This window comes from Pongo pygmaeus, chromosome 2, assembly GCF_028885625.2.
Source record: "Pongo pygmaeus isolate AG05252 chromosome 2, NHGRI_mPonPyg2-v2.0_pri, whole genome shotgun sequence".
Lineage (NCBI taxonomy): Eukaryota > Metazoa > Chordata > Mammalia > Primates > Hominidae > Pongo > Pongo pygmaeus.
Genome location: NC_085930.1, coordinates 138,809,128 through 138,926,445, shown reverse-complemented (window position 1 = coordinate 138,926,445; position 117,318 = coordinate 138,809,128). Strand labels below are relative to the sequence as shown.

General features: G+C 39.2%; 1 protein-coding gene across 2 annotated transcripts; it reads right to left on the bottom strand.

The window, feature by feature from the left end:
• Positions 1 to 2,738: 2,738 nt before the first annotated feature.
• LOC129033974 (collagen alpha-4(VI) chain-like) lies at positions 2,739 to 108,312 on the bottom strand. 2 transcript variants are annotated; one of them, XM_054483242.2, is made up of 38 exons: positions 108,282 to 108,312; positions 92,018 to 92,106; positions 88,714 to 89,316; positions 85,902 to 86,489; positions 84,592 to 85,197; positions 81,085 to 81,714; positions 76,156 to 76,701; positions 75,040 to 75,594; positions 70,604 to 70,938; positions 69,288 to 69,366; positions 67,176 to 67,321; positions 66,932 to 67,024; positions 65,299 to 65,352; positions 59,772 to 59,843; positions 58,424 to 58,450; positions 56,948 to 56,992; positions 54,332 to 54,385; positions 51,224 to 51,286; positions 50,804 to 50,869; positions 44,601 to 44,654; positions 44,448 to 44,483; positions 41,166 to 41,228; positions 39,164 to 39,226; positions 38,023 to 38,085; positions 37,455 to 37,517; positions 34,730 to 34,780; positions 30,490 to 30,525; positions 30,323 to 30,385; positions 28,999 to 29,061; positions 27,763 to 27,798; positions 26,404 to 26,440; positions 24,088 to 24,099; positions 23,505 to 23,998; positions 15,464 to 15,554; positions 12,020 to 12,703; positions 10,154 to 10,250; positions 9,278 to 9,507; positions 2,739 to 3,408 (listed from the first exon to the last, which is right to left on the bottom strand). In XM_054483242.2, the coding sequence occupies exons 2-38, from the start codon at positions 92,091 to 92,093 to the stop codon at positions 3,236 to 3,238; spliced, it is 7,047 nt and encodes a 2,348-aa protein (XP_054339217.1). In that variant the 5' UTR covers positions 92,094 to 92,106; positions 108,282 to 108,312; the 3' UTR covers positions 2,739 to 3,235. The 2 variants fall into 2 exon arrangements, with proteins under 2 accessions (XP_054339217.1, XP_054339216.1); XM_054483241.2 differs by lacking the exon at positions 108,282 to 108,312 and adding an exon at positions 101,676 to 101,774.
• Between the last annotated feature and the right edge of the window lie 9,006 nt (positions 108,313 to 117,318).

The window sequence follows — 117,318 nt, the reverse complement described above, 5'->3', positions numbered from 1 at the left end:
GGGCTGGGCAAATACATGACATAACATGGGAAAGTGCTTTATAAACTGTGTATACAAGAGTCGGTATGAATATTGAAACAATAGACAATTGTTTCTGCCCTTGGCTATATTGTTGCTACCTCGGAATTTGTGGAGTATAAGGTTTATGCTGAGAGTCAGAGGAGCTCCGTGAAAGGGTTATACCGCCACCTAGTAAACACAGGGAGAACTGCAGTTGGATCTCATGAATGTTCCAAGGATGGGTAAACTTTAAAATCCTAAGCCCCTATCGGCTGAATGGACTCTCTTGGCAAAGGGAACCCCAGAAATACCTTAAAACTGTATTCCCAGCCATGACGGGACGGAAAGTCAGACATGCCTGGTTATACCTCCTCCCTTTTAGAGTTTAGACACAACTGACCAGCATTAATGTTAAAATAGGGATCATAAGACTGACAGAGGAGACTTTTCATGGCAATAAGATACCAATTTATAAACAGGACCTAAGACCATGCCAGGCAAAGGGTTAAGTCACACACTCCTGCACTTAAAGAATCAACTATATTCTAACTGCCACAAGGTTTCTCTTTTTCTCTAGCAGCTAAACAAGCACTGGCCTCCAGATAAACAGTATTAAAACAATTACAACTCATCCAGCTCACAGATGCTGATTCACTGAACCCCTGTTCCACCAACCAGAAACAGCTTTGACTGGACAAGAGGCTGATTTCAGTAACTTTCTCCTGATGAGAAGACCACCAGCCATGGACTGGTTCTTGCTGGTTTACAGAGACTACACACCTGTGTGCCTTCATGTCCTGAAAAGATCTTTTGACATATAGGGGCTAGATATAATACATTTCATCTATTCATTTCAAAATGAACATCAGTCATAAGTTACATGTATGTTTATCTAATATGCCTGTGTCAGGACCACTTTCTTGAATACTCAGCTCCTCCTGTAACTTGTTGAACATGTATGTTTAGCCAACCTGTTCAGCATAAAACTCCTACCCCAACCCCTCCTCCTTCCAAACGCCTGTCTCTGGTCTTGGCTAGAGGCAGGCTTCCCAGCCTGTGAGACAACCACCTTGCAGGCTGTAACCTTTTATAAGAATTAAAGCCTCCTCTCTTCTAAATTTATAAATTATGTTTTTTCTTAAGTTAATAAATGGGGACAATCAACACACTTGAATGTTTCTTCCCAATGATGTTCTTATTATTGAACCTTTGCCTTGATGTTCCCAACTCCTGGACATAGGAAGGGAAGAATGGGAATAAGAAATAGAAAATGAATCACAGTTCAAATCAAATACCATCCTCAGGATAGATCACTTTGGCCATTTTATGCTCAGGCAGCTGAAGTTATGCCTAAAACAGAGAAATGCATATATACCCATTCATAAGATGAGCAGCTCTGTGGCAGGATGGAGCATCTGCCATTTAATTCCTGTCAAAAATCAGTTGCATGTACTGTGTTAGGGAAGAAAAAGAAGATAGGATATTCATTCATTAGAAAAAGCCTGGATTATATCAAAACGGTTACCTTTGGGAGAAAAGATTATAGGTGAACTTTATTTTTTCCATGTGCATTTCTGTGTCTTACAGATTTGCTACCATGAACACAGTCATCCTTTTGTGATCATATTAAAATGATTGTTATAAAAATAGAATTTAAAATGTGCTTCTTTGAACATTTTGTATAAAGCTGATTCCATCCCACCTGCTATGTCACCAGACTGTGTGGAGGAACACACAGATTATAGCAGTCACACTTACAGAACCAGGAACTTACCAGAGAGCAACTCCATCCTGTGTCCCTGGGGGACAACCAGCTGCTTGTGATCAGTTATGGACTGAATGTTTGTGTTTCCCCAGAATTCATAGGGTCCCCTAATGTGGCTATAGTTGTATTTAGGGCCTTAGGAGGTAATTAAAGTTAAATGAGGTCATAAGAATGGTCCCCAGTCCAATAAGAGTGGTGTGCTTATAAGAAGAGACACCAGAGCCAGGTGCAGTGGCTTATGCCTATAGTCCTAGCTACTCAGGAGACGGAGGCAGGGAGATCATTTAAGCCCAAGACATTGAGGCTAGGCAAGGCAATATTGATATAGTGAGGCCCTGTCTCACATGAAAAAAAAAAAAAAGACACCAGAGAGCTTGGGTCTTTTCTCTCTTGCTGTCTTTATGAGCATGCAATGAGGAAAGGCCATGCGAGGACCCAACGGGAAGGTAGTCATTTGCAAGCCAGGAAGAGCGCCCTCGGTGCTGTGATCTTGAACTTCTAGCCTCCAGAACTGTGAGAAATAAATTTCTGTGGTTTAAGCCCGTGGTATTTTGCTATGTCAGCCCCAGCTGACTAATGCACGATCCACCAACCAGAAACAGCCGTGCATCCTCAGTGCCCCACAGATCTCCTCCACACAGTTCCCAATTCTGTCTGGAAGCTGGGCCCATGGTTAGAGGCCCAGAGAATCAAGCCATGAGGCAGAGGAAAATCTCACAAAAAACACAATTTTCCTTAATATCTTTGCTGCGAAATGTTTCATCCATGGTGAATGTAAACCTTTCATTTCACTTTTCATTAATAATGTCAGCCTTGATTGTTGAGTCACCATGTTTTGAAGGACAGAGATCACTATAATGGGTGCCAAAGGGTTGGTCTCATGGAAAAATCACTGCTGTCTCTTCATCAACCACAGTGTCACAAAGTATAGCACAGATTGCAGTGAGCAAGAATCACACAGTCTCATGCCAAATGATTTAAAAAAGAATGCCTTTATTTATCTACATTAAGTAGTAAGGATGAAGTTCATTCACATTAGATGTCCCTTTTTCCATGCCCTGTCTTTGACTAATATTTCCCTATTCTCTGGTGGTAAAAAAACAAACCAAGTTTCGATTCATTTCTGAATTAGGTTTTTCTCACTGCTTACACTGATTTTTATTTTGCTACATAGCACCCCCAAATTTTAAAATAATATAAGTCAAGTTTCTTTTTCATTCAGTTCTAATTCATTTAAATATCTTTCAGTTACTTTTTTAACTATTAGAATTCAGTCCTCAAGTCACAAATCATCTGGCCCAAGTCCTTGTTGGCGGGAAAACATTCAGGCGTTTAGGAATCTGATGTCCAAGGAGTTGGAATGGGCTATGTCACTTCTGAGCTGTGACGTCCTGCCTCAGCCATGGTAATCTCCATTTCATCAGCATTAAAAGCTCTGCCTTTAACAGTAACAGGGCTCTGCCTCTACTGTTACTGTATTGGGACACACTGAGCCTCACATTCTTCCTTGGTTTCAAACCGGTTGGCATTGCCCCCACAGCTGCCATACCAGAACTGCTGGCAAACCCGTTCCTCCTTGTTGTAATACCACTTCAGGGTGTAATCCTGACACTCGCCTTCCATTGGATCCATGGAACAAGGACCTGCAACAAAATAAACACAGAGCTGAATTTCCTGCATGAGCATGACAGAAAAAGAGCAATGGTTTGGAGTCACAGACCTGGGAATGAATCTCAGCCTCACCACCAACTAGTTCTGTGACCTTAAGCAAGTAATTTAACCCCTCAGAGCCTCAATTTCCTCAGCTATAAAAGCAATAGTTTAAAAAACTTCTATATCACAAGTATGTTATAAAGTGTCATATAACATATGTGAAACGTGCAACATAGTTATAGCTATGACTTTGCACAGTACCTGGAAGACATACAACAGATAATGTATAGATGAGTGAATAAATGAATGAATATTAATAAATCTTTCTGATACTGAGCACTCCTCACTTGTGCATTATACTGCTTTCCCTCCTTTTGCAAACCATCCCAATTGCTTGTCTCCAGTCTTCTAATGACCTAAGCAAATCTAGCTTATTTATTATTTATAGTACCCTGACTCTTGCCTGAGAAATTAAGACATCTATTAAAGGAAAAACATGATGTTCCTGAACAATTAAAAACAGCATTGGAAATCAACACATTACAACAAAGCAAGATCTGAGACTCCCTGAATTTTACATGAGGCAATGATTTTCCCAGGTATATAACCCTCCCCACCTCAAGTTCTAGGGAGAACAGATTTCCTTGGGTATCCTTTGTATCACATAGAAGTATTTCTGACCCAGGTTGGCCCTGAAGCACAGAATGCTGCCATCCTCCCCATAGTTCCTCCTAGGGCTTCCATGTACCCTTAAATAAAGAGGATACTATCTTCAAAAACACAAGCCTTAAAATTCATGCTTCGTTTCTGTGAAACTATCTGCTAACCTCCCAACAGTATAATCAGCACAGACTAGTTTCCTAGGAGAGGTGACCAGATGTACTGTACCCATAGGGATGAGGTATGCTCTTAGTATGGTAAGAAATTGATCATGGAAATAGTTCTATGCTTTGAGTAGTCATATTTGAATTTGCTCACTGCATGACCCCTACTCTGGAGGATATAAGATAACAAGCAGTACAGGCCCAGGAGAAGTAAGAGAAATACTTATTCAAAAACCTGTTGCTGTCAACAGAAAAACACTCCAATGGTGAGCTCTTTGCTGTACTCTCTAGAGCCAACAAATAGACTCAGGGGTTAGTTATCAGCCGGCACCAACCTCTGCCATTACAACTGATTCTGAACTGACAAACCAAGAATTCATTCAAATATATCCATCACTTTTCCTAGGGACACTCTGTCATCTTTAGAACCTCCACCCTTGCTTTGGGTCGGAAAGACAATCAAACAGGGACTGCTCTTCCTAAATTAGACTTCTAGAGTAGCACTTTCTATAACGATGACATGTTTGATATAATGGAAAATCTGTGCTGTCCAATACAGTAGACACCACTCCCATGTGGCTGTTGAGCATTTGAAATGTGGCTAGTGCAATCAAGGAACTGAAATTTTAATGTTATTTAATTTTGAATTATTTACATTTAAATGTAAATAGCCAATGTGGCTAGCAGTTATTATATTGGTCAGTACAGCTCTAGGTGAAAGAGTCCTTCACGCTTTACGCTAATTATCTCTAAATTATCTTTGTAGCTTAACACTCAGAATACCACTAGTCTTAATTTTTCTTTTACCAGTATGTTAAGGCATTGAGGGCCAACAAATTTTTACCCAAGCAATTATTGCTAGCCCCCAGTCTTATATTTGGCTTTATTTTTTACCATGAATATTAACCTTTGCCTTCTTGGAAGAACTATGCGGTGGCAGTAACAATTTTACTCACAGTCGTTCATGGAATCCAGGAGTAAAGAAAGGTAAAGGTGAAGAAAGAGAAAAGAGTTGGCAGGTATGAACAGCAGCTACAATGAAATTATAATTTTGCTCCAGCTTATTCTATTCCCTGGCATATATGTCTTATAGCCCTACTTGGAGGAGAAAACCAAAAAATTGGTCTGTGTGCTCTGGATATAATACTGAAATTGAAAATGTACCAAGATCAGCCTGGCACCTGCGAAGAGAGATAACTCATTTAATTCTTCACAGGTAGGCGCAATGAAAGGTAGCAGGCACTATGGCAGAATTTGTCTTAAGATTCAGGAGAACCAAGGAGGCTGTGAAAATTTAAAACTACCTGGGGGCATAGAAAAAAAACTCTAAGGAGAAGCAAAACTTGAGCTGAGTAGTAAAAGATGAGTAGATATAGCCCACGTGGACACTGTGGAGGAAATATAGACAGTCAGGTGAGGGTAAGCAATGGTACAGAGATCTGGAATAAATCGCAGGGCATAAAGGCCATGAAAGGCATATGCAGGGAAGTGGCAGCCAGTAAAGCCGCAGAGGACCAAAGCAGGGGTCTAATTGTAAAGGCCCGTGTGCCTTCCATAGGCACCTGAACATTATCTTCTAAACAATGAGGAACCATAGAAGAGGAGAAGAGACACAACCATATTTGTGTTTTAGAAATGTCAATCAGCTGTTTAGAATGGAACTGGAAGGAGGACAAATTGGAAGAAAGCAGACCAGTTAGACAGCAGGAGGCAAGGGAGAAGAGGTCAACTAGAACAATATTGGGCAATCAGGCATTTTTTTGAAAGAAGACATCCAAGCAGCCAACAAATGTGAAAAAATACTCAACATCAATAATCATCAGAGAAATGCAAATTAAAACCACAAGGAGATAGCATTTAGAGTAGTCAGAATGACTATTATTAAAAAGTCAAAAAACAACAGATGTTGGTGAGAACGTGGAGAAAGGGAACGCTACTGGTGGGAATGTAAATTAGTACAATCGCTATGGAAAACAGTATGAAGAGTTCTCAGGGAACTAAAAATAGAACTACTCTTCAATCCAGCATCTCCACTTCTGAGTATCTGCCCAAAGGAGAAGAAATTATTATATCAAAAAGATACCTACACCCGTATGCTCATAGGCGCACTACTCACAATAGCAAAGTCATGGAATCAACCTAAATGCTTATCAATGAATTATTGGATTAAAAAGTGGTATATATACCATGGAATACTACTCATCCATAAAAAAGAAAGAAATCATGTCTTTTGCAGCAACATGGATAGAACTGGAGGATATTATCCTAAGTGAAATGATACAGAAATAGAAAGTCAAAAACTGCATGTTCTCACTGGTATGTAGGAGCTAAACAATTGGTATATGTGGACATACACAGTGGAATAAGACACTGGAGACTCCAAATGGTGGGAGGGCCAGGGCAGGGGCAGGGGCGTGTAGGATGAGATACTATCTTTTGGGTACAATGTACACTATTTGGGTAATGAGTACTCTAATAGGCCAGACTTCACCAATGTGCAATATATCCACATGTACTTGCACTCCTAAATCTAATTAATTAATTTTTAAAAAACAATACTGAGTTTTCCATTCCTGGGCCAGTGGTAGTTCATACCAATAAAGATAGTTGGTAAAGGAAGAGAAGGAAATTTGAATGGGAAAGACAATGAGTTGGGTTTGTTGAACTAAGTTGGTTTGATGTGACTGCAGGCAAGTCCAGTGGAACGATCTGGAGGGTAATTGAATACACTAGGCTGTAGCACAGGAGAGAGTTAAAGTGGAAGATACGGATTTGAGAGTCACCAGCACAGAGGGGATAGTTGATGTTGTGAGGGAAAAAAAAAGCATGCCTAAGTAGTGTGGTGGGTGCAGAGTGTTTGGAGGACTGAAGAAAGAATCGTGAGGAAGGGTGTAGCAGATTCATCATGACATTAATAAACGCTAGGCTTCAGAGCAAATCATTTGCATAAGGCTCTTCTAAATGAATATTCACTTTTCACTTAATTTTAACAATTTTTAAAATCTTTTTCTTAAAGAGGGCCCCCAAATTGTACAAATTCCATAAAACCTGAATCCCTCTGTGAAGGTGGGTCTGGGAAAAGGAGCCCACAAAGACAGACTGGCCAGAATAGAAGAACAAGAGGAGAATGTTGTCTCCAAAGCTGTGAGAGGAGAGGGTTTAAAGAGGAAGGTAGTGGCCAACAGTGGCCAGATCCCAAGAAGCACAAGTCAACAAGGTCTGGAAGAGCCCTTTGGTCTTTCTTGACAATTCAGAATAAGAGAAGGGCCAGTTCTTTTCTCCAGCTGGAGGGCAGGAAGAGAGGCTTGCAGAAATACAGAAAGTTACAGGAGGTTGCGCTCGGTCACCTTTATTTCTTTTGAAAAGAATAAAAAAAGAGGGAGGCATATCTGCTAGAGGAAGAGGCATGGGGGAGGAGGTGGTAAGGGTTTTGAATGGCCTTGGAATGAAAACAGAAAGGAAACTGGCCAGCCAGAGCCACAAAACAACAGAGCAGCTGAGAACTATCAGGGACCTTTAAACCTCAGTTTTTGTCTGTGAATGGGATTGGATTAGTTGACTAGGAAACTCTCCCCCATCCTTTCCACCTTGATTTTATGAGAAAGAAGGCCTTAAAGCAGTAGTTCTCACTCTTGGTTGTTCAGTGGAATCACTGGGTAAGTCCCACACCCAGAGATTCTGACTGATTTGGGCTGAGGGCAATCTTTAAAGATCCCCAGGTGACTCTAATGTACAATCAAGACTGAAAATCACTACCTTAGTAAGATTACCTGAGGATATTCTATACTGAAAACATAAGAACCAACAAGGTAAGTTCTTCTATGTTTAATATTCTAGCCTAAGGATGTGGTATTCCTATGTCTGTCTGATTCTGTTATTTATTTTGGACATGTGTTTGCTTTGAAATCTAAAAGGTAGCATGTATCATCAGCATCTTAACAACTAACTTGTGTGGATGTATATACTATGTGGCAAACACATGAATTATCAAGTTGTATTCTCAAACCTATGAGGTAGGGACTCATATAATCCCCACTTTACAGAGCAGAAAACTGAGTCACCGAGAGAGTGAATAACTCCCATGGCCACCCAGCCAGTAGCCCCAGATGGAGAATCATCTAGGCACATTCAAAACCTCAGATAAATGATCTCTCCTTTAATGTAACCAGGACTAACCACACCACTCACTAGAAACTCTTTCAGCTATCTTGAATCACTTTCCAGAATTTCACAGAGAAGTTTTCCTGTATCTCTTTCTCATGTGTTTAGTGTTCTGCTTAATTTGTTGATCACATATAAAAAGTAACTTAGCGGAGAGTACAGTGGCTCATGCCAGTAATCCCAGAACTTTGGAGGCCGAGGCAAGAGAGTCACCTGAGGCGAGGAGTTCGAGACCAGCCTGGCCAACATGGTGAAACCATGTCTCTACTAAAAATATAAAAATTAGCCAGGCTTGGTGGCGGGCTTTTGTAATCCCAGCTACTCAGGAGGCTGAGGCAGGAGAATCACTTGAACCCAGGAGGCGGAGGTTGCAATGAGCCGAGATCATGCCACTGCACTCCGGCCTGGGTGACAGTGAGACTCTGTCTCAAAAAAAAAAAAGGAACTTGGCATTTGCATTACTGCATGCTGTAATCCAAAATTGATGCTACAGTTATTTTAGATGTATCCAAAATGTAGAGCCTCTCTCCAGGTAGGTACATTTCAAGGTCAGGAGTATCTTTATCACTTCTGCAATAACTCATTGCTTCTCTGCAAAGGTAGTGCAGACACTTCATAGAGTGTGCCTTCATAATATGCCCTGAAATAACTTTCATCCAGCTCCAGTTTGACAGCCAGGTGAAAGTTAGCCTTTGTCTGTCTTTCTTTTTAAACTATTTTCTTTAGCTGCATACATGAACCTGTGGATTTGTAAGCAAAGTGAATTAAAAAAAAAATTGCATGCTAGCACAGTGCACAGGATTTTTTTTAAGAAAAAGTTAAAAATGAAAAAAGTGAATCCAACTTAAGGACCAAGAAGTAGTTTGGTTTTTACCAAAGGTAGTGTCTGCATTTATTTCTTTTCTAGTTCCTTTTTGTTTTGCTGGTGTTTCTTGTTCATTTTCTTCAATGTCATATTTGTTATTTTCATAATTTTCAAGTGCTTCTTGCTGAGTTATAGATGTTGTGATGTCTTTTCTCTTCTCTTCTAGAAAAACGCCTGTTGCTTCAAGTGCTTCCAAATCATCAGCCAAGCCAGACATACCAAACTGGTGCCTGGGCAACCTGTATAGAAACAATCCATGTCAAACTGCATGAAAAGAATCTCAAGAACTGAGAGGCTCAACTGTTGTTACTGTTATTGCTGTGATTTGTAAGCCTTATGTTTGGGCATTTCCTAATGACTGTGTTATTGCATTAACTATTTTCTTAGCTTTGCAGACATGTGTGAAAAATCAGAATGTATGTTTAGCATTATCAATTTTACCTCTGGGATATGGAATTCAAGCTTGGGGCGATATGGTAGAATGGAAATTGGTAGAAATTGGTAGAATGCCAAGACCAGCCTTGACAACATGGTGAAACTATCCCTACAAAAAGTACAAAACCAGCAGGGTGTGTTGGCATGGGCCTGTAGTCCCAGCAATGTGAGAGGCTAAGGCAGGAGGATTGCTTGATCCTGGGAAGTGAAGGCTGCAGTGAGCCGAGGTTATGCCATTGCACTCCAGCCCGGGCAATAGAGCAAAACCCTGTCTGAAGAAAAGAAAAGAAAGACAATCCATATCAGAACTGTCAAGCCCAGGAGCATCCCAGGACCAGTGGTTTAGGTCAAGTTGAGGACTAGCATTGCATATGACCTTTCTTTAGGGAGAAAGTCTCTTCCGCCTTGGGGCAGAGGTATGAACCAATCTCAACCCTGTCCTCAACCCACCTGTTGACAGGTGTGACTAATTGCAGCACAGTGTCCCCACGGTGTAGGCCCCCACATTCTTCAGTGAGCTCTGGAGGTGGGTACTGGTTTGTCCCACCTAAAAGTAAAATAAAAAATCAAGTCAAATATAAAATAATATAAAATTCTAAAATAAAATAAAAGAAAATATTATTCATGAAGACATCAAATTCAAAACATAAAATCAAGTAAAACAAAGTGTAAAATATAAAATAAAACAAATGAAACAAAATGGAATAAAACATAACAATATAAAAATAAAAGCAAATAAAACATTAATGTTTTTAATCCTGGAAGACATAAAATCAAAAAGACATAAAATATATTCACATAAAGCATAAAATAAATATAATATAAAAGCAAATAAAACAAAATAAAAACATAAAATGTATCCTATTATGTAAATAATGCAAAGTAAAATCCAACCTAAGAGAAAAACAAAATACAAAATACAATCTAACATAATACAATATAAAAAATAAAGTAAAATTAAATTAAAACAGATTAGAAAAGTGATTCCTTCAGGCTGCTTCTCCTTCAAAGAATCTCTAAGCCATCAGCCTTCTATTACCTACATATATAAGAAATCTAAGGTTCAGAGACATTCATGAACTTTTCTATGATCACATAGCTCACTAATGGCAGAGCTAGGACTAGAACCAATTCACTGATCTTTGTACCTCTCAAATTGGAGAGGTACAAATGCTGTGTTAGTACTTCTAAGATGTCCATCAAACTCCTTTTATTCTTATAGTGATGAAGGCACAGATGTCCCTCAAGGCTCCCAATGGGCTACCACAACCACCTATAAACTGAGAAACTAATGTCTCCAAGCAAGGAGGGCAAGGAGGCTCCACATGTTACAGCAAAGCACCCTGCACATAAGTTGAATTATGCACTGGAGGATGAAACCCAAGACAAACTGCTAACAATGTGACCAGGATAATACCCTTGCCATCGCAATTCTAAATCTCCATTATCATGCTAGGGATACAGATTTGGCTGCTCACGAATTCAATTCATCTAGTTATAAGAGAAAAAACAATAACAATTCCACTAGTTCTAATTGGAGTTAAGGATGCTCGAGCAGGGGGATGGGAAAGAATTCTGGCTAGGACCCACTGGCACAGCCCTTGCCCCTTAATCTTCACTGTTGGCTTCATCAATCCAACCTGAAATGGAAGACCCTAGACTTTTGTCCTGTCTCCCTTACTTCCTAGTGAGTCCCTGAAAACCCCTGACTCCACACTGCCATGTCAACCTCTACTTTAAAATAAACATCAAATAAACTAGGATCATTGGTATCATTCTCAATCTCGTAAGAAATGCAGACTCTTGTCTCCAATGCAGACCTACAAAATCACAATCTACATTTTAACAAGATCCCCAGGAGATTCATGTGCATGTAAAAATTTGAGAAGCACTGTCAAATACTATTGGAAACTGTAGTAATAAATAGTAATAGCAGTAACTATGCCTTATATGTGTACAATATTAGTGCTTTCAAAGCCCCTCCCTGAACATATGGCTTCACAATTAGAGAAAAGACTGCAATTCTCATTTTGACAAACGAGAAAATTGAAAAGTTACGTGGAAGTCTGAGGCTCCCAGCCACCAAATGAGAAGTTCAGGACAAAAAACCATCACTAGGCTTGACACAATGTCAGGGCAGTAATAGTGCAGAGTTTTCAGGAAATGGGGTGCTCCCTGGCGTTTCCCAGGGATGCTGGGCTACAAACATTAGGCAATAGTGAATCTGCAACAGGCACCTGCATGCCCAAATGCCAGGCTCCGTAAATTCCTCTCCCCACTCCACCCAAGGTGCCCCAGTTCCCGGGGACTGCTCACTTTTTAGGAGGTTCAGGAAGGCCCGAGTGAATCCCCGAGCGTAGTTAACCTCTGGCTCCGAGACCCCTTGTAGGCGCAGTAGATGCTGCTCAGAGGGAGCACTGACCAGCTCGGCTAGCTCGGCTAGCTCATGGGTCCCCACACCCGGACCCAAGGCCAGCACAAAGAGGGTGATGCCCTTGCATTTGGCCTCCAGGGACAGAGTCCATAATTTCTCCCTGTCCCAGCTACTTGTCTCGCTGGCCACGATGGCGAAGAGGACTTGTGCCTTCCGCGGCCGAGGGGCTGCCAGGAGCACATTCTCCAGCGTCCACTCCAGGGCGTGGCCCAGGGCGGGGGTTCCCTGTAAGGGGCGGGCTGAAGCCTCGCGCACATGTCTCTGCATCTGCGTCCGGTTGCCATAGGTGGTCAAGTGGAAGCCCTCGCGCACAGGGAGGCGACCCACACCCGGCCAGAAGTTGGGTGTCGTGTGCGTCACCAGGGCCACACGCGCCCCACGGTGGGACGCGCTCGGCTGCTCAGCCACCTCCAGGTCTTCTAGCGCAGCGTCCACTAGACTCAAAGACCCGCGGTACACGTCGGCATCCACTCCATAGGAGCTGTCCACCACAAACACCAAGTCCACGTCCACCTCCTGGGGCCCCGGCGCGCCAGCCGGGCATCCTGGGTCTGGTCTGCATTTGTCTAGGAAGGAAGTGCAGGGAGAGGCTGGAGTTAAATCACGCATCCCCTTCTTTTCCATGCAAAACACAGTTCCAGACCCTCAATAAGGACAGCTGTCTCTGAGCACTATCTTCCAGGCATTGTGGTGACGTGGCAAGTCAATGGGCACTGTAAATGAGCTCATTTCTCATAAGAAGAATTGAGATCGATTGCACACTTAATGTTTTCAACCACTAGGCCATATGGCTTCCCAGTCTCTGTGTTCACAGACATCACCTCTATTTCCTCCTCCAAAAAATAATTATAATCTAATAATAGATTATAATCTAACAATAGATAAATCAACACTAGTGGGAAACCACGTAAAAAAACATTGATTGCTAGAGCTGGAAGTGACCTTAACGACCATATGAAACTGCCTTTTTTTTAAGGTTAAGAAAAAAAGATCAAACATTGCCAATTTTAAATGAAAAGCTAATAGTGTAGTCTTAGAGCTCTAGAGCTGGTTCAGCATCAAAATGGCATGTAGAATTTTTTTTTTCTTTTTTTTACTGTTGATTCCCAGGCTCTAGCCACGCCAAGATTCTGGTTTGGTAGTGTTGGGAGGGAGCTCAGAATCTATCACTGAAATGTACACAGGTATTCTGATGAACAACGGTGTTAGGGACCCACTGCTGGGGCAAAATCTTTCATTTAGAACTGGTGGGGGCAGGTGTTCTTAACCTGGGAACCACAGTCTCCCAAAGTGTCTGTGAATGAGGATGGGAAAAAGTTACATCTTTATTTTCACTACCTCTATTGAAATGAAATTTAACATTTCTTTTCACTGTGCATAAAGACAACAAACAACTATAATACTAGTGATTCCGACACCAATAGAAATCACTGATTTCCTTATCACTGGTTGCAAATGGCTCAATATTATTTGCACTCACTAATACTTTGAAATAATAGTTATTAGACCTGCTAGATCTTATCGTTTAAAATGCTAATAAAGAAGCACATGACAAATGGGTTAAGAATGTGGTATACACAACAGAATACTATTCAGCCTTTTTAAAAAAGCAGGAAATTCTGTCATTTGTGATGTGGATGAACCTAGAGGACATTATGCTCAGTGAAATAAGCGGGGTACAGGAAGACAAATATTGCATGATCTCACTTGTATGTGGAATATAAAAAGTTCAAACTCATAGAAATAGAGCGTAGGGAGGGCGGCAGGGAGGTGAATGGGGAAAAGAGGTACATTGGTCAAAGGGTACAAAGTTTAAGTTAGACAGAAGGATAGGTTCTGGCGGTCTGTTGCACAGCATGGTGTTATAGTCAATAATAATGTATTGTATATTTCAAAATAGCTTTAAAAAGTGGATTTTAAACATATTCACCATACACAAATGATAAGTATTTGAAGCAATTGTTATGTTAATTGGCCTGATTTGATCATTCAACAATGTATACATGCATTGAAACATCACTGTGCCCCATAAATTTATATAATTATTATTTGTCAATTAAAAATAAAACTTTTAAAAATATATATTACTATATCAAAATTTTTAAGTATTTTGATAATTTCAATGTAATCATTTTCCTTTGTAATCCTGTTTTTATTTTCTGCATTGAAAAACATTATTCTAAGGAGAGCATAGGTTTAACCAGATGCAGAAGGGATCTATGATACCAAGAAAGGTTAAAAACTCCTAATTCAGTCATTAGCAAAGCACAGGGGTAATAGTCAAGAGTTCAGCAACCTGGCTGCCTGGTTCAGTCCAGGTCTATTCCTTACTCAGCATGTGACCTTGGGTAAATTACTTAGTCTACCAGAACCTCAGTTTCCTCATTTGACACATGGAGGTAATCATGATGATAATAATAGTACTTCTTTTTGAGGTTGCTTATGAAGTTTAAAAGAAAAACTGAGTTCATATATATGTAAGTGTTCAAAACAATGCCTGATGCATAGTAAAACCTCGATGAACACTAGCTAGGTTTAGGTTTCTAGAGGAGAGGGAACTGAGGCCCGAAAAAGCAATACGTCAGATTAGATGATGGATGTGAAAGCAGTTCATCACCTGTGACATACTCACAAATGGCAGTTACTACACTTGACCAAGTTGTCATAGCTGAGTATCTTGTGGTAGTACTAGGCTTAGTGTGGATCAAGCAGAGAAAATCATGACATCCCTTCAAGTTTACCCACTCTGGTGCTAGGTAAAATGGGTATGGACAGGAGCTCTTCACATGTGGGCATGCATGCGTTTCAGCAGAAACTTCTCTCCAGCACAGGTTGGTGTGGGATATAACAACGGGGTTTGGGAACCAAGACAAACTGGATGACTGGCCAGTATCCCACTGCTGGTCAATAGTGGTTCTAGGCCTAGAACCCATCACTCTTAATTCTTAGTTCAGTGGCCTGCCCATCACACTAAGGTGCACTAAGGCAGGAACCACAAGCCCAGCCAACCCAGCAGCTAGCAGGACAGATAAATGAGCAGAGTATGCCAGGAGTAAGATAGGGAGGGATGAGGACTATGAGACTCCTCACCCCATTAAGAAGGGTGAGGCCCAACTCAGCTGTGCTGACTGTTTCTCATGGGAATGCAGTGTCTGTGACTCTCATGATAAGTCTGACTTCCTAAGAAAAACCAGAAATCCAGACTTCACAGGAAATTCTCTAGATTTTAAAACCCTGCACATGCCAAGTAAATACACATCTGCCGAGCAGAACTAGCCTGTGGCCACCAGTGAATTCATCCTCTTCTAAAGGCTGTCCTGGCTTACCGTAGCAGAGAATGCAGCGGGCCATGTGCTCCACATCCTGCTGGCGCTCTGTCTCCCAGATGAACAAGTAAAATCTGTTGGTTCCATCCATCTAATCCAAACACACACACACACTCAAGTTTATGATTAGCTGGAGTAATTTCAGGCCATCTTTTTCATGTGTTTTCTCATTCAGATGAGAAAAACATGAATATGATTTTTAAAGGATATATAATTATATAAATATATGTACAAATAACTCAGCATTATACATTCCAGTTATTTATTGCTATTTAGTTCCCTAGTTCTAACCTGGAGGTTGGACTGTCATTGGTGTGGCTATGTGTATTGTGGGTCTTCAGGCTCCCAATATGTGTAAAACTCATCCAACATCATGCATTGGAATGGGAGTAAGGAGACAATGTTAAATCATTTTTAAACTTCATAAATCTTTATTAATTGTTCACGGGATGCAGTGTGGTGGGAGCTATTGACCTGAATGGCAGACTCTTCAAATGGGCAGTCATAAATGTCAAATACCATTAGAATGGAAACAGTAGACACCATGTGGGAATCCCCTCTAGAGTATTCCTGGTGGTCAGAGCTAGACATATCACAACCAGAATATAAAAGTGAAGAGGGATCAGGGAAAGCTTTATAGAGATATAAATTTATCTCCTTTATTTAATTTATCTCCTTTACTTAGCCTTTTCAATTTTGATTAATTTAACAACTAATAACAATGCTTAAAAGCAAAATATTAACAATAAATCCAACAAGGTCCATGGGTCAACTAGTTAGATGATCAGCAAACCCCTTCCTTCTTCTTCCTAGGGCACAGCTGGACTACATTTCCCAGGCCCTCTTGCAGTTAGGTGGTGCCTACTGACTGGGGTCTAGCCAATGGGATGCAGGTGGAAGTGACGTATATCATTTCCAGTGCATGCACTGTACTCCATTACTCCCTCTCCCCTCATCTGCCAGTCAGGTGAGGAGGATCCAGAAAAAGGCTTTGAGGCCCTAGGGTATAATGGGGTCGCTGACAGAAGCAGCCCACATCCCGAAACAGTGGCATGCAGCAAAACATGCCTTCTCCCACAAAAACATATGCAAGGGACCATATCCACTTATGACAGGTGGCAGAAATAACCACTTATTATGTTTGTTAAGACACTGAGACTTGGAAAAGAATGGTTTCACAGTTAACCTGCCCTGACTTATACAGATGATTTGCAGAATGTCAAACTCATGATGAAACTAGAAATGCTTCTCTCAAGATTTGAGGTGTGGTTTACAAAGAGGTGGATGTCTAAGCTTAGTCATGTCCATCTTTGTATCTACTCTCTGCCAAAGCATGCAGAAAAGGGCCCCACTGAGAGTCAGCTTCTCCTCCTTCATCTGTGTGGGCAGGAACAAGCAAGCTCTGGGCCCTCCTCCAGGTAGCAATATGCTGAGGATATGAAGATGTTAGATGCTGAGGATATGAAGATGTCAGGCTAGACCTCAGGAAGATAGACAGTCAAGGGTTAATTTGCAAACAAATTTTCTTAACATTACAGAGCTCTTCACTCTTTCTGTTCGGGACTGTAGTGTATCCCAAACATTGTCTTTCAGAGTCAGCTTACTTGAAAACAAATCCTAGTGGGAAAAGAAATATGAAGAGTTCAATATTTATGCTAACGTAACACAGAAAACCATGGGAACAGGCCTAAGTCTCCTAAGAATAAAAGCAAAAAGCATCCTCTCTTGCTCCTCATATGGCAAAAGCAACCTTAAATTAGGCTTTTTCCTAACTTAGAAATCCAAATCAATCAAGACTGATTAAGCAGATGCTACATGAAAGCATTAACAAACCATTTGGAGATATAAAGATGACATGGCCACATCTTCAAAGAGATTAAAATCCAAGTAGAAAGACAGATAAATGATTTTCAAACAAGAAAGAGCTCCAGTAATATATTTTGGGAGCACAGGAAGAGGAGATTTTCATTTCAAGGGAGAGGAACAGAGGGAACCTAATGAAAATTGTGACGTCTGGCACTTTTGAGAGAATAAGTCAGATACTTAACTGGCAAAGAGGCAGGGAAATGCATTCTAGTGTGAAGGGACAGCATGTACAAAGGCCCAGAGGCGGACTGTGCTTATCTCTGGAATTCTGCTCTATGCTCTCGCTCCCACAGATTAGCGTACACCCACCTCCAACCTGCAGCTGCATGGCACACATCTGTGGAACTCCTTGCCATGTGGAGAAAGCTGGCATGAAAAGTGAGTGCAGCGCTGCCAACATTCAGCACTCATATCTACTGCACATGATCATCAGATCTGAGTACTGACCAAGCCAAATGGACCTAATTAATCACCAAGGATTGAGAAAACAGTGTAGGCAGGAATATGACACATCACTAGCTGTACTGGAAATCACACGAGGCAATCTGGAAGGCTTCTGAACCCAGAATTCATGACAATGTGTCAGGAGATAGGAAGAGGCTGCGATAACTCTGGGTGCATCAATTTTACTCCAACAGTTGTAGGGAAATGCTAAGTTAGTGTACATTATTTTTTAAGCACAGGAAACATGGGTGAAGTATATTATAAAATGCAAAATTTCAGTGACTTTTTAAAGTAGTATGAAAGACTTCAAACAAATTTGAACATTCCCCCAGGTCTGTATAAATTCATTCTCCTTTGTCTTAGAGATGGTTCATAGGGAAAGTTCTGTGCAGCACTAACAGATTAGAGGTCAGGAACCTGGGTCCTAGTCCTTCATCGGCCGTAACTGACTATGTGGCCTTGGATAAACCTCTGGCTTCAGTTTCCTCAGCGACAGAGTTTTAGGGAAAGACTCAACGACCCTGAGTACTCTTCCTTTTCCAACACAGGCTGGTCCTAGGTAACTACCTTCTCTATTTGCTTCTTGATCAGGACAATGCACCAACTTTTCCACTTTGAGCAGCTCGGAGCACATAACTCTTCTATCTTTATTCTATTAATATTTGCTGGAAAACTATCAAATTCAACTGAATTTGAACACTTACTTTTTAAAAACTTTTCTAACAAACAATAATTTTATGATCATGTTTAAAATTTGTACTGTTCCTGCAAAAACAAAATTGTGGGAACAAAAACATGATAAAAGTCCACAGGGGAAGCTATGATTCAGTATAGATTCATCTGTACCTAGTTGTTATTAATAAACATTTAATTACTTTGACTTTGGACTTGCCAGCATGGTCCTTGTCACTGATAAAATAGACAAGATACTTCCTGAGAAAGTTCAAGCAGAGAGATAGCATGGGAGGAGAGGAGAAAACTGTGTATGATTCCTACTGCAAAGTTCCATCAACACCAGAGAAGGAAATATCAGTTGAGTATCTTTAACATAAACCAAGAGGTCTGCTTGAGGTTCAAAATTTTACTACAGTTTGATTCAGCACCTTTAGCAATTCTCTCAACCAACTTCATCCCTAAATGTCCAGTTGTGGTTTGTTGGGACTAGTTGTGTGCTAAAGACAGGAGTATATTGAGGGGAAAGGATATGGCAAAGGGGCTAAATTAACATCCTTTTTTGTTTGATAGACAGAAAGACATTTCTCAAGGAGTATAAGGATGACTCTCAAACTTCAACTCTCAATATTAAAAAAAAACTCCCCACGATCCCTGACTCAAACTTAACCCTGTGGGTTAAAGTCAATGCATCAGCTGTCGTACTAAGCTGCCAGAAGCCATGGGATAATGTTCATCTCTGGGACTGAGTTGGGGGAGTCTCTTGGCTTGGAAAGATGGGAATAGAGTAGAAAGAAGCAAGTGCTAGAAAGGAGGATTTGCCTTGGACAGAGGAAGAGCTAACTGGACCCTAAGGAGAGAGAATTAGAAACCATGTGTCATCAAGTTGAAGTAAGGGCTTGAGAAACAAGGACAGCAAACTGGAAAAAGTAGGGGGAAGGAGACAGAGGGAGAGAGTAGCCAGGTAACCCGTGACTGACCCCAGGAGCTTGAGTCCAGTTCCGGCTCCTTCCAGTTGGCATGGTCCCACCAAAGACTGCCATCAAACAGCCAACTCTTCCTAGATTCCTCGGAAAACATTAGGTGTCAGCATTGGGTTAAGGGTTTAGGTTGTATAGTGAGACTTAGGAACCAGCCATATCCAAATGTAAATTTCAGGACTGTATAGCTGAGAACAAGTAACTTCATCTCTGGCCTTCACATATCTGGGAAATGTACAATTATCATTATTAACTTGTAGCATAGCTATGAGGCTCAGACCAATGCTCCTAAAACTTTAACATTTATGCAAACCATCTGGGGATCTTGTTATAAATACAGATCCTGATTGCTTACATCAGGGGAAAGGCATCACATGCTGGGTGATGCTGCTGCTGCTGGTGGTCCCTGAACCACATTTTGAATAGGGAGGGGTTGGTATGATAAGGCATGGAAAGCATGTGGCATGGTGGCTGGAACTCCATAGGCACTCACTATCAGATTTAATAAATAGTGGGCAAAGGACATTCTTATGGACCTCAAGAAGATGGTAATATAGTGACCCAATTGAGTAAACACATAGAAAGTGTCAGATATCCCTGTGGGTACCATCTCTTATAATTCTCACAACAATCCTGTGAGTTTATCCCCATTTTACAGAGAATAAATTAAGGGGGCCCGATTGCCAAATAACACGCCCAGATTACATAAGGGACAAAACCAGGGTTTGAAGCCTCATTGCCTAATTCTTCCTTTGGTGCTGGTCCTGGCCTTAGGGCATTAACAGTCTGGTGGAGAACAGAGCAGCCATAGGCCTCCTCTGCAAGGGCCCTAACTGCATAACCCAAAACCACCTTTCTTCAAAAGAAATGTTCCCAACTTTAGATATGTTGATTCCTCTGATTTGATTGTTACTTGATGTATATATATCAAAACATCACTTTATACCCCATAAATATATGCAATTATTTGTCAATTAAAAATAAAATAAAAATAAATACTTATATTTTATTGTCTCCCCAAAATAGGAAAGAATGTCCTACTGAAATTATCTGAATTTTGAAATTATACAAAGATATACCCCAAAAATTTATTTAGCCTTTCTCTTAATATTTTCAGCTTCTAAAGGTGATTTTTTGGTTTGCCTCCCATTATAGCTATCATTCCATTGCTTGGCCTTCTTTTTTAAGAGCAATACACAGAACTCGAAATAGGGCCAATTCATAGACCTATATCATTGTGTTATTGTAAAGACCAAATGCATAAATACAGGGAAAGAACTTAAATCTTCTAAAGTCTCTTTTCTTTTCCTGTTTTTGATTTTTGAATTTTGAAAATCCCATTGCTAATGAGAATTCCAGACCTTGAGCAAGTTGTTTAACTTCTCTGTGTCTCAGTTTCATCATCTGAAAAATGGACTCATAATAATACTTATCTCATTGGACTGCTGAGGATTAAATGAATCAATAAGATCTTAGAACAGTGCCTAGATCAATAAATGTGAGCAATTAGGCATTGTTTCAAGGGAACATGGGCTAGACTTTTTATAAAGAAAAACAAAATTTGAAACCTGGCCCACAAATTGCATTTTCCTTGTAATCCTCTGCTTTTTAACTTAAAAAAAAATGGGTCTAATGAAGTCTTCTTTTGAGACATAAGGCAATTAGACATTTCTTAACAAAGGGATTAGGCACAGAAAGTCCAAATGTTATAATGCAGTTTTATTTAGGTCTGAGACAACTCAATGGATGGCTTTATAAACCTTTTCAATATGCACCACAGCTTCTAAGCATGTTTAAATGGACTGGGAAGTTAGGACATCTGTTTACATAATTGCTTCAAATTGAACAACCATCATTTTTCCAGAAGTAGCATGTGGGTGTTGTTCTGAAAATCAAAATAACATAGAGGTGAAAGACAAAGCCCCACACATAATCAAAGAAAGCCTTCAGGCAGATAATTCAGAAGAAAAATCACAAGATATTTCCACTCTCCTAACTGGATTGCCCTAAGGCTGAGGAACAGAGTAGGAGAGGTTAAGGGCTGAATTTTCTGCCCAGTTGTGAAGAAGTGAGGATTTTCTGAAAGGTCCTGAGAATGCAGTTGTCATTTTTACAGTTTCTCTCCTTACCAATGTCACCAGAAATGAGGTTACTCATTATAGCTGAGCTGGCAAGTATCATTTAACATGCTTTGTAAACTGTTAAATTTAAAGAACACGAAGTTGTCTCCCAGCATCCTGGGGTAAGAATATGCCCAATAAATGAAGAGGAGAGCAGATAGAAATGACAGAACTGAGGTTCAAGTACACAAGCTGGCATGTCCTTCTCACATACTGTTATATCCCTTTACTCAGAACCTAAGGCAACTAAGAGGGCAAGAACATCACAACAAAGGATCATCTGTGTGCAAGATCCCAACACTGTCTGCCCAGGATTCCCTCTCAGAGAGCAGCACTGATGAGCATTGGAGGGATGTGATCACACCCCAAGAATCACTCTCCAAATGTTAAGGAAATCCCTTCCTGAGAAATAAACACTTTGATAATTACACCTGGAAGGGAGCCTGGATAGTATCTAGTTGCAACTCCTCTCCATTTTTGAGCTGAGTAAAATAAGACCAAGAAAGGTGAAGAGACTTGTCCAAAGGCACCTCACTATTGATGAGAGAGCCAAAGACAAAAGCTGCATCTCTAATTTAATTAGCTATTTGTTTATACCCTGCCTTTATAAATCCATTCTAGCAGTTGTTGAGGATGTACCCTACCAACCCACCCTGTACAGACATCATACTAGGCAAGAGGGATGTAAGAATGAACAAGGAACTCATCCTCTGCATTTTAACTTTCTCAACTCAAGATATTTTGTCCATTCTTCCCTATAGTTTGCAAGCTGTCCCAACTTTATTGATTCTTAGATGCATATTCAAAGCTGTGTCAACAAAATCTCTCACCTACCACTTCTGCTGCACACTGAACCTTCAGAGAAAATTAAATGGGCTGAATTGATCAGCTATTACGTTGAACCATATAACATTTCCATTTCTGCAGCTCAAAACTGGTGAAATATTGCCAATATCCCATGATCCAACCTAACATTCATAAGCAGCCCGGAATCTCTTAAGAAGAAAATCCCCCTTCATTCTGATAAATCATCCCAGATATTCCATGAGAGTGTGTTGCATGGGTTTCAATTAGGAAAGTAAATTCTGGAGAATAGATAAGTAAATAAATGGTTATGTATACATACAATGGACTACTGCACAGGAATAATAAAGAACAAACTACCCACACACACAACATGGAGGAACAAGAAGAGATGCCATGTTGGCTGGAAGAAGCCAGATACAAATGAGTACACACTGTATGACCCAATATATATGATGGTCCAGAACAGGCAAATAGTACTTGATTGTGATAGAACTCAGAGAAGCAATTACCATGGGGAGTAACTGCTTTATGGTTGCATAAAGAACGTGAAGAAAATTTACAGGGTGCTGAATGTGTTCTATATCTTGAACCACGTATCGGTCACAGGGATTTAAACATATATAAAAATTCATCCATCTGTACATTTAAAATCACTGCACTTTGTCCACTTTGTTACATGAGTATGTATGTTATATTCTGGTTTTCAAAAAGGAAGAAAATTATATTCTCTGACCTCCAATGATATAGTTTAGCATAGTGGCTAAGCACAGGCTCTGGAGGCAGACAATATCTGCCACTAACTAACTATTTGGCCTTGACGATATATTTAACCTCCCTAAGCCTTGGTTTTCTTATCCTGGAAATGGAAATAAACAATAACACCTACATTACAGAGTTGTGGGACTCATTAAGTAAGATAATGTACATGAGGCACATAGCACAGAATAGCTTGCTCAAGATTAGCCAGTGGGTACTAGGAGTAGCACCAGTATATGGGCCATACTGAGAGCCCTCACTCCTTGCATACACATCAATTCCAGGGAAATTCTTTCCCTAAACACCTCTCATTCCTCATGTGGTCCTTGATGGAGAGGTAGAAACCAGGTGTTAGCACCCCCGGCTCCCTGCCCACTTATGGTTCCCCCTACATACCAGCAGGGTGCCTGGGAGGTTGTGCCCCTCTGTGAAGGTGATGACCACGGGGATGATGCCCACTGCAGCAAGCTCCAGTGTGGCTGTATTGATGGAAGCTGCATCATAGGCCCAGCCCGCCTGGAAGAACACAGCCACCTTCCTCATGAGAAGACCCGAGCGTACACGTTTGAACACATGTCTCGCCATAAACCTCATGGTGGCCCCGAGTTTCCTGCGGCCGGATGACTGCTCCAGGGTGATGTTCCTGACAGCCTCCAAGAGTGCAACCTTCCTCTTGTAGTCTGAGAAACGAACCAAGTAATTGGTTTTGGCATTGTAGGAAACAATGGCCACATGGGCACCTGTTGGGCAGTTACTGTCACTTATTTCCATCTTCATCAACAGAGACAATAAAATGTCTCTCATCCTCTCAAAATCCAATGGGGAGACATCATTTGACATGTCCAAGGCAAAGGCCAATTCGGTTGGGAATGCTGGGCATTTGGAAGTACCTTGAGACAACAGATACACAGATTTAAGATATTCTGTAATGCCTTGAAAGAGGTAAGGGTTGAAGTGAGTAAGAAGGAATATTATTTACCTCTTGAACAAACTGGAAGGGAAATTATTTTGGAGAGAAAAGAAGACATTGTTAGCATATGTAGGCAGTCGCACCTTTCCCATGTGTGTGCTTCAATATGAAAAACCATCTTTTCTCAGAAATTCAAGCATGGCCTTCTCAGGCTCCTGCTGAGTGTGGCAGAGATCTCTACTTGTCCCCCAAAATCCATTCTCCCTTTTTTTCTATAGTCATGGAACCCCCAATTTTGGATTGAGCATATGGATGCCTGGAACAAAGACAACACTTCCCAACTTAGCCATCTTACAAATTCTAGGTAATAGAATAGGAAAGATGATAGGTAAAACTTTGAAAAAATATTCTTCTCCTTTCCCTTCCTTTCCCTGATGGCTGAAATACAGATGTGATGACTGAAGCCTGATATAGTTTCAGACCATGAAGCAATTTGGGGAACAGAACATCCCATATACACACAATGGCAAAGCAGGAAAATATAAAGAGACTAATCCCTGACCACCACAGGCTCCATATCAACCTGAACTTACTAGTTCCAGCCTATGGTTTCAGAAATAACATTTGTACCACTGTTACTGAGGATTTAGGTCACATTCAAATGAACTTAAACCTAACGAATACATTGAGCTATTCTGAAACTATATTATATACATGTATACAATATATACACACATAAAATTACATATATATTAATTATAAACTATATGTATTATATATAAGTGTGTGTATACAAGTAATACATTTTCAAAAAAATACTAAAAAAACAAAAAAAGAATTACCCTTAATTCATCATGTATATGTATTTATGTATATAAATACAAAATATATAATTATTTCATTTTTTCATTTCATTTTATAAAACTTGGAGCTTAAGATATATTTATTCTGAATCTTTATTCACTTAGTATGTAATGATTTTTTTCCATCAATAAATTTAGAGCAATATCATCTATTCTACTATATAGATGATCCTTTATGAGGAGCATACTTGTACATGTATCTGTGCACATTTGTCCAATCATAGCCCTATATAAATCTCTATAAGTATTGATTTTATATGCATGGTCCAGCCAGTTGCTCTTCAGAAAAGTTGTATCAATTTACACTCCCACCAGCAATATGTACTCTTACACATTTCCTAATCTGAATAGGAATTTTTCTGGCATTTTTAAAACACTTCCAATCTGAGAAACAAAATGGGTATCTCATTGTTTTAATTTATATTGTATGACTTCTGGTGAAGTTGAACATTTTACAGGTTTATTGTACATTTGTATATTTTCTTTTCTGAATCTCCCATTCATGTCTTTTGCCCATTTTCTAAAAGTGGTGTTTGTTTTTTTATTTTTACATTTAGGTTTAGCCATTATGCAATGTCTGTGTTTGCAGATAAAAATGATTGAGCAGTAGCAATCTTTTATATTTCAACATGATATAGTAAGGAATTTAGTTCCTTTGCCTGTATCCTTTGCTTATATTGCAAACTATTTTTTCCCACTTTTCTGTTTACTTTTTACTTCATGGCATCCCTCAGTGTAAAAGGGTTTTAACTTTTTATATGGTCGACTCTGAGACTCTTTTAATTCATAATCACACTGACGGTATTATTCTTTATGATTTCTAAGAAAAAGAAGTCCAGAATCTCTCTGAACAGCCACTGGATGGGACCAGAGAGAACATGGAAGTGTTAGGGTAAGAAGGGCAGGATGATTGCAGAGAAAACCCAAACTTCCAAACTAAGCAATTTGCCAAATCAACATTCTCACCCCATGGCCGTTCAGTAGGTAAATGTACATATCACAGGACACAAATATCCTGGAATGCATTGAACATAATAAATTCCAACTTGGGGATGTGACAAAACATTACTTAAGATTGGATTGTTCATAATTCCATTTTTAAAACACAACTGTAAATAAAATAGGACAGATTTCTTCTCAAAGGGTGACTATTGATCCCTCCTATTTAATAGGGTTACATAAAAAGAACAAAGCTCCTCTGTTTTGTGATAAGAAGCAGCAAGACGTAGGCACACAGGCGTGCAGTTATGACATCTCCTGGGGCACAGTATTGCTCAGTGGAGCTTCTCTTCATTGCTGAGATGGCATGCTGTCAATCCACTTTATTTCTGAGACCACATTGGGAAAGATTACTTACCTAAAGGGCAACTGAGCCCAATGGGTGAATTTATAAGAGCCTTTCACAATGAATAAGGCACCTTCCAAACCTCAGCCAAAGCCTCAGGTTACTTATGCCCCTAATCCGTAATCCATCCCCAGCTCATACCACTGGCTCCTTTTGAGCCTTTCCGAAACAACTTACGGCAGTTTTCACGTGTGAAATCAACAATTTTGCAAGGCTGTTAAAAAGATGGGGGGAGAACAGGAAAAAGGAAAAAGTATTTAACTTGAAGCATATTTTTATTCACACATGTCACCTTAGGAATGTCATATGGGTGTTATCAGTGCCTATCTGAAGCTTTTTAATCTACGACAGAAAACCCAAAAATTGTCAGAGCAGATGAGACTATTCTACAATTACATTTCCAAATCCTGTCGATATTTTAAAACATTTAAAAGATGTGTGTGCAATATAGTGCCCATATTTTTGGAGATAGGTAGATAAGGGGTACCCATTTTTTAAATCTGCCTTACAAAGTAATGGAATCAAACCTGATTTTGAAGAAGTTGAAATCAAAGAATCTCAGCAGAGAATGCAAGGAAATGCTTTCAATTCTTGGCACTCTATATTATAATAGCAATTCCTATATCACTTCTTTAGAATGACTGCCAAGACAGGCACCCCTAACACCTCACCTGGTCATTCTGCTTCTTTCCTTCGATCCCTTCCTCTCTGTTCTGTTCTTCTCTCCATCCCAGGCCTCATCACTTCCTGCTCCTCAGTTGCCTCCACACCTCCCACCCCCTGCCTAATAGTATTTTTGTACTTGGGAGATGAAACGCTGTCATAACTTTTGAGATTGCTTTCAAGTGTTCCATGAAACACAGAAACCTGTGCTATTCAAAAGCCTGTGTGTGGGTTTATAAATACTTTATAAGCAGTTTTTGAGCTTTACAAAAAGTCACATTACAGAAAGGTAGTAGCCTCAAAGTCTTTTCCTTTTTTAATGTCAACTAGTGGTGCTCAAAAACACCCCAATTCCCTGCTAGATTTAAAATACCATTCTACTATTTTTATTTGACTTGGTGATAACATTTCAGAGTAAAGTCTATAAACTTAAAGTACTAACAGAATTTGTAAGAGGAAAAAACTAAAGACTCTTTAAGATTAACAGATTTCTATTTTGTGAAAGTGGAAAGCTTTGTGTTCTAAGAAGAATAAAGTTTTGGCTGGGTGCAGTGGCTCACGCCTGTAATCCCAGCATTTTGGGAGGCTGAGGCAAATGGATTACTACAGGTCAGGAGTTCAAGACCAGCCTGGCCAACATGATGAAACTGTGTCTCTACTAAAAATACAAAAATTAGCCAAGCATGGTGGCACACGCCTGTAGTCCCAGCTACTTGGGAGGCTGAGTCAGGAGAATGTCTTGAACCTGGGAGGTAAAGGTTGCAGTAAGCCGAGATCACATTACTGCACTCCAACCTGGGCAACAGAGCGAGATTCTATGTCAAAAATAATAATATAATAATAATAAAGTTTGGAATTAAAATCTTCACCTACCATCATATCTACCAAAACTTTGGGGCCCTTGATACCCTGGAAAGAATGGAAACTTGAGTTTAAAATGCAAAATTTTGAGATCCAACACATTCTTCTACAGAGTTGGCAAAAGAGTCTTAAAAACTCTACCACACTACATAGACCATCTTCTGTCCTTCACTCCCAGCCCTAGAGTTCTGTCTGACTCTTTTAGGAAGAAAGCCAGAGTGCCTAAGAGGTGTATCCAAGACCTCTGAGTCCAGAAGGCCTAGACAGAAACACTCTTAGAGGACCAGGTCATTTTGAAACCATAGTTTAGGATCACATTCAGAAAAAGGGCTATCGAAGATCCCAGGACCATTCATCGATAGTTCTAAAGTAGACCCTAGTTCCTCCCTTATCCCTTCTCTTCAGGCCACCCAGCACCACCCTTTTTCTGCCCTAATACTGAACAAGAAGTCTTCTCTGGAAACCTTCAGATTAGAGCTTCATGGCTCCAACCTCTGGGAGTCTAGAGATCATTGTTCTTATTTATAATCTACAAGGTGGTAACTTATGACCTCAGGCAGGGCACTATAATTATCTCAGCATCTCAGCCTTTGTTTCCTCTTCTGTAAAAATGCCATGAATGGTCCTTCTAGCATTAAAATTTTTTATTTTCTGACTTTGTTGCACCTCTCCAGTAAACCCTAGACTGCAAGTGAGACCACCAGGTTCAATCCATGGCTGACCTACTGTGCCATCCCTCATGGATTGACAGTCCGGCCTCCTAGGACAAGGCACAGAGCAGAAGGATCGTAGCCTCAAAGTCTTTCCTTTCATATCAAATGATGTTCCAGGGAATTTTAAAAATATTAGTGGACTCGCAACATTGTTAGTTAAGATTATATAAATATTATATTTTGTTAAGCTTTCCCCCTAGTTTTGCATAAATATTGTTGCTCATCTTGTTTGCAATGATAAACAATGATAAACTCACTCTCCAGTGAGTTTTATGCATCATTTTATTTATTTAGGTTCATACATCTCCAACCACTCCAATATCTTCCCCATGTTCAAGTAAAAATATATGTTGAATAAATATACTGTATAAAGACTTGAAGCTAATACGCTGTAGGACAAATGTACCCATTCTCTATGTTGATCCCACTGTTTGTCCCAAATGTTCATTTCTTCTTTAGAGATGCTTCTTATCAAATCTTCATTTATTTTTATACAACAGTTGAAAACAAAAGAAAAAGGAAGCGTACATATTACCATTTGTCCTGGTGGGCCTTGGTCACCCGAAGTTCCAACAAATCCAGGAAAGCCAGCATTACCCTAAAAAAAGACCAAGCCAGAAGAATAAGCTGCCTCCTTGATTACAACCATCAGATCCACTTTGATATGTTATTATTCCTAATGCCAATGAGTCTGCTATTGACCAGTTAGTTTATAAACTGTATATCTGTGGGATAAGACATGGAGAACAGAAAGAGAGGAAGGTCATTTTGTGGGAACCATCCAAACTCCCCCCTATATACCCAACCTCAGTCATGCACATGTGTACATACACACACAAACACACACTTCTAGACAGACCCTTAAAATATGACTCAATACACTCTGTTGAGTCTTGAGGTTATATAATAAAAATAATGCAGGATGTCTGCATTAAGGGCCCGACATCAGGAAAAAGGAAAAATTTCCCTACCACCTTCTGGTTCTCAGTGTTTCAGAAACGGCACATGGTGGCCATAGATTCACTGCTCATCTTCCAAGTATTTGAAATGACACAGTGTTATCTAAATACAGTGAATCCTTTATCTTTTTTTATTTGAAACTAGAAATAAAAGTTAGTTGATCAGAGCAACCATAGCCAGCAGCAAGCCAAGTTAGGCACAGATCAAATATTTCTTTATGTCCTTGCCAATGTATGGAAATGCTAATTCTTGAGCACCTAGAAAACATACATTATCTTTCCTTTCCTCTTTTCTGCAGTAAACACTGGTCCATTTCCTAGAAGACCTTGGTCTCTAACATTGATCAGCTAAACATTACCAGGATGTTAGATATCCACAGGCTTACTCTTTTCAAAAAGAGCTGCCAGTGATTGTGGCTGTTCAAGGCTGAGTGTTGAGAACATAAAGGAATTGATTTTTAATCGGAGACTGTATAAAGCACAGTGGACTCAAAGTCCACCAAGATGGCAACTACATTCTCAAGAATCTTTTCTAAAAATAGCAAGAGAAAGTTAAGGGTTGGGAGAATCCTAAAGAAACAGTAATGTTTGCTTAACAGCTAAAACGATATCCTTCCAAATGATGTCTAGACTTACCGAAGACAGAGGTGCTCCCAAACTTGGTTTTAAAAGGTTGGTATTGTAAAACCAAAACTCCCAACTTGGATTTTCTGTTGTTATGGCTTGGTAAACTGTATTTGTATTCAGGAGATAAATGAGAGTGGGATTAAGTGGGGAGTGGGATAGCCAAAGGAAGGTGTGGAATGAGCATTGACTGAGCAGGAATGGGCTTCCAGTGGAAATGTACTTCTGTAATGACGTGGGCTTCTACAGATCTTAGGAAGTTTCTTTGATTCTTACCCTCTTCCCTCTTATTCCCTTTGCCCCCTTTTCTCCTTGATGGCCAGGGTCACCATCTTCTCCCTTAACAGAATCAAAAGCAGAACTTTGAGTGTAAAGAAAAATAAGCACAAACAAATGACACATGCTGCCTACCAGTTGCCAGGCCCAGAAATATATCTTCTTACTTGTGCACCAGGATAGCCAGGGAATCCAGGTTCACCCTAGTGCCAGAAATGAGATAAGGTCTTATTTAATGTCATGTGATTAAGAAATTTCCTTGACATGCCTTAGGGAAAAAGAAGACACTACAATTTTGAGGAAATAGACTCAAAACAGGTGCCAGGAAAAACAACTATAGCAACAGTTGTTATCTTGAGCTGCTCTCAAGTGGCCATATTTCATATCTCTAATTCAACATGAAACAACTTGTAAATAATTTTTACAAATCTCCCCCCTCCCTAGTATATTGTGTAATGAAACTTTTTCCGTAGGGCATTTTTATCTCTCAGTTTAAATAACCTGAGGTTTAATCCAACAGAAACCAAGAGAGAGGGCACCACATTGAGTGTTGGGAAGCAGGTGCTCATTGTCAGAACCAAAGGCGTACTACAAAGCAATCATTCATTCAACAAATATCTATTCGCATCTCCTATCTTCCAAGCACTTCTCTAGGCACAGGAAATTCAGCAGTGAACAGAATGAAGACCTTGCTCTCATGGAACTTACAAGCTAGTGGGGAAGAAAATGAACAAAGAAATATATAATATGTGAGAAAGAGATCAATGTTATTCCAGAAAGGGTATTAAAGAATAAAGAACTATGTGTATCAAAGGATGAGGAGACACTATTTTATATGAGGTAGTCAGGCAAAGCCTTTTTATAAAGGCAGCATTTGGGCAAAGACCAGCATGAATTGAGAAAACAAGCAGACTTCTGGCAGAAGAGCGTTCCAGGCAGAGGGAGGAGTATGTGAAAAAAAAAAAAAAAACCCTGAAGTAAGAGGAAGAGTATGTGCTGACATGTTTGAGGAACACTGAAGCAGAGTGGAGCAAGGAGGGCAGGCAGGAAGAGATGAAGACAAACAGTTCACAGAGACCACAGGGTGTAAATTCTTATAGACCATGTTAACAGTGGGTTTTATTCTGAGTGACATGGAGAACGACAGAAGGGCTTTGAATAAAGGAATGACTTGATCTGACTATGTTTTTAAAGATGTCTCTAGCTGATGCATGGAGAACTAACTATATGAGGCAAGGGTGGAAGCAGAGAGACCAGTTCAGTGGCTATTGCCATCACACAGATGGAAAATTATGTTGGCTTGGTCCAGAGGGTGGCAGTGCAGTTGTGAGACATGATAAAATGCTGGATGTACTTTGAAGATAGACTTACCACTATTTGTTGATGGATTAAATGTGGGAGTGAGAGAAAAAGATTTATCAGTGACAGCAGCAAGTGTCTGTTTTGAGCAACTGGATGGATGAAGTTCCCAGTCCCTGAGATACGAAAGGCTGGAGGAGGGGTAGGTTGTTAAGGGAACCAGTTTTGGCTGACTGGATATTTGATAATATTAAAGGATTATTATTAATTCTTTGGTGTAAGAGTGGTAGTGTGGTTACATTTTTAAATAATCTTTTAAAGATGCAACCTGAAATGTCTACGCATGGAATATATGATGATCTTGAAGTAAATCCCATATATCACATGACCTATAGTAGGTGAACATATGTAAGGGTTCTCTCCTCACTCCTATTTTCTTAATGAAATATGAAGCATGATCATCTGCTTTAAATATGGACGACAAAGCAGATCTTGGAGGTTTGAAGAGGAAGAAGAGGGTATGAAATCAGCATGGTGGGAGGATAAGTGAGTGGGCGTATAAATAAAACAAAACAAAATTGGCCAGGGGTTGTTCATTGTTTGGATTAGGTGATGGGAACATGGGATGAGGCAGGAGAATGTCATTATACTAGTCTCCACTTTTATTTTTGAATTTTTCTGTAACAAAATGTTAACAAACAAAAAAACAAGAAGAAATTTGTTTGGGGATATGCCAATTTTAAGATGCCTGCTAAATGACCAAGTGGAAATATTTTTAGAGTTTAGGATATTGGTCCAAGCTGGAGAGATAAAGTGGAGATAACAGGATTGATGGTTATTGATGCTATGGAACTGGATTTCCCCAAGAAATGTCACCTGAGAGGTGAGTAAAGAGGGAAGAAGGTATGAGAATAGAGCTTTGAGTCTTCCGATACTTAAAGGTCAAGAACATCCAGAAGATCTAGCAAAGCAGGATGAGAAAGAGAAGACCGTGAAAACCAGGAAAATAGAATGCACTGGAAGTTGAGTGAGGGAAAAAATCAGGAATAAACCCATGATCAATCTGTCAAATGCTGCTGAGAGATGGAGCACAATGAGAGCAGAGAAGTGACCATTGAATTTAGCAACATGGGGTTTACCTCAACTAAAGCAGATGTAGTTGAGTGGGGAGGGTTGAGGAGTGAAGGCTTGAGTGTCAGTTTTTCAACCTCAGCATCACTGATATTCTGGACCTGATGGTTCTTTGTTGGGAGAGGCTATCCTGTGTATTATAAGATGTTAAACAGCATCTCTACCCAGTAGATGCCAGCACCCTCTCCTTGAGTTCTGACAACCAAAACATCTCCAGACATTGTCAAATGTCCCCTGGAGGGCAAAATCACTTCTGTTGAGAAGCACTGGTATAAACTACTCCTTCAGTGAGTTTTGCCCAGGGGAAAAAAATGGACCGAGAGCCTCAGAAAGCAAAAGGGAGTGGAATCCAGTCTAGGAGGCAAGGATTAGTCTTAGGTAAGACCATGGACCCTCGTCCATAGTAGTAGGAGAGAAGGCAGGGTGTATGGGTACAGAGGCAAGTAGGCTGGCCTACTTGGTGGTGAACATTTATGGAGGTTCTTTTCTCACTGCTTCAATTTTGTTCATGAAATAGGAAGCATGATCATCTGCTTTAAGTATGGAAGACAAAGCAGATCTTGGAAGTTAGAGGAGAGAGGAGAGGGTGTAAAATAGTCAACTCAGAGAGAAGGGGAGTGAACAGACTAAGAAAATGTAGTCAACTGGCCAATCAGCAATATGAGACATTTAAAGTGAGGCCATTACATCTTGCAAAGAAAAATTCATGCAAATATGGACTGAATCTGTGTTCCATAATGTTAGCTGTATCACAATAAACAAAGACTGCACTTGTGCTTAGCTCCAAACTGACATGTAGTTCAAACCACACACATTTGAATTCCACCCAGAATTTCCCTGCTATGCAAACTTGTCCATAGCAGAGAAAAATTTAGTTTACCTGGATGGAATTTCAAGGGACTAGCTTCCACATTCACCTCTGCCTCTAACTAGCTGTGTGACCATAGGCAAGTTACTTCACTTCTCTAAGCCTCAATTCTCTGAAATGTAAATTGACAAAGCTAAACTAGATGATCACTGAGGTTCCCCATAGCCCATCATTCCATAGATATTTACTGAGAACTTACTATGTTTGAGGCATTTTTCTGCTCAATAAAATGGCAGTGGTGCCATCTTGCAGGCACCGGGAAACAAGAGAATTGCAGAGAAGCCAGCCCAGAGTCCTGACATCATTAAGCAACGAAGAATCACTAAACATCCCAGTAATTTCTTATTTTGTGAGGGAATACATGTAACTTGAAGACTGAAGCATCCAGAATAACAGTGGGTATTGAGACTTGATTTGCTCAACAAGTTCCATGTGACCTCCATGCTTTAAGACCTGTCAGTGACCACTTAACTACATATTAAAATACAAGCTTCTTATGAGAGTGGCAGTCATTCATTCAAATACACTTATTGAGCACCTACTCTCTGCCAGGCTCAATTCCAGAAAAACAAAAGTGCAATGCTGCTGTCAGGTTTACAGCCTGGGGGATACAAGAATAAATTATAATACAACATTGACAGAAGGGAGCTACTGCAGAAATATGAACGTGCTTTAGGAACACAGAGTATAGGACAGCAAATTCTGTCCAGGGAAGACCAAGGCTGCTTCCACAAGGAGAAGTTGGTACTTGACTGGGTCTTAGAAAATGAGTAAAAATTGTCCAAGAGATGGAGATCAGGAAGCACATTACAAATGGAAACACAAGCATTTGCAAAGGCAAGGAAGTTGAGAAAGGGTCTGGCATTCCCAGAGCTGAGGAGGGAATATCTGACATATATGTGGAAGATGAGGGAAGAAGTTTGACTTTTAAATAAGAGAGTGACAAAATCAATTTTTACTTTTTAGGGAGGGAGCTTTGGTGGCCAAAACATTTTGTAAATATGTACAAAACATTCCTGGCATACAACTTGGAAAATAACACTTATTTTAATAAAATAAAATAAAAACTATAGTCCTTAGTTCAGAATACCCTGTAAGGTTACCCTCACCTTTGTTCCTTTTCTTCCAGGATGTCCATATCCATCAGAACCAGGAAGACCCTAAGAAAATGACATATAAGATGAATTGTAGAGTCATGCAGACTAACACTTGGTTGATAATAATATCTGAACCCTCGGATAAATCAACAATGCAAGGAAGTAAGGATAACAACGGGGCTTGATGGAGATTGAGAGACAACCTTCATAGGACAAACACTCAGATTTGGAGAAGATAAGAGTTTAAAACTTTGAAAGACCACAATAGAAGGAAGTTTTTAGGTTTTTTAAACCCCCATCTGTACATCAGCAAGATGATACCTTGGTTGTAGGAAGCCATACACAACTGTACAAAGTTTCCCTTGGGCTAAACTTGCTTTCCTTGTGAGATAAAGTAAAAATAGAAGCTCTAGAATTGGTAAATCACCAGACAAAAGCACAGACTTTGGAGAAAAAGATTGGAATATAGGCAATATAGTTTAGTGATTAAGTGTACAGACTATAAACGCAGACAGACCTGAATTTTTATTCCAGTTCCAACATTAGTTGTTTGAGTGACCCTAGGGAAGTTGCACAACCTCTATAAACTTCAGTTTCCTAATCTGTAAAATAGGGATAATAGTATCATCTACATTGTATACTTGTTGGGAAGATTAAGTGAGATTGTGTATGAAAAGTGCTTAGCACAATGTAAGGCACAGAGGCAGTACTTGATAAATGGTAATTAGTCTGCTGCTGGTGGTAGCAGTGGTAGTGATGGTGTCGGAGGAGGGCAGTAATGATAGTGGTGCTGATGGTAATAGTGAAGGTGGTGGTGAAGGTAGTGATAGTGGTAGCGATGGTGACTGATTATAGTGATGGTGATGGTAATGATGATGGTGGTGGCAATGGTGATGATGGTGTTGGTGGTAGTGGTGACGGTGATGGTGGTGGTAATAGCGAAGATGATGGTGATGGTGATGGTGGTAGTGGTGGTGATGATGATGATGGTGATAGTGATGGTGGTAGTGGTGGTGATGATGATGATGGTGATAGTGATGGTGGTAGTGGTGGTGATGATGATGATGGTGATAGTGATGGTGGTAGTGGTGGTGATGATGATGATGGTGATAGTGATGGTGGTAGTGGTGGTGATGATGATGATGGTGATAGTGATGGTGGTAGTGGTGGTGATGATGATGATGGTGATGGTGATGGTGGTAGTGGTGGTGATGATGATGGTGATAGTGATGGTGGTAGTGGTGGTGATGATGATGATGGTGATGGTGATGGTGGTAGTGGTGGTGATGATGATGATGGTGATGGTGATGGTGGTAGTGGTGGTGATGATGATGATGGTGATGGTGATGGTGGTAGTGGTGGTGATGATGATGATGGTGATAGTGATAGTGGTAGTCATGATGGTAGTAGTGGTGGTGGTGATGGTGATAGTGATGATGGTGATGGTGGTATTGATGGTGATGGTGGTGATGATGCTGGTAGTTGTGATGTTATTGCTGAAGATAATGATGGTGGAGGTTGCAGTGGTTGTGATGATAATAATCATGAAAATGATGACACTACCAAGGAGCTTAGCATCTGTATAGACAGACAACGAGCTTACTGTAATAAAGAGTAAATTCAAAACCCTATAGGTGTTTTTTCTGAATGAACAAAGAGTTCCCCTAAACCAGGTAGATCAGTTGAGAAGAAAAATTAAAAATTTGAAGACACAAAAAGATTCCTATGGTCTAAATAGGAAAGTCTGAAAGACTAGAAAAGAAAGAAAAATAAGACAGAAGATTGCCAAAAATGAGTTCTTGGCAGGGGCCGGGGGCGGTGATAATGAAGTTCATTTGCTGTTACTCCATCTTCTCCATGCTGAAGGATGTGCAGAACCTCCATCATCTGCAACCCCCGAGACCCAAACTCTGTATTTTTGGAGATGTCTTTTGAAAATAGTCATAAAATAGCTAAGTTGCTCTCCTGTTCAGGGTGATAACTAAAGTAAAAATGCATAGCCCTGTGTTTGAAAGTGTTGTCTTGTAAAAGGAAATCTTTTATGATCTTTGGTCTCCAAAGATTATTTCTGTGCTCTGGATAATCAAACCCACACTCTTAAAAGTTTGCTGATCTGGCTGTCTTATTTGTTGCCCTGGAACAAAAATGTTTCACTGAACATCTCTGTATTCCTAAAAGACTCAAATGCCTATAAAATATCATTGTCAAACAGATGAGAGACATTGGCACTTTGCTCTTCAATATGTGAGAAGGCAAAATAAATTCCAAGTCATCTTTGGATTCTTAATTTATGCAAGAAGTCTCAGAAACTTTGACTATTTTGATTCTCAAGAGCTCTAGTGGTTATGTCATATTTGGAACCATGAGTTTAATTCATCAAGAATATTAAAATTTTGTGTTCACAGCAATGATGTTAAAGCCATTTCAATTTATTACATCAAGCTGATGCCATTTTTGTTTATCAAACCTCTTTTTTCAAAATTTCTTACCAGAATCTAAAATATGGATAAGACACTTTAATGCTGTGGTAGATGAATCCATCAAAATTCAGCTTGGTGCACACTGAGATTTTTTAGACTATATCTCCCTGATTTGCCTGATTTCTTTTCTCTGGTATCTATATTCTGAACTGAATAAAAGTGGTTTCATACATTTAAAACATTAGAATTTTATGTAAAATAAGAACAAATGGCAAACAAATTCAATCAAGAATCCAAAACAGAGAAACTGGACTTACAGGTTGCCCTCTTGGTCCTTGTCGACCCTGTGGGCCTCTTTGTCCTGCAACACCAATCTCTCCCTTTTATTATAAAGAGAAAATATCTAATTAATTTTCTTCTATGAGATTATGCAATTTTGTGTCATTTTCCTTAGAGATTTTAGAGTCACTGCTTTCAAGTTTTGGTAGCATGCCATACAGCCTAAGGTAAATACTTTTCTCTAGGCTTTGTTAAATATGGATGGCTAACAAACATAGTAACAATTGTGGTACCGAAAATTAGCAGCACCAGGTATGTAACATCAATTACAGAATTTTATATTACTATGCCTTTTTCTAAATTTGGATATGCACATTTATATTTGTGGTGAATCCATGTGTATATCTATCTGTCGATACATCTTTGTCTACTTATACATGTGATTCATTTTTCTATATGTTCATCTATATGTCTTGCCTTCAGTCAATAGCATCACCAGCCATATCAGAAATGTATGCTGGAAGTGATAAGTAAAGATTTGTTTAAGAAAACCCAAGGGGTTCTCTCAAGCTACAATCAAGAAAGAGCGTGTTATCTGACATTTACCTTCACTCCTCTTGGTCCAGCTTTTCCTTTTGAACCATTTGTCCCTGGAGGCCCAGGATTCCCCTGCAACAAGACCGTGGTCAAAATCACCACCAGGGCCACAAAGTTTACTGTCTGTCTCTCTTGTTATTATTGAAATAGTCTGTAACTGGTAATATGCTCATGAATCACCTTAGAGATGGGAGTTTAACCTTTAATATTTAATACAATTAATTCTATCCTCCAACATATAAAATGCATAATATACACACTTACACTATGGGCTGGGGAGGTTAGGATAGGGGAGCGGGAGGCCACATCTACCACATACTGAGAATTGAAGGAATCATTTCTATGCTACAGGGGGAAACATTATTTGATTAAGAGATCAGGAAAAAAAAAACCTAGACTTTCACCTGCTCCAAACTGAAGATATTTTCAACTGAGATTGACAATAATATAATCAGTTATAAGGCTAGATTTTTTTTCCTGATCAAGGCAGAAAAATAGCAGAACTATTGCTTTGGCCATCTTTGAGCTGCTATTTTCAGTTTCCTGATGGAGACTCATTCCTGACTCTAATCACGCTGCTCATGTTTCTAAGCCATCTCAAATGCTCATTTCCGCAGGAAGCCACTCTAATCATCCATCTCAATCTATCTGAGCATCCTATGAACCATCAAGATATTAGCTGGGGAGTAAAGCAGGCGCTAGAAAGAACCAAGTTGGAAGTCAGTTCAGACACTTACTATCTGGATGACAAATCATTTAATTCCCCTTAGCCTCAGTTTCCTTATCTATAAAATTGGTATAGTAATGCTTCCTTACATATTTGTGAGGAGCAGATTAGTTATTTATAATTTTATATGGTACTATTATTTCACCTTTTACTATAGCTAAGTATGAACTTGTATTACATACCCTCGAGGTTTAAACCCATATCTCATTGGTCACTATATTCCCACAACTTACCTAGAGTAGAAGAAGATACATAGCAGATGATCAATATCTACTGCATCAAATCAGCTTTTCCAGAAATTCCTGATATCCCCATATCCCAGAACGAACAGTGTGGCTTTATGTTATTTATCCAGGAACACTCAGGGGTATGAATCAGCCAGTGTTAATGAGTAGCTGCATTGTAGCTGTTTTACAAACCTACCTGAGCACCCACTAAGCCTTTTTGTCCAGAAGTTCCTGGTGGTCCTTGCCTTCCTCTTGGTCCCTGATCCAAAGATGACATTAAAATGCAATCAATTTTTAAAGAGTCATTTATATTCCATGTAACCACAAAATCACCTTGGATGCCAATGGAAGCACAAATTAAGGTTCCCTGACCCATCACTATCTCATTTATCAAACTTTAATCAGGGAGCATCTGCACTCTGAAGCACCCCAGAACACTCACTTCAAACTCAACGCCATCTGAAGCAGAGGGTGTGAGTCCTCAGCATCTCTATTTTTAGCAATCTCTCCGGGTGAATCTGATGAGTACTAAAGTTTGAGAATATTGCTTTTATATTTGAATTCACTCAACTAATTTTAAATCCTAAAGGGGTGATGAGAGTGCAGCGAGGCTATTGATCTCCATTGAAGAATGAACCTTTTCCTTATACACACGAGGGTTAAGGACAAGAGATTGTGTTTTCGATTTGATCAAGAGCCAAGGGTGCATTTAAGTAGCTTAATCTCACTGACTACACTGCTGGGGATTTGCTCATTTTCTCTCCAATCTATTTTACTTTGCTGATTTTTGACACTTTAATATTTTTCCAGCTTTTCTGAGAAACACTTTCATATTAGAAGTATCGATTGACCATGGCTTCTACTCTCCTAGGTGAGGTATTGACAATCATCTATTAAAATAGACCATCACGCTCGCATCCCAGCAGGAAAGTGAGAATTAAGGAGAGGTTTTATTGATTATCTTGCTCATGGTTTCCAGCATGACTTGCTTCACTTCCAATCAGCTGTGTAATGAAGTGGGTATAGACAGGAAAGCAGGGACACAATAGTGGTGGAGGGTCCTGAGCCAGTCATCAAAAAGAAAAGGGAAAAATATACATCTTTTATTTGCTTTCCCTTCAGTTCAGATACTATTTTCCATCATAAAATAAGTATAATCTCTAATTACACGTTGACTACCGTTTTTTTTTCTTAGTTCCTTTAGCAAGTCTAAGAGCAGCAGATACCTTCTGAAATTATCATCTGACACTCATAGGATTTTTAATTATGGAGAATGATTTGCTATATTAGTAAAATTTGTTGTTCCAAAGTTCTTCAAGTTGAGTATACTTAAAAACAATTTGTTTTTTAAAATAAATACATATAATGTGCTCCAGAAGGGCTATAGAATGACAGATTTGGGTTATGCTTAGATGATGCCAAAAGAACAGGTTGAAAGTTTAAATTTCCAGTTATCATTTGATAACCTAACAAAACCCCACTGGATGAACTTCTTGAGGGCAGGACCCTTGCCTTAATGGTATGAATGTCCCAGTTCTATTAGCAGTTCCCTGTGCATAATAGATACTCTGTAAACACTTTACTGATTTTTTCCTACCAAATTGAATGATGGGGTCTCACTCTGTTGCCCAGGCTGGAGTGCCATGGCATCATCATAGCTCACTGCATCCTTGAACTCCTGGGCTCAAAGTGACCCTCCTGCCTCAGCCTCCCAAGTAGCTGGGATGAAAGATGCACACCACTATGCCAAGATGTGAATACAATTTTAGTAAATTAAATCATATTTGAATACACAGCTTCAGAGGCAGTAATCAAGAGCACTGATTTTGTAACTATACTGCCTGAGTTTGAATCCCAGCTTTATCACTCACTAGCTGTGTGACCTTTGCCAATTTACCTAACTTCTCCATTCCCTCTTTATTTTTCTCCTGTAAAGTGAGGATAATAACCTCCCTCCCATTGAAGAATTAAATTAGTTAATACAAGTGCTTTAGACAGTGTCTAGAACATAGAGGTCAATAAATATTAGCTATTGTGGTTTAATCTTTTCAGAAAAGGGACTCTACAATTTTCTTTGGGAGGCCCTGGAAAGGATGCATCCGAAGCCATTCTGATTTATGTTAAATTATTATCAAACAATGAAGTTAAAATTTCAAACAAATATCCTTCAGCACTAAAACGAAGCTCCCAGATACAACCTGTGAGCCTGGATACCCAAGCTCTCCTTGGTAACCCTGTTCACCGGATTCTCCAGGCACACCCTGTCAAAATGAATAAAACTTATAGTGAGTTCACCAGCCATCTTTAGTGTTCTTATTGAAAGCAGCTTTTCCTGCAATATATCACTTGAAACCACAAGAGAAAGACTCAAACAAGATTTGACTGGTTGTGATCAATCCTCTTAGGAGATGAAGTTGAAGAGGAAATGTGGGTATTTACACTTATCTTGGGAAAAGGCAAGACCAGATTCTTAGGGCCTTTCCCAGTCTTTGCACATCTCCTTCCAATGTCTCAGCTAGTGATGGGAGCAAAAATACTTTGTTTAAATAACCCAAACTCTTATTTTGTGTAATAACTGGTTCCTAAACAGTCCTTCCTTTTAAGGCATACAGACTAAACATTCAAGGGCATTAAGGTCTTTTATTTCATACAAGGAAACTCAGAATGTTGATCACAGCAATAAACATGACACTCTGAGAAAGGCACAAAAAGTGCTTGGGAAAATAACAGGAAAGTGGCTTTAAAACCCTACAGACCTTGATAGCAAGAAGCTAGCTCTCTAGGCAAAGGATGAGTTGTTAAAATGATTCATTCTATAATGGATTTAATTTATCCCACAAATTAATATTTTCATTTTGCAGAGAAGATATGTTTTCCAAGATTGAGGATAACATCCATTTTGTGAATTGTTCTGCCTTCTTTTTCATGTTGCTCACATGTTGACTAGATTATTAATTATTCATAGATATGCAAAGAGCAAAAACTTCAAAGTCAGAATTTAATCAATATGTGGATCAATTACTCGTGCTTCATCAGTTTTTGAAACTGTTCAGTACTTCTATTAATCATTCCTGTTATGTTATTCTGCTCTTTAAGAGTTGATTTCTAGATTTATAAATATGAACCAAATTTTAAAAGGAATACAGCTAGAAATTTTGAACCAGGTTATGAAATGTGGTCTAATTTGCATATCACATTAGTGATATTCATAGTGCAACATTTATAAAAACAATGTGGCTATATATAGCAATGTTCAGACTCTATCATAACTCTACGCTTATACATTTATATTAAGAAAATAATATGAGTGGAGCAAAAGTGAAAACAAAACAAAAAACCTGTAATACACATCACTGACATTCTTCACGTCAATTACCACGATACCCAACAAAACAGAAATTACCTAAATGTTCAACATAAGAAAGATTAGTAAATCACGGTACTTCAATAGAGTAAAACATAATGTTCTAAAATGATAATAGGGAGATTTGGAAACAGGAAAAAGCAGAATATAAAATGTTATGTACATTATAATAATCCTTTATTTTTTATACAAGAGAACAGAAAAACATGAAAATACTTGCAGAGGGGTGGTGGGTTTATGTACCTTTAAAAAAATTAATAATATTCTCAATTTTATCATAAACAGCAAATTTAAAATCTTGCCTTATTGCCAAAAAAGGTATGCATCAATTTGTTTGGCATAAATATAACCTTTTCCGTAAATAAAATTATATTTAGAATTCCACTTTATTACACATCTTGCAAAGGCCAGCAGATCTAATTTTGTAGATAATACTGAGCCAGATTTTCCCAAAGTCCAAGGAATGCTGTAATTTGGAGTTATGGGCCTATATGACCAGTGCTCCAACATTGAGTCAACTAGCAAACCACTGACATGGTGGATAAACACAGTTCATCCTGAAGCCTGACAATATTTGTAATTATCTCTCTTATTTTAAAAATCAACTACACTATAAGGCCATAGTCAGCAAAACAGCATGGTACTGGTATAAAAATAGGCATATAGAGCAATGAAACAGAAATAAATGAAATAAATAATAGAAATGAAAGCCCTACTCTAAGATATTAGGATATTAGCTTCTTTTCAATCTAAATGAAATGTTATAGCAGGGTGGGGAGGAGGCAGAGAACCATATAAACTTTCCCTTTTTCATGAAAAAAATCACCATGGAAACTTTCAATGAACCTCATGCAACCTCAGACAGCCCAGCCAGCACTCTCCTTGACATCAGAGAGAACAATTTAAAGAAGCCATAAAAGATAGACAAATGGGACTATATTAAACAAAAAGCTTCTGAACCGAAAAAAAAAAAACAACAATGAGCAGAGTGAAGAGACAACCTGTTGAATGGGAGGAAATACATGCAAACTATTCACCTGACAAGAGACTAATATCTAGCATATACAACAAACAAACAATTCAATTACAAAAAAAAAGCAATCCCATTAAAAAATGGGCAAAATATCTGAACTGACATCTGTCAAAAGACATACAAATGGCCAATAGGTATATGAAAACATGTTTAACATCACTGATGATGAAAACCACAATGAGATATTATCTTATCCCAGTTAGAATAGTTTTTATCAAAAATGCAAAAAGCAGCAAATGCTAGCAAAGATGCAGAGAAAAGGGATACATATTTTTGGTAAGAATATAAGTTCGTAAAGTCATTATGGAAAACAATATAAAGATTTCCCAAAAAGTTAAAAATAGAACTACCATATGATCCACAAATCCCACTAATGGGCATTTACCCAAAGAAAAGAAAGTCAGTATATCAAAGGGTTACCTGCATCCCGTGCTTATTGCAGCACTATTCACAATAGCAAATATGTGGAATCAACCTAAGTTTCCACCAACAGATGAGCAGATAAAGAAAATGTGATACATATACACAGTGAAATAAAAGTCAGCCATAAAGGAGAATGAAATCCTGTTATTGGCAGCAACATGGATGGAACTAAAAGTCATTATACTGAATGGAATAAGTCAGGCATAGAAAGACAAATATCACAAGTTCTGTCTCACATGTGGGAGCTAAAAAAGTTGATCTCATGAGGTAGAGAGTAGAATGATAGTTATCAGAGGCTGAGAAGGGGGATTGAGGATAGGGAGAATGAAAAGAGGTTGGTTAATACATAAAACATGGAGTCACATAGAAGGAATAAGTTCTAGTGTTTGATAGTATAGTAGGGTGACTATAGTTAACAACAATATATTGTACATTTCAAAATAGCTAGAAGAGAATATTTGAAATGTTTCTAATATGAATAAATAATAAATGTTTGAGGTGATAGATATCCTAAATACCCTGGTGTGATCATTATACGTTCTATGTATGTATCAAAATATCACATGTACCCCATAAATATGTGCAGGTATTCTGTATCAATAATAAATACAGTAGTCATATGTGTGGAACAAAGAGCAACTCTTTCCAGAAAGCACTGACCTTTAATCCTGGCAGACCTCGCCTTCCTATTGTCCCCTAAGAAAAATGGAAAGCAGAGACCTTAGAGAAGGATATAAACCAATTTTCACCCCAGCCTACCATCCTCTTCCACAAATGCAAGGGAAATACATCCCTCCAGCTGTTAACACCTACCCAAGGGCCGACATTTCCAGTTTCTCCCTGAGGTCCATCAACATTAGAACTTCCCTGAAAAGTAAGAAATAAAGGGAAGATCAGAAACAAACAACAACAAATGCTAGCAAAACTTTTTGTCCAATACAGAAGCCACTAGGTAGATGTAGCACTTAAATTTGCACCAAATTAAATTAAAGATGTAGTTTCTTTGTTATGCTGACCACATTCCAAGTGTTCCATAATTCCATATGGCTAGTGGCTACCACATCGGACGGCACAGACACAGGATATTTCCATGATCTCAGAATGTTCTGTTGGTCAGTGCTCCTCAAGAAGCAAATGGCATTAAATGCTGATGTTTCAAAATATCAGTGTTGTAGGCATCTTTCCCCAGAGATTGTTCCTTTGATGACTCCTTACAGTTCACCATGCTGGGAACACAGCCATGCTTAATATTTGAAAATATTGGCACTTCTCTTTCTACCTGTATCATTTAGGGTCCTGAGTGGTAGATAGAAACAGAAGGTAGAAAAGTGTCTCTCTGAAGACATGGGTGATCAATATATACAGATGCTGACAGAGAGAGAAAGAGGTTATAGAGTCACAGTGAGGAAAGATTCTAGTGTTCTCATTTCTTTGGGGTCAGAAGTGGAAAAATGAGTATTGTCCAGAGAAAAAAAAATGAGTCTATCTTTTAAGAAAAATGGAAACCATGTGGGATCCCAAGTAGGGGTACTTCAGATAATTATTTCATAAAGTTACATGCTAACTCAATAGGAATACATAAATAGGGAAAGAATGTGAAATAACAGAAAGAAAAACGTTTTGTGCAAAGCTGTTCACCCACGTTATTCATAATAGATTAAATTCTGAAACAATTTAAACATCCCACAATATGAGGGAAGTGTTGATCAAATTATGGTAGAAACGCTTATTGAAATAGAATACAACAATTAAAAACTATGTTTTTCAGAAGTTTTTAAAGTACATAAAACTTTGTGCTATAATACCAAAAGTATTTAGCCTGAATCTATTTATGGGAAAACAATCATACAAATCCTAATTGAGGGGTGTTTAGCAAAATAACTGGTGTACAGTGTCAGTGTCATGTAAACAAATAACTGAGCAAATGTGATGAAAGGGCACTGACGACACAGGACAACTAAAGGCACCGCATAGTCCTCAGCTGGATCCTGGAACAACAGCAGCAGCCACAGAGGACGTTATTGGGGTGTTACGGACTCAAGGTTTGTGTTCCCCCCAAAATTCATATGTTGAAATCCTAACCCCCAATGTGATGGTATGACGAGGTGGGGCCTTTGGAAGGTTATTAGGCCATGAGGGGGGGACCCTCATGGTGGGGTTAGTGTCCTTATAAAAGAGGCTTGAAGGAACACTATAGCTCTCCTTCTGCCATGTGAGGTTGCAGCCAAGAAGATGGCTATGAACCAGGAAGCAGTCCCTCACCAAACACTGAATCTTCCAGGACCTTGATTTCAGACTTCCCAGCTTCCAGGACTATGAGAAATAAATGTTTGTTATTTAGGCCACCCACTCTATTAATTCTGTTACAGTAGCCCAAACTGCCTAAGACATGGGGCAAGTGGGAAAATTTGAATATGGACTGTGTATTAGAAAATAATATTGGCCCGGCACGGTGGCTCACGCCTGTAATCCCAGCACTTTGGGAGGCTGAGGCGGGCGGATCACTTGAGGTCAGGAGTTCGAGACCAGCCTGGCTAATATGGTGAAACCCCGTCTGTACTAAAAATACAAAAATTAGCCAGTGTGGTGGTGGGAGCCTGTAATCCCAGCTGCTCTCAGCAGAAGAATCGCTGAACCCAGGAGGCAGAAGTTACAGTGAGCCATTGCACTCCAGCCTGGGCGTCACAGTGAGACTCCATCTCAAAAAAAAAGAAAAGAAGAAAGAAAGAAAAGAATATTGTATAAATATTGAATTTCATGAGGATGATGATTATATTATGTTTATATAGAAGAATATCCTTTTTTTTAACATATACTTGTTGAATATTTAGAGGCAAAGTGTCATGAGGCCTTTAATTAATCCTCAATTAGCTCAGCTACACACACACAGACCCCTAAGTATTTGTATAAAGAGATATAAAGCAAATATGGCTAAAGGATAAAAATTGGTGTTTAGACTTACAACTACATTTTTCTGTAGATTTGAAATTTTTCAGAATGATAAAAAGTAACAGGTTCATCATGGACTATTTCAACAATACAGAGAAATTAAGGTAAAGAAACACTAGGGGCTGGCATGTTGCTGCTACAAACAAGTTGGTTTTTCTCTGTCCTTTCACTTCCTTTCTTTCTTCCCTCCCTCCCCGTCCTTCCTTTCTTCCTTTCTACATTCCTTCTTTCTTACTTCTATTCCTTCCTTCTTATCTCTCTTTCTTTATTCCATACAAGGGAGTAGATACAGGCTGGCAACTCCACAGCCTCCACCATAAGTGAGCTGAAGGACAAACCCAGTTCTACCAAATTCTGAAAAAAAATGTAACCCACTCCTTCTGAAGGAACTGAGGGTGCTGACAATGGACACTGTGTCCCATGTAAAGTGCACGCACTCTCAGCCACAAAAGAGAACTAAATTATGTCCTTTGCAGCAACATGGATGCAGCTGGAGGCCATTATCCTAAATGAACTAATGCAAAAATAGAAAAGCAAATACCACATGTTCTCACTTATAAGTGGGAGTTAAATCTTGGGTTCACACAGACATAAAGATGGGAACAATAGACACACGGGACTCTGAAAGGGGAGGGAGGAATGGGGCAAGGAGTGAAAAACTTCCTGTTGGGTACTATGTTTACTACTTGGGTGACGGAAGCCCAAACCTCAGTACCATGCAATATACCCTTGTAACAAACCTGTACATTATCCCCTGAATCTAAAATAAAAATCGAAATTAATAAAAAAGAAATACACAGTTTTGGCAATATAGAAATATTCTACAAATTTGGACTCACGTTAAATACAGGGTTGTAACCTGCTTTTTTCACTTGATATTACATCATGGATGTTTTCCATATCATGAAATCATCTTCTACATTATGTTTCATGGCCTAATACTATTCCACTGTGTGGAAGAGCATTGTTTACATAAATAATCCTTTATTATTAGATATTTAAATATTTTCAATGTTTGACTACCTTAAAAATCACTGCAATGACCATCCTTGGAGCTAAATCTTTGTGTTGCACCATGATTAGCTTCCAGATAAATTTCTAGGACTAGAAAGGGTAGATCAAATGACATACACATCCTTTTATTTTTATTATTTTTATTTTTTTAATTTTTTTTTTTTTTTTGAGACAGAGTCTCGCTCTGTCGCCCAGGCTGGAGTGCAGTGGCATGATCTCTGCTCACTGCAAGCTCCGCCTCCCGGGTTCATGCCATTCTCCTGCCTCAGCCTCCCGAGTAGCTGGGACTATGGGTGCCCGCCACCACGCCTGGCTAATTTTTTTGTATTTTTAGTAGAGATGGGGTTTCACCATGTTAGCCAGGATGGTCTCGATCTCCTGACCTCGTGATCTGCCTGCTTTGGCCTCCCAAAGTGCTGGGATTACAGGTGTGAGCCACAACGCCCGGCCGACATACACATCTTAAAGCTGTGGCAGACTCAGTTGGTGGCCTACAAAACAGGCCCTCCCTTCCTCTGTGCTAAGAAAATCTGGTCTTTTTAGTTTTGTTTGGAGCAACAACATACCCGGCTCCAAGGGATGAATTACGACAGGCCTAAACCAACTGTGATGATCCCATTTCCTTTTGTTAGAAACTTGCTTTCTCTGGATCTCTTGAAATGCGGCAAGGGCTGTTGGGGAGCACAGGGCCTATTTTAGCTAATGAGCTATAAAGAGAATATTGCTGGGAGTAATTTGATGAAAAGAAAGCCCCTTTTCTCCTGACATTTTATGTAAAGGTGAAGACAAAAAAACACTTGGAGCTGCTAAACCTAGGGACCAAAAGCTGACACGTTGAGGATGGTAGTGTGGGAAGAAAGGCGTTGGGTCCCTGACGACATCACTGAGGCTCGATGGGACCATAAACTGATGTGCCAAAGTTTTCATCACCTATCCCTGGGTTGTAAAACACATTTATTAGCTAAACACTGCTAGTCAGGCTTTCTGTCATTGGTATATTTAAAAACATTACAAAAAAAAAAACAGTAATCCTAACTGATGACTGATGTGCATTGCCTATTGCCTCCCAAAAAGGTTGTATTGACTTTCATTCTCCCCAGAAGTGTTACTTTCTCACTTCTGACTGGTATGATTGGTTCTCCATGCTTTCTCCAATATTAGGTATATAATAAAATTATTCTGCTTGGTCAGAAAGACTGCTTCATCAGGAAACCCTCTCCAGATTGCAACATTTAATCCACTCTTTGGTTCATGTCAGAAAGGAGCCGTTGCCCCCTAGAGAGCTATCTCCCAACAGCACTTAACAGGCTAGAACAGGGGTGTCCAATCTTTTGGCTTCTCTGGGCCACATTGGAGGAAGAAGAATTATCTTCGGCCACACATAAAATACACTAACACTAACAATAGCTGATGAGCTTAAAAAAAAAAAAAAGAAAAGAAAAAGAAGAGAAGAGAAAAAAATCTCATAATGTTTTAGGAAAGTTTACGAATTGTGTTGGGCTGCATTCAAAGCCATCCTGGGCCACATACTGCCCGTGGGCAGTGAGTTGGATAAGCTCGGGCTAGAATGTCAGCATCTACCAGCTGCAGGGTAATATAGCTGGTGGGAGTGATTTCTGTTATCTAAGTCTATTCAAAGGATATTTAGTTACCACCGTTTTTTGGCCTAGCATGGGAGCAGAAACCATGGGGAACACAAATGGAATATGTCACAGCACTGCCCCAGAGGGTTACAATTTTTGTTTGCACGTACAATTTAGGGATCTGGTGCTCAAGGTTAACCCTTGGCTAAACTCAGTGATGGAAACCTCAGAAAGCTGTGAACATGCGGCTCTTGCTGTGTCTGCGGTGCTCTGATGTACACAGCGCTGGACAGTTTGTCTACAGGCCTAGGTTCCTTCCCAGCAGTAAAACCTCGAGCAAATAAGAGAACCAGTCTGAATAGACAGATCAAGATCTTTCTTCTCACAAGAACCACAACTCATGGAAGCTTTGAAATGGTTTCTCTATCTTCCTTCCCTCCTTCCAGATGAGGAAACCGGGGCCCACATGGGTTAAGGGTTGCTGTCCTGCTGCTCCCTTAGCTCAATTCCATAGCCGATTGAGTGGCTATTCACAGGGCTCTCTGATGTTAACTCACCACAGGACACCCTCTTAATTGGGTTTGTCCAAAACAACTGCAATTAACAACAGGATGAGATTCTTGCAGCAAGTCATACTGGTTTTCTCACACAGCAACACAATAATTATCTTGTTACAAACTGTATTTAACTCAGGATCTAGACATATATAAAAGGAATGCAAACTAGCTAGAGAAGAGAGCCAATGTCCTATAGTTTTGTCAAAGGATGAAAAACTGGAGTTCAAAGTAATAGAGGTTCCTCTCTAGCTGCAAACCTTTCTCTATGCAGACCTCATGCCTGGAAATTAGGAAAGATATGAGGACTGCAGCACTTGAGTTATTTTAGTCATTTTTCAGAATCATACATTTTAATGTCTGGGACATGAAAATCTAAAAATGGCTGCCAAGAAGTTAACATCGATCAAAGTTAACAAGTCTTTTTGCTTCTGTGATGCCTTCTATCACAATGCTTCTAGTTTTCAGAACTAGGCAAGGATTTCACCTTAAAAAATGGCTAATACCCAGTTCACATCAATCAGCACTGGCTGTGACAGAAAGCAAGCCAGCACTGTAATGACCCTGAGTACCTTTTAAATCAATACATCATTATAAAGATAGAGAATTTAGAAACTAGAAATATCTTAGGCATTATTGAGTCTGATGATTTCATTTTGGAGATGAGGAAACCAAGGACAAAAGATGTAATGTTGTAGGAGATAGGATTCGTATAGAAAAAAACAACTATGAATTAACTATGCAAGGACGAGGATGTCAGTGGAGATTGGCATTCAGAGCTTCTATCTTCATAGACAGTGGATTCCCACAGGCTTGCTCTCTGGTTTTTTATGCTGATCCTACCAGAATGCCCAAGTCTTGTGCCCCAGTTAGCATCTGTTCCCATGTAGCCCCCCAAGGAAACAGAATATCTTACCTGACTCCCACGCCTTCCTTTTTCTCCCTTAGGGCCTTGGATATAGCTATTAGTTCCAGGATCCCCCTGAGAAAATAAAGGGTTCATTACCTCAAATGGACAGAAAAGAAAAGAAATTATAGGAAGAATTATTTAAAACAAAACAAAACAAAAAAATAAGGTACAACTAAAGTGGACCCTTTTTATTGTCTGGGCCTGCTCAAAAATCTTAGACATTTAATCCAATTAAAATTCCAACCTTTTTAAGAACTCAACTTTTCTATAAGTTTTCCCTCAAATCTCTTATTTGTTGCAATACTAAGATAGGGTGAGCAGATGCTTTATTAATGAATAATTAATTGCTCGTTGACTTTGTGTCATGAGCAAACAGTTCTCCAGTCCCTGGAATTAAAGCAGCAGAAATCCCCCAACATCACTCACAGGATCTCCCCTTAACCCAGGCTTTCCACACTCTCCAGGTTGTCCTGGCGGTCCCGTCAAGCCCTTAAATCACAAAGAAAAAATATGTCACTTTTAAAAATCACATATTGCCTAGAGAGAAGAGAACATTAAGAGGGAAAATAAGAATCAAAGGAAAAGAGCAACTTAGTACTTGAATTTTAAAGCATTCACTGCCAAGGAGGTGAGATTGAAAGGTAAAGAAGGACATACTTTTATTGGCTATCTGCCATATGCTTGGACCTAGTTGTGTGTTACCTCATTTAGCCCTCACAACTCAGGAATTCACCAATTTGCATTATACAGGACCTGAGATTCTAGGAAGTTGGGCCCAGGTCTCCCTACCATCAAATTCCTTGATCTTTCCACCCCTTGGTGGTGCTCCACACAGAAACACATGTTGTTGTTGTTATTGCTTAAAAAGGGTGTGGTGGTGAGGAGGGCTTTCTCCATCATGAGCATGGGCAGCAGTGGTAGAGCAAGATCTCGTGAAAAAGAGAAAGGAGAGAACAATGTTTCCAGAGCTCCTGACTACGGCAGATAGGAAACCAGAGAGGTGAAGAAACTTGCCATAGGACTATGACATGATAAGTAAATGATGCTTCTCTTAAACCCTGCCATGATCTGTGCCATTCCTGTGTAGTAGCACCCACAGAGCCATGAACTGGGGAGAGGCTCCACCACAGGTGCCTTCCTCAGATGACATCACATGCCTGGAGCTGGAGGGTGTGCATGATTAACAGATGGGATCACTGTTCTAGCTTTCACACACAAAGGAAATAAAATGTTCTCTAGACTCCAAAAGAAGCCACCTCATAATCTTACTTGAGATGCCTCCTTATCTCTTTCCTGGCCTAATATAATGGTAAAAGGGGGCTAGATAACTCTAGGTTCCAATCCTGCTATTTAATTTCCTACACTGGTAAATTTCTTTGACTTTTCTAAGACTCCATTTTCTCATTTGTGAAACAGATATGCCTAACTTATAGAAACAGTGTAGGGATTAAATAGAAGAATAAATTCAAGTGTTTAGGCATATGGTTCCTATTATGATTCACCCTACTTCTAGACCCTCCTTTATCTGACCCAGTCACTGGACTTTCAGAGTAATCTTCCAAACCTACATCTTCCAACATGTGTCTTCCTTGCCTATAAACCTTCAATAGCCCTTGATTACTCAGCAGAAACAAAACTCCCAAACATAGCTTTAAATTGACTCCAAATTGCCCTTTCAGGCTTTCTCCCCACTCTTTATACTTTTTATTTTATGCTCCACTCCTATGAAATTACAATCCTTATTTTTCCAGACCTATCCTGATTTCTTCTAATTCTAACCTTTTCCTTGAGCCTTTTTCTTAAGCTAGAATACCCTGTGTCTCTCTCCCAGTCCCTCTCACAGAGGTCTCAGTGAAAAATGTCTTGATTTCCTGCATTTTCTGGAAAGCTGGAGTCCTCTCCACCCTTTGGCACCTGCTCATATAGAAGTTGTTCTCTTGCCCCCCTCTCTCTTCCTTGTTACCTATCTTTTAAATTTCATCCCATCTCCTCTTCAATGAAGCCTTTCTGACTGCACAGGCTGGGTCAAATCCCCTGTCATATTCCTCTCCACGCCCTTATCTCTGCAGTAATATTATATCTATTTCCATGATTATTTCATTCGTGTCTATCTTTTCCCATAGAGGCCAATACTAAGAGATAGAGCCCATGTCTCTTTTGTTCCCCATTCTAGAATCATGCCTTGATTACAATAGATGCTCAATAAATTTTGATGATTGATCAAATGAAGAAAAGGGAATCTATTTTCGTTTCTTCTCCAAGTCACTGTGCTCCCATTGATTCTTTATTTGCACCATTGTTACATCCTGTAGCTTATCCTATCTCATATTATAGTTTTTCCTGTACCAGTTGTATCTCCTGCACACTCAGTAAGCTCTTTGTTGGTCAGAGCCATGGCTTATGTATCTTGGAACCCTTTTTTGTATCCAGCAAATGTCCCACATGTAGGGACAATAAACACTTGTCAGGTGTTTATTGAATTTAACTAAATTTAGCTGAAACTGATGGCTCTCCGGTGTTAAGAAAGTATGGTATCTCCCACCTTCTCCAAAGTCTGATCCATAAACTTCAAGTTAGAAATTAAACCTCAATAAAGAGCCATGTCTTCTGACTCTCCCTGTTTCACCTATCAAGAATTCAATCCACATCACTAATTGTGCACCTTTGGAGTAAAATCATTACTCTAATTTCATGAGGAGTACAAAGAAGCATAAGCAAATAAATTACACCCTTTATGTCTAATCCTATCAATCAATAGAAGCTGATTATAGTACTATGTTAAGATGGATCCTTCAGCCATGTTGGATCCCATAAATGGTTAGTATGTCTGCCATGGGCACAGGAAGGGAGGGTTGTGGGACATATGCTAGGTATCTGCCATCCCTTACATGGAAACAGAATTACCATCAGGAGGAAGTGTGTAATCACTGTCAAACAGGCAGTACAAATAATTGCAAGGATGTAGAGAAGGCAAAGATCACTACAAACTGACATGCCAAGGAAGCTATTGTGAGGAAGAAAAAGAGGAACTGGGCATTGAGGAAAAGGTGATATTCAGATTAAGCACTGAATACGGAACCAAGAAAAAGGCATTCCAGGAGAGGCAGCTGGCATGAGCAAAGACACAGAGGTGGGCATGCATAAGCAACATTTCAAAGACAGTGAGCCTAGGAAGACATTTCTTGACAGAGATTCGTAAAGGATGTGGTTGAAAGGCCTTGGATGTAACACTAAATCATCGGTGACAGGGAGCCATGAGAAGCTTGTGAGACAGGGAGTGACATGATCACTGTTCTCAAGCACAAAATGTTAAGTCACAGGACTTACTTTACTCATTCTACCGTTAACAGAGTCAGACCTTAGGTAAAGCTTCCAAACAGCTATCTCATATTAATTGCCCTTTAACTCTCTGTTTAACTCCATACGGTTTAAGCCACTAGATGATTTTTTTCCCACAGTTTCCCACAGTTTAAAAATAAACTATCTATATCAGGTTACTCAATAGGAAAATGAAAGAATATCATCATACTTTACCCGATTTCCCCTATTTCCTTTTTCTCCAGATGACCCTGGGATTCCGCGATTACCCTAAAAAAAGAAAAATGAACAGAGAACCTGCCTTTTATTAGTCCCACCAAAATTTTTCTTTATGTATTTTCACAATTCTAGCCAAGAGTGGAAAGTACCTTTACTACTCTATTTCTGACAATGTGACACATTAGGTGTTTTGAATAACCCTCCCACTGAAACTTTAAAATTCCAGATAAATTAAAATATATTTTGTATACTTTAAAAATCTGATTTAAGGCCGGGCGCAGTGGCTCAGGCCTGTAATCCCAGCACTTTGGGAGGCCAAGGCGGGTGGATCACCTGAGGCTAGGAGTTCGAGACCAGCCTGACCAACACGAAGAAACCCTGTCTCTACTAAAAATACAAAATTAGTCGGGCGTGGTGGCACATGCCTGTAGTCCCAGCTACTCAGGAGGTTGAGGCAGGAGAATCACTTGAACCCGGAAGGTGGAGGTTGCAGTGAGCCGAGATCGAGCCATCGCACTCCAGCCTGGGCAACAAGAGCAAAACTCCATCTCAAAAAAAAAAAATCTGATTTAAAAAATCCTTATGGTTCATAATAAAGAGAAAGCAAAAACGCAGACAAGTAATAGCTCATGGCTGTCCTGAGGGCTTCTTGTAATTGTGTGTGTGTATGTGTGTGTGTGTGGTGTGTGCATGTGTGCGTGTGTGTGTGTGTGTGGTGTGAAGGGCCTCAAACTGACAATTTATTTTAGGGTGGTCCCAGAACGTAGTGCCACTAGGAACACATGACAGAAGCAAACAACCTCAACTCAGGCCTTAATGATGTCTCACAGATAATGTTCCATCAAAAAATGAGTTTAAATCAAAAGTCACAACACACATGAGGGAGATGCCATGAAGGAGAAGCCAGCAGAAACAACATACACCAAAATTGGACCTGCAGTGACTGCAAATATTGGGATTATAATATACTGAATATAAAATGAGTATATTTAGTATGTTTAAATAATTAGAAGAGAATGAACAAAATAACCAACTATGAAAGGAGACCAAGTAGATTTCAGAAAGGATCAAATAGAACCACTTAAAGTGAAAAATATAATTAAAATTAAAAATTCAATTGACAAATTAAATATTATATTAAATGCAAGTGAGGTGAGAATTAGTGAACTAGAAACTGAAGAAATTATACAGAATGCAGCACAGAATGACAAAGAAATAGAAACATAAAAGAGCAGTTAAGAGACATTGGGGACAAAATAAGAGGTTTTCACAAATTTCTAATTAGATTTCTGCAAAGAAATAATACAGAAAATAGGAAAAATAAAATTTCAAAATGATAATTTCAAAATTAAGCACTGAAGATTTCCAAAATTTATAAGAAACATAAACACTCAGATTCAAAAGACTGACAAGTCCTAAGCAGAATACATAAAAAGTAATTCACACCTGGACACATCATATTGAAACTGTCAAAAACTAAAATCAAAGGGAACATTTTAAAGCAGCCTTATACATTTTTAAAAGTTGCTTACAAAAGAACAATTATTTTGACAGATAAATTCTTTTTTGTTTTTTTGAGACAGAGTCTCGCTCTGTCACCCAACCTGGAGTGCAGTGGCGTGATCTCTGCTCACTGCAAGCTCCGCCTCCTGGGTTCATGCCATTCTCCTGCCTCAGCCTCCCGAGTAGCTGGGACTACAGGCGCCTGCCACCATGGCCGGCTAATTTTTTTGTATTTTTAGTAGAGACGGGGTTTCACCATGTTAGCCAGGATGGTCTCGATCTCCTAACCTCGTGATCCGCCCACCTCAGCCTCCCAAAGTGCTGGGATTACAGGCGTGAGCCACTGCGCCCAGCTGACAGATAACTTCTTAATGGCAATAATGAAAGGTAGAAGAAAATAGAAGCCAGAAGACTATGAAATTACATTTTCCTTTTTTTTAATACTCTGAGCCGTCACACTTACGTATTTTTTCCAAGTCTTTTCTTTTTTTCTTTTTTATTATACTTTAAGTTCTGAGGTACATGTGCAGAACGTGCAGTTTTGTTACATAGGTATACACCTGCCATGGTTGAAATCACATTTTCACAGTGCTGAGAGAAAGTAACCATCAACCAGAATTGCTTACCCAGTGAACTATCTTTCAAAGAGATTTTCAGGGAAACAAAAACAAGAAGAGTTGACAATGAACTGACCTTCATTAAAGGAAATTCTAAAAATTGTGCCTTAAGCAAAATAAACATGATTTTTTCATGTTCTTTTGAAGGTATCAATGACTACAAGGAAGGTGTCAGTCAGATGAGTAAACATGAGGGTAAAGCTAGATAAGCACTGACTATATAAAACAACAATAAGAATGTGTAATTGGTAGAATTTAACAAAAACAAGATGGAAATAAAATACTAGACAATAATATGTAATATGGGAGGGAGTTTATTAAAGTTTCTAGAGTCCTTGTATGTTGAGGATGAGGAAAAATACAGAGATTAACATTAAACATTGTTGAGTATGCATGTTAAAAATTCTAGCTAGTCATGAAAAGCTGTACTCTCTACAAGAGTATAAATGCCAGGTTAATAGAGAGGAAGACATTAAATGAGAAACTTCTGCACCTGTTCTCCATCCAAGCCATCAACTCCTTCCTCACCAGGATTGCCCTGTGAAGCAAAGGAAGATCAGAATCTTAGAGACAAGAGAAAAAGGTTTATGTAAATATTTCTTTGATGTTAATTTCCTTGCTAATATTTTTTCAATTGACACAGAATCTAGACTCTGTAACACTTATATACTGCACCCAGTTACTAAAAAGTAATGATTTTTTCTTCGTGAAATAGTTATTAGGGTTATATACTATTTTACCTCATAGCTTCAGGTGCTAAAAAATGTATATGTATTTTTTAACCTCAAAATTTGAGTGGATAAGAAAGACTCCCTTTAAACTTTTGCACTTGGAACAAGTAGCTGTTTCACAAGATCAAATGAAACACTGGTTGTCGAATGCTAAAAATGGTCTTTTTGTCATCGACCTTCTTTATAAAGATGGCAAATATGCCTGAATTAATTAATTTAATGGAAACCTGGTAGTTCACAGATTAAGGAGGAACTAAATGAGTGTGTGTGCATGTGTGTGCATTTTGGGAGATAAAATTTTAAAAAAGAAAAGAAGTGAAAAACTGAGGCTAATTACGAGATAGGAGTAAAACTGGGCAGTGGCATGGTGACATCTCATCAAATATTCCACCGCTTACAAATTATGGGCCCTTCATTTTTCCAACTAACCCAAAATGACCAATAATATATTCATTATAAAGAATCTTTCAAAGAAAAAGCCAGAGTTTCACAAGCAAAATAAAATGCATTTGCATGTGTGAAATAGTTGATTTACTCCTACTGTCTACAAAAGAAAATCAAGTTTCAGGCATTTTTTTAACCAAAGCACAGCTGAGTTATGCGTAAAAATAAGTATACCGAACTCTTGGACTAGAATTACATGGCATATTTGCCACAGGCCGCAGGAGGTTAATCGGTGGTACCAGAAAACATGAATAAGGAAGCTCCATGAGCCCTTGTCTGTCTTGTTCATCATTTTGTAACCACTCCCTAGGATAATGTGGGGAACAGAGTGGGTACCTAATAAATACTTTTTGAGTGAGTGAATCAGCAAATGGATACTATGGTTCCGAATCTGAATGTAAATCATTCCCTTCTTGTGCCAACTCCTTTCCTAACAACCTCATCCCAGCACTCCTCTTCCATTTGACACCCACCTTGACCAGACCCAGCCCACCACACCCTGGATTCAGGACCAACATTTCTAGACCATCATGTGATGAATACGGTGGCCCAATTCTTATATAGAGTCAGCGAGGATTGCAAACAATATGTCACTGCCTTAAACCTGAAATACATGTCTTACAAATAGTCACTCATTAGCATGGAAGTTTGGCTATTAATATCGTCTGACAAATTCTCTTGTCTAAAAGTCTGAAGCCTCACCTCACTCAAGCAAAGAAATGCGATTGAAATAAGTATTGCATTTCCCAAAGAAACTGCTATCCAGTTTAAGAAGGATAAAGGAGATTACCTACCGTCTCTCCTGAAAATCCTCTTGCTCCCTAAAGTTAGAAAGAGATCAAAAGAATTGAGCTTGAATGAGATTTTTAAGCCCTTGTTTCATTTAGGAAACCATATGTTCCCTGGTTTGAAGAAAATACAATTACAATATTAGATCAAAATGAAGACGCCTTGTCTGGCAAATGTGGTGGGCATTACAACACCCTGGTTATTACTACCCTCCTTTGCATGGAAGCTGGAGAAAATTGCACTTTGCAATTCCTCACATAGAAGGAATGAAAGGGAACAACAGTGACCTGCCTCTTATTAAAATGATGATATTTTTCAAACAAAAGTGAGAATACATTGGCTAGCAAGCATGAGAGGGCTTCAAGGAGCAACAGGAAAAATGAATTGAAAGAGTAATTTGATAGGTATACAGAACATGGTCATTGTGGTTAGGACAACTCTCTTTAGGATTCTTAGATTGTAGAATTTTTTTCTTTCAGTTTATTAAGGAAGATTCTCCAGTCCTGGACAGTAGAGGGACATTTAATGCAACCAACCGAAAATGTACCTGTATCCCTTTAGCCTTTAAAACTTTAGTGTTCTCACATGGACACAGGGAGGGGAATAACACACATTGGGGCCTCTGTCAGGGGACGGGGTTAGGGGAAAGAGAGCATCAGGAAAAATAGCTAATGCATGCAGGCCTTAATAGCTAGGTGATGGGTTGATAGGTGCAGCAAATCACCATGGCACACATTTACCTATGTAACAAACCTGCACATCCTGCACATGTACCCCAGAACTGAAAATTAAAATAAAAACAAAAACAAAAAAAACTTTAGTGTTCTCAATCCTACTTCCAACCACCAGCACCTGTCACTCTTTTCTGAGGGTTTTTTCAGGGACCAGGGCCTGCTCTACCCACATGCAAGACAGACCAAAAGTGCTAGGAACTAATACCTCCTGGAAGCTGCTGTTAACTAATTCTTGATGGGATTTGGTGTATAAATACCCCAGCTCCCTCGCCCCTTAACTGGGGTACATTGAGATGCATGTTCAACTCTGGGGTGCCAGAGTTCTTCAGCAGGATTAAGCTCCATCTACCCACAGTGGTGATCTGATTGATAATGTACCCTTTTCAGGCCTCCTTTCCTCCTTATCGCACTTCCTTACTTCCCCACTAATGTTTACTAGAATTATCTCCCAGTAAAATACTTGCAATTGACTCTTTTTCTCAGGCTTTACTTCTGGAAAACCTTTAATCTGAGGAGGAGCTAAGACTCCATAGCTATGTTGAAGAGTTATGATTTTCCTCAAACTCAAGAGATGAAGCCAAGAAAGAGAAAGAATCCCACAGCTCAAGGTCACACTCACCTTAAGTCCCCTCATACCAGGGCATCCTTCCTCACCTCGGAGTCCAGGAAGACCTCGGGGACCTCGTTCTCCCTGTGGAAGAAGAAGACACATGAATGCACTCAAGCAACTGTCTCTGTCACCACAAGCCAATTCAAGCCAGCAATAAGGACCTTCAAAATGACCAAACTATGACTTGGTCCTTACCGTTGCTTTTACAACCTCAAAGATCTGCTCAGGTCACCTGCAAGGCACTCAGATTGTTAATCCATCAACTGCTCATAGAGATGACTCCAAACCACACAAACCCAAACTATCTGCATTTTTTAATCAATTCAGTTAAGGCTTATGGGCAAAACTTCAGAATTCAAATAAAACAGAAGGTCTGTCTGAACATTTTCTTCAGTCAGCTGAAATTGGATGGAGGTTTCGCTGTGGTCCCTCAAGGAATAAACCATTATTTGACCCTTTCTCTTCCAGGTGAATTCTTACCCATTCCTAAGGTATAAGTCCTGTGTCACCTCCTCTCCTGAGAAGCTTTTCCTGTTGACCCCACCCAACTGTCCCTTCAATTTCCTTGTAGTATTTGGAGGATACAAATCAGCACATATCATAGTGAAATGTGGTTTTACACATCAGAATCTCCTGCTATATTGTGAGGTTCATGGAGACAAAGACAATGTCTCATTTCTTTATCGCTGCATTTCTATCCCCAAACACAGCATCTGATATCATACAATAGACATCCAACCAGGATTTGAAGAATGACTTACTGAATTATATTAATAAATATAACCTTTTCATCTAGGTATTAGATTAGGAAGGGAATTGTAGATATCATGCCTTTTGCCAAGTTGATTAAATATTAATTGGAAAGTACTGCATGTCACATGAGCTTTAATCAAAAGACAATCTACATTTGTAATATCTAACTTTGACTTAATTAGGTTGATAACTACATATGCTATTCAGGACAGTAAAAAGACATGAGAAAATGAGAACTATGGATCTAGAATGAAAGGGCATGTATTTGAGTCCTAGTTCTGCTTCCAGCCTGTTGTGTGAGCTTAGACAAAAGCACGAGATCACAAGATGCCATGAATCACAATTTTCACCATTTATAAATGTGAATCTAGGTAATACTGACTCTAGTCATCTCATAGGATTATTATATTGAATGTATGAGATGCTGTATTGGAAATACTTCACAAAGTATATGGATTGAACAAATGAGGTGTTTTGTACTGAGATAGCAATAGATAACAAAAGCACAGGTTCTGGCATCAGACAGACAGTTTTGGACACATCTCCAACCCTCTCCAACCTTAACAAGTCACTTACTCTCTCTGAGTTTCTACTTTCGCATCTATAGAACGAAAGTATTAACACATACTAGCAGGGTTGTGATAAGGATTAAATGTGATAATACATACAAAATGCCTAATGCAGGGCTTCACACACAGTAGATGCTAAATAAATGTCTGTTTTCCTCCATTCTTCCTAGTCTATTTGTATTTTTAGCTTCAATGTGTGGTGTTTAAGCTTCATCTGGAAAATGCAATCCTAAAATATCTACTGTACTATATTGCAATGTATAGTGCTATCAGTGTGAATAATTGGTTGTTGTGTTTATTAGAAAATAGTTGATATATACAAAACAAATGCTCTTGATAAAAGCAGAGACATCAAGGAAAAATTTATTTTTTAACAAAACTAAAAATAAACCCACTCAGCATGACTACTATTTAAAAAAAAAAAGGAAAATAACAAGTGTTGGCAAGGATGTGGAAAAATTGGAACCTTTGTCCACTGTTGGTGGGAATGTAAAACGGTGTAGCTGCTGTGGAAAACAGTATTTCTAATTCAAATATTAAGCTCTATAATGTTTAAAAATTGGTCTCTCATCTACTCACAGTATTTGCTTAAAGCTATAAATAATATCTATGATTTAATGGAAAGACTAACACCACTAAAAGGTTTTCAAATGTTTGGCTATTTTATAACAAATGGGAATAATAATAATAACATATATACATATATACACATAATAATAATATGTATATATGTTATCATTATATTTATATATGTTATTACATATATATATAGAGAGAGAGAGAGAGGAAACTAAGAAGGTTTAGCCCTGTGTCTGGCATATATAAAACTGTCAACAAATGTTAGATGTTTTTGTTACTACAAAGTTACATAAATATTTTTTGTGACCTTAGAAAATCTGACTTTGTTCTATAAGTAAGGTTTTGCTGTGTAACCAATGCATAAGTTATTATTTAACCACCCATTCATAACATATTTCTTTTAAAATATACAGAATTTGGGAGTCTGACAGATTGCATTTTCCAAAGCCAGAAAACAATATCTCCCATTCCACACGCTCTGTGACCATGCCCCTCCTCCATGCTGGGGAGGAGTCTAAGTCCCCCCCTCTTGAATCTGGTCTGGACTTAGTGACTGGCTTGCAACCAACAGCATGAGAAAGCCATGTTACAGCCTGACTTCTGAGGCTGGGTCATAGGCCTTGCAGCTTCAGCCTTGGTCTCTTGGAGCACTCCCTCTCAGGACAGACCCTCCCTGCTGGAATGCTTCCTGTCAGTTCCAGCTCTACCTGTCCTTGTGCAGTTCCAGCTAAGACGCCAGAGCAGCAGACATGTGAGAAGGGGCAGTGGGTCCTCCAACTCCTGCTTCTAGAGCCCAGACGGTCTAGTCTGAGACTAGTCAACCCAGCTGAGACCCCAGGCGTGGAAGAAAGAGGCCCCTCTTTTGCTTCTTTTTCAGGGTCCCCACCCACAGAATCTGTGAACATAATAAAATGATTATTTTACACAACTAAGTTGTGAGGGTTGTAGGGGGCAGTGGGACTGTAAGTCATGGGTAACTGGAACAATGATTTAGTTATTTGTCCTTGTACACTTTCAACTTGAACTTACAAATTTATGGGCCCCATTCTGAAGCTGGTCTACATCTGCACAGAGATGTCTCTGCTGTTGAGTAGACCAATCTGACCAGCTTTTCAAGCCAACAACATTAAAAGCCATTCAGAGGACAACACATTGTGAAGTCGCCTTCTCTTGTGATAAATGTATTGAAAAGAAACTAAGACCTACTAGAGTTGTTCTTCAAATACAGGGGCTATTGAGCACTTGAAATGTGTCTGGTCCAAACTGAGATGTGCCTTCAGTGTAAAGTAACATTTAGAAGATAGTGTATAGAAAAAGTAAGATGTCTCATTAATTTGTATATTAATTACTAATGAAATGATAATATTTGAGATATATTGAGATAAATAAAATATATTATTAAAATTAACTTCACCTGTTTCTTTTTACTTTCTTTAAGATAGCTGCTATAAAATTTAAAATTATAAATGTCACTTGCATTATATTTCTAGCCCTGTACTAAAGGGTCTTTACAAAATATCTTGGTTTTATAATGTTGGCACAGTAAAGAAGGGGGACAAAACCATCTTTCACTCTAGACAGACAAGAATTTGGTTTATCCTGTTTGTCTGAAATTGGAGCCAATTGTCCTAATGGGTGGGATGGACCTTACGTCATTCTCCTAACATTGACTGGGCTCATTGAACCACAGACCAGGCAGAAAAAATAAAATAACACTTAAAGGACATTTTAAAACATAATAAAAATGGGAAGGAATATTTTCATCATTTCTAAATAAAATAGCAAAAATCCATCAATCACGTTCCTGAATGTATTTCTAACACCTAAGACTGTGCTTACTGAGGAAAAATAAATAGAAAAGTTGAGCAATTATCTTGTAAACATGAAGAAATGCGACTCCGTCTCAAAACAAAAAACAAAAAAAAAAAAAACAAGAAACGGATGAGCTTACATGGGTCTCAGCAGCTACATTTTCCCCTGATTTCTGCTTATTTTCCAACACCCTGAATGTTTAGAATAATAAAACAATGTGCCACTCTAAGTGGAGCAACGACAACATAGATACCAGTGGTTCAGAAAGCGTGGTCAAAGGGCCCCTCGTGTTTCCAAGATCCTTTTGGGAAGGTCACAAAGTTAAAGTTATTTTTCCAATTACACCAAAATGTCTTTTTTTTTTTTTCATTCTTCTCTCCCAAGTTGTGGTAAAGTTATCAAGAAGCCACATGGCAAGTGACAACACCACAGACTGAATACAGAGACAGATTGGAAATCCAGCTGCCTTCTAGTAAGCTAAATATGCTAAACAATGCCTCTTTCTCACTAATATTTTTTGTTTGGGAAAATACAGTTATTTTTCATAAAGAAATATGTCATGAATGTTAACTTTAGTGAGTTTATTGTTGTTATTTCGAAATAAGATAAACAATTTTTAATATTCTTAGTTCTAATTTCTAATATGGTAAATAATAATACATGGAAACCACATAAACAAAAGCTCTTCAAGGTTCCCAATAATCTTTAAGAGTGTAAAGGTTGAGAGGTGCAGGAAATTGAGAGATTTTGGTTAAAAGGTACAATCTTTCAGTTATAAGTGAGTAAGTTCAGGGGTTCTAATGTACAAGATGGTAATTATAGTTAATAACACTATATAATATACTGGAAATTTGCTAAAAGAGTAGATGCTAAATGTTCTTGCCACACACAAAAAAAATGGTAACTATACGAGGTGATGGACATGTTAACTGACTTGATTCTAGTATCATTTCACAATGTATACATATATATCAACTCATTATATTGTGCATCTCAAATTATACAATTCTATTTGTCAATTATACCCCAATAAAGTTGGGGTGGGGGGAAGAATATAATGTTATCCTCAGGCCAAAATATTTGAGAACCAGTGGTATATACATGAATCAACCTTAAAATAGGCACCAGTGGCAAAGTGGTTTTCCATAATTCAAAATTAACCGAAAACCATGGGATTTAAAAATCCTTCTGGCATTTATATTATGTAATAAAAATGGTCCCTATCACATCCCAGTCCCCTAGCTCACAATTCTCTCTATAATATACATTTCCTCCACAGACAATCACATGACTAATAGATAACTTCTCTTTGCCCAGCATATCCCCAGGGGTGTGTTCAGAGTTACGTGCAATCCATCGGTGGCTAACTATAACTCCACCATCTTCTCAGCCACATAGGGAAGCATCTGAATGACCTGTAGTAAGAATGGTCTTAGATTCTCTTCAATTATTTTGTTAACCATTTACAAACATAGATAGCTTAGTAATAGTAACAAATTATCTGCAATTTAGCTTATGATTAACAACTACTTTGACATCCATGCACACTAGACACAGACCACATTTTCAGTTAGTTCAAATTCACTGATTAAAAAATAAAACAGCCATACTGAATCATTAATGCATTCCAGAAACTATATATTTAAAAAGCAGATCTGCCTGGCATTTATTATAATAAATGTCTATTTTATATATATATTAGACCCACTTTAAATGGCATAGATGAGAAAAACTTTCATGACTTAGGTGCAATTAAATATTGCTAATATTTGATCCATTTTGCCATGTTCTTTCAAAGTAAAGAAATAACATTCGGTACTTACATATCTGCCTTCCTCACCAGGATGACCGGGTAACCCATCAAAACCCTTCTCTCCCTGAGAAGACAAGAAGTCAAAATAAATAACTTTGCCTCTAAATTATTTATTTCTCAAATCTATGTGAAATAAGAATTGTTACCAATAGATACCCTTGTCTCACGGAGTTGTCATTTTATGGAGAATCTACTAAATATCAGGCACAATGTACAGAGATATACAGAAACAAATACTCGTGTCCAGTGTTACAGTGAAAACATGCATACCTGTTTATCTCAATAGTCAGTATATCAAACTATTCTTATTTTCCAAAATACCTTCTTCAGTCATTCTATTGCAAAAATCCAAATCAAGACTTGTTTCTAGTTAAAAGCGCAAGGAAAACTGTTACTCTTAAAGAAGGTTTCAACCTTGTTTTACAAAACATCCGTAAGCAAAGGTCTTCCTGCCTATCTTATTCATGAGAAATGGTTGTTTATTTCTGTATGACTCAACTGTCCAGTTTTGTTTTGTTTTTTTACTTCTTCTTACACACCGAAACACACAAACCATTTCCTCTCAAAGAAGTTTGGCTTGCCATGTTATAGTCAGATGTGTTTATTTAGTCTAAAAGCTGGTCAATAAGACCTGGAAGGCATATTTTATTTGTGAGCAACAAAGATATAAAAGTCATTATGACCATCTACTTAATTCTTGCAAACAGAAACAGCAGAGAAGTCAAAAATTTAAAATACTCCCATCTTTGGCCTTAGAGGCACAGGCACAAGCTGCAAAGAAACATACCAAGAAGCTCCCTAAACCTGATTTTCTGATTCTCCAAACTGTTAATGAATAACAACATGACAGGGAAAAATCTAATGCTAAGGCATGATTACAATTTATTTTTCAAACAGTAATTATAAACTTTATACTATTCTAAATTTAAAAGATTGATCTGCAAAGCCCTGAAGAGCTCATTCCAACAATCTCATGGAAAATCTTCCAAAGAGAACGTGTAAAAAGATGACACAAAGCCAGCAGGTGTAACTTAACCTTACCTGTGTGTTTGTGATTATACCCTCATTATAAAGCTTCAATCCCTGTGATAATGGAACCTTGCCAGCCCTGAATATCTGAGGACCATTTCTAATGAGATACTCTCCCTTAGAAGTGTTAAGGAGTAATTTTCCTATTGATTAACCTAGAATTGACAGAGATGCAACTCTTTTCTCAGAGTTTGATGCTGTAGAAAAGAATGTTAGATGGGAAAGAGGCATTTACTACTATAAAGAAAGCAGATGTTGGACAAGTGAAAATATGGTAGATAAGTGAAAACTGTGCAGTGGCAGAATTTGTGACATTATTTGTCAAATGAGCATAAGAAGGTAGCATAATATGGTGGAAATCATGTGGGACTTAGAGTCAGGCAGACATAGGGGCTTAACTCCCAAATGCATCTTCATAATGATGCAATTTTGGGAAAGTGATGTCACCTTTCTGAGCCTCAATTTCACACATGTAAAATGACATCTACCTGAAAGTGTTTGTTAGGGGGGTAAAATTAGAAAATGCTGTTAAATACATAACACAGTCTGGTATGTAGCGGGTACTGAAATATCGTCTCTCTCCTTCCCCCTATTCACATCTGACAAATTCTTACCTTCCTCCCAGAACTCCCATAATCACCTCTGTACCCATCTTCTCTAAAACACTTTGCATATATATTGCAGCATGTTCTTTCCACAATTGTATCCTGAAAAACAGATTCATATCACATACGATTTTCTCATCTGTGTTAGTCTATATCACATTACACACTAAGAAGACAAAATTCTGTCAATGTTTTTAAAATTATTATAATTAATAGAACTCAGCAAAGGATGGCGTTTTTAAAAAGTACTTACAAGTTGCTTCAGCAAGACGCTTGGGAGGGATCGCAGTGTGATGCTCAGAGGTTGCTTATATGCAAACCCTCTGCCAAATTCCAGCTCCTGGAGCTCTTCTAATTTATGGACACCTTCCAGGCCAATGATTAGGAGTCCAGAGAATCCTTCACAATTTCAACAGACGGGAGATTACTTTCATGTCTTTTGAATGGTCTATCTTTGTCTCAGCCCCACATATTCATCCATCATTCCACCATTCCCACAGCCTTCACTTGTCTTGTCTCAAACTGCATTTTGTTACAATTAAAACTAGTTTGTGGCATGCCTTCTTGAAGAATTGGTCTGATACCTTTCAATCCCACCAGCTGAAAGTTAAGCAGAACCACAAAGGACTCTCATAGCTCTCTTATAGCCCCCATTTTGTCATTTCACAGATGATTTTCAGCCTCGTTGTATTAAGTTAGATCCTTCTAAGCCTATCCCTGAAGTTGACTTTCGGTTACACTTAGGAATTGTGGCAGTCACTGTGGCTGTTCACAAACGTTCTGGCTCCCCTTCTTAAGGGCACATGATAGGATTGCATGTCTTTAGTCAGGTTATAAACACTCATTGAGCCTCAATTCCTTACCTGTAAAATATTATCTATCTCATGAAAGTTAGAAGTGACCACACGGCTCGCTCTAGCTAATTAAATGTGAGCAGAAGTGACATGTGTTAATCCCCAGGAGAAATTTTAAGAATAGTACACAATTTGCACCATTTCCTTTCCCTTGCCACAGCAATTACAAAAACAGCTGTTGGGATAGACCTTCCTTCAGCCTGGGTTCTTGAATGGTGAGCAGGAGGCAAAGATGAATCACTTCTTGCTATTTTAAGTCACTGAGGTTTGGAGGTTGTTATTGCTGCATAATCTAGCCTATCCTACCAATGCAGGCATTAAGAGATCATCTGGATTTGTCCACAGAACAAAAACACAAATGAACAAGGGTATTTTGGTAAGTCAACTAGAAATCACCTTGTTTGTCGAATTTAAAAACAAATATTACTGTTAATAGTTTGAACAGTAAATTCTTGGCACATACATACAAATCAGCTTTTTGCTATGGTAAACAAGCTGCTTGACAATTGTGTGGTTAAAAGTTGTGTGCATATTCTTAATTATTCCTTAAAACTAAATTCTTTGAATGGAATTTCTGATCCAGCATAGCATGTAAGCATAGTCTCTTGTTACATACTCCCAAATCCCCTCCAGAAAACAAGCAACAATTTAAACTTCCAGTGGCAATCTATGTAGTGAATTAAGATGGGAGTAAGGTGTCATAAAAAAATATTCTAGCACATGATTAACCAATGGAAAACATCATCCCCAGCAAAATATGTTGAATATACTCGACTGAAGAGGAAAAGAGGTGAAAGGAACTTGAGCAAGTCAAGTTGCTGGTTGTCCATCCTCAGGTTGCTTTTGAGCCTTTTCATGGCACAAAGAGGGAATGGTGAGAGTCATAGTGTACAGTTGAACAAGTTGTGCTGCACAAGAATACCCATCTGAGAGAGCTAATGCATGGCCAAATCCAGCCAGCATACCCCTCACCACCCAGGAGCCCAATACACTTGCATCCATGCAGTGTATTGGATGTCTTTCTCTAATTGCACAAAGATGCCATATAGACTAGCAGCAGGAGCTCTTGAAGATGGAGAAGGAGGAAGAATTAAGAGCAAAGAGGGGAGAATTACAATGCAAAGAGCAGGGCCCAGCTTTAGACTGACTCCAGAGTTTAGGAGAAAACGACATATGGACCCCAGATTGGCCTAAAAGAAAAAACAGCCCCTCTCACCATTTAAGTATGAGGTGTACCTTCAACCTCCCACCCTCAAAAGCTAGTCCTGTCTGAGTCAGAAGACCCCAGTCAGTGTCAAGGACATTGCTGAAGAAGGCAGGGAGTTTCAGCCCCAAAACATCCTCTGGCTCATACAAAGAATGAGACTGGGCATCAGCCTTATGAGCACTGAGCCCCATGCACTGGGTGAACACAGAGGAAGCTTCATAAAGTCCAGTGCCATCTGGAGAGCTGAGTCCCTCAGTTCCAGTGGGAGGAGGGAGGCCCACACTGGGCAACCCTATGCACTTACCTCTGCTGTGGAGAAACTCCGATGTTTTTTTCAGTCTCTTTAAATCATCATCCAGTCCATCTGTAAACACTAAAAGGACCTGTTGTTTATGAGAAAGGGGGTTGGCAGAGCCAGACAGGGAGGGAGGGAGAAAAGAGAAGTAGAAAGGAGGGAGGGTGGGGAAGGAAGAGAAAAGGAAGATAATAAGACAGTGAGAGCGGGGAGGAAAAGGGAAAGGAGGGAAGAGGAGAGAAGAGAAGGAAGAAAGGGAAGGAGGGAGGAGGAAGGGAGGGAACAGAGGGAAGGGGAGAAGGAATGCATAAAATGGATCTTATAAATTGTACATTTCTTTAAAATGCAAGAGTGAGTTTTTCTGGTTATGCCTAGCCTTTCACTCTGTTCCTTTTTACTTATTCTTTTATTACACATTCACCTTTATTTCAACTTCCCCATCCCCTGGAAAAAAAAAAAAACAGGATTTGAATTGGCTGAACTTATTTAAAAATACCTTCCAAAAATGCTTACAATATTTATCCTTATCAACAAAAAATACCAAAATATTAACAGAGAGGTGTGTGTGCCTGTGTGGTGTATGCAGTATGGGCGGGGATGGAGGGGAGGAGATGTGGGGAGTGGTTATGGCTAATTTCTGTTATATTTTGTAATGTATTTTCTACAATTGAGATGTGTTTATTTGCTCATAAGAAATTTTTAATTTAAAACAGGAATAAAAAATAAAACATGGATGATATTAGTCAAAAAATACATCCATTGGATGCATAACAATGTAAATGTAAGTTATGAAGTTTTGGGATGTCATTTCCTATTATGTGATGTGATAAACATCACATAAAAGCTTTCCATCTCTGTGGGCTTTTGTGAGTATATGGTTCAGAGACAGCAGAAGGGAGGGAGAGGCTTGAAGGGTGAGCTGTACTAAATAGCTCTCACTAAAGACAGTTCAAGATGCTGACTGGAAAAATAGCAAGCCTACTCTAAATAGTAATGAGTGACCATAAAAAGCTAAGGAGTCTTAAAACACCTTCCAAGTCGTCTTGGAAATGAATTTATGTTATGGAAGAATATGAATCACTAAACTGTGGGCAATTTGAGAGCAGGTACTTTATTCTTATATTCCTACTAGCATTATTGAGCATAGGACATCTATTTGTTGTTGAACGAAAACGCATCTCTTGTTGGTTCTTATTGGGTAACAGTATGGTTTTCCTCTGTGTAAGATCAACAATTAAGAACAATTTAGTTGGCCTCAGTCGCAAAGCCTTATCCATTCTACCCTACCCGCTGGCTCCATAGCAAGAGTTCTCAGCATTTATTACCTTTACTTTAGCAGAAGAGAGATGAATAGCATTATCTCCCAAGGACTGCAAAAAGTTCACATCCATATTGTTATTCCTGGCAGCCTGATGAACCAAGAACTTCTGGATGATCTCATCACTGTATTTTTCAAAGCCTGAGTCAAAGATAAGCTGGCCATTTGAGCCAGGAACCAAGTAGCGGAATCTTGGGTTGATGTGATCAGAAATGCCACAGCTGATGTTAGAAAGTAAAGCCAACTGTTTCATCAGCTCTGGCAGTAACCTTTGAAGCTTCTGCTGAACTTTTTTTGAAGGAGTTGAGATATCAATTCCTACAGACAAATCCAGGTTGCATCCTTTGAAGGTGAAGAAAATAAAATTAGTCATCTGCAGGTGCATAACTGAGCCCAGAAGATATCAGCCAATCCAGCCCTAAAAGACAAACCCCCAGCCAACCCACAGAATTATAAGCTAAATCATGGTAGTTTAAGTTTTGGGATTGTTTGTTACACAGCAAAAGCTAATTGATACAATACATACTGTTTCATAGCTTTATGCCTCTGCAGATCCTACTCCCTTTGCCCAAAGTGTCTTTTCCCATCTTCCCACCCCAGTCTGGTCCTTCAAGTAGTAGTTCAAGTGCCCGCCCCGCCCCGCCCCACCCCACTCCCCAGGCACTCTCTGGTTCTTGTCCTCACCTCCTCATGTTAAGTTATTAAATGCCTGTGCATGTTCAGTGTTACTTTATTTGACCTTCTTCCCTACTAAATAAGGATTCCTTGATAGTAAAGACTATGCCATCTAATTTTCCAATTGCCTAATACAGATGTTCATTAAATGTTTGACAAATCAATGAAGAAAAGGATATAAATGAACCTTGAGTCTCTTTCAACAATAACTGGAATTATTTCCTTCTTCCCTGAAAGTGTTTTTCCTCATTCACCACCCATGCCTATACCTTGTTTCAGCAGCATGGGAGCATATTAGAAAATGTCAGGAAAAAAATCACTCCCAATTTTCTGTTTCTTATGTCTAAAAATATTTAAGCCCTCTTGGGAAGGTTTTCTCTGGAATTTGAAGGCCTATTAATATTTCAGGCTATACCTATACACTTACCAGTATATAATAAAATTATGCACAAAATTCCACTAAGGATCAAAAGTTGATGGTCAGAGACACATCTGAGGTAGTATCTGGTTGGATGAGTTAAAATGTAACAACCTTAAAAGGGCACCTATTAATTACTTCTGCACAACAAGCATAACTTAGGACTGTCCAAGGCAATCCAGCACATGCAAACATTTTCTCCTTAGATCATCACACACTAGAGTATATGATGATGTAAGGATCTGTGTCTATAACCGAATCTGTATACCTGTATCAGAATCTGCAAGAACAGCATTGCAGATGGGGAGGAACAATTTGAGGGAAAATAAGTACATAGTAGACCATTCACCATGGACAGTAGCTTAAAGTTTCCCAAAAACCTGAGATCAGAGCTGAGCCATGAGCATTCAATCCCCTAAGTATCATACTCCATGCTAGCTCTTAAGATATATTTCTGGAATTGCCAAGACAGAAAATGCCTTCCTCTCCTCCTTTCACATAAAATATCTTGCTTTGGTTTGGTTTTTTAAACATGTAATTCAAATTTATAAAAATGAGCATTCACAGATGTAAATCCCATTTCTATATTGGACCTGATTTCAGAAAAAAAAGGAATTTCCTTTTTGTAGTATGGCATATTATTCCAACATTTCTAATTCACATTTTCACCAGGAACATTTCCAGCTGGCTCTGTTCTATAATTGGCAAATGGAAGAAGCAATTTCTTTCCCTTTTAATGGAGAGGATTAAATCTTTCCAGGTGATCTCTAAGGTCTTTTTCAGGTTTATGATTCTAGAATCCTATAATTAATTAGAGTCTAGCCCTTATTAAAGTGTATAGCTAATTTCATCAAAAAAATTTAAAGACAAAGTTGAAGACAAACATAAATCCTAACTTACTATAAGGGGCAAAATAAACTGAAAAAATAAGCTGAATCCTATATCTCCTCTTCTCCCCAGTGTAATACCTACCTGCATATAAACAAAAAATAGGACTTTGGTGACTAAAAAACTCTGAACTACTTAATGTAGGACGTGCCATAATTCATGCTTCTTTTAAAAATAATTGTACATGTGCATTCTTTTCCAATGATTTTCAAATTTGGCTAGACTACTGCAAAGTAGTTATATTTTTTGTCAATATAAGCAAAGATATTAATTTAATGTCCTAGAAAATTGGACTTCAAAATTTTGGTGGAATGTAGGGTTCTCATCCTAACCCTCCAAAATTAATTCTCTGTTTCCAAAATAAGACCTAGTCCAGGCCAGTCACAGTGGCTCAAACCTGTTATCCCAACACTTTGGGAGGACAAAGAGGAAGGATTGTTTGAGTCTAGGAGTTCAAGACCAGCCTGGATAACACTGGGAGACTCTGTGTCTACATAAAATTAAAAAAAAAAAAAAAACCAGCCGATGTCCACTCGCCTGTGGTCCCAGCTAGAGGTGAAAGGATCGCTTGAGCCTGGGAGGTTGAGGCTGCAGTGAGCTGTGATCATACCACTGCACTCCAGCCTGGGTGACAGAGTGAAATCCTGTCTAAAAATTTAAAAACAAAACAAAACAAAACAAACAAAAATCTTGGCCCAAGTATGGCCCTAGTTTCTCATAGAGAGGCTTCATAGGCATACATAATGCTTAGTGGTTGGACTTTTGACACCAAACTGCTGGAGAATTCAAACCCAGCCTCTATTACTTCCTGTCTATGTTTCTTAACCTCTCCCTTCTTGTTTTTTTTTTAAATCTGGAAATTGAGTATCATAATGATAGCGCCTGCTTCACATGGGTTTGATGTGAATGTTAGATGAATGTATACCATCTAACACATTAGAAATAGTGCTTTGCATTCAACCTTGAGTTTAAAAAAAAAGGGAAAAAATAGTGCTACATACATAATGGAAAAAAACAAGTAAGAATCCTGATTGTGCCACACCTGGAGCCTGCCCTGCCTTTGGAATGCCAGTTAGATGGAATAAAATGTGTCCTTCTTACTTGAGTTTTCTATTACTTGTATGCAAAAACATCCTACCTGATAAGAGGATTTTTCTTAAAATACTGCTTGTTATCTCAGACTTGTTGTGAGGAATCAAGTAAAATAAAGGATGAGAAAGTGCTCTATAAATGTCAAGAGCCCATATTCTGCCTCCCAGCAGAAGGCTGAAGGTGGCAGGACCTCATCAAGAGGCACACATTTAAGTAAGAACATAGAGGTGAGTAGCATCTTCTTTTCAGCCTAAAACTACAAAAAAATTTAAAAAACCTTCTAGATCCAATTAAATGCACATCTATTTAGGGACATGATAACAAAATGATTTCCTGTATACACATGATCACTTGAAGGAATTTTGAGTTTTATGGGTTCCATTATGTATCCTTTGACATAATTCCATACTATGCTATGTTATACAAAGTTATACCATTCTATCACATTCTGTGCTATCCTGTACTATACCATACCATACATATTGTATTTCACTATACTATGCTTTATTGTGCTTCATTGTACTGTACTATACTATACTATACTATACTATACTACACTATACTATACTATACTATACTACACTACACTATACTATACTATTCTATCCTATCCTATCCTACTACTCAATGTATGATGAGGACCTGCAAAATCTGCGTCACCTGGGAGCTTGTTAGAAATGCAGAATGCTGATCTGCTGAATTCAGAATCTGCATTTTAACAAGATCCCTAGATGATTCAAATGTATGCTTAAGTTTGGGAGCCCTTCAATCACCCACTGAAAGGCAAGTCTTGGGGAAGAAAAGCAGACCCCGACTGTCAAAAGGAACAACCCCTGTCTTTACGCCTTGCAGCTTTGGATAAAAACTTGAGGAGACGGAATGGGATTAAGGATGACCTTGGCCATATGGAAGAAGATTGGCAACCAAGTAGGCAGACCCCTGTACACAGCCTCATAGAGAAGACACTGTATTCTGTTTCATAAGAGAGACTGTCTAACTGACATTATTCTCTGCTTCTATTTCCCTCTTGACATGGCCAAACCTTCAGCACATTGTGTTTACACATTCCAATCTGGTTTTGCCTATGCTATAAGGAATTAAAGGAGGAGTTGTGAGGACTTCCTAGAGACAGAGTTCTAAGAAGCTTCAGGCCTTCAGAAGCCAAAGTGATGACAACCATGGGAATGATTAAAAGAATCCCCAGGGGAGGGTGAACAACAGCATCAGGAGTTCAGGCCCTACAGGGTGATCTCCTGCTCCCCTCCTTGCCTAGTTAGAAGGATCAGAGTTTTACTTTATTAAGAGAACCAATAGGATCTCTAACACCTACGATGAGCTTGTGGATCAAATAACAATTCTCTGTCACTCACCTTGTGGATCACAGACCTTAGAAAGAATTTCCTTCTCCAGGTTCTGCAGGGCCTCAAAATTTACATCATGGTACACTTTGTCCTCATCATTAGTGATCTCCACAAGCTGCGATTTTTTGGCTTCTCCCACCCCAATGGCAAAAATAATTATGTTTTTGTCCCTGAGGGCTTTGGCTGGTGTGATTACATTATCTTGGGCGACCCCATCGGTGATCACAATCAAATATTGTTGAACACTGGGTCTCCCTCCTTTTGAACTGTCAAAAAAAGGCAGAGTGAAATTCAGAGCTTTCCCAGTGCGGGTGCCATCCCTCATCTGCTGAACATCAAAGATGGCACTGTAAATGTCTGCCTTTGAGTAGTATTGGTTGAGCCTGAATTCTTCCTGGGGGCTTGAGCTGAACTGCAAAAGGCCAATTTGAATTCCATCAGTACCAATATTAGATTGGTTCACCATGCTCTCCACAAATCTTTTCATCTTTTCAAAGTCTTTTGGGGAGATAGATTCTGAACCATCTATCAGGAAGATAATGTCAGCTTTACTATTCTTACAGGCTGGGGAAAAAGGAAACAGAACAGAACATTCATTAGGAATCTGAAACCAAAAAAAAAAAAAGAAAAAAAGAATCTGAAGCCAATTAATTACAAGTCCCCAGGGACAGTCTGGAATGGCATATATACAACACAAAAATATTTTAGAAGGGAGTGGAAGAGGAATTCAATGAAACAAATACTCTGCAACCCAGCAGAGTTGTTCTGCAATTCAGAGTAGTCTCAAAATAAGCTACAGCTGTATGATAAATATATAAAACTTGACCATCTTGCTTCATTCTAGGTTGTGGTCACTTTGAGTGTCCAGTACTAAGCTGCCAAACAGTGAATCCATGATTAAAGAATGAAGCTGGCTAGGTGTGGTGGCTCACACCTGTAATCCTAGCACTTTGGGAGGCCGAGGCAGGAGGATTGCTTGAGCCCAGGAGTTCAAGACCAGCCTGGACAACACAGCAAGATCCAGTCTTGGGAAAAAAATGCGTAAAAGAATGAAGCTTACTTAAATAAATCAGGTACATATTCTTGGAGAGGTGGGAAAGGAGATTGAAGAAGAAAAAGTCTTACCCTCTGAGGAGCAGATGTCCTGTACCACTTCTTTTTGGATGTCCTTCAGTAAATCAAACTCATACACAAAAAATATCTTGTCTTTAGCTATTTCCTTAAGCTCATCAATGTTAGCTTCTCTTATTCCAATGGCATAAATGTTAACTCCATTTGCCCTCAATCCCTCTGCAGCCTCAGCCACCGGGTCTGAAGATTTACCATCAGTGATGACTATAAGGTATCGAGCAACATTGATTCGGCCGGTGTCTGCAAAAACCTGAGTCATGTTGTTCAAGGCCTCACCGGTTGTGGTGCCACCTCCCCCCTGCTGGATGTTATCAATGGCTACCTTCAGCTCTGCCACACTGGGATACTGGCTGAGGATAAATTTACTTTTAATTTTGTCTGAGTACTGAATGACTCCAAACTGTACTCTGTTGGGCCCGATCTGGAACATCTTTATCACTTCATTCATGAACACCTTCATCTCAAGAAAATCTTCTGGATAGATGCTGCCAGACCCATCAATAAGGAAGTAAATATCTGCCTTTTCGATGTGCACACAACCTAGGCAATAAAAAGAAGCAAGAACCCATCATAACAGCGTCTGAGATGGTGAAGAACCAGAGCGATTGATCCCAATCTCCACCCATATTCCCTCAGTACTCTTTGTTCCCTTGACAGCACCTGTGACTCTGCCTACAGGTACTCTTTGGCCAAGAGCATGATCAGCTGGCACACTAGGAAGACCAGAATGCCTGGGAGTGAGTCTAGAAGCAGCCACCACCCAATAACTGACAGAGGTTGGTGGATAAAGACCCCAGCTCCCTTGTTCATTGCATAGAACCACTCTAAGGTAAGTCCTGCATGGTTTCCCTGAGTCCCCAGTTGCCTGTAGCAATAACCTGTAGGTTACTCCTCATCCCGAACTGGTTCTTAAATCTCCACTCTCCTATCAGCGTCCCCTGGGATCACCACCCAGATAAATAATTTGCATCCAAATCGTTGTCTCAGAGTCTGTTTCTGATCAACCCCACTTAAGACACGAAGGAAATATAACTTGACATTTCTCAAATGGGGAAGTTAAGGAAATGAAAGGAAAATCAGAGCACATTTGAACCTATGAATTGTTTCAGATTCCATTATCCCTGCCTCCCATCCAAGCTGTGCTTTTTAAGTACATGGGCAAAAGTGTGTACATCCTAAAATTTAATTTAATTTAATAATTTGACAAGTTAATTTAAAACATTCTCTATTATATGAGCCTGAATTAGGAAACAACAGATGCTAGTGAGGCTGTGGAGAAATAGGAACGCTTTTATACTGCTGGTGGGAATGTAAATAAGTTCAATAATTGTGGAAGACGGTATGGCGATTCCTCAAGGATCTAGAACCAGAAATACCATTTGACCCAGCAATCCCATTACTGAGTATATACCCAAAGGAATATAAATTATTCTACTATAAAGACACATGCACATATCTGTTTATTGCAGTATTATTTACAATAGCAATGACATGGAACCAACCCAAATGCCCAACAGTGATAGACTGGATAAAGAAAATGTGGTACATATATACCATGGAATACTATGCGGCCATAAAAAGGAATGAGATAATGTCCTTTGCAGGGACATGGATGAAGCTGGAAGCCATCATTCTCAGCAAACTAACACAGTAGCAGAAAACCAAACACCGCATGTTCTCATTCATAAGTGGGAGTTGAACATTGAGAATAGATGGACACTGAGAGGGAAACAGGGGGTTGAGGCGAGGGAACTTAGAAGACAGGTCAATAGGTGCAGCAATCCACCATGGCACACGTGTACCTATGTAACAAACCTGCACGTTCTGCACATGTATCCCTTTTTTTTTTTTTTAGAAGAAATTGTTTTAAAAAAGAGTGTGAATTAAATCAGTCACCTTGTGTTAAAGCCCAGCCTCCAGGGCAAGTGGCTCTAAATTTAATCCTGTCTCCTCGGTTACTAGCAAGCTTGGCCCCCTTGCATCTCAGTTTCCTGATCTATCAAATGAGGATGTTGACACCTACTCAATAAGCTTATTGTGAGAAGACAGTAATGTCATGTAAACAGAGCAGAGTTCAGTATTAAAGATGTAGAGTTAAGAGTAGCTGGTGTTTTATTATTTTTGTCATCTAGCAGATTCCTCTAAAAAAAAAAAATTTTCTCCACTCCCTCTCAATAAGGGCAGCCCAGCCTTGAGTTGTTAATCTCTGGATTCCCTTGGCCCTAGGAAGAGCCTTTTCATTTCTTGGCTGAAAGGGAAGTGGTCTAAGGTGGGAATTGGGCTCCCTGCTCAGGTCTTCATGTAGGAGGACCTAGGTCCATGCAATATGTGTGGCATACTTAAAAAACCCTTGTTGTTTATATGAATGAAATTCAAATGTAATTGGGTGTCCTATATTTCATCTGGCGATGCTATCCTAAAGGGGCATGCATTGGAAAGGAATGTAGCTTAAAGCAGGTAGAGAAAGGAGTCATTCACTCCATGGTAAGTGTTTGCTGAATTCTGGAGAGTAGGGGGGAAATTATGGAAAAATAAGGCAAAAACCCAAACTTTGCTGGACTCCAGCATCCACTGGTGACACATAGATGGCTGCCCAGTGTCAGAGAAAAGGACCACTGTGCAGGAAAGGGCATTTCTGCAGCTAGCCCCTATAGGAGCAGCCCAAGGAGGCTTCACTACAGTCCAGGGCCCTTGGATTGTCAAGAGGAGCCGAGGACCCTAAATATTGCCTGCACTGTACATTCTTGTCAGTCTTAGCAGATTGGGGGAAAAGAGAAAGAGAATATTTCTTACAGTCTGGAGGTTGCCGAGCATTCACATCAATCATACACATACAGTGCTTAGCAGAATATCTGATACATGGCAAATGGCCAGTAAATGGTAGATATTATGATCATTGTGATCATCCAAGACAAAATTCTGGTAAAATCATCATAGCTTCTATTTACCTCTAGGCTACCCCCTTCCCCAACCCATCTAGACTTTGGGCTACTTTTTCTGATTGCAAGTTTCTTTTTAGCTTCTCTGCAGTATCAAAAAACAACAACAACAACTCTCAGCTCTTCATACTGTGAACTAGTAGTGCTTGTCTTCTGTCCTTCTCATCTACAGAATATAGGCAGATAGGCACACGGAAATGAAATTCACATTATAACAATTTTGTTTCTCATTCCTAGAACACAGAAAGGAACTAAAAATATAGGTCAAAAAGAAAGATAGAAATTTATTTAGATATTTCAGATTTCTAGACCTCAGCACAAGTAATCAAGAAATTACCAGATCACTCAGTGTTTAACAAGAAAAAAATCTCAGTGATTTTCCCTTGAAAACATAATTATAGCCTTGAATTTTTACCTCAATTATGTACATTTCAACGATTCTAATTTAAATCTATGATTCTAATTTGAATCTAAGAAATACTAACATGGGTAGACAAAAATAGATTAGAAGACAGACAGACACAAAGATTTTCATAACAATCAGTAAGTGCCAAATCTAGGATTTAAAATTTGGGCATTCATATGCCAAAGGGCATACACTTAACCACTATGTTTTTTCTGGTGTGTGTTTTTTTGTTTAACTGCATATGTAGTAGGAACTCTCCTGACCAACCTCCACTTTAGTGACTCACCAGATAAATCAATGTTCTCCCTTTCCTCTGTAAAGCATGAGTGATGCTCCCATAAAACAATGAGTGCCTGAAGTTCTGCTTCAACCAGTGAAAGAACAAGCTTACCAAGATGAAGGCGGGTTTGTCCCCAGCTTGTTTATGGCAGTTTTGTTGTTATAATTACATAATTAATCAAATATTGCGCAAATCAGCAGGATTTGACTGTGAGTAAAAGAGGTTTATTGCATCTATGAAAACCAGCTTAACTGCTTTAAAAAGACTCAATAAAAGAAAGTTATTTTTTAAAAAATTGCCAGTGTACCAGATAGCATTACGAAAGACTGCATTTTTAAGATTATAAAAATCAATAGCTATTTCTGTTTCTGTTTTGAATTGTTTCAAAAGTCTTTCTCCTTTAAAGAAACTGAAACTGGAAATTATTGATAACATAATATTGGATGGTTTATAAAGAAAATACATGAAATCCAATCAGCAGGGCTCATACTCAAAGAAACCTTGGCCCTATACCAAAAGATTGCCAAATTAACATTCATTTATATGTATTAAGTTAACTTTTTAAATTTCAAGTATGTGAGAAACAATAGTTTCTGAGAAGAAAATAAATAAAAAAGAAAATAACATTTTACAAATTCAAGTGTGTTTGTATCCTTTTTAAAGTAGTTGCCTGCTTCAGTGACTTAAGATTTGTTCAGTCCACACTCGGTTCCTTAGGGCTTCTACTGTAAATATACACAACTCTTCATCAAACTGTTAAAACAGAAGGGGGCCAGGCATGGTGGCCCACACCTGTAATCCCAGAGCTTTGGGAGGCCAAGACGAAGGATCACTTGAGGCCAGAAATTCGAGACCTTCCTGGGCAACATAATGAGACCCTGTCTCTGCAAAAAAAATTATAAAATTAGCTGGGCATGGGAGTGCATGCCTGTAGTCTCAGCTACTTAGGAGGGTGAGACTGGAGGATCACCTAACCCCAGGAGTTCAAGGTTACAGTGAGCTATGATTGTGCCACTGCACTCCAGTCTGACTGACAGTGCGAGATCAAAATTTACATAATTTTTTAAAGGGATGAAGGATAAGATAGGAGGTGCTAGAAATGTTGCCTTTTTACTTCATATTCTCCTGCATTGTTTGGCATCAAGATAAACAAAGTTTCAGTTTCTGGTTTTTTAATGAATTGACTTCAAAATCTTTTCTTTGTTGGAGGATAGAGGAGATGGGTACATGGAGCAACTAAAAAGACTTAAGAAAAGTTTTTTGTTTAAAAACATCAAATTTGGAAAAGACCCTCCTACCTTCGTGTAGGGGATAGCTCGTCCCACTAATGGAAACTTTACTGTCCACCATCTCAGAGCAAAGCTGGTTTGTAAGCTTGCTTCCTACTATGGAGAGCTGCAAAAAGGATTCCAGGGGGACTGAATACTTCCAAGGAGGGTATGATGCTATCTTCTCCAGGTCCTTACTCTCTGAGACATTGTGGGTGCCCACTGCATAGATGGTGATGCCTGCCCTTCGGAGGCGAGAAGCGGGTCTAGATACGCTGTCTTGGGAGAAGCTTTCCGTGATGACTACAGCTATCTGCTGCACACCGTGGTTGGACCGGCTACCCTTCTCCTGAATGAAAACCTCGTTCCTCAGGAAATCTAACGCAGCACCAGTCTTCGTCCTTCCTTTTCTTTCCTGGTAGGTTAATTTGTCCAAATGCTCCAAGATTTTGGCTGGATTCTGAAACGCATCCAGTGAAAATTCAAGTCGTGGTTCCTCACTGTAGAAGACCAAGCCAAATCTCACAGTATCAGGACGAATGCTTAGAGAACTGACAATGGTCTTTAGGAAATTGACAACTTGTTGGAAATTGGGTTGCCTAACCCTGCTAAATTCCTCAATGAGGAATACTAAGTCAGCCGGGATAGCAGTTGCACATGCTGCAAACAGACAAAATCAGAAAGAATGGCTTTATCATAAGAGCATTAATATAACATAAAGACAACATTAATATATAAAAGCTGTATTATAATGTATTTTATATGTTACATAATATATTTATTATTACAATTATAATAATATGTATCATATGAACTTATATTTCTACATTTTATAATTTAAAAGAAGCCTTTATTTGGCATGATGGTCAAAGAACATCACAGAGTTCATACCTATTTCAGAAATTCTCATGTGGAAGAGTATTCACATCACTTGCAAAATATTTAAATACACGAATATCGACAGTAAAGTGCTTCAAGATTGCTTTTCAATTTATCTAAGTCCGTCAGAAGAATCTGAGTCTTGACTAATTTTTCTTCATTTTTCTAGTTTCAAGAGACCCTGGGTCAAGTTCTCATTTATAGGCCTGAAACCTCCCAAAAGATGAAAATTAACTGTGGCTGTTAATTTCTAAACCTTTCTCTGATCAATGTCATGTCATTTTAACAGAGGCAGCCTGAAATGTTGCAAGTTTCTATGAAAAATCTTTATCCAAATATTAGGCTAGCTGGCTGTTTCATTTTGCTACAGAAGAACTTTCCCTTCCACTTACCTCAGATGAAGGAATAAAACATAAACTCGCTGCCAAGAAGAATGCAAACACCACTATCTCTATTTGAGACAGTGCCTATTGCGGGGACACAGACCACTGTGTCCCCATAGTGTCAAGGTCCATATCTGCTTTGATCCGTGAAAAAGGAAATCTCCCTAGCAGAGAGCCAAAACCACACATGCGGAAGCTTGAAACCACTGTGTAAACAACTGAATATTGTGAAACAAGGTTTAGGGGCAATAGAATAACCTTTTAACTTTCTCTTTTGTCTCTTGGTGTCCTGAAATTTCCCCTGTGGTCCTTTTTCATAAAGAATCAAAATTCAATCCTAGATTTTAAAAGAGGGTGTTGTCCACAATTTTAGCAAGTCTAAAACACTGATGCTAGAAACTCCAGACATTTTTGACATCTCCTTTCCTTCACCTTCTTGTACCAAGTGCTGTTATTCTCCTTTGAAATTGTCTTCAGGATTCCTTCCCTTTCCTCATTATCAGAGCCACCCTTGGGCTGGGCCCAGACATCCTCTCCATGTGGCCAGATGACAGCTCAGCCTTAAAGTCTTTCTGAGTCTGAGGTGCCATTTGGAACCCAACCTGCCCGCTTAAGGTTTCCTGAAACACTGCTTTGGTCATGTCATACTTCTTGCTTAAAAGCTGCCCACCAATTACTTCTAGAGTCTTTGAGATCCTGTAGTCAGGGTCTATCATACCTAATCCATTCTTATCTCTCACTGCTTCTATACTCTTCCACTGATCCAAATTGTCTCCATTTTTAAACTTTGTTCCACATTCATCCAGACCATTCCCATTTCCACACCCTTACCAGGAGCGTAGACCCCTTACATGGTTCTTCCCCTTGCCCAGAGTACCCTCCTCCCTTCTCCTATATATTAAAATAATACCTGTTATAGAGGGACCAGCACAATTCCTTCCAGCCCACATCCTCTGGTATGCCCTCCTTTTGTACTATCTATCTCTGCTTAATATGGTACCTCCATAATGTGCTTCTTAGTTCCTTATTACTTCTGTTTAGATTTCCTCTTCTTGTCACATATGTGTTTGTCTTTTTTCTGCCCATAAATTTCCAAGGACCCCAAGCTCTAATTGTTGATAGGTCTGGGCAGAGGTGTGACAATTTCGAGAAAGGAAAAATTGGCCACTTCTAGTTGTGGGGCTCAAAGGATGCTTCATCAAGAGGGTAACTTAAGAACTGAAGGGTAAATTTTGACTGTGGGCATCACAAGCTGATATTATAGTGTATTCAAGAGCAGAGACAGAGGTTGGAAAGCATGATATACATACAGCAAATTATGAGTAGTTCAGCTTGGTCGGTGAATAGAATGTGTACAAAGACTTAGCAGGAGATAAGGCTCAGTAGTTCTCAGCCAAGAGTGGTACCTATCTACAAGGGACATTTTGGAAATGTATGGGGATGTTTTGGATTACCATAATGATTCAGGGATGATACTGGCAGAAACTAGGGATATCAAACCTCTGACAATGCACAGGACAATTCTACACTATGAATTGTCTTAACCAAAATGCCATTAGTATCTCCCTTGAGTGTCTTGGATGCCAACATAAGGAAGTACTTTATCTAATCTATGGGGAGAAGCCTGAGTGCTCCTTCTCCTGGAAAAGGTATATGGTAATTTAGGTTCTTACTCAGAAATATTATCTCCTTACTCCTTATTTCCATGGGAAGATATTCTTTTCTACTCTACTGATCTCAACATAGCCATATGACTTGCTTGAGCCAATGAAATGTTAGCAGACGATGCAGCAGAGGTTTGAGAAATGCTTATGCAATTGGTTTTCTCTCTGGTACCTCTGCAATTACCAGGAGAAGAATATGCCCAGACTAGCCTGATGATCCCAGGAATAAGATGAGAGATATGTAGAGCAGAGCCAAACCTAGATCAACCAACACCCAGACAAATCCCAAATCTGTGAAGAGACAATATCAGCAAAGCCGTTTGTTTGGGCCCAGCCAAGATCAGCTGTTCCTCAACTGATCTGTGAGAATAAGTGATTCTTTTCAGCCACTGACTTTTCATCCAGTTTGTTATGCAGCATCATTGTGACCATAGTTAACTAAAACAAGGTTGTGCCTGAGGCATCCCATGCTTCCTACTCTTTCCTGTCTGCTAGTGCTAGTACCCCAGTACTGAGGAATCCAGAATACCCACCTTCTCTGCTCTTTCCCCAGACTTTCCTTTTACACTGAGATCTCCCAGTGTCTCATATATCCTAGGACAAAATTTTACCTCCTACAGCCTCCTCGTTGGCTGTAATCCTGTGTTCCTGCTGTCCAGTTCCTTGGATCACCACATTCATATCTTCTACTATGTGTCTGACTTCATCTTCTCTCTGCATATCATAGACAAGGTCTGGGGATCCCATCCCTTCCAGTTCTCTCCTGTCAAAGTCCTGCACACCCACAGACATAACTTTCACACCTTTCTCTCTTAGTCTCTGTGCAGCATCCTGGACTTCATCCTCTGATTTGCCTGAATTAATGATCACTGCATACTGGGGAACGCCCTGGAGAAACCGGCTTCCTGCTTCCTCCTGGAAGAATGTCTGAAGAAGGTATCGCAGTGCCTTGCCTGTCCTCCTGGAGCGACCCAGGGGCACAAAACGCTCACGAATGTGAGCTATCATCTCATTCTGGGTCTTGTAGGTATTGAGCAAAAACTCAGTGTGACCTTGATCACCATACTGAGCCAGCCCAATTTGGTACTTGTCCCTGCCAACCTCCAGCATGCCAATCACTCTGGAGAGGAAATTCTGCATCCTCTGGAAACTGGCCCGTGATGTGTCCTGTGATGTGTCAGCAAGAAAGACCACGTCTGCATAGGCTTTGATGAATTCTGGAAGTAAAGGGAAAGGGAAACCAGGGGGCCAGAAAAAGACAAAAGGAGAAAGTAAATCAAATCAAACTCTCATGAAAATTGAATATAAGGATGGTTTTGTGTGCCCAATGTGAGAGGTAGAAGTACTATCTTTATACAACTCTCTGTATATTGTACTTCCCTTCCTCTATGTGGGACTCTATCACAAGGCTTTTCCTCTCTTACAGCCTGCTGCCTTGTTGTCTGTTTTATTATACTAACCTACTCTTGTTCAATTACTCTTGTTCAAACAATAGAGGAGGCAAGGGAAGTTAACTGAGGACATACTTTATGCTAGAGCTTTTTATACATTTTATCTGATTTAATCCTCATAAACCTTTCTTCTAAACAAGTATTATTTTCTTTGTGCAGATGAGAAAATTGAAGTGAAAAAGTGAAGCCACTTGTCCTTGCTCACATAACTAGAAAGTTGCAAAGACAGGATTAAAAAACAGATCTTCTGGCTTTCAAAACCCATGCTGTTTCCTTTGAACAACATGGCAAGATGTTCCTTTCTACCCACAAGAACTCCATCCAGCCTTCAATCCCTTCCCCTAGGAAGTCTCCCCAGGTTCTCCAGTGATGCCGGGCACTCCTTGCCCTCCCATACACCCAGCGTATTCTGGGTTATACTGTAGTGAGCTGGCATGGTTGGAATCTTGGGTTCTAACACAGCTTCTTACCTTTTATCTTACCCTCCACTGCTGAGCACAGAGTCTGAAGAATACTTCCTGAAAAATCCTGCAGGATATTGAAGTTTTCGGTGTTGAAGAGAAACTTCTCAAATGGCTCACTGGCTATTTTTTGCAACTCTTGGACATCCTGGACATTGACCCCTACCACATACACAACAACTCCATCTTCTTTCAATCGGTCAGCCACCTCCTGGACCTCATCATTTGACTCCCCGTCAGTCACCAGGATAACTATCTGAGGAACTCTGTCCTTGGCCCGACTGCCGGACTCCTCAGTCAAATAGTTGGTCCTGATAAACTCCAGGGCGCTCCCTGTGTTTGTGCCTCCTGTGCGGTATGGCAGATTCTGGATCTGCTCCAAGACCATGCTCTTCAGAGGGTGCTGGTTCAGCTGGAAGGCTGGGTAGATGTTGTCATTATACTGGGCAAGTCCCACTCGGACATGGTCACTGCTGATGTCAAGCCCCAAGATGACAGAGTAAAGGAAGTTCTTGACTTTCTGGAAGTTTTGGGGTCCGATGCTAGTTGAACTGTCTACTAGAAACACAATGTCTGCCAGGGCTGCTTCTCTGCAAGCTGTAAGAGAGACGGCAAAAGGGATTGGATTACTGGATCTTCACTCAAAATGCTTTGAACCATTGAACCAATGGTTCAAGCTGCTTGGAACCAATGCAGAAAAGAAGAATAATGGCAGGCAGCCTATACTTAGTGGTCCTCAGACACTACCCTCACCCCAAATGACAGTGTACTCAGAGCAATAACATTAACATCCCCCCATACCTTTCCTTCTCTCTGCTCCATCACCTTCTGAGATTTCAGACCTGCTCTACCGATACTTCCAACCTTGAAATTCACTTAGAAAATCCCTTAAATTTTATTAAGAAGAAAAGCACTCTGTAAATTAAGCAACATGCTAAGAAAGGGAATGTCTTCTTCCCAGTCAGAAAAAGCCATCAGCCTCCTATCTTTTGACAAACAAACCTCATATCTAGGAGTGTGCTGGCACCAGCTGGTCAGAAAGCTGGAATATATCCCATGTTCCTTGACACACCTTATTGCAGCTCTATCATTTAATAGCTCTGTGACCTGTTTATCACTCACCTCTTTGAGACAATTTTCCTCTCTGCAGCACTGAAATCTTTACACCAACCCTCATACCTCGCAAGGTTGTTTTGAGGATAAAATAAGATAATCTACTGTAGCAGACAATGTCATGCTCTGCTCAGTCCTTTTGGATTTCTTTTTTACCATTCTATGCACTGCTCTTTGGAAAACTACCCTCCAGCTAGTGAAACTACTTTTCTCACAATATTTAAAAGCCCAGATCCTTGCTTGACCCAGATTCAGGGTCAAGACAACTTTGAGGCATAATGTACACCAAGTTCCCCTGCAGGATCAGGCTAAAACCCTTTACAGAATTTTTGCCTGAAATCACAACCTTCCTTACTTTTCTCTACTTCTCTATCCTGAATACCCAACATCCTTACTGACCATTGCCCCGGGAGCTCTTCCTTAGCAAATCATGTATATCCAAATTCTTGTTTCAGGCTCTGCTCCCCAGGAATACAACCTAACAGCCCTGCTCTAGTGGAATGGGTCTGCTCTAAAAGATCTGGGATCAAGTCCCTAGTTCTGCAATCCACTTGTGGTAACTTTGGCTTCAGTTTTCTTATCTGAAAAATGCAAACAATAATGCTAATTACCCTATGTATCTAACAAAGTTGAGATGATCAGTCAGATGAGCAATGTAAATAAGCTTTGAAAACTATACAACGCCAGGCAAATAGTAGCTACTATTACTATGAATGTAAAACCTCTTTGTAAACCTTGAAGTGCTGTACAAAAGGAAGATATATAATACTTATTTGCCCATACAAATGCAATACTACCACCACACAGCTGCTTCATCAATGGGTCAAAAGTTTTAGCACTTCTTCCAATTAACATACCTTATACAGAAATACCAAAATAATGAATAAATCATGAAGAGTCTGTCCTCTTGTGGGTTTTGATGGAGCCCACAAGCATTCTTGTCTTTCTCTACTCAAAGTTGTATGCTTTATTATGGAGTTTAGTAATTCATTTATAAAGAATTTTCACCATTTTATGCCCTATCACCAATAGAAGCACAAAGTTGATGACAGGCATATCAGCATCACAGGTTATGACAAGTAATAACAGGTAATGCTTATGAGTACCTCTGGTTGGCCAGGTATGGTGCCAAGTACTTTACTTGCACAATTTTGTTTAATGTTTTTAACAACTCTCTGAGGCAAGTACTATCATCCTAGGAAGAAAATTTAGATTCAGAGAGGTAAAGTAAGTTGTCTAAGATTGCCCTTTCTCTACTTTGTAAGATTTGAATGCAGATCTGTATTTTCCCTAAATTAACAATCTTAACCAGTATATTAAACCAACAGGCTTGCAGTTAAATTAGCAAACATCCTAGGGGAACTACTGCCCCTCTCCCTTCCCGTCCTTCATCCAGGCAACATGAGTAAGTTAACCTAGGAATAATAATGTCATTCTAGAAACAAATAAATCTTCATTCAAAAATGGACTTATACTACATCAGTATATAGAACCAGCATAAGGCCCAAAGGATTTATAAAAAGAGCTGATGAGGCTTTGGTCAGTGATTGAAGAGGAGCATAGGATTGGCTTCATGAAATTTTAATTTTAAAATTAAAAGATGCACACATATGAAAAATAAGAAGGATGAGCAGAGGGATGAATAAGAGATCAAGCTTTGAGTTTCATGACTTCCAGATCAGAAATTAAAAAGAAAAAGCCTTCATACCTGGAGAGACGTGGTCAACATGTGGAGCTGCCTTTGCCAACGTATCACAGAGTTCCTGCCGCAGCTTCTGGGCAAGATTGCTCAGACCAGAGAAGTTAGGAACAAAGGAGGTAAAATTCTCCTGAGGACTACTGGCAATTTCCTTGAGCTCTGCCCAAACTGCATCTCTGACACCAACAGCATAAAGCAGGATGCCTGCCCTCCTCAATGCCTCCGCAGGTCCATGGACATTGTCCTCAACTGGCCCACTGCTGATCACCATGGCAATCTGAGGTACCCCTTGGCTTGCCCGGCTCCCTGATGCTTCCTGGAAGTGGTGGTCTAGAATGAACTTCAGGGCCAGGCCCATCTTCTTGCTCCCAGGCTTAAATTGAAACTGCCGAATATGTCTCAACACATCACCTTTGCGGTGGTAGGTGGAAAGCAAGAACTCTGAATGGGGCACATCACTATACTGGGCCAGACCCACACGGATGGTCTCACTGCTGACATTGAAGCCGTTTACCAGAATGTACAAGAAGTTCCGCACACTGCGCGCATGTTGGGAGTTGATGTTGGTGTCCACCAGAAACACAACATCTCCCAGAGAGGCCTCCCTGCAGACTAAGAAAGAGAGTCACTTTCAGATAAAACATAACAAATGACAGTTACTGGCTGGAATCCCATCTCTTCAGACTCAGTGCCTTTACTCCTCACAGATCTGCCTACACAGCATGCAGCCTAGACACACCATCATCTTCCCTTGTATTCCCATGGCTACCATCTTCCCCTTCTCACCTGCCACTCTCTGTTCCATTCTAATAGACATTTGGCCCTTCAGTTAGATCACCCACCCTGCTTTCCATTCATCCCTTGACCTAAGTAAAAGAACCCAGTTTTCTACCAGTAGTGGATGCTGTTGGTACCCACCTAGATCGCCTTTACTGGTTGGCACACCTATCCCCCAGCTGCTTCAAGTGCTACCTGTGACTTTCTCCAGAGTCCTAACCTTGGCTGAAGGGAGCGGCCTCAATTGGAGACACCTGGGAAGTTACACCACTACCATCACCCTGGGTGGCCAATGTCTAATTGACATGGAGATACAAATGCCTGGCACACTTGCCTTCAGTGAAACAACCCTGCAGTGTTATTTAGACTCCATCACCACCTCTCATGACTCAGGCCAAGGCTTGACTATACCTATTGTCTTCATCCCCTACTCTAACCCACTTCTCTTACTTCCTTACAGATTTTTTTCCTAAAGAGTACTTTCTCAAAATAATGCACTCAAATTCCTGTCCCAAACTCTGCTTCCAGAGAACCTGACCTAAGACATCAGCTTTCCAGCTTTGACTTCTGTACTCCCTGGCCACCACCAGCCCCTTTTAGTTTGATCGTTGGCATTCCTATACGTGTGGTTCGCATGTGTCTTTTGGCTCCCTGAATTCAAGCTGCACTATGCAGCTACTTCTCCCCAACCCCAGCTACAAGCCTGGAAACCACCATCTCAACAGTGGCCAGGCCCATTGGTACCCCACCTGGGCCCATCCTGGCCTCCAGCATGGAAAAGATCAGACATCAAGTGGCTGCAGGACTGGAGCAAATTTTGGTAAATTCTCATAGGATCATGTTCTTTTATATTTGTAACGTAACATTCATGATTGTGCTTATTTAATTAATGGCAATTTCCCCAACTAGACTGTGAGCTCCATGAGAACAGATAACCATGTATTTTGTTTGTTTGTTCACCACATGAGCATCTAGCATAGAGCAGATACCCAAAAATATTGAGGAAGGAAAGAATAGAGGAAAAGAGAGAAAAGAAAGAGACAGAACTTATAAGGATGGAAATCTTGAACATTAATGAAAACAAATAATGGAATTAAAATTTTAGTGCTAGAAATAATTATATGAGACTGTAGCTGCTAGACATGTGGCAACTGAGCATGTGAAATGTAGCTAGTATAACAGAAACTGAACTTCATCTTTTACTGAATTTTGATTTATTTTAATTCAGAGAGTCACATGCAGCTAGTGGCCCCTGTATTGGACAGCACAAGTATAAAATAAGGAGTCCAATTCAGCTATCTCAAAGAGAAGGAAAATAAGACCTGGAAAGGCAAAGTAACTCAAGTAAATCTGTTCAAAGAGCCAGAATTAGGACCCGGGTCTCCTGATATCTAGTCCATACCCTGAACTGCCATGAAGATTAAATTAGAAATCCATATTACAGAAAGGCAAAGACCAAGTGAGAGTCTAGACAGAGAGGGCTTGGGGAGGTTGGTATAATCCAGGGACACTTAATCCACTTGTCACTTCTGGAGTCCTGGGTCCCACCTCTCAGAAGTTTGCATAACATTGGTCATAAAGCCAAGTGGAATTTGATCACGGAAAAGGCAGACAATAAATGAACCTCAGGTCCTTTAAGCTTTATTTCCCTTCAACACTCCAAAGTGCAGTCTTACTGGGAGAAGAGAATTCAATGGCTGTTCCAGGGATGGCTGACTGGCTTGTCCCCTTAACATCTCTTTCAGGGGTGATCAAATGCAAACCACGAAGTGTTCCTCTGATCTTTCAAATCAGAGGAAACCACACAGCTGTAGAATATTTTCGAGGCAAGTAAGTTTCAGTTCTATCATATGCAACTTGAGAGATGTATTACATTTTCATAGACTGTCACTTTCTTAACCCCGCCACTAGCTCTTTGAATGTTTTAGAAGGTGTTTGAAACATGAAAAGACTGTCACAGCTTCTGTTCACAAGTGAAGGGAGCCAGAGCCAAAAGGAAAACTGAGAGAGCTTCATGTTTTTTTTTCCCCCAACAAATAACAGCCTGTGTAATTATATTTGAATATTTAAACCTCAATATTGTCTCACTGGCACTTCAGGCTACTCAAATAATCTTCTTCTGATGAGACTTTCATCTTGGAAAGTCCCAACAATCTATTAAAATAACTGCAAAAAATTGCAGATGTGTCACTAGCACTCAGTGAAGCGATCCATCTTGTGATGATAATTACTCCTCAGAACAGCTCTGCCAAAGAGAAAAGGCAGAATGCAGAACAGACTCCTGTTTACAAAAGCGTTTGAGAAACTGGTGATACATTTCAGAGTATGGAACTTTTTAATATCTATTTTTTTGTCATTTGGGGTTAAGTACTGAAAAAACAAGTGCCCACCATTCACTATAAGCTTCCAGATTCTGACTAAATTCTCCTTCAATGAATAGATTCCCTCTTATTAATTATGAAGCTTCTGTAATATTTCCTTTTAAGACAGTCACTACCACTAGATGGTTTTCAGCTTAAAGAAACCCAGGTATTACCAATCCTCTGTGACTTGATGAAGCCAAAACCAGCTTCAAGGAGGATGATCCCCCAAAATATCTTCCAAGTCTCCATTCTAGATGTGGACCTAGAGAAAAGAAGAAACCTTGTAATTAAAAATGTGCCTTCATGCACTTAAATTATACCTCATGAAGTTGATTTTTTTTAAAGCATAAGGATGTCTTTCCCCACATCAACATAGACTTTATCAAAATAAAGAGGGAAATGTTCCCACATTGTTTCAATTGTGCAAGGAAAATGGTCTTGCTGACACAACTCGGGAAGAATTTTGTAAACACCCAGAGTGTACACCTCAGACTTCACTATTTAAAGTTGTCCAGAGGTGGCTATAAAAGGAGAAAGCATACAGGACATGGCATAGAACTTCCATTTCACACACTGCATTCATTTGGTGGTCATAAACATTTCTGAATGATTTTTTTTGTATATTTATGCAAGAGTGGAATGACCTGATAAATAGTTGTGGTATGCTAAAATATTCAAGTATCTCAGGAGCACATCTGCCTGGTCAAATAAGCCTAGTTTGAAAATACCTCATACATTCTCAAAAAAAAAAAAAAAAAAAGCAGAACATCAGACCTCCCTCCCCAAAGCTTAGATCCATTTCCAAAGGGGTCCATGGAAATTGTCTACTCTCAATTCCGTTTCTAATTTTTTTTACTCTAAGAAAGTCCATTTATTTAAAAATAAGAACATAATAATCCCATTGAATGAGAGGTTCCAAGTGGAACAGGGAATACCTCATCTTTATATTCTTGGCCAGCCAATCTCATAGCTGCCTTCAGCAGAATGTATGTGGTTAAAAAGCAAGGACTCTTGGAGATAGACTGCCTGGGCTTGAGTCTTCGATCAACTATTTAATAGTGGATCTTAGGCAAATTGCTTCACTGTTCTCTGCCTCGGTTTCCCCATTTGTAAAATAGGGGCAATAATAGCACCTACCTTATAGTGTTATCAGGATTGAGTTCATTATTATAAAACACTTTACCCATTCCTGGCATGCAGAAAGCACTCTTTAGGTGTTTGTTAAATAAAATAAACTTTCTTGGAGCCCCAATATGTAAAAGTTCAAAAGAATTCTTCCATGTCTTTGCTATTGTGAATAGTTAAAGCACATTCTTAAACAAACCAAAGAGTTTAAGCAAGAATCTCTAGCATGTCTAAATCACTTCCTAGTCTTGGGTTCTTTAAATAGAATATTGTGTGGAAGTGATCATCACAACACCCAGGAATAGCAGACACCCAACAGCTGCATTTCTCTTTCCAGAAAGTGTTAAGTGCAAACACCCCAACTCCCTAAAAACACATCTCGACTGTTCATGCTCAACTTACTCCTTAAGAGGGATTCAAAAATTTGAGATAACCATATTTATTTTATTTACTTTATTATTTACACCAACAGAAAATACTGGGAGAAGTCTTGACTTTAAAGGAAGCCCATAGGTCTTGATTCTGGTTTGAGCTTGGCTATTTGCTCTGCAGACTTGAGCAAGCTGTTTCACCTTTCAGGTTTTATGTGATGAGTCTAGAGGGCTTAGCACTGATTTGAGCCAACTACTATATTGACCATTATATTACAAACATGATCCAGGGAATTAGTCCAGTGTTTTTCCAGGAAATATATGTGCTATAATTAGATTTCTCTGTTCCTCAGTTTCTACATAACTTCCCACTAGTGCCTCCTCCCAGAGGTGTATAAGTAACTAAAGGAAAGATACTTTAAGACTTTAGATATCCTATCCTTCAATAAACTTTTACCCAAGGGTGAAAAACATGCATGAATCTTAAAGAATAGATTGCCCTAGTGAATTAAGAACTGTATGAGGGTAAAGAGCTTGAGAGTCTGAAGGTGTGAAAAATGATCCAAAATAAATTAATGGTTCATCAACATGATCATCATCATCATCAATGCAATAAAATATTACACTTCCAATTTTGAAGCACTTGAGTTAATAAAGTTATTGGAAAAACAAAACCTTTAAGTAAAGGTTTTATTGTGTAAAACCTAAATATAGATATTATGTCTACATTTTCATTTTCCATTATGTCCCAATTATTACTATTCATGCAATTAGTCATAAAAAATAAGTATTTTTAGCTAATTGTAAATAAAGCACTAGAGCTGTTTATGAAATTCTAGTGGGAAAGTCAAAATGATAAACATTTATAAACGGTTGTAAACATTTTACAGCTGTGAATGTCTGTGTTATATCAATGAAGAGTTAAGTGTCTATATATTAGAGTTTTAATATCTACATGATATGTACTATTTCATTAAGATGTTTATATCTTAAGCTGCTGAAGAGATTTTGCATTTGAACACATGGGGCTCTTTACGGAGGCAAGAAATAAAGCCATTAGATGAAATGGAATTAGATAGGGATAGCATAGAATACTGATTCTTTCTGGAAATACCTTTAATAGTTTTGCAATAGAAAAGATTTCTCTCAAAAACATATTGCTCAAATAGTTAACCAACTCAAACAGTCTATTTTTTAAGATTCATTTATTCAGTTTAAAAATTACTTTGCAACTACCATAGTAACAATTGGCTCAGGAAGAATCATCAGAGATTGCTAAAACCATTGGGTAAAAGTTTGTTACACAACAGAATATGAATATATTTTCAAAGTATCTTCTGAAAAATTACTTAGAAATTACAAAGGGCAAAAAAGAACCATTACGATGGGGAAGCCTGATAGGCATGACTTAACCAAGTGATCAATTACATCAATAATAACAGGATAAACCAACATTATCACCTCCTGATACTATGCATGAGAAAACTTAACATCACTTACATAGTATTTCTCCTTAAAATCCATGACCTAAATGTGATAATGAGAAAACAATCACATAAACCAAAACTTGAGGACAGTCTAAAAAATAACTGGCCTGTGTGTCTCAAAAATATTAATGTCATGAAAGACAAAGCAAAGGAATTGATTCAGATTATAGGAGTCCAAAGAGACATGACATATAAAGGCAATTCATGATCTTGGTTTGGAGGAAAAAAATGCTATAAAAGCCATTGAATGAGACAGTAGATAAAATGTTAATATGGGCAGAATATTATATAATAATACTGTATCAAAGTCATGGTGAAACCCGGTTTCTACAAAAAAATACAAAAAATATTAGCTGGGCATGATGGTGCATGCCTGTAGTCCCGGCTACTCGGGAGGCTGAGGTGAGAGAATCGCTTGAGCCCAGGAGGTTGAGGCTGCAGTAATCGCGCCACTGCACTCCAGCCTGAGCAACAGAGTGAGACCCTGTCTCAAAAAAAAAAATACTGTATCAATGTTAAATTTAATAACTTTGATTATTGTGTTGTAGTCATGTAAGAGAATGACCTTCTTATTTAAAAATACACACTGATGCATTGTGGAGCAAAGGGCCTTACTATCAGCAACTTACTCTCAAATGCTCAGCAAAATTATAATGATTCATAGAGAGAGAAATAAAGCATTGCAATACATCTGCAACTTTTTACTGAGTGTTTATTGTTTGCCAGACAAAACTTCAGGCCCTAGAAATAACAGACTAAAAGAAACCGTTCTTTTCCTCAGAGAACTAGTGGAGAGAGAGATGGAAAAATTGTAATATTGTGGGATGAGCAAAATAATATAGAAAGCTACAACAAAAAACCAAACACCGCATATTCTCACTCATAGGTGGGAATTGAACAATGAGAACACATGGACACAGGAAGGGGAACATCACACTTCGGGGACTGTTGTGGGGTGGGGGGAGGGGGGAGGGATAGCATTGGGAGATATACCTAATGCTAGATGACGAGTTGGTGGGTGCAGCGCACCAGCATGGCACATGTATACATATGTAACTTACCTGCACGTTGCGCACATGTACCATAGAGCCTAAAGTATAATAATAATGATAATAATAATAATAATAATAATAAAAGAAAAGATTACACAGAAAAAAAATAAAAAATGTCAAAAAAAAAAAAAAAAAAAAGAAAGCTATACAAAGTGCTGAGGAACACGGTGGGTGAGCACCTGTCTTCACCTGGGTGAAGAGTTTACAGAGCAGATGATTCCAGAGTGAAGACTTGAAGGATGAGTAGAAATTTGCAAGTGAGAATGTGAAGAAAGTGTGTTCCAGGAAGAAGAACAGCATGTACATGCAAGGACACTGGAGAGGTACTAGACACTCCAAACACAGCCTGCCACACATTCAGGAGCTCAGGTTTAGGAGTGCTGGGGATGTGGTTAGGCCTTCATTAGAGCTCATGCACCTGTGCTGTGCAAGCTCTTAAGGCTTGATAAGTCTCATAGAGATCTTAGGTTTTCTGAAATGACTGAACTTAAAAGGTGGGATAGAAGAGGGGACCTGAGCAGAATTCCTCAGTCTTCAAAAACAAACCTCCTTAACTTCATTTAATTAAATTAGCAATGCTTTACATACCAGTCTCCTTCAAGGTTTTTGTTTGTCCTCTGTGGAATGCTCAACTATAAAATACGAAGATTCCATCTCTAATGTTCTATGCCAGTAACTCTTAAACTTCAGCATTGCATCAGAGTTACCTAGAGGACCTGTTAAAACCCAGTTTGTTGGACCCTACCTTCAGAGTTTCTGATTTTGTAAGTGTAGTGTGAACCCTTAGAATCTGCCTGCTGAGCTGGTCTGGGGAACCATATTTCAAGAACCATTCTTTAGGCCGGGCATGATGGCTCATGACTATAATCCTAGCACTTTGGGAGACCAAGGCAGGAGGAGTGCCTGAGCCCAGGAGCTGGAAACCAGCCTGGGAAAAATAAAAAGACCCTGTCTCTACAAAAATAAAAATAAAAATAAGCCTGGTATGTTGGTGTGTGCCTGTTGTCCCAGGTTCTCAGGAGGCAAAGGTGGGAGAATTGACTGAGTCCAGAAGTCGAGGCTGCGACAAGCCATGATCATGGCACTCCAGCCTGGGTGACAGAGAGGGAAGGGAAGGGGAAGGGGAAGGGAGAAAGAGAGAAAGAGAGAGAGAGAGAAAGAAAGAGAGAAAGAAAGGAAAGGAAAAGAAAAGAAAAGGAAAGAAAAGAAACTAGTCTTCCATGCATTTAGCATGCAGTGGTTCCTGCTCAAGCAAGTGTCTGCCCCACTTGCTTTCAATAGCCTCTTTAATTCCCTATGGAGAAAATTAAGTGTCTATTATCAAGTAAGTGAGAAAAGAGAAGAGATTATTGATTTTAAAATGTTTTTTAAATTACTGAGGTAAGCAGAAGCTTCAAAATATTTGGATGAAATACTCAATGCAAATACGCAAAATTAATTTAACACATTTTTTCCATTTTCTTTCTATTTATTCTCTGAAATCCAGAGCTGTGCTCTCTCTTTTCTTTCTGTTCACTTTAACAGGGTTATTACAATAACTGGATTTTTGGCTTTCTAATGAGATAGTCTTACAGTGTGCCACGTCTGGGCAGGAAGCTCCAGAAGGCAAACAATTGAGAAACATGAACCGATTCTTCTGTACACTTCACGTTAAACTCTACATAACATGTTTGACAGTAAAAAAAATAAAAATAAAAAACTAAAGTTTAGCCTTAATTTATTGCATAAACATTAACATTTGCTTTGTGTGCTCATTCACAAATCTTAAAATGGCTCAGATAAATCTATAACTTTGTTGTAAAATATTTGAGGGAGGCTATGTCAAACACTTCAATGACAATGTGTCAGTAGGCTCAGAAAAAATAACAAGATGCAGAATCTTGGAGCTTTCCTCCAGAGAAGGGTAAAGATTACAATGCCAGAGTTCAGCGGAGCTCTGTGCAAAGCAATAAATGGCTGTTGATGGCTATGATACTCCCATCAGCTGTGGAAATTAGTAGATTGGCACACAATTAATTTGTGAGGCACTTAAAATTTTGGAACACTACACTAAGAAAATAAGAGAAAAGACCAAATAAATAAAATGAGAATTGAAAGTGGTGACATTACAAGAGATGCTTCAGAAATGAAAAAAATTAAAAGGAACTATTATGAACAATTATATAGCAACAAATTGGATAACCTAGAGGAAATGGATAAATGCCTAGAAAAATACAACTTACCAAGTTTGAATCAAGCAGAAATGGAAAGCTTGAACAGATTTTTTTTAAAAAAATCAAGAGATTAAAGAAGTAATTAACAACCTTCCTAAAAAGAAAAGTCTGAGGCCAGATGGATTCATGGTTGGTCTATCAGGCATTTAAAGAATTATTACCAGTACTTCTTAAACTCTATCAAAAATAGAATTAGAGGGAATACTTCCAAACATATTTTTATGAGGCCACTATCACCTTGATATCTAACTCAAAGACACCACAATTAAAAAAAACTACAGGCCAATATCTCTGATAAACATTGATGCAAAAATCCTTAATAAAATACTATCAAACCAAATTCAACAACACATCAAAGAGATTATATATCAAAACCAAGCGGAATTTATCTCTGGCTGATTTAACATACACAAATCAGTCAATAGTATCCATCACATTAACAGAACAAGAGATAATTACCACATGATTATCTCAAATGGCATTAAAAAAAATTTGACAGAGTTCAGTATCCTTTCTTGATAAGAAAAACTCTTAACAGTTTAGGTACAGAAGGAAAGTTCCTCAAATAATAATGATCATTTATTAAAAACCCACAGCTAACATTATAATCAACAAGGAACAACTGAAAGCTTTTCCACTAAGATCTGGTACAAAGCAGGATGCCTACTCTCACCACTTTTATTCAATACAGCCCTAAAAGTACTAGCAAGAGCGATTACTCAAGAAAAAGAAATAAAAGTCATCCAAACTGGAAAGGAAGAAGTAAAATTATTTCTACTTGCAGAGGGCATGTTCCTATCAGTAAAGAACCCCAAAAATTCCACACACAAAAAAATGTTAGAACTAATATACAAACTCAGTAAAGGTGATACAAAATCGACACACAAAAATCAGTTGGCCAGGCTCAGTGGCTCATGCCTGTAACACCAGCACTTAGGGAGGCCAAGGCAGGCGGATCACCTGAAGTCGGGAGTTCGAGACCAGCCTGACCAACAAGGAGAAACCTGGTCTCTACTAAAAATACAAAATTAGCCAGGCATGGTGGCTCATGCCTGTAATCCCAGCTACCCAGGAGGCTGAGGCAGGAGAATCACTTTAACCCAGAAGGCAGAGGTTGCGGTGAGCTGAGATCACACCATTGCACTCCAGTCTGGGCAACAAGAACGAAACTCCATCTCAAAAAAAAAAAAAAAAAATCAGTAGCATTTCTATATATAAAACTATGACCTAGCTGAAAAAGAAATCAAGAAAACAATCCCATTTATAATTGCATCTCAAAAATAAAATACTTAATAATAAATTTAACCAAGGAGGTAAAAGATTTGTACACTGAAAACAATAAAACATTACTGAAAGAAATTGAGGAAGGCACAAACTAAAAAAAAGATATCTCATATTCATGGATTGGAAGACTAATATTGTTAAAATGCCCATACTACTCAGAGCAATATATAGATTTAATGCAATCCCTATCAAAATTCCAATTCACAGAAATAGAAAAAATAATCCTGAAATTCACATGGAATCACACACATACCAAAAAAAAAAAAAAATACCCAAAGCAATACTAAGAAAGAAAAACAAAGTTGGAAGCATCACACTTCATGATTTAAAATATATTACAATGTCATAATAACCAAAACAGTATTGTGCTGGCATAAAAACAGAAATGAAGACCAACGGAACAGAATAGCGAGAACCCAGAAATAAATCCAAACATATATGGTAAACTAATTTTCAACAAGGGTGCCAAGAGGACACTATGGGTAAAAAATACTCTCTTTAATAAATGGTGCTAGGAAAACTGTATTTCTACATACAAAATAGTGAAATTGAACATTTATCTTACATTATACACAAAAATCAATTCAAACTGGAAGAAAAACTTGAATGTAAACCAGAAACCATAAAACTCTTAGAAGAGAAGATAGGAGGACAGCTCTTTAACATTGGCTTTGACAATAATTTTTTGGTTATCACACCAAAGGCTCAGGCTACAAAAGCAAAAATAAATAAAAGGGAACTACATCTAACTTGAAAGCTTCTGCACAGCAAATGAAATGAATGCACAATAAAATGAAAAGGCAGTCTATGAACTGGAAAAAAAGTGTTTGCAAAGCACATATCTGATAAGGGGTTAATATTCAAAATTTGTAAAGAATTCTTACCACTCAATAGCAGAAAGGCAAATAACGTAGCTTTTAGGCAGGCAAAGGAACTGAACAGACATTTCTCCAAAGAAGACACAAAAATGGCCAATGGATATATGAAAAGGTACTCAACATCTCTAATCATCAGGAAAATGCAAATTAAAACCACTATAAGACATTACCTCACCACCATTAGTATGGCTATTATTAAAAAGGCAAGAAATAACAAGTGTTGGTGAAAGTATGAAGAAAAGAGAATCCTGGTACAGTTGGTGGGAATGTAGACTGGGACAGCATGGCTTAGTCTGTTTCCTGTTGCTTATGACAGAGTACCTGAACCCAAGTAATTTATAAAGAAAAGAAATTGATTTCTTACCGTTATGGAGGCTGAGAAGTCCAAGGTTAAGGGACCACATCTGGTGAGGGCTTTCTTGCTGGTAGGAACTCTCTGCAGAGTCCCAAGGCAGCACAGGCCCCACATGGTGAGGGGGTTCAGCATGCTAATTCAGGTCTCTCTTCTGCTGCTTATAAAGCCACCAGTCCCACTCCCATGTTAACCCATTAATCCATTAATTCATGAATGGATTGTAACATTAATGAGGACAGTGCTCTCATGACCCAATCACCTCTTAAAGGTCCTACATCTCAGTACAGCCACATTGGGGATTAAATTTCAACAGGAATTTTGGAAGGGACAAATATTCAAACACAGCACAGCCATTATGGAAAATGATATGGAGAGTCCTGTAGAAATTAAGAATTACCATACGACCTAGCAATTCCTCTTCTGGGTATATTCTCAAATGAGATGAAATCACCATCTTGTAAAGATATGAACTTCCATGTTTCTTGCAGCACTATTCACAATTGCCAAGCTGTGAAAGCAACCTGAGTGTTCATTGGTGGATGAATGGATAAAGAAAATATGAGATAGATAGATATATAATGAAATATTAGCCTTAAAATGGAGATCCTGCCATGAAATACATGAAATACATGAAATAAGCCAGACACAGAAAGTAAAATCTTGGGGAGATGTAGGTCAAAGGATACAAAGTAGCAAACAAATAGGATGAGCAAGTCTACAGATCTAATGTATAATATGGAAACTACAGTTAATAAAATTGTATTGTTTAGGGGAAAAAATATTCCATTTGCCATGTTGCATTGTCATTATCTGCTTACTTATCTGTCTCCCTCAATGGACTGGGAACACACAGAAGGTGGAGCTTTGGTCTTAAAAATCTTTGTAGTGCTGGATATGTGAAAGACAACTAATAAATCTTTTCCTCTTATGATGACTATGTAAACAATTGAGCATGTAGTTTTGCAAAAGAGTTAAAGAAAGATAAAAAGAATATAAAAATACATAAAAAATATGTGATTGAACAAATTGCTGAATGATTTAATCCAAGGAAAAAAAGAATATTTACTCAGACTCTTTCCACTTATGTGTGGCTTATAAACTTCATCATCACCACAACGTTTCATGAGCTTGGCTATCTTTCTCAGGAGTTTTCATTCAGGAAGGCTGCCTACAATCCGCTAGGCAGATTGGGCCTCTCCAAAGGCCTTGGGCAGGTCAGGACACTCCTGTCACCTCCGACCCTTCCTGTCACCAGAAAACATAGAAAGTGCAGGTCATGCTAGTGAATAAAGACAAGTCCTGATGACCACCTGCAATTGTCTAATCTGGCATCCTATACACAATTCTTTATTTCCTGTATGTTCTTTAAGAAGTTTGCTCCAGAAACTGGAGCATGGTTCAGTAAAAAATTGCACAGAAATTGAGTTTGAATTTTCTAGTTCAAGTGTCAGCCTTGACACATTCCTGTGACGTGACTTCTTGCAAGTCTCCTGAACTCTCTATGCCTCAGCTCTGTCAGCCATAAAACAGAGGCAACGATGTCTTGCCATCGCCACATGGCAGTTATTGTGAGGATGGCAGGAGCTAATGGGGGAGGGTGGACTTTGTACAAAGCTATAAAATTGGAGATGTTACCATCACTTTTGCCAAATAATCTACAGAACAAAATCTTAAAAACTTAGTCCTTTCTCACTGATAGAACCAAACCTTAACATTTTTATTCTAAGACAAATGCTTTGCTTGAATCAAAGAGCTGACTACATTTTTGCTTCGTTATGTCTAGGAAATAACCGCGTGATGGCCAAAGTGACATTTTGATTGTAACAGACTTTACAACAATGAGAGACAGCCTCCCTAAATTGTTGAATCCAGTTACCAGATGCGATACCCAGCTGGTGTCAGTGTGGTCACTTGGGTGAAATAAGCTCTTTAAAACCAGCTGTCAATAATTCCATTAAAAAGTGGGCAAAGGACCTGAATAGACATTTCAGATGGCCAACAGGTACAGGAAAAAATGCTCAGCATTACTAATCATTAGAGAAATGCAAATCAAAACCACAAGAAGATATCATCTTAGCCTAGTTAGAATGGCTATTTCTAAAAAGACAAAAAAATAACAGATGCTGGTGAGTATTTAAAGAAAAGGGAACTCTTATACACTATTGGTGGGAACATAAAGCCATTACGGAAAACAGCATGGAGATTTCTAAAAAATCTAAAAGAACTGCCATACAATCCAGAAATCTCACTACTGGGTATTTATCCAAAGAAAAGGAAATCAGCATATCAAAAAGATATCTGCACCCCCATGCTTACTGCAGCACTATTCACAATAGGAAATATGTGAAATCAACCAAGTGTCCATCAACAGATGAATGGATAAGGAAAATATAGCATATGAAATCCTGTCATTTGCAGCAACATGGATGGAACTGAAGGTCATTATGTTAAGTGAAATCAGCCAGGCACAGAAATACAAATACTACATGTTCTCACTCATCTGTAACAAAAAAAGTTGATCTCATGGAGGTAAAGAATAGAATGATACTGAAGAGAGGCTGGAAGGGTGTGGGGGAAGGGGAATAAAGAGAGATTGTGTTTGTATGACTACAAACACACAGTTAGATAGAAGGAATAATTTCTAATGTTTAATGACAGAGCAAGCTGTCTATAGTTAACAATGATGTAGTGAATATTTCAAAATAGCCAACAAAGGGACTTAACATGTTCCCAACACATAGAAATGATAAATGCTCAAGGTGATGGATATCTTAAATACCCTGACTGGATCATTACACCTTCGTGCATGTAACAAAATGTCACCTGTTCCCCCGTAAGTATGTAAAAATATTGGGTATTGATTTTTGTTTGTTGGTTTGTTTTTGAGACAGAGTCTTGCTCTGTCATCCAGGCTGGAGTACAGTGGCATGATCTCAGCTCACTGCAACCTCCAATTTCCAGGCTCAAGACATTCTCATATCTCAGCCTCCTGAGTATCTGGGACCACAGGCATATGTCACCACGCCCAGCTAATTTTTGTATTTTCAGTAGAGATGTGTTTTCTCCATTTTGCCCAGGCTTGTCTTGAACTCCTGAACTCAAGTGATCTATCCATCTCAGTCTCCCAAAGTGCTGGGATTACAGATATGAACCACTATGCCCAAAAAAAAAATAATAAAGTATGTTATTTAAAATTAATCTATCTCTAAGATCTCAGTTTAAAATAACTAAGTGACATTGAACTATTCTTTCTACAGTTTTTAAAAAATCTTACATGGTATAAGATAATTTTTTTTTTTTTTTTTTTTTTTGAGACGGAGTCTCGCTCTGTCACCCAGGCTGGCGTGCAGTGGTGCGATCTCGGCTCACTGCAGGCTCCGCCTCCGGGGCTCACGCCATTCTCCTGCCTCAGCCTACTGAGTAGCTGGGACTACAGGCGCCCGCCACCACACCCGGCTAATTTTTTGTATTTTGTTTAGTAGAGATGGGGTTTCACTGTGTCAGCCAGGATGGTCTCGATCCTCTGACCTCGTGATCCGCCCGACTCCGCCCCCCAAAGTGCTGGGATTACAGGCATGAGCCACTGCGCCCAGCCTGTATATGATAATTTTTTAAAAGCCAAATTGAAAAATTCACAAAATACAACACTACAAACCTATGTGGCCCTCAGAAAGATAAAGATATTTCTTTATAGATTGCAAGGTTCATTGACCGGACTACGAAACTTTGTGAGGGTCACATAAATACCAGACAGTGTGTTTTGCCAAGTTCATTCAGACCCTGAAGATTTGGAAAATGTCACTTATTCCTTCCCTCTACCTAGAAGGCTGCACATCACTCCTCAGCCCCAATGCACTTGCACATGTAAATACACAGACACGTGCAGGCCCCTCAAAACCCAGCTCAGATGTCACCTGCCTAACTCAAGCCTGATGGCAAATCACTACTGTTGTATTCTTCCTCTGAATGTTCTATACTTATTTCAGTGAATGACTTAAATTTACTAAGGCTGGATCTTTATTATTTATATATACTCAACACCCAGAACAATTCCTTCCTTCATTCTTTCTTTTTCTCCCTCCCTCCATTCACTTCTCCCAGTTCATGGCAATTGCATCTTTCTATTTACATAGACAAAAAGCTATGAAGTTATTCGAAAACAAACAAATATGGAGTCACTAATGGCTCCTCTTTCATACACACACACACCCTCTACATTCAACCTGTCAGGAAATCCTGTTGGCTCTACCTTCAAAGCTGTATATCCAGGAACTGACCATCTCTCACCATTTCTGCTACAAACAGCCCAGTGCAAGCCACCATCATCTCTCCTGCCTGATGACTGCAACAACCACCATGGGTCTCCTTGCCTCTAACCTTTCTCCTTTAAGTCTCTTCTCAACATACAGCCAGAGAAACTCCTTTTAAACCTAAGTCATTCTAATCAAAGCCCTCTAATGGCCCCCTGTTTTACTCAGAGGAAAAAGACAAAATAGACTGCATGGTCCTATGTGATCTGGTCCCTCATTTTCTCTGACTCATCTCTCACCTTCACTTATACTCTGATCACTTCAGCCTACTTGCTATTCTTTAAATAAGCCGGATACACTCCCTATTCAGGGTCTTTGCACTTGCTATCTCCTCTGCCTGGAAAGCTCTTCTCCATATCTCCATGACTAATTCCCTCACCTCCTTCAAGTCTTTGCTCAAATGTCGGCTGCTCAATAAGGTCCATCCTGACCACTCTATTTAAAATGGCTGCTCACCTTTGTGCTCCCAGCACACCCAATCCTCCTTAGCTTGCTCTGCTTTTCCTTTCACCCTGCCCTGAATCACCTTCTAACATGCTATATAATATTTGTCATGTTTATTAATTATCTACTGACACGTTCCCACTTCCAGCTACAACATAAACACCAAGAAGTATCCTTTTGTTTTCCAAGATATGACTCCAGTGCCTGGCACATAGTAGGTGCTCAACAAATATTTGTTGCATAAATTCATTTGTTTGAAAAACAGACTTCCTATACTTAAGACAGAATGTTCTATAAAAAGATTGGAGGGACTCTTGGAAAGATCCCTAGAGCACTCCCATTATTTTGGTAAATGGAGGACTCAAAGCCTATTGGGGTCTCTTTTATACTTTAATTACTATTATATTTTTAATTAGTTTGTATTAAAAATTTAACCAGAACAGCATAAAACTAAACACTTGGCAGATTTGTGGAACTAGTAAAACCAAGCCATAGGCATACTATTTGAAGGGGTCTTTGTTTAAGAGCTCAGAGAAATCTAAAAGGGAGCAACCAGGTTGTGATTGCAACCAATGCCCAAGGAGGTAGGGGAGATATGGTCGGAAAGATGAATCTAAAACTCACAGTCAGTGGGGTGCAGTGGCTCAGGACTGTAATCCCAGCACTTTGGGAGGCCAAAGTGGGCAGATCACTTGAGGCCAGGAGTTTGAGACCAGCCTGGCCAACATGGCAGAATCCTGTCTCTACTAAAAATATAAAAATTAGCCAGGTATGATGGAGCATGTCTGTATTCCCAGATACTCGGGAGGCTGAGGCACAAGAATCTCTTGAGTCCAGGAGGTGAAGGTTGCAGTGAGCCAAGATCAAGCCACTACACTCCAGCCTGGGCAACAGAGGGAGACTCTGTCTCAAATAAACAAATAAATAAATAAATAAATAAATAAATAAATAAATAAATAAATAAAACTCACAACCACAAAATTTCATTTAGATAGTGAGTGGCTCAAATATAAGACATAAGATTAGGTTGGAATGTTTGGGCAAGACAATTTCCTGCATGATCTTTTTTAAAGGAGTCATCTTGTTTTTAGCCTCACAATATTTAAGGCCAAAATATCAGGTAAATATTAGTCATCATTTCACTTTCTTGTAACTCTCTAAATGTGCCATATTTGCTGTTTTTGCAAAATGTAGACAGGGCTCTACTACTCTAACCCAGTGACAAAATAAATCCCCCCACAGACCTTTCAAAGCTCATTCCTGTGAGTCAGAAACTACCAGACAGAATTGTCTTCAAACGCCACTGGGCTACATTCAGGGGCTGAAATTTAAAAGGGCCCATCTGTATTTTTTTATGCCCTGCACCTATTTCTTAGCATCTGAAGATCAATACAAAACATATCAAAAGAGTGATAGATTTTTCTCCTGTGGAATAATTCTCAGCCAGTATTTGATCTTTTATCCCCTAGAAGTCATCCCTAATAGTCATCACCATTCCTATGTTTGTTTAGTGAATTCAAATGAAGAAGTATCAACCCCAGGCATCTATAAATTGCACATTAAATCTAATTTTAATCAATTTCACATTAACTTTTATTGAAGTGCTTAATAAGAATAATCATTTTCTTGAACCCTAGTAAATTATATGCATGCTGAAGTGTTCAGGGAGAAGCGTATTGGCATCTACAATTAATCTTAAAATGCGTCTAAAAATAAGATTAATTAATGGATGGGTAGAAGAATAGATATGTGACAAAACAAGCATATTAAAATGTTAATGATGAAATCTGGATCCTGAGTACACACATATTCTCTGTGAATTCTTTTAATTTTTCTATAGGTTTTACTTATTATTAAAAGTATATATATATATGGTAGGCCAGATGTGGTGGCTCACGCCTGTAATTCCAGCACTTTGGGAGGCCGAGGTGGGCGGATCACGTGAGGTCAGGAGTTCAGACCAGCCTGGGCAACATGGTAAAACCCCATCTCTACTAAAAATACAAAAAAAAAACTAGCCGGGATTAGCTGAGCATGTTGGCACCTGTAGTCCCAGCTACTCCGAAGGCTGAGGCAGGAGGATTGTTTGAACCTGGGAGACAGAGATTGCAGTGAACAGAGATTGCACCACTGCACTCCAGCCTGGGCAACAGAGCGAGACTGTGTGTCAAAAAAAAAAAAAGAAAGAAAGAAAGAAAAGAAAAGAATATTTGACAATCAAATGTAAACAGAATGGTAGTCAAATTATATGAATCTTGGTAAACTAAACAGAGGAAATCCACTTCTAACTTAGAATTGCCCCCATAGCCTCTGTGACTACTCTGAGAGGGAGAGTCATTTTTTATCTGAGTTTTGTATCTCTACTATGCCTGTTTAGTCATTAAATCTTTAATGTTTTCTTCTTCCTTTGGCCTTACCGTTGTAAACTAATCTCCAATTTTAAAGTCTCCCAAAACTTTGTATCAATGAAATAACTCATAAAACATGCATGAGTCCCCATAACATAAGCTGAGCTCCCCTTTCCACACAGATGGTAAATCCTGGATGCATTTGCAAATATTTCATGTCTTCCCGATCAATAAGTGTTCAAAGAGTTGCAAACCCCCTTTATCGTAGTTTTCATTTTAGGTGTTACTCCTTCTCTTCTATCTAACAAATATTCTTTTTTTGCAGGGCGGGGGTGCGCAGCAGTGGTTTCTCTGTGTCTTTATCCTTATCTCAATTTCTCTCCATCACTTTGCTGTTAATGATGTGTCTTTCAGACTCTCTTTCTCATCTGTCTGTTTATACTTCTGGATGGCTTTGTCTCTTTCAGCATGTGAATGAAAGATAAGAAATGCATTTGCAAAAATAAATAGAAATAAACTAAAAGACACCCACCCATAAAACTATTCCTGGGAAAAGGAAATTCCTCTTACCTGTCAAAATCTTTCTGGCTGGTCCTTTCAATTTCTCTTTCTTGTCTTCATTCCTTGAGAAGCTATTTGAGCCTCAGGAATTCCCTAGAGCACAGGAAGTCTGAAGGGCACAATGACACTTCAGCTTTTCCAGTGTTTAATACCCTCCCAGGACCATGGAAAGAGAGCAAGGGGAGGAGCAAGGGCTGTGTTTATGGCAACTGACACATTGCTTGCACTCATACGTGCTTTATTGCCATTAAATAAAAATGGCCATTCACTCTGTAAACACTGGTCTTGAAAATGAATGCAAAAACGTAAGAGACAGCATTCCCAAAAAAAGTAATAATAAAGTAATATAAATGAAACTACCCTTTTTCAATTTTAATTAAAATTCCCGAGAATAAAAATTCATCATACTTATTCCTATTTCAATGTTTTAGTTTTCATCTAAAGTCTCTAGACTATAAGTTCCTTGAAAGCAGGAACTGGGTGTCATTCATCTTTGTGTCATTCATATCCCCTAGATATCCCATAGTAAACAGTCTTGCACATAGTGAGTCTCAACACACCGTTTATAATGGATGAATGGATTGATGGATGAATGGATTGATGGATGAATGGATTGATGTATGGATGAATGAATGCAGAAATAACTTAATGAATTAAACAATGACAAATGCTCCCTGCATTGATAAGCTTTACCTAGGCAAGGAAGCTCAAATGTCTGCATAAACCTTGGGTGCTCTAACCTAGCTCATGTCAATCAGATTAGAGATGAGGGTATATATTTACATGCATAAGTTAGGGTAAGAGTTAAGCTGCTATAACAAGAAACCTAACAATAATATGGCTTAAAGGACAAAGAAGACTGTTTCTTTCTCACATGGTTTAGTCCAAAGTAAGTATTCCAGGTCAGCAGAAGGCTTTTCTCTCCGTATTCATTCAGAGACCCAGGCTAATGCAGACATGCCGTATTCAACACATGGCATCCGAGATTCCTGCAAGTATCACCAGTGGAAAGGGTGAAAGAGCTAAGCCCAGAGACTTCCTCCTAAGCAAGAAAGGCAGAAGTGGCTCACATCTCTCCCACCACCATTCCATTAGTCAGAACTTGGTCACACAGCCACGCCCAGCTGCAAGGAGGGCTTGAGATTTGGTTTCCAGCTAGGCAACCCATGCTGTTCAACTCTATTACCACAGAAAAAGGGGAGAGAGGATGGATTAGGAGTGAGGGGGTCAGCTACTATCACCATCACATTTTGTATACATGTTTATCACCACTATCTCAAAATCTGAGGACCGATACTTGGAACGCAGTGGTGTTTAGTTTCTGGCATAAGTATTTGAGGAAATGGGGTCAAATGAAGTTTCCTGAAATAAACTGTCACTGAAAGATAGTCTGTCATTAACAGAGTTTAAATTTATGCTTCTCTGGATTTTTCCAGGATTGTTAAATTTATACAGAAAACCTAGAGAGCCTCCTACTCAGAGGATAACTTCCCAAATGATAGACTGTTCATTCTTCATCAGTGTACCCTTAATTTACCCATAATGTGAAGATAACAGGGGCACAATTTTGTTCTGCTAGGAAATAGAGTCACTTAGCATATAGCCAAGAAGCAGTGTGTTCTCCAAATGTTCTGATTTCCTCAAAGAAATGTTATCATACTTAAAATTCTTCAGCAAAAACAGTTAAGCTCAGATATTTAATGCCATGCACTCATTCTTCTGCCCCTTTCTTCTCAGGAAGCAGTGTTCTCTTCTCTGACTCATTAACCCAATAACATTCTCTTCCTCAAGTCTCCTTTTTATTCTTCCAGGGCCATCTGGAGTTTCTTGGATACCAAGATGACCTTGGGCTCAAGGTCCTGAACTCTCTCTAAGACTAACCCTGGTTAATTAGTAAGGTCCTTATTTCTTCTATTACTTCAGGGCTTTCACCACTTTTGTCTACTCTGTCTCCTCTCTTTGACCCTCAAGACATCTTCCTACTCTTCCTGGTGTGCTATTCTCTCACAGGGAAGAAGCTAGCTGGTCTAGTTCGGGTTTCCCCCAAAGCTGATCCTGAGACAAGAACTTGGGTGTAGGTGATTTATTTGGAAAGTGATCCAAGGAAGCAAGGGAGGAACAGGTAAAGCAAGACCTGAAGAAAGAAAAGCCAAAAAAGTGTGCTTTCATGAATGTGTTACCTCTGTAAACAACTAGGATTCAATCCCACTGGGGACCTGTGAGAAACTCTGTAGAAGGACCCTCAGAACCATCCCCATGAGAGACAGTTGATATCCCTCAGTGGTTGAGGGTTTCCTTTGGGGCTAAGGAAGGGGGTAAACCCCAGCACATCCCAGCTGCCCAGGAAGGAGGCTGAGTAGTCTCCCTTCTCCGTGAGAAAACCCCTCAGGCTGAGACGCTGAAGCCTGGACACTTGCCATGGGAGGCAGAGCGCATGCTCAGGAGCTGCCCTCAGGAGGTGAGCTCAGAGACTCTGATCTCAGAGACACTGTAGGGATCTGGACCAACAGAACCGGCTGCATTTGCCAACTTCCTCAAAATGATATCTCCGCACCCCAAGACCTCACTCACCCCCTGACTATTTTCACCAGGAGTGGGACCAAATCCCTCAGACTGGAGTCCACAACTCCATCCTCTTTGTTCTTGCAAACATTTAAATCAAAATCCACTATTGCCCTCATCAGGGTTTACTGGGTTTTTTCCCCCCTCGAGGTTTCCCTCACGAGATTATGAGCTGCTCAAAGATAGAAGTGATATCTTCTTTGTAATCATGGGCACATAGTAGGATCTCAACAAGTATTCACAGGGTGAATCCGTGAGCAAATAATCACCTTAATCATATATTTAAACTCAAAAATGACCTTCTTGCCCGGGCATGGTGGCTCGTGCCTGTAATCCCAGCACTTTGGGAGGCCAAGGCAGGTGGATTACTTGAGGCCAGGAGTTCAAGGCCAGCTTGACCAACATGGTGAATCCCCGTCTCTACTAAAAATACAAAAATTAGCCAGGTGTGGTGGCTCGCATCTGTAATCCCAGCTTCTCAGGAGGCTGAGAAAGGAGAATCACTTGAACCTGGCAGGTGGAGGTTGCAGTGAGCCGTGATTATGCCACTGCACTAGAGTCTGGGCTACAGAGCAGGACTCCACCTCAAAAAAAAAAAAAAAAAAAAAAAAAAAAACCTTCTCCAGCTTCCCCTTGTAACTGACATTGACATCACATTTCCACCTTAAATTACTTCTTGATGTTAGACTACAAAAGCTCACTGTTATTTCAAGAGAGACCCTGATCAAGAGTATATCTGACAGTTGTAGAGGGAAAAGAATTTCCTTTGTGAAGCTGTGAAAAAAAAAAAACTGCTTTTGTTAATTAACAAAAAGACATGAGAAAACTTGTTTTCTAAAATCATAGACCGTCAGAAACTTTACTGTTTGAAATCACATTTAATGAGAATGAAACACCTCATTCTTGCCTGGAGGAGCTAAATCATTTTAACACAGAAAAACAGCCTGAATTTCCAGATGCAGAGCTACAGATAAAGGTTTTGCACACAACACTCCACATTTATCTTAACTTTGTAGTTTCTGATGAAACAGGACAGTTTCAATCTCAGCCCAGGCTACATGTCAAGCCTTTTATACGCTGCCCTGCTTTGCTTTGAGTTGGCACACACTGCTTTGCTTAAATTTTACCTAAACCTCACCCCTCCCACAAATACAATAACAAGCCTGTGTCTTCCTTTGTCAAGTGAGATGCCTGCTGGTTTCTCTGACATGTGGTCTCCCTTGGTCGCAAGTTAACCTAACATTGTTGAATGGCAAATATGCCCTTCGTGGTCTTCATCAGATGGACTTTATCACATCTAGTCAATTTGTTCATAACACAGATTAATCTGTTGAGGTTGCTAGTCATTGCCATGAAAAGCACTTAGAGATAGACCCTGAGAAAGCTGGGCAGGTAAACTTCAAGCAGGGGCTAAGCCAGAATTTTTTTAAGACCTAGAGGCTTTAAGGGTATGGTAGACTTTTGAAAAGGGCAAATGTATGTGGTGGACCTGAACCTAGAGTATAGGAAAGACAACACAGTGAAACAGTCATTTACTCTTTGCATGCCTTAAATGGTAACTACTCAACTTATCGGAAAATTCCATCTTCAGTTCCAGCGGGAGTTGCTAACCACAGATCTCAGTCCACATACCACAGTTGGCCCAGGAATCAGGAATCACAATTGACCCAATACTGGCCAATCAGAGTCCTTCCTTAGGTTTTCTTCCTAACATCTCTAGTTATGAAGCTTTACAGATGTGTGCTGAAGTTTCCTGTTCAGCTTTGTGGGGCAGCCAGCCTGACCCCAAAACACTGAGGAAGGCAGAGATGAAATCCTGAGAACATTCAAGTAACTGTATCTTGCCCTTTCCACATGTTGGTAGTTTTTTTAAATTTCGTTTTGTGTTGTTTTGTTTTTGGTTTTGTTGGAGTGTTGTCATTGTTTGTTTATGAGAATCAATATGTTACCTTAATTGCTTAAACCAGCTCAATTTGAGTTTTGGTCACTTATAATCCAGAATCATCACTATGACTTTTGCATAGACACAATTTAAAACTTTCTCCAGGGTTCCATATTGAATGGAACTCTTACTTGAGTTTTATTCCATCTCTGCAGATGCAAGCTTGCACTTCTTTTTGTCAGACAATGAGCACCATATAATTCAGCCGCATTTTCTATTTTCTTTTGCTACCAGGAATCCTACAGCCAACTGCAATATCCAGTTGCATCAAATGTTTGTACATTCACAGAACTTATTCCTGGGAGGGATCTTACAAATTATCGAGTCAAACCCCTTATTTTTAAGAGAAAACTGATGTCCAAAATGGTGATATGATTTGCCCAAGGGAAACATAAGCAATTAACAGTCATTTTCTTGGGTAACTGACCAAGAAATCACTACTCACTTTGCTCCTTTTATATTCTCTCAGCTCTTTTATCTGAAAACTGCCTCAAATAAAAGTGTTTCCATTTTCATCTTCAATGATGGGTGGGCAGAGGGTAGAGAATGAAGGAGTGACCTCAGGAAAGAGGGGCAGAGATAATGAGATTTAACCAAGAAACTAACACTATTCGGACCCTACCAAAGCCTGGAAGTTTATACAAGAAATAAAGTTCACAGTGACTTCCTAAAGGGAAGAGATTATTGAGGACTCAGGGAGTTTTAAGGCCAGAAATAGAAGACTTGGTGCTAAACTCAAGAATTCCTTAGACTTGGTTACAGTTGTAGTGCTCTAAAACTTAAAGATCTATGTTTTATTTGTGCCTAACAGAATGAATCCAGCAATGCTAGTCACAAATTTGTAGCATCATGTATTCAATAAGAACTGTGTAAAAACCAGGCTGTGGCAGAATTTAAGATGTAAACCACCTCTCACAAATACTCCATGGGTGAGAAATGACAAAAGGAGAAACGACGCAATAAACGTAGTCTGTGATTCAGAGTACATCTTTGAGAGATAAGATACTAGCAACTCCATGAGCCAATATGAGGCCCCACCCAGGACAGCATGTGCTTATTAGTGAATAAACTTCTGTTGGTAACATAAGCCCGGGCACCCTCTGAAATTCCCCTTGATCCGGAAGCTGAAAGAGATACATAGGACCATACAGTCTTATTCCCCAACCTCATCCCCTGAAATCACAGAGACATAAAGTCCTTCCACATTTTAGATCGGGGGGAAGGCATCAAGGACGTTTAAACCATTCTTCTCCATCCCTACACTCCAAAATCAGATCCCTGGAAAAATGAAGATCCCCAGTTATCACCAACAAATACTGGCTAAGTGTTCACAGCATAAGTGGCACTTCACTGGCCTCTTGGAATTCAAGACCCAAAAGCTATGTTCACTGGAGAGACAAGATTTCCACACCCATGACAAACAGCAGAACAAGAAAGAATTCAGAAACAAAACATAAATGACAACAACAAAAGATAGCTAACTTTATACCGTCAAAGCCTAGGCTTTTAAATGGTTGTTATATGATATCATTATTTTCAAAACCGTACCCAGAACGTTCAGTAATTCTGTTACACAACTTCATCAGAAAACAGGTCCAAACCCAGTGTGGGAAAAGATAATTTGCTGTGTGTCTTCAAACCCATTGTGGGGAAAAGATAATTTGCTGTGTGTCTTTATCTGCTAAATTTATGTAGTTAATGTTTACTTAGATAGAACTTGTGCAAGGATGAATACTCCTCTCTCCAAAAAATGCTCAATTTTTAAACAATGATTAGTTAATTACAACAAAATCAAGAGGTCATTGTCAGGAGGTCAATGATCTCAAGGTCAGCCATAAAGTCAACCTCCAATGATAAACATAGTTTACAATTTAAAATGATAAACACTTTTGTCTATAATAAATATTCTAACCAATATAATTCCTTATAGCAAACTATCTCAAGGTTATTAGTCAATGATCTTTCAGAGGTTTATATTAAGTAAACTTTTGACTACCACAAGAAGTTGCCTTTTAATAAAACTGACTTAACCCAAAAATCAACTTTATTCGACAAGATCCAGGTTAAAAATAATTTTAACCCCATTTTTTTCCCACTAGTGTGTAAATACTTTTCAATCTTCCTAATCTATGTAAAGCAGTGTATTGCCTTCTCGAAAGCACTGGCATTAACAAAGTGTCACCTTTTGAAATTTACTGCTATGGAAATCAACTTTCATTTTAATCAAGGTTAATTCAAAGAATTTGCGACATTATTTAATTCCTACACCAGAGTAATAGAGCATCAGTGAAATTTTCCCATTTCATCGATATGATGTGGTGGGTAAAATCTTTAAAACACTTCTCCAGAAACAATTTGGTATGTGGGCTTTAGCTTTCTTCTGTGTCCTAGGAGAAGTGAATTGCCTTAATCTGAAAACTCAAGCAGCATTTAATCAAAAGGCCACACAGTAGATGTGGCTACAACCAGTGCTACAGCTATCTTTATCTCCAACATTTTTTAAATTAGCCTAATGGCCATTGGAAATTGATTTTCTTTAGCAAAATCTATGATGTTCTAGATATGTGGATTTGCTAGATATATTAGAGACACTCTCTATCATTGCACGAATGGGATATAAGTACTTGGCCAGCCCAGTGTACTTTAGAAATATTGCATAAGACTTGATTCTCCAAGGTTCTGTGTCCATCCCCTGATTTGGAAGGATTCTTGTTCCCTTCGCTCTACCCAGATGGTCGATCCAAATCTTATCCCTAGAACATTGTCTCATTGCCTTGTATCAAGCCTTTATTTCATGCAGGCAGGGCACTATCAGATCTCCTATAAGACAAAGAACTAGCACTTTCTTGATCTTGCTGAACAGGTGATCTATAAACTAACTCTAACTCTAATCCTACTCTGCCTGTTTGTGACTGCTTCAATGTAAGTATCTGGTTAAATTCAGTCTGAGACTTGCTTTATTGTAACATGATAGCAAAATTGTAAGCTAACAGAGCTGTAGCTCCCTCTTCTAACTATTGGACACTACAGATACCAACCAAAAACTAAAATAAAATAAAAATAAAGAGCCTAATAATTGTGAACAACCACATCAATTTAAGTCAAGCTGCAATATTGAAATATCTATCTTTATTGTATTGAGTGTTTCTCCCTGCTTATAAAATCGTGTTATAGCAGGAATTTAAACAGCTTATAATAAGACAGCACGATAATACTCCAAATAATAAACCCAAAACAAAAAGAGAGACCAAGCAACAAAAAAGCAAGAAAGGAGGAAAAAAATAAAAAACTGTTGGCTAAGGAAAGAAGTAGCAATTGAGCATAGAATCTAGTTTTGAATGAAAATAAAGAGTCTAATAACTGTGAGCGACTACATCAACTTACATCAGATTGTGATATCCAGTCATCTGTCTTTATTTTCTTGGTTGTTTTTCCCTGCTTAGTTATAAGAGGAATTTTAATTGCTTGTAGTAAGAAGGTACAATAATACCTCAAAGAATGAACTCAAAACAAAAAGGGAGAGATCAAGTAACAAAAAAGCAAGAAAGGGGGAAAATAACAACCAAGACAGAAACACAACTAGTTATGTAGTTGGTCCAGAATGATGCCTAAAACAACCCTGGTCCACCCAGGTATGGCCATTTCCAGACAGAATGAGACTGAACAGCCTGAACTCCTCACCTCAGCCTTTCTAGAGTAACACTTCTCAGTCTGTTCCTAGTCAGTTTAACTCTTGTCCCCCTGACTGGTTTCCTGTTTATTACCTCAGTGATATGGTTTGCATGTGTGTCCCCTCCAAATCTCATGTTGAAATGTGATCCCCAATGTTAGAAGTGGGACCTAGTGAGAGGTGTTTGGGTCATGGGGGCAGATTCTTCATGAGTGGCTTGGTGCCCTCCTCAAAGTAATGAGTGAGTTTTCACTCTGAGTTCATACAAGAGCTGGTAGTTTAAGAGTGTGCATAGGAGCCAGGCACAATGATTTGTGCCTGTAATCCTAGCACTTGGGGAGGCTGACGCAGGTGGATCACTTGAGCCCAAGAGTTTGAGACCAGCCTGGCTAACATGGTGAAACCCTGTCTCTACAAAAAATACGAAAATTAGCCAGGCATGGTGGCTCATGCCTGTAGTCCCAGCTACTTGGGAGGCTGAGGCAGGAGGATTACTAGATCCTGGGAGGCAGAGGTTGCAGTGAGCCAAGATTGGGCCACTATACTCCAGCCTGGATGACAATTTCAAATAAAAAAAAAAAGAAGAAGAAGAAGCAGAAAAAGAAGAAGAGTGTGGCAACTCTCCCTAGCGCTCTGTTGCTTCCTCTCTTGCCACGCAATATGCGGGCCCTCCCTTTGCCTTCCACAGTGAGTGTAGACTTTCTGAAACCCTTACCAGAAGCTGAGCAGATGTTGGTGCCATGCATGTACAGCTGCAGAACTGTGAGCCAAAGTAAACCTCCTTTCTTTATAAATTATCCAGCTTCAGGTAGTTCTTTATAGCAATGGAAAAATACATAAGCTTACTCCTCAGACCTAAAAACACTTGGTAT

Bases quoted from the DNA above. Each gene is read 5' to 3' on its own strand.
- LOC129033974 (XM_054483242.2), bottom strand. From the start codon at position 92,093: ATGGAGACTTGGAAGATATTTTGGGGGATCATCCTCCTTGAAGCTGGT. The intron at 50,870-51,223 runs GTGAGTGATGTT...TTATTTTCTCAG, and splicing joins CTGGGTTAAGGGGAGATCCT to GGGGATCCTGGAACTAATAG. The intron at 38,086-39,163 runs GTAGGTTTGTAA...GTCTTGTTGCAG, and splicing joins AAGGCTTAGTGGGTGCTCAG to GGGAATCCTGGGCCTCCAGG.